At 43.0% G+C, this 124414-nt stretch overlaps 1 protein-coding gene across 1 annotated transcript; it reads right to left on the bottom strand.

Annotated features, from left to right (window-relative positions):
* Positions 1–5483: 5483 nt before the first annotated feature.
* Positions 5484–79398, bottom strand: SPAST (spastin). Its single transcript, XM_073628027.1, has 17 exons — positions 78893–79398; positions 62718–62801; positions 57633–57716; positions 44363–44458; positions 39570–39742; positions 39314–39447; positions 39068–39161; positions 29306–29380; positions 29150–29221; positions 27675–27750; positions 23451–23542; positions 21784–21863; positions 18151–18193; positions 15917–15996; positions 15701–15771; positions 13966–14006; positions 5484–7347 (listed from the first exon to the last, which is right to left on the bottom strand). The coding sequence occupies exons 1-17, from the start codon at positions 79278–79280 to the stop codon at positions 7225–7227; spliced, it is 1806 nt and encodes a 601-aa protein (XP_073484128.1). The 5' UTR covers positions 79281–79398; the 3' UTR covers positions 5484–7224.
* Positions 79399–124414: the final 45016 nt, after the last annotated feature.

The following is a 124414-nucleotide window of genomic DNA, read 5'->3' as shown; positions in this document are numbered from 1 at the left end:
TTTTGTCTACCAATATATATAACTATTTTGTATGCATACATGTCTGGTAAAAAAAACTCTTAGTCTGTATTCATATTGATTGATCCTGTATCTTAAAAATATTATTGTTTGGGGAAGGCAACTGGGGGTCGCTGCTGGGCGGGCGGGGGGTTTGGGGAGGTTGATATTCCTGGTTGGGTTGTTTGTCTCCGCCCTTCTATCCCCCACTCCGCCCTGTAAAAAGGGCGGGGGGGTACCGGAGGCTGTTGGCGGAGCTCCAACCTTGGAGATGAGGTGCGCAGTATGGGATCAAGTGTATCCCCTACGCGTGGGCTGTTGTATGGCCGGGGGAGGGAGGGGGTGGGGGTGGGTATCTCCTGCAGGGTTGGCTATAGATGAGCAGCTAATAGGGGAATGGGGACATTGGTTAGTGAGTTAAATGACAGATCTTAAATTCTTGACGTACAATATGAAGGGATTGAACTCGCCTGTGAAAAGACCCAAAATACTCAAGGAACTTCAACACTATAAAGCAGATATTGTATTTTTACAGGAGACCCATCTGGCCATTGAATCTGGAGTAAAGCTGTTCTCCCCAGGCTTGCCTCTGTGGTTCTATGGAGACACTCCTATTAAGAGATCCAAGGGAGTGGCAATAGGGTTTTCAAAGGCTTCTAAATTTTCGCTAGTGGACAGGGTAACGGATCCAGATGGCCGATTTATTCTCCTGAAGGGTAACCTGGGGAATAAAATGTTTACTTTAGCGAATGTTTACTGCCCCAATAAAAACCCGACGGTGTTCCTAAACCAGGTGCTTGCCAGACTAATGGAGTTTAGGGAGGGGGAGGTGGTGCTGGCAGGGGGACTTTAATTTTTGTCTTGACCCTGTTTTAGATAGTACGTCCCGGGCACAGGGGACAGGGAAGGCCCAACTCAGCACGATAGGGCGTCGGTTGCATAGCTGTCATCTGATGGATGTCTGGAGGGTGCAGCATGCAAAGGTTAAGGATTATACCTTCTTCTCCTCTGTGCACGGGACGTATTCAAGATTAGATTATATACTTACAGATCACAGTTTACTGGACTGGGTGGAGCAGACTCAAATAGAAATTATCTCGCTATCTGATCATTCACCAGTCACGATGAGGTTGAGGACTCCAGAGCTGCAAAGGCAACCTTTCTCGTGGAAGCTGAATGAAAATCTATTTAAATAACAAAAGGTATTAGAAAAGGTCCAGGAAGAAGTGGATTTCTTTTTTAAATCCAATGATACAGGAGAAGTCTCCCCTCCCATCCTATGGGAAGCACACAAAGCGTATATTAGAGGGGTCCTCATCTCCATTGGGGCGGGGGAGAAAAAAAAAGAGAAAAGAAGAAAGGGAAAGGTTGATCGAGGAAATCTTCATACTGGAACTGAACCATAAAAAACTGGAGGGCCAGAGTGAGGAAGTCTTCCGCCAGTTAGTCGCCAAAAGGGAGGAGCTAAGGGACCTTATGGAGCTAGACTCCAAAAGGGCCCTAAATAAGATAACAAGGGATAATTATCGCTGGGCGAATATGTCGTGCAAGCACCTGGCAAGGATAGTGAGAAAGAAAAGGGACCGGAATTTTATCGAGAAAATACAGAATAAAAAAGGGGAGATAATAGCCACCAGCAGAGGGATAGCGGAGGAGTTCAAAAAATTCTATGAAGCCCTATACTCCATTGGACAAAAAAGGACCAGGAGACCAAACTGCTATGGGGAGGGTAGAGGAATTCCTGAGGGGGGCGGGGGTGGCGGAGCTATCAGAGGAAGACAGAAGTAGCCTCGATAGGCCTATAGAAGAGGAAGGGGAAATCTTGTCAGCTTTGAAAAATTCCCCAAAAGGGAAAGATCCCAGGTCCCGATGGGTTCACTACCCTGTACCTAGAAAAAATGAAACATATTCTCGTACCTAGGCTTTGTCACTTCTGGAATGAGTTGGGGTCTAACTGTACAATGGAGAGAGAAGCTTTAGCTGCCTCTATTACATTGATATTAAAAGAAGGTAAAAATAATAGGCTTTTTCGAGTTATAGACCTATCTCATTGTTAAATGCAGACGTCAAACTTTATGCCAAAGTTCTGGCTAGCAGACTGAAGGAGAGAATGTTTACTCTGGTACATGCAGACCAGGCAGGTTTTGTGATGGGGAGACAGAGTAGGGACAATGGGGTGCGAGCAGTTCTACTGCTGAAGTTCAGTAAACTTGGGGGGCCCCCAGTTCTATTCCTGTCAGTGGACGCGGAAAAAGCATTTGACAGGGTAGACTGGGGGTTCATGATTAAAACCCTGGAAGTAATGGGGGTTGGCCCCAGATTTATATCTTGGGTCAAGATACTTTACAATAATCCTTCGGCATCCGTGAGGGTGAACGGGGTTTTCTCCAGACCCTTTCGGATGGAAAACGGCACTAGGCAGGGGTGCCCTTTGTCCCCCCTCCTATTTGTCGTCCCTAGAGCCTTTATTGGCCACCATTCGTAACAACTTAGACTGTAGTGGGGTGAAGATAGGAGCAGAGGAACATAAGCTTGCGGCCTTCGCGGACGATGTTATGTTCTTTATTTCGAACCCCAGGAATACCATACCGAACGTGTTACAGATTTTAAAAAGATATGGGGAGATCTCAAACTTTAAAATTAATCTGAAAAAGTCCGAGATCCTAAATATTAATGTGAGTAAACAAGAGGTGACGAGTCTGTCAGAGGTGTTTCCCTTTCCCTGGAGAAAGGAAATAAAGTATTTGGGGATTAAACTATCCAACTCAATCAAAAAATTGTATGCAAATAACTACATTCCGCTGCTGGACAAGATTAGGCAGGAAGTTAGAAGTCTATCATCGAGGCCCCTTTCATGGTTTGTCCGCGTGAATGCGGTTAAAATGATGCTAACACCTAAAATATTGTATAAATTTCAGATGCTGCCAATTCCACTTCCCCAATCTTATTTAAGAGCTTTACCAGAATTGATAGCAAGATTTATCTGGGGTGGCAAAAGCCGCGAATTTCCTACGCAGTTTTGAGCAGGGGGAAAAAAAAAAAAAAGGTGGACTAGCTTTGCCAGACTTTAATAAGTACTATTTAGCAGTAATATTATCACGAGTTATGGAGTGGTCAAAAAAGGGTTCGGAGAAGAGATGGGTCAACATAGAACACTATCTGAACAACACTGATTTAGGTCACATTATTTGGAACCCCCCAAAATACAGAGCACTGGGCACTAACACGGCGGTATTGTCGCACAACACTCAAATATTGGGATCAGATTCACACACAGAGTAAATGGACACATAACTCACCTTTGATTTATATGACAGATAATAAATTTTTTGAGCCTGGGATGAGGGAGGTGGGGGGGAATTGGATAAAAGAGGATTATATTAAACTAAAAAATTTCATTAGTCGGGGAAATACGCACATACGCCGATATAGACTATATAGAATATAGACCACTCGAGCAGCTCTGTGTGAGGGAGCAATCGGGTGGCTCTATTGCTCAAATCTACAGGATTCTGGGGGCGAGGGGGGAGCTGGGGTAGCCTCCATACATCAAGAGCTGGGAAAGGGAGTTAGGGTCACAATGTAGTAAACTCACATTAGAGAAGATTGAGGATGGTACATTATTCGGCACTAGATATTAGAAGGACTGAAATAAATTTTAAATGTCTTGCAAGATGGTATGCCACCCCAGACAAATTAGGTAAGTTTGACCGTACTAAATCAGAGACATGCTGGAGAGGGTGTGCTTGCTTGGGAACAATGGCCCACATTTGGTGGGAGTGTCCCATTATTAAAACATTTTGGAAAAAAATCATAACATTGATTAAGGTAATTACAGACAAAGTAATTCGGGAAGATCCATGGGTATGTTTATTTTACGGTACAGAGGAGGAGGTGAAGCGATAGCAATCTTCTATTGTCCCTATATTGTTGGATTCTGCCAAGAAGCAGATCGCAATCAAGTGTTTAGATACGTCAAGCCCAAACACCCGAGATTGGCTTATTGTATAAATGAAATCTACACAATGGAGTGTATGGACAGTAGGGGATTGGTACCTGATGATGGGGATGAACAGGTGGATAAATGGGCAGTTTGGCAAAAATTTAAAATACTTGGAGATACCTAGAGGAGATTTTAAGTGTAGTTTGAAGAATTGGGAATCCGGGAGTGCCCGGTAGGAGTGACTGCGAAGGCTAATCTCTCTGTAGTCACATGCAGGAGGGGGGGGGGGCGGCGGGTTGGGCGGATAGGGGGGGTGGGATCCAGGAAGGATTGTATTATTATGATGTAATTTTGTAAAAGTGGATGTATATTTGTAGGGTTGGGGTTTTGTATTGATAAAATATTAAATAATGAAAAAAAAAATATTATTGTTTAAAAATTACTCATTTATAAATACCGCGCAGGAAAATTATCCTCATATGCACGACAGATGCAATTTGAGTGCCATTTCACAGTCATCCCCAGGCCTATTTTAACAGGCTATCCAGTGCCTCACTTCTCTGATGAAGGGTCATGATAATATAGTGGAAGTGCTTTAACTACCCAGATTACGATTTCAGTCCCCTCTTTGTGCCAGCTTTTTAGACAACCTTGTAGACTACTGCAGTGACCACCTTAGAGAATCCATTACCGCTTGCATCTTTTTGCTGGCTACCTAGCCAGAGTGATTTTAAGCAACTGCTGGTGTGACTTGGCTTTCCACTGGTTGGGTTTTGTTGGGGATATATTAAAGTTACTTGATTTAGATCAGAAGTAAATTTTAATTATTTTTGTAGTATAAGTGTTTTACATGCACTATCCAGTACACTCAACTTAGCAATTGCCCGAGAGGATCCAACAGAGAAAGCTGTTCAATGTTCCACAGGACCAGATTGTTAATGGTTTGCCTCAATTCCCCTTTTGTAGCCAACATCTCACACTCCCTACCCAAAAGGGTTTCAGATGGCTTCTCCCTCTGGAACTCTGTTGGGGCGACTGGGGCTCTCTGGCGGGGAGACACCACCGATCCTCTTATGGCATTGGCAGATTTAGGTTCTTTTAATTGATGTACGGCTACATGTTTTTTCAATCACCTCATATGAAATCTAAAACACAAATATCTCCCCCAGTATACCCCTGAAGAAAGATTGACCTGAAATGTGTCGGGTTGGAGTGGAGACAATGATTTCATGTGTATAACTCTAAGATGCATATAATTTGAGCCATGCAAGTTTTTTTAGAATATGCATTTATATCCACAGAACAGAATTTTAATATATACACATATGTTTTTACAACAAACTGAATTTGTGGTCAAGTTGCCTTTAAAGTCCCACCCACATATGGGTGTATATGTTTGTTCTATCCAGTACACTCGGTTTTCTGTTCCAGTTTCATACATGTAAATTTAACAAACTTTGTTAACACCCCTTTCAATCCACAGTTTCTTTACAAAGCTAAAAACACATCAACACAAAAAATCCAAAAATTTAAACAAGCTGGGTTTCTGTATAAAACACAACTTTAATTTCATTTTAGAACAATGTTCAGTGTATCAATTTCAAGAAGCAAAGAAACATAACAGGCTCTTCCACACTGCTCTATTCATCTCCAAACCCTTGAGATAATGCTACTATATTTCACACTTTAATGTAAACCATAAAGAAAATTATATCCTTCCAAAGGAAAATAAAAAGTAATTGTATTTACTCTAGTCGGGATTTAAAGATGAAAGATATCTTAAAAACAGGTTACCAAAAATTTTTTTTTTTGATCTACAAAAGGGCAACATCAGGAAATCTGAGCCAACAGACCTCTAAGACCAGAACATCAAGGTCATGTCCAAGTAATTTTTTCTATACATTTGTTTTTCATTGCATCACGTTTTCCTGTTCAGTCTTATAAAACTTATAACAGAGAAAGCAGTCAACTTCATGGCCAACAGAAATCCCCATTTATAGCACTTAAATAAGCTTTTACATGAGTTTGAACTCCTGGGTGTCCTTATAGGAATCAAATGCATAGAAAAATTTTTTTTTTTACACTTTTATAATGCAAAAGTTGTTTCTATTCCAGTTGGGATCCAGACCACCTGTTTATTTTAAAAAAGAAAAAAGTACAAAATCATTTTTGCCTTGTAATATAAGGGGAAAGGCACTATGTAACCATACTATATTCCTGAACCATGAAAAAAAGGATATTAAACACAGAAGGGAAAGGGTGTAGACAAGCGTTTTGTTTCCTCAGTTCTTGTATTGCCACCTGGAAGCGTGTTCTGCATTTCCATAATCCCATATCTCCCAAGTAAGGGCAAATATTTATCCTTCAATATGATGTAACACAACAAAGCAGCAGAATATCAAGTATGATTTCTAAAACTTTTTTTGAACCATTTATATTTCAAAAATGGCAGAACAATTTCAACAATCTTACATAGTCATGGTTTTGAAAAGTTATTTTTGAAAAAATTCAATTAGCAAAATTGTCAAAATATTGGAAAATAAACCATGCATTTTTCAAGATGCTAGAATTAAACTGGAGACATAATCTGACAAACCGCATCCCGCTAGACATTCACATGTGAGGAGAGCTACAGGTGAAGAACATAGAACAAAACAAGTTAGCTGCTTCACAATGTATTCATGTGCTTTTGTTCACTTTCCTTTTCTGTGCCACCAAAAGGGTTTCTTTGGCACATTAAGTAAAATGACCACCACTCTGGCAAAGCAAATATTTTCTTTAGCTTTCTTATTGCAGAATGAATACACACATTTACAAACAGTCACAGTTGGTAAATACCAAGGAAGTATTAGGTTATTAAAAAGATGGGCAGGCACAAAAAACAAAAACAAAACCTGGAACGTGTACTCAAGGCACAGATCTTCCTACACCCAGTATTCCTTTTGAGCTCACGAGCTTATGAACACAGCATAAAATGAAAGTTGCCACTACCCCATCTAGTAAAGTCAGTGCTGATCTGGTAAGGACAATCTTTCAGCATATTTGGATGACAGAGAGCCCCATATAAGTAAAACCGAAACATCCTGTTAATACGCCATTTAAAAGAATTATCGTTTTCACCTCCCTATTGGGTTTCTAAAGATTTAGTGCACACAGGTGAGTGTCATTTTTTAGATTTCTTTAGAGTTCCAGTTTTTTTTAAATGAAATCTCTCCAAAGGCTTCCAGGATCACATTTGCCATTTAGCAACTGGTTTGAGGACCCTTTGACAAGAGTTTTGTCTTTCAAACCGTGGTATCACCAAATTCTGTATTCCATCGAATGTATGATTCCAGGGTATTAGAACTAACACTGCACTTTATTTTCTTCAATGAGCTCAGGAAGTCCGAATATTTGATATTACGCATCTGAAATATAATAAAAAAAGAAAAAATACATTGATTCCCTTTCACAATATATTTACAGAACAATAACTTGGGGACATATGTCCAGTCAGCTAATTTTCATTTGCGATTTGGGCGAATCTCAAAACTGGGAACAATCAGGGAGCAGAACATTTCTTGTGTCCGTACGCAAAAATGGGAATTCTGACTTACCTGTTAAGTTCCTTATTTTGACACAAGACTAGTTATCATAGACTGTGTTATATGCTGCTACCTTCAGGAGATTGGGCACTGCCAAAAGGAGATTGGATACTACAACCCCTGAAGCGTACCCAAAGGACCCCACTCACTCTCTGAAGCTGCAATTTTTTAATTTGTTTTCTAGCAAGCAATAGGAGTTGATCGGGTAGCAGAAGGAAGGGACTTGTGTCCTGTACTGTATAACAAAGTAAGCAGTTTTAAATAGAAACCAAAGGCAAGAAAAACAAAAACAATTATAAATACTTTTTTCTATAAGCGATTTGAAATAGGAAAGCAGGGGGACTGGCAGAATCACCAGGGATTTCACAGAAAAGGAAGCAGTGCAAAGAGAACAGAGTACTTTTAATACAAGTATATGCTACAACAGGCACATATCAGGAATATTGGATGCTTTCATTGATGCTAAAAGGGGGCAATACACGGTATTAAGAGCTAAGGGTATGCAGACTTTTGAACAGGGGTCATTTAATTTGTTTACTTGTTGCCATGTTTTGTAATGACCTACAGTTGAATATGAATCCCATTAAAAGTAAATGTGTTTGGCCTGCTCACTTGTTTTCTTTACAAATGGTACTGCATATGACAAATTCTCCAAGGGTATGCAAACTTTTGAGTTACTATATACAGTAATAAATTTATCTGGGAATTTTAGTGCAGTTTTTGGTTTTCCTCGTTTTTCCTTTTTGGCTTAATGTAAGGCATCTTCCTTCTGTTTTGGTGCAGGACAAAGCCAGGCGAGAACATTTTCCCCATTGAGGGTAAAGGACTAGGCCACCTTGGATGAAAAGGATGATTTGGGTCTCAGAACTACCTTGTCTAAAACATGGAATGGCACATTACAAGAGTGCTGCTAACCCTGAAACACAACAGATGTGACTGTAATCAAGAAGGCAACATTAGCAGTGAGGTCCTCCAAAAGATGTTGAATTGATGGATTTATCAAAACAAGAGGCTTCTAGAAAAAGATGGATTAGGTAGAAAGCTTTTCCTTTAGAATACACAGGGCCAGACACTGGTCAACGCCAGATGGTAGAAATGCTAAAATACGAGTGTTACAGTATTCCCTGGGGTTAAGCAGTTTGCCCTCGCACCATGCAAAGAACGCCTTCCATGTGCAAGGTAAATCTTGTTGGAGCTGGATTCAGAGGCAGAATAAGCAAATCAGATACCCCCATCTTTTACAGCTTGGGTTTCAACAGTCATACCATTAAAGAATGAGACGCAACTGTCTTAGAGACAATTGCTCATTTTGGACACTTCTCTGGTTTTAGAGTCAATTGGAGCAATTGGTCAATATTTCCTTTTGACCCCCAATATAGCAGAGCTGCCTCCATCAATTACTCTACAGGTGGTTGCTAAATTTAGATACTTGGGGGAGGAGGTGCAGCAACCTGTAGAATCCTATGCGATTAATAATATCTCCCAGCTGATACAAAGACTTAAGCATACTCTAGTTGCCTGGACCAAATTGCCCCTGAATCTACTGGGGAGAATTAAAATATTCAAGATGATATACCTTCCTTGATTTTTATATCTATTCTGGCAGGCCCCAGTTTATCTCCCTAAGAAACTTTTCTTGGATGTCGATGCTCTTCTCTCCTCCTTTTTGTGGAGTTCAGGCCCCGATAGAATTTCTTTGTATACACTGAAACTGCCTACTCAAGGGGGAGGGTTAGGCTCGATTCACACAGGGGCAACACGACTTTAACGCGACTTTGCACGGCGACTTCAACGCGGCTTCAACGCGACTTCAAGGACAGGCGACTTTGGCTGTGGCCAATCACAGGACAATCAGCTCTCTGGGAGGGAGGGGTTTTCCCTGCAAAGTTGCTTGACTTTGAGAGAGAGATCCGACTTGGAGGCGACTTCCATTGATTTCTATGGTACAGGTCGCCTACCAAGTCGGATCCAAGTAGTACAGGGAGTACGCTCTGAAGTCGGAGCGACTTCAGTAGTGTCTATTAAGACGCTCCCATTCACTTAAATGTGAATCTCTTTCTGGGGCGACTTGGGGCGACTTGAGGGCGTACAAGTCAGATCCCAAGTCGTCCCAGTGTGAACCGACCCTTAGCGTTTCCTGATCTACAAAGTTACTATTTGGCAGCCCAACTAATGCATATACATGCGTGGTTTTTCCTGGATTTACCAAATGCCGCGGTTCCAACCCAAGCTGCATTAATGGGATCTTATGAGGCTCTAATTAATTTATTATATACGAATGGCCCATACCCAACTGAGGGGGCAGCAATCCTGACATTCTCATACAAAATATTTCATATCTGCAACAAAAGCCTGAATGGAACAGCTCTAAGTAAATCCCCTACTGCCCCTCTGTGGTATAACCCGAGTTTGGGAGAACTGTATAAACTATCTTCAGTCCAACGCGGCACGAATGTTGACCTTAAATATGCTCATCAGTTATTCTCCGAAAGAGTTTAAATCTTTTTCCATTTATTGGGCTGAATTGGGGTTCCCGTCCAAGTATTTGTTCCCTTATATGCAACTTAGACATGAGGTGGCAGCGCAGTTTGGCTTAAGGGCAGTTCATCAATGTCCCTCAGGATTGGAGAAGGAGCTAATAAACGGAGATCATACAAAACTAATCTCTAGATACTATTCTCTCCTTTTGTCTGATTCTTCCCCATGGATAGATAAAATCAGGTTGGATAAAATGGAGTTCTGACATATAGAATCTGGAGGATGAGGTCTGGGAAGAGGTGGTGGGGTTCCAATTTACTGGGGTTATCGCTGCAGGCGATTAAAATAATCCAGTTAAAATATTTACATAGGATCTATTACACGCCTCATAGACTATTTTTGATGGGGAAAACTCGAACTCCTGACTGTCAGAGATGTTATGCTGCCATCGGAGATTTTTCACATGGTCTGTGATAGCCCAAAGGTGTGTAACTTTTGGAGTGGATTATGTACATTTATTGAGGGGAAGCTGGCTCTTCAACATCTGTACCCCTGCCTGCTGTTTACTGGGTAATCTAGATGAGGAGGAGCTTAGAACATCCCAAAAGTCTACTCCGACTCCTTTTTTTTAACGCTAAAAAAAAAAAATCGATTGTATTGTAGTGGAAGAACCCAGACCCTCCTTCGTTTGGGGGCCTGGATTGAGTTGGTCAATAAAGCCCTGCCAATGTACAAATTGACTTACTTTGCAAGTAGTTGCCCTAAGAAATTTGATAAGCTGTGGTCAGGTTGGGTGAATACCGTATCCGATGATATTGAAGTCTGAGTGGCATTATTTTTACATGAACCTTGGGACCGATTAAGGCACTCTATTAAGTGGTCATTTTAATGAGCTTTGTTTATTCTTTGTATATACTCCACTCCTTGTGGAGGTCCCCTCATTTGTGCAAACTGATTATTTATGTATCTATCTGAGTAAGAAAGTCAAGTCACCATCACCATCACCATTAATGATTGATTTCTGGTCTTATTCAATCTATGTGCACTACTGAGGATCCCTGAGTGAATTTTATGAGTGTACCAATGTATTGTATCATTCTATATGTACATTAAATACAACATGTTGTGCGCAGTTTTCCTTTTTTTTGTTTCCTTTTCAAAACATTAACACTGACAGATTACATTACATTTTAAAGGCTTCTTGCAGTATAGGACAACCAGGACAGCGAATCACTCCTCCAAAGTTATGCTAAAATAAAGGTGCCAACACTATACTTGTATTGTCAGCTAATTAACTTAACCCTTTCCCGCTGCTTGTACACATTTATGCTGCATCACTAAAGTGGGTCTTCTTACATGAAGCTGCATATATGTGTACCAGTGTATGGCCTAATCTGAGTTACAAATGTACAGAACTAAGTGCACTCCTGTGACCTGTTATTTCATAAGTCCTGTTATTTCATACAATAGATTCATTCTTTTGATTATGGTTACTGTTTATGATATGTTTGCACTTCACACTTGATGTTGCAGTCTTCTTTGATGTACCACATGTACATTCATGCAATATTATAAAATTGAAGTTTATGCTTCAAATTTTTTTGGAAAAAATACACTTTCTTGAATTTTAATGCACAAAAATACAATACCCGTTGTTTGGTGAAATAGGAGAAGATGTTATGCTGAGTAAATACCTAACCTGTCATGTTTTAACCACATGCCGACCAGCCGCCACAGTTGTACTTGCTGCAGAATGGCACGGCTGGGCGAAATGACGTTATGTAACGTTGCTTTGCCCTGTGGCCACTAGGGGCCCTTCACTGCCCCTAGTGTTAACCCCTTCACTGCCAGTGACATTTTTATTCGCACTGATCGCTGTATTAATGCCAATGGTCCCAAAAATGTGTCAAAATTGTCTGTGCCCGCCATAATGTTGCAGTCATGATAAAAATCGCTGATCGCCGCCATTAAAAGTAAAAAAAAAAAAAAATTAATAAAACAAAAAAACAAAACTGTCTCCTATTTTGTAGACGCTATAACTTTTGCGCAAACAAATCAATATACGCATATTGCGTTTTTATTTACCAAAAATATGTAGAAGAATACGTATCGGCCTAAACTGAGGAAAAAAAATGTTTATATATTTTTGGGAATATTTATCAAAGCAAAAAATAATGCATTTTTTTCAAAATTGTCACTCTTTTTTGTTTATAGCGCAAAATATAAAAACCTCAGAGGTGATCAAATACCACCAAAAGAAAGCTCTATTTGTGGGGAAAAAAGGACATAGATTTTGTTTGGGAGCCACGTTGCATGACAGCACAATTGTCAGTTAAAGCGACGCAGTGCTGAATCGCAAAAAGTGCTCTGGTTTTTGGCCAGCCAAATGGTCCAGGGCTGAAGCGGTTAAAATGGAGTATGGTCGTGGAGTGCCGACAAACTCCAGTTACCATTTTAGGGTTACACAAGAGGTCTTGCGCTAGAGTTATTGCTCTTACAGTGACGTTTGCTGTGAACTCACACGTGTAGTGTGATCGCTGTTTACACACACGTGCAGGACTTGTGTGCTTGCATTTGCGCCTGAGCATTGAGATGCTTTGAAAATATTTTTTTCAATAACTATTTAATTTAACCACTTGACGCACAAGTCAAGTACATGTATGTTATTGTATTTAAGTGGTTATATCGGGGCCATGGCTGCAGCTGTCAGCCATAACCCCAGTATTAAAAAAATTCAGTTGGAGATTCCCTTTCTGCTAAGAGCGTTTCAAGCAGCTGATTAGCCGCTCGATTGCTTTTAGAGACAGCGGGAGGGGTCCGCGTCCGCCTGCCATTTCTTTCCTGTTTCCAGGGCTTACCTGTCTCACTGGGGAGCCCAGGATCTGGTCTGGCGCTTGCGGCCTATTGCCATGGAGGTGATTGAGGACTGGAAAGTCCCCGATCATTTTTATGGTCTAGGAGACTAGAAGCGACATGCATTTCATCACTTCTGGTTATGGAGAATGTAAACAAGGCTATTTTTTTTTCAGCGAACGTATACATAGGTCGCAACCGGTGTTTGTCCCACACGTGAGGTATCGTCACGAACGTTATAGCGAGAGCAATAATTTTAGACCTCTTTTGTAACTCTAAACTGGTAACCAAAAAATGTTTAAAGCGTTGCCTATGGAGATTTTTAAGTATCAAAGTTTGTTGCCATTCCACGAGCATGCATAAATTTTAAAGAGTGACATGTTCTGTATCTATTTAATTGGTGTAACATCTTTTATATTTTTCCAAAAAATTGGGTTCTATATATTGTGACATAAAAATTTGCGACCGCCACCATTGTATTCCCTAGGGCCTCTGCTACAAAAAAAATTAATAAAAATTATAATATTATTATATATACTTTATTATTATTTATTATGTTTGGGGGTTCTAAGCAGTTTTCTAGCAAAAAAGTACTGATTTTTAAATGGAAAACAAAAAGTGTCAGAATAGGCCTGGTCTTCAAGGGATTACATTTATTTTTTCTTTACACTAATTTTAAATTCTTTTTTGGATCAACTCTAACGTTATCACAAGGGGTGAACAACATCCCTTGTGAAAGCATGGGTGAGGACAGGTCCTCCTTATGGAGAGATCTGGGGTGCATTAGACCCCACATATCTCCTCTGGCCTCCAAAGCATCTGATCAAACTGAGATTTAACATTTAACCCGTGTTAAAATGGTGTGTTCCATCCCTCGAATGACAAAAGAACTTGCTCCATTGAAAAACAGACTTACTGGCTCGATCACCAGATGAATATAGAAGAAAGAAAGCCTAAAAAAGAAAATGAATGCAGCCATCACATCTAAAAGTAGGTAAGCTGCAAATAATAAATAATCCTTCCTCATTGTCATACTTTTTCGCTTGGGTTTTGCCCTTAACCAACACACAAAAATAAACATTTTACTAGTTACTCAGCAACAGCACTCACCTCACTGGCTGACATATTTTTCACTTGCTCTGGTTTCAGTTCTGTAACAGAATACAAGAAAAAACATTTACAGGCAGTCTGACTATAGGTCATCACACTCCATACCCAATATAGTTTTCGGCAAACACAGTGATAGCTGTATGAGCGGTGAAGCTGTCTGACCATTATAACAAAAGCGATTCAGCTACTGCAAATGTGTGAGTGGATTACATTGTTTGCCCAGTCTTGTAGCATTTACAACACTGCGCAATGATGGTTTTCTTTTATCTTTATGTGAATCATCACCTTTCAAATGTAATTCATCATGCAACTGTGATCTGTGAGAATTGAAATACAAGCAAGTTCATCAAAGGCAAGTGATTGGACATTTAGACCTCAGCTAGATTAACACAGACAGACACTATTTATTGTTTTTGGGGTTTTTTTCATCTACATATATCTAGGGATGTGTGTTCCCTTATATGTTTTTTGATGCATCTATTTGCATTTATTCACTTTATTGATTGATACATTTATTTGCACCTATTCACTTTACTGATTGTGATATCAGGGTATATGTTTTTTGATGCGTTTTTTTGCATTTATTCACTTTATTGATTGATTATTTATTTGCGCTTATTCACTTTACTGATTATATCAGGGTGTTTTTATGGTTCAGGATTTTATATATACACACACACCACTCCAACAGATGGGGATAGTTTGATAAGCGCACCAACATATTTTATACTGACATATATTTTTCACTTGCTCTGGTCTCAGTTCTGTAACAGAATACAAGAAAAAACATTTACAGGCAGTCTGACTATAGGTCATCACACTCCATACCCAAGAAATTGCGCCTCCATTAATGCAAGCTATTAAAGTGGAGTTCCACCCAAAAGTGGAACTTCCACTGATCTGCTTCCTCCCCCCCTCTGGTGCCACATTTGGCACCTTTCAGCGGGAAGGGGGATTTTGACAGGTGCCCTTCCCCACTTCTGGGAGACGGCATCGTCCCTCGGAAGTTAGGCCCCCCTTCTTCTCCTGCTACTGGGCCAGTTAGAAAGCGCAGCTCGGCACCGGCAGTGAAAGGCTTCACTGCCGGTTTCCCCTATGACGAATGAAAGCAGCACCTGACAGCCGATCTGAAAATCGGCTAAGGTGCCGACATAGAAGGCTCCCTGGACAGGTAAGTCTCTATATATTAAAAGTCAGCAGCTACAGTATTTGAAGCTGCTGTCTTTTAATTTTAACCATAATAAAGATAAAGTCCGTCATACCATTTATTTTTTCATCAACTATTGCAGTGGTCAACAACCCTGTCCTCAGGGCCCGCTAACAGGCCAGGTTTTATATATTACCTTGGGGAGATGCAGACTAGAATACTGCAATCACTGCGCAGCAAATGATATCACCTGTGATGTATTTCAGTTATCTTGTAAACCTGGCCTGTTAGTGGGTCCTGAGGATAGGAGGTGATGACCACTGAACTATTGTATATTTTGTGTCAATTTGCTGCTAAAAGAAATTCTAAATCCCCATCTCTTGTAACACCAACAAGCCCTTAGAAAAACTAAATGGGACTCATCTCCATGCCACACAATTCTATAACAACGTATGTATATCAACATTTCCAGAATATTCATATACCAATCTTACTATTAATAAAAAAGCAGCATAACAGCCAAAAACGAAACACATATGTACAATATCATGTTAGCCTTGTAAGAGCCAGAACTGCTTAGGTACATACCTCTTATAGGCCCAAGTGCAGCATCTTTAGCCAGTGCAGTTATATCACTGCCAGAGTATCCTTCAGTCTGCCTAATAACAGAATTACACAAATAAAATAAAAATAAAACACACACAAATTTATTTAATTTATTTTTTGTCTTTGCACTTTATGCAGTACATTGGCATTTAATCAAAGAGCTATTTGTACAGACATAATACATGTCATTGCACCTACCTAGCCAGCTGTGCCAATTCTTTTTGTGTCAGTGGGTTCCCTTGCTTGCTTAAAAGGTTTTTTAAAAGCAGAAACCTTGTCTGTTTAAGAAAGACATTTCAGATAAAATTAAAACATTCATATTTTTGACACATTACTTTGTAAACAAAAACATATGTCCCGGAAAGTGGATACCGGACATGCCATATCAAACACAATGCATAGGTAATCTCTTCCTTTGGGCTTGTATACACAATATTTAGGCCTCATGCACACTGGACGTTTTTACAGCAGCTATTTTTGGCAGTAGATGTTTTTTTCTACAGTCATTAAACTCTCCATCATGTTATCCTATGTGTCCATGCACACATAGGCTGTTATCAGCAGTTTTGGGCAGTAACGTTTTTGAGCAGTAAAAAAAAAAAAACAACAAAAAAAACAAAACAAAACTAGTGGGTTCTGAGAGACGTTTTTTCAGCTGTAAAAACACTCTAACGCTGATAAACGTTAAAAAACGACGCTCACCAGCGTTTAACGTTTTTGATCCATTGAAAGAAAAAAAATTTTTTTTTTCAAAAAAAACCGCTAAAAACTGTTAACGTGGAAAAACGCTAAAAAACGCTAAAAACTGCTATTGCAAAAACGTTGAAAAAAAGCTGAAAAAAAAAGTTAAAAAACTCACTGCAAAGCTACTGGCGTTTTTATAACTTTATTTTAACGTCCAGTGTGCATGAGGCCTTAAAATGCAGCTCTCTCTCTCTGCATTTCTAATGTCAATGCTCCTGGTACACACAAATTTTTACAAGGCAAGTAGCTCAGTACAGAGGGGCACTCAAGCAAACACACTTCACGTGTGCAGGTACAGTGTGAAACTGCAGCCCAAAAATCTAATCAGTTCTCTGCACAAACTACCTATCCTGATGGAGCAATAAAGGGGATTTATCCCCCCCCCCCCTTTGTGAAGCACAGCCGAGCACCCACAGTTACAATACCGGCGCCGCCGAGAGGAGGGTGGAGAGGGGCGAGGCTTCGTCCATGGGAGAGGCGAGTGTCTGTTTAGTAAAAGTCAGCAGCTACACTTTTTGTAGCTGCTGACTTTTAAATGGGTGGAACTCCGCTTTAAAGAGGAGCTCCAGGCTCCCGCCAAAAAATTAAGTCAGCAGCTACAAATACAGTAGCTACTGACTTTTAATATAAGGACACTTATCAGGTCCAGGGATCCAGCAATGTACTCACCCGAGCCGATTCTTTAATTGGCTTCAGGTGCAGGCGCCAACATCTCAAGTAAGAGAAACAGGCAGTGAAGCCTTGTGGCCTCAAAGCCGGTTTCCTACTGCGCATGTGCGAGCCGTGCTGCACCTTGTGATTGTTCCTGTAGCCTTCTGGGACCTGTGATGTGTCCCAAAAGACTGCGGGGAAAAAGGGAGGGGGGGGGGGCTGAACTTCCGGCTAAGACTGCGCAGCGCATCTGACCGGAAGTGGGAGTGGGTACCCGTCAAAACCAGGTTATCCGCTCCCCCTCCCCTCAAAAAAGTGCCAAATGTGGCAGTGGAAGGGGGAGTTGGATGCAAACAAGCAAAACTTCACCTTTTGGGCGAAGTTCCACTTTAACACAACATTGCAGGCAGTGGAGCTGGAAGCATTTTGATACAATGGTGCCACTTTCAAAGCATACATTGTGTACTACTGTATATTACTGTTCTCTATCATGTAGCAACTAAAACTTTTTAAAAACCTTTTCAGATGTTCAGTTTACCTGGATCTAAAATCAGTATTGTATAGGAATGCCCAAAGAAGCCAAAATAATTTCTGTGCAAGATGATGTTACACAATACAACTTGAAGTAAAAATTATAAGGCAAACTTCTTGAATGGCCTTTGATACAATTCAAATATGAATAATTACTTTTACTGTTATAAGCAGTGCTTTTTTCCTGTTCGGGAAACATTTCTCAAAACAAAAATTACCGATTGTATTACTGCCCCATGCCTGCTGACATCATAGGAGAATAAATTTTTATCTTTACACATAGACCCTCAAGTGTTAAAGGGTGTAGGGTGCATTGAAGATGTTTAACAGATATGTAGATCTACCAGATGTATGTGTAAATGCATTCAGCCATTAGGACTTTTTTTTCTTTTTTACACTGAACTTCAGCTACTTCCTAATTTTATGATGTCAACCTCTTCATTTTATTATCGCTTTTAAAAAAATAAAAATAAAATTGGCATTTTTAACTTTTCACAAAAACATACCTCGTCATTTGGCAATGAGACATAAACCCTTTTTGTGAATCGTCTGTGGAAAAAAAGTGTAGCATTAGGAAAAGGAAAACAGACAGTAAGACATCAGGGTGAGCTTTTTCAAGTCTTGCAATCAAATGGTAACATTGTTTCAGCAGACAGAGTTTAAAAACATCTCTACTGGTCAAGATTTGGACCATTAACATCTGAGACTTCTGCTTCCTGCTCTTTTCTTTATGATCCAAATCATAGCAATGCTTTAAATTACAAAAATACTACTTGAGGTATTTCGTATCTCTTTTTCCTAGAAAAGAGCATTTCTAGGATACCTTCCACTGTTCAAATAGATACTGTATGCTGAGAGCACAGGAGTGAAAACATTCAACAGAAATAATTTTAGAAAAACAAACAACTGAATTGTCACAAACACAATGCGTTAGGCCCCTTTCACACAATCGGACCGTTCAGGTCCGCGTGTCAGTTTTGACGGCGGACCTGAAAGGGCGCTCCATGTTAGCCTATGGAGCGACGGATGTCAGCGGAGACATGTCCGCTGACATCCGACCCGGTCCGATCCGCATAAAGTAGATGGTTGGCCTACGTCCAGATCTGTCGCTGGCGGATCGGATCGGGTAAGATCTGATAAAAGCGGACATGCTGTCCGTTTTCATCCAATCCCTCCATAGGCAGTAGCGGCGCCTGACAAGCCCCTCTCCGCTCAGAGAGCAGAGAGGGACCTGTCATCCGCCGCCTCAGCGGAGATCAACGGAGAGATCTCCCGCTGAGCCGGCGGACCGAGGCGGACTCCGTGGAAGCGGAGTCCGCCTCGTGTGAATGAGGCCTTATATGGGAAAGTGACTTTTTTCACAATTCCTTCAAACACAGCAAGCATTTATCCAAGCAACCTACCGATAAGCTAGGAAACACATGCTCTTTTCTGCATTTACAATGGAGGGTAATTGAGAGACCACCAAACAGTTGGCCTAAAAAGACCTGAAATCCTTTGTATAAAACAACTTTGCTAAATGTTTGTTTAGGTTTCTCTATATGGTCAAATTAAAGCGTTTGTTGCCCAAACATTTCATATTCCTGATGAGTCTGTTGTACCATGTACTTTTATTAACCATTTCACCTTCAGAAGGTTTACCCCCCTTCCTGACCAGGCCATTTTTTTGTGATACAGCACTGCGGTGCTTTAACTGACAATTGCGTGGTTGTGCGACGCTGTACCCAAATAAAATTTATGTTCTCCCCCCCCCCCACAAAATTGAACTTTCTTTTGGAGACATTTGATCACCTCTGCGTTTTTTATTTTTTGCGCTAGAAACAAAGAACAGCAAACAATACTGAAAAAAAAAAAAAAAAAAAACAGTATATTTTTTACTTTCTGCTCTAAAACGCATCCAATAAATAAAATTGTAAAAATCCAATTTCTGCGTCAATTTAGGCAAATATGTATCCCAATAAGCGTATATTGACCGGTTTGCGCAAAAGTTTTCGCGTCTACAAACTATGGGATATTTTTATAGATTTTTTTTTACTAGTAATGGCGGCAATCAGCAACTTATAGCGGGACTGCGATATTGCTGCGGACAAATCTGAGACCTGACACTTTTGACACTTTTTTGTGGACCAGTGACATTATTACAGTGATCAGTGCTAAAAATATGCACCATCTCTGTACTAATTGCAATGGCAGCGAAGAGGTCAACATCAGGGTGATCAAAGGGTTAAATGTGTGCCTAGGGAGTGTTTACTAACTGTGGGGGAGGTGCTTTTACTACTTGAAGACATGGATCGGTGTTCCCGCTTCACAGGAACACAGGATTCCTGTCTTCTGTACTCACAGAATGACAGTCTGCCTTGTTTACATAGGCAGACTGTCATGCTGTCACACTACGGAATGATCGGCAGGTCCTGGTGGACATTGGGTCCACGGGACCCACTGATCAGCTCCCGCTGTGATGAATCCCATAGACATGCTTCTGCACAGATCGGCTGCCCTGTAGCAGTAAATCTGCTATGGCGAGGTGGTAAAGAGGTTAAAAGTCCCCTGTTATCTTTGCACTGCTTCCTTTGTGTGAAATACCTGGTGATCCTGCGGGTCCCCCTGCTTTCCTATTTCAAACTGACCACACCAGGCATGACAGCACATCCATCTCAGTGTGGTTAGGTTTCTGACTGTGCTGTGCTGTCCTCAAAGGGTCAGACTTCTGCTGAAACGCCACCCTGCACAGCCATTCACTGGGAAGATCAATGTACTACTGTTTCTCCACCCCCACCTCATTAAGCCCCCTATGAAGCTGAAAACAGAGATTATGTGATTGATTTAAAAAAAAAAAAAAAAAAAAAAAAGGATGTTCTATAGATCTATACTAGGGTTGTCCCGATACCACTTTTTTAAGACCGAGTATAAGTACCGATACTTTTTTTCCCCAAGAACTCACCGATACCGTTTACCAATACTTTTTTTTAATGTCACGTCACAGTGTTTTTTTTACAATTTTTTTTTGTGTTTTTACAATGCTTTCTTTTTTTTTCAGGGAGGGAGGGGGTGGACGGTGTCTGTGTGTTTTTTATTTTAATTTTTATTATTATTTTTTACAATAATTTTTTTTTATTATTTATTGCAATACTTTTTTTTTTTTTTTTTTTAATTTGCCCTGTTGGGGGGCTTTGTGAAATATCAGGGGTCTTAAGAGACCCCTGAAATCTCCCCCTTAAGACAGAGCAAGAGACCAAGGATAGAGATTCCCCAGTTCCTTTCTCTGCAGCCTCAGCTGCACTGAAAATGAATGGAGAGAAAAGACAGCGGCTCCTCTCCATTCATAAACTGAGACATCGTAATCACAGGAGATTACAATGTTTCAGTTATGTGAATGGACAGAGTCAATGATCACTGACTCTGTCCATACAGCAAAGGAAGGAGGACGACATGGAGAGGGACAGCAGAACGGAGGGGGACACGGAGGAAAACTGGAGTGGGACAGCAGCAGAACGGAGGGGGACACGGAGGAAAACTGGAGTGGGACAGCAGCAGAACGGAGGGGGACACGGAGGAAAACTGGAGTGGGACAGCAGCAGAACAGAGGGGGACACGGAGGAAAACTGGAGTGGGACAGCAGCAGAACGGAGGGGGACAGCAGCAGAACGGAGGGGGACAGCAGCAGAACGGAGGGGGACAGCAGCAGAAAGGAGGGGGACAGCAGCAGAAAGGAGGGGGACAGCAGCAGAAAGGAGGGGGACAGCAGCAGAAAGGAGGGGGACAGCAGCAGAAAGGAGGGGGACACGGAGGAAGAAAGGAGGGGGACAGCAGCAGAACAGCAGGGGACGCGGAGGAAGAAAGGAGGGGGACAGCAGAATGGAGGGGGACACGGAGGAAGAAAGGAGGGGGACAGCAGCAGAACGGCGGGGGACATGGAGGAAGAAAGGAGTGGGACAGCAGAACGGAGGGGGCATGGAGGGGGACTGGAGGAGGATGCGGTGACAGTCAGCGGTGATCGTGTACTAGTATCGGTATCGGGACAACCCTAATGTATACACAAACATTTTACCTTTCATTTCCATTTTAAACTGAGTGGGTTGTTTTAACAGGTAAGGGTTCACATATACTTTAAGGTAAAACATTTAATGTTCACTTGGTACCTGAGAACTGCTTCATCCAGCTCTTGAGGTCTATTAGTAGCCCCCATGACAAGGACTCGATCATCCCCTCCAGACTGTACCTAAAGTTTTAAATGAATAAAAATGGATACAAGTGAAGAGCTGTATACTGATTTGTCCAGGCAGCAGTAGCCCCTTTAGGCTTAGATTCCTGTACAAGACTGCTACAATCAGTGCTGCAGTATAAGGCTCCATACACACTGGAGAACAAAAAAAAAAAAAAAATGGCAGTTCACTTGGCAGAAAAAAAAAAAAAGCTAATTTATGTACATAGTTTAGGCAAGTTTAGTGTTTTTTCTGCCAAAAAGCTCCAATCAGAAATGCAAACCAGAATTTTTTTTTCTTCTGCCTCTAAATGCAGACCTCAAAAAACTCTTTGCTCTTTCTTCTAGCAATCTGTGTTTGTGTGTACACCACCCGTGGTGCATGCACAGAGCACTGCTCCCCGCAAAATGACCAATGAAATAGGACTCTGATGCATAAAATGGCTGAGCGAATGGCAACAGTTGTAATGGAGTGGCGAGAGAGCAGTCTGAGCTGGAGCAAGACAGACAGAGAGGCAAATCTGCCATAATGTACAAATACACTGATGAGCCATTTTATGACCACTGACAGGTTTAAGTGAATAACATGGATTATCTCGCTAAAACGGCATCTGAAAAAGTCTGTGGGATATATTGGGCTGTAAGTGAACATGTCTCTGAAGTTGATGTGTTGAAAGCAGAAGAAAATGGGCATGCATATGATGTTGCTTATTGGGCTGCATAGCCACAGACCGGTTAGGGTGCCCATGCTGATCCGGGTCCACAGCCAAAAGCACCTACAATAGATATGTAAGCATCAGAACTGGACCACGGAGTAAGAAAAAAGCTGGCCTGGTCTGATGAATCAGGTTTTGTTTTACATCATGTGGATGGCCAGGTGCATGTGCATTGCTTACCTGGAAAACAGATGGCACCAGAATGCAATAAGGGAAAAAGGCAACCTGGCAGAAGCAGTGTGATGCTTTGGGTAATGTTTTGCTGGAAACCTTGGGTTCTGCCATTCATGTGGATGTTACTTGACATGTATCACCTATCTAAACATCGTTGCTGACCAAGTGCACCCCTTTATGGAAACAGCATTCCCTGATGGCAGTGGCCTCTTTCTGCAGGATATTGTGCCACTCTGCAAAAATGGTTCAAGAATGGTTTGAGGAACAAGAGTCTGAGGTGTTGACTTGGCCTCCAGATCTCATTCTAATCAAGCATCTGTGGAAATCTGCTGGGAAAACAAGTCCGATACATGGAGGGCCAACCTTAAAACCTACAGGACTTAAAGAAGCCGCTACTGAAAGCTTAGTGCCAGATACCACAGCATACCTTCAGTGGTCTAGTGGTGTCCATGCCTTAATGGGTCAGGGCTGTTTTTTCCTAAAAAAAAATGGGGACCTACACAATATTAGGTGGGTAGTCAAACGTATGGCTGATCAGTGCATGCTATGCATACTCGTACATTATAGAAAGTAATGCTGCCTTTCCCTGCACTATAGTTGTACTATAACGTGTCCCTGCTATTTATACCATTATCCTTTTTTTAAGAGCATAAATAGGCTTTGAAAGTTACTAAATCGATCTTGTACCATTTAGGTATAAGGAAAGAATACTTACCCCATCAAACTCAATCAAAAATTCAGTTTTTAATCGTCTGCTAGCATCATGTTCTCCTTCTCTTCTTTCGCATAAAAGGCTATCAACCTCATCTGCATGGGGAAACAGAATTCAAGAAATAGAATTAGAAGAACAGGACTTACTATATGCTAAAGTTTGAGTATTTTGCAAAAGTGATTTTCTTTTTCAACTGAAAGCACATCCTCCAGTACACTACCAAGAGGAGGCCAAAGTAACATCTTTCAGTAAAGTTTCACTCCCCCACCAGTGCCTATAGATATTCCCAGGAAATTATGCTCCAGAATTTTAGGGAGTACTGGCAGCATAGTAAGAGAAACATTACTAACAATTATACTATTAAAAATGTATACTGATTTTTCCTATCAAATGGTATCCTCAGTATCCTCCAAAGTACATCAACAAACATTCTTTGTGTTTTGACAAAGGAGGAAGAATCCTCGTAAACGCGTTACCACCCCCTTTCCAGCACCACCCACCACCCCTCATGAGGCAGGCATCTCAGTGCAGAATGGCAAACACCGGTGGGATCTTTTGACAGCTGTCAAACTCAGGCTGTGTGAGCTGGTGGGGGGAGACCTACATCATGCCGATTCACACAGACAGTGCTGCTTCACACAATGCCGATACATGCTGACTTTGAGATGGGGCTCAGGTACATCGCTGAATCGAGATGGGGCTCAGGTAAGTATTTGTGGGGGGGGTCTGGGGGGCTGCTGCACATAGAATGCACGAAGGTAAAAAAACTTGTGCCTTTGCAACCAGTTTAAGCCTAGTACACACGGGTCGAATGTCAACCGTCTGACATTAGGCCCATGTGGCTCATGACCAAAAAAAAGGGTCCGCCGACTGGCTCCCATTCACCGCTCTCAGCCAAAGGCTGAAGTGGAGTGTCCTGGCGGGGGGGTGTCCCCTGTCAGAACACAATAGTACAGCGATCTCCCCTGCCATACTAACATCAGATTGTTAGTACAACAGCTCCAACCTGAGCTGTCAGTTTTTTTGCATTTAACCCAGCAGTAGTGTGTACGAGGCTTTAGAATGAATTTCTGGAATGAAGGCATGAACCTTAATTACATGGCTAGAGGGCGCTGAAAGAAAATCATAAGAGCAGAACTCTGATCCTTAATGGTGCTAAAGACAAGCTGCTCCATGCCCTCGAATTCGAAGCCAAAATTCGAAATCCAGAGAAGGAATGCGGGTGCAAACCCACAGCCTCACACCAGAAAACGTAGGCCTTCGAGGTATGATGAAAAATCCTCCTAGAGGTGGATTTACATGTTTTCAAGCTAGAGATGGTGAAGCAGAGTGGAAGATCGATTATTGAGACAGGAGCTCTTCCCACAGTGGTAAGTGCTGGAAGGGGGATGCCTACAAGCAACCTTACCCCGTCTGAGGCCAATACGGACCAGAATTACTGGGATCCCTTCAGCCTCTATCCAGAATAGTAGGGCGAGGGAGCAACTTGAGAGAAGCAAAGGGGTAAATGAGCTGGTAATGGATTTCACGGCGTCATCAGCGCATCCATTGCATCCGCCAGAGGGTCCCTCGTTCTTCCCACAAATACCTTCCAGCTGAGACAGAAGGCCAGCAGATCCACATCTGGTGTGCCCACCACAGACAGGTCTGACAGTCCGGATTCAGAGTCCAATATCTGTCCAGAGTCTGACAACTGAGGTAGTCTGCCTGCCAGTTGTCCATGCCCTGCATGTAAATGGCAGAGAGCCAAGCTCCTCATCCTGCCATGGTGATTGACAAAGGGTACATTGTGGCATAGACCGAATGGATCCTGACCAGGCGCCATTGAAGCAGCTCTGTCCAATGAGCTAGGTAAAGCCTGATTGTCTGGACTCCTCCAGAATCCTGTGGCTTTGAGCCGATCTGTGACCCAGAACTACCCTCTCCCAGCCAGACAGGCTAGTGTCCATTGTGGCCACTATCCAATGGAGAGGAAGGGAAGAGTTCATGGCCCAAAACACTGGCGACTGAGGCCACCTAGCCACTTGGGGGGGGGTGGGTCCTAGCCATTCTTCCTACACGAATATGGTTGTCCAAGGATGCAGGGGACTTGTCATATTTGGATAGAATGTCCCTTCACAGAACCCTGATATGGGACTGTGCATACGTGACTGCCTCGAACATGGATGCCACGAGGCCCAGGACCGGCATGCAGGAACGCAGAGAGAACTACTTGCAGAGCAGCAACAAACTTCATACAGAAGACTTGACCGTGACTTACCAACCAGCCTGCGATCAGATTAACCTGTCTAACAGAAGCACATGTATTCTGATGATAGATGAAGGCAGATGGACTGGAGGGAGCCCAACCTTCCTTAATAGGTACAGGGGCAGATTGAACACCCAGCATGTAGCACAATGGCTGCAAAGGTGTCAATTCTGCCTGACCTAAGGGTGGGCTCCCTCCAGTCCATCTGCCTTCATCGATCTCATCAGAATACATGTGCTTCCAGTGTGGAGCCTCTTATAATTTAGAGGTAGGGTCTACAGATCACAGGGTGCCTTGCCGGGGCCTGTAGCTTATGCATGCATTTGCAAATTTGTACAACTAAACCCCTGTTTTTAAACACATACTGTTAGACAGGTTAATCTGGTTGGTTGCAGGCTGGTTGGTAAGTAGAGCTTGGAATTTTTCCAAGGATTTTTCCTTGGCTTTTGTTTGATGGGCTAGGAGTGCCTGGTGTCCCCCGCAGAAGCTTTGGAGGGCTTAGATCCTCTGAGGAACAAAAAAAGCCACCTATATGCAGAGACGGTAAGTTCCTCCTTGCATCATGGCTCCTTCCCGTTAATGGGTTGCGGGAGGGGCACTATACCCCTCCCCAGAAGGGTCTTGATAATGTCATCCAGAATGGCACCGAAGAGTCAGCCACAGCTTTCTCTGACATCTGGGCCCCAGGACAACAATCAGGTCATAGCACTACCGCCGAGACGGAGAGGTTGAGAAGCAAAGGGGCCACATCCAAAGATTCATCACACAGGTACTCCAGACCCTGGACCATTGATTGTCCCATTCAGCGAGCATCTGAGACACCAGGGACCTGGCGCAAGCACAACACTAAGCCAGCAATCATAAAACATTGTACAGGTGACAGGTTCTTCCTTCTGGTCTACAGGATCTTTGAAGGCAGAAGACTCCTTCATCAGTCTAGTGGTTGCCTTGTTCAACCTAGAGATGGGAGATCCACTTCAGGAGGAGAAAGACACTTCCTCAGAAGGGCCTCCTCAAACGTGTAATGCAACACAAAGTTTTTGAAACTACAAAAGGACACTTCTGGACTTTTAAAACGGACTTATCAAAATAGTTTGGGTAAAGATAAACCCTGGTGGTGTGAGCTGGCTTATAAATACCAAAGGGGTCAGCCACGTCTTCAGAAGCCCCTGAAGTAACCTCAATTGCTAACGTTTCCCGTACAGAGGTAATTAGTGCGGCCTCCAGCAGTTTTACTAGTCTGGGGGGGGGGGGGGGATCATGTCCTCTGAACACGCAGAAAAAAAAAAAACTGGGCCTGCCACGGCTGCACCGAACTCTAGCCCGAAAGCCATCTGAGAGACAAATGAGTCTAGGACCACCAAAGTCCATCCAAGGGAATAGAGGACCCTGCCACCTCACTGAGGGGAGTCTAAGGAAGGAACGTGTTCCTGAGACTCCATAGGAAAAGCCCACCCCAGACTAGTCGCTGCTGGCTGCAGATAAGCTCTTTGACTTTTTATTTTTGTGGGTTTCCATTACCCTTTTAATCCTAATTAAAACATTGATGCTGCATTTAGCTGGTGCCCCCTTGTGTTCCTTTTTGTAATTTCAGAGATTCGTTCTGTCTCAGGTGGAGCTGCCTGTTGAAGTGCAACACCCTTCCCATGGGATTTTTATGAACTCCCTTCTGAACATTTTATTAACTACCTAGGCTACACAAGTGTATCTTCATATTTATCTAGGGGGTAGTGGTTAACTTATGTGGATGGTGCATTAGAATTTATTTGTGTCACAGTTTAATTTGTTGTTTGAGAAGGGAATAAAGCATATCTGAAATCAGCAAAGAGCACATACATCAAGAGCTAACATTAATCAATATTTACTTTACTCTTTGGCTTTGCTAAAAAAAAAAAAAAATTCACTTTGTGGTGTTAAAACCCATATACCAAAATCATTACAAAGCAGTTGATGTTAAATTAAAAACTTGAATTACTTACCAATAAAAATAATAGATGGCTGGAGTTCCCTTGCCACCGAAAAAAGCGCCCGCACTAATTTTTCCCCCTCTCCTACCTGGAAAAAAAAATTATATAGATTTATAAAAATACAAAAAAAAAAAACACAAAGGCCAAAAGAAAACCACACTTAAAAGCAGGTTGCATCCTTGGCAAATGCAGTATTTACATGCATTTTTTATATATGTACAGGGTTTTTAAAACCTGTATTTGTATTAATTGTAATAAAAAAAAGTAGGTCATACAGGCTATTAGATTTTTCTTTTCAAATTATTAAATGAATATTACACATACTACACACATTTGATTACAATATGTAAAAAGCACAAAGTTTTTTTCTTGGTGTTGACCTTAAGGGAAACGAAGGAATTGTACAAAAAGCTTAACAGGGTGATCAACTCACCTCACCCTTTCCTGAGACTGAAAAGCCATGGCCAACAGCTCATTGCCATAAAAAATTAATAGCTTACCAATCACACCAAATCCTCTGGACCATTATCTTCGGGCTACAGCTATCTTACCTAACCTTGTGTTTGTGTAAATGGAGAAGTGGCTATGGTTAACATTAGTGAATTACACCAAATCATCAGTGTAGGTCAGAAGGTTCGAGTCTCTTTGGATGTCATCCAGCAAATGCAGTGAGGTTCTGAACTCTTCAATACCCCTTCCACGACTAGGTTAGACCCCATTTTGTACCCTCTACATCTCCCTGTCACCTTATCCCCTTTCCCCATTTTCACAATTTGTAACTAAAATCTATGTATATCCATTTGTCTATTCAAATGTATTCATTCAAATACACCCAACCCTTATTTTAAGAACTAACAGTCATTCATTAGAATCAAGACACCCAAACAAAGCACATTTTACAGCAGGCAAGACAGTACGCACATTTGCATTTCTAATTTTCAGATAGCAGTTTGCCTACACTGATTTTATCTTTAATGTGAAAAAAGCAGTGAATATTTAAAAGTAGAAATAAAGGTATGTTTTCATTTTGAATAGAGTAAAGTAGGGTTATAACACCTGTCAGTTTTATTTTTGCCATTTGTGTCCCGGTGAGATTTCACTTCCTGTCCCATAGCCAAAACTGGAAGCGAGAGGAAATCCCTCCATAGTGAAAGAATCCCTGGCTGTCATCAGGGTCGACAGAACTAGCCTCCCCAAAGGAAGATTTCCCCTCTATTTCTGTTCTTGGGACAACCCAAAATGTTTTCACATTTACTTTTGGTTATAATGGTAAACATCACAAATAGAGTAATTAACTCTCCTTATCAGACAACAATAAAAACCCGAGAGGTGTTCTAATCCTTCTTCCATCTATCTACTACTAAAAAAAAAAAAAGTTTTGCCTTTTGTTATACTTTTATTTATTTCATTTCTTATAATGTGAATGTCAAAAAAGCATGGGTTTTCGTATTTTACCAATGTTCAATAACAAAAAAACAGATACTTGCATATTTTGAAGTGAGACTTGCTGCACTTATATTAAAAAATGTTGCATTTGATTCAGCGGCTACTGCTTTTGCCTGAAATAAAAATATAGAGAAACATTAAAGGAAATGTAAAGTTAATCCAGGAGAAAAAAACTCACAGTAGAAAGAATTTCTCACCAGCATAGTCTTTCCATTTCCAGGAGGGCCAAATAGCAATAACCCTCGAGCGGGAGTTCTGAGGCCAGTGAAAAGCTAGAAGCAAAATAGGACACAAACATTTTTTTCAAAAAGAAAGTTACTTTTAATTAAAACATTACCTAACAGTAATAAACAATTGTTTAACATTGAAACCCTTCTTTGCACAAGAACATAACCATTTATGAAAAAATTTAAAGTGTCCATTCACATGTTTAAATTAGTAATTTTCTCACATTATAAATGGTCTTCTCACACTGTTAAAAACAATTCCTCATTTAACAAAAAAAGTTATACAAAACAAACATGACAGGAGAGAAATAGGGACTGCCAAAGCTAACCCAATTGTGAAACGGTTAGTTGACGGTTATGCTGGCATTGTACTAATAATTTCACTTACCTAGAAAAAGTAGGACAACCATGACAGACACATATTGGAGGAGGGTAAAAAGAATCCCAACATGTTTTAAATATATTAATAGTAAAAAAATCAAAGTCAAAGCATATTGGCCTCTTAAAAGATGATCAAGTAGTATACAAGTTGGGGGCGTGGCCTGAAGCTGCATGCGGTGAGACGTGTCTGAGTTGAGCTCTGCCGGCGGTATCCTTTCTGATTGATCCTGATCCCGTTTACTTGAGCTACCCGCCTGGTAATCTGCCTCCGAAGTCCTGGTATACTGTGCAGACATGTCCCCACCACGCAGAAAGGCTGACACTGCAGCTAAACTAGAATAATTCCTTCACCAGGACGGACAGTCTCAGGCCAAAGATGGCGGCTCTCCGTCCTCCTCGCCTGCCTTCCATGCTGCTGACAAGACCAAGTAGTATGCAAGCTGAAGGGGATGATAAGGGACTATATACAAGATTTTAGTACTGAGAACGGTATCATTAGCAGTAATCGGCATGGATTACTAAAGAATTGTTCTTGCCAAACCAATCTATGAACCTTCTATGAAGAGGTGAGCTGCCATCTAGATAAAGGAAGGCTCGTAGACGTGGTGCATCTGGATTTTGCAAAAGCATTTGACACAATTCCCCATAAACGTTTACTGTAAAAATTAAGGTACATTGGCATGGACCATAGGGTGAGTACCTGGCTACAAGGGTGAGTTCAGAGGGTGGCGATAAATGGGGAGTACTCTGAATTGTCAGGGGTGGGAAGTGGGGTCCCCCAGGGTTCTGTGCTGGGACCAATCCTGTTTAATTTGTTCATAAACGACCTGGAGGGTGGGGTAAACCAGTTCAATCTCTGTATTTGCGGACAACACTAAGCTAAGCAGGGCAATAACTTCTCTCGTAGGATGTGGAAACCTTGCAAGAAGATCTGAACAAATTAATGGGGTGGGCAACTACATGGCAAATGAGGTTTAATGTAGAAAATTTTAAAATAATGCATTTGGGTGGCAAAAATATGAATGCAATCTATTCTCCAGGGCAAGGGTCTTCAAACTATGGCCCTCCAGTTGTTCAAGAACTACAATTCCCATCATGCCTAGCCATGTCTGTGAATGTCAGAGTTTTACAATGCCTCATGGGGTGTGTAGTTCCACAACAGCTGGAGGGCCGTAGTTTGAGGATCCCTGCTCTAGGGGGGTGAACCTCTGGGGCAATTTAGGATGGAAAAGGACCTGCGGGTCCTTGTAGATGATTGACCATTTTGACTGCGATGTACGGAGTCCTATGTGTACCACTGTACATAGCAGGCAAAATGGTGAATTACTGTGTAATAGTATTCACTCAATGTATCCAAACAGTATAACCATAGATGATATACTCATTGAAGTATATAGATTTAGCACTAGAGTGTCCTCAGGCCACAACAAAATGGCCGCGGACACTCTCTATTAATTGACAGCTATACCGTCCAATCATATTGCCCCCGAGGAAGATACGGAAACCCCTTGTATCGACACGCGTTGGGGAGGGGTACAGGACAGTACGTTTGGCAGAGGATCTGCCAGGAACGATCAGCACATCCCGTTATTGGCCAAATTTTTCCCACCGATTTACATTTGATATAGAGTGGCGCACTGACACGCCTGGCTATTGCGAGTACCCTGTGTGAGATTTTTTTACTGTGTTTCATTAAATTGTTTAAACATACTATACCATGAAGTTCTCCTTTCTCTATTGATATACCAAGGCATAGTGATGACCAATTCAGGATTCTGGACATACTGCTGAACCCAGAAGTGGTTCTAATGCGTGTATTGATCAAGCTTAACAGCAAGGTCACACGTTTTAAAGTGAGCGTTCAATACCTAGGGGGGAGCACCTGAGTGAGAACACAGCATCTTGCTATTGGATCACCTACACAGGATTTACTGAATCGCATGGACCTTGGAGCACTTATAGATTGACATCATTTGAATTTTGCACAGTACACAGAAGCACTTTCATCTCTTTTTCTTTCTATTTTATTTTGAGTTTTTTGGATCAATTGACATTCACGATCCTGTGGTCTTTTATGTTTTAAAACATATAGATATTTTTTCACATGAATGCACACTGTCACTTTACTTAAATGGTTTTATTTATCACATGATATGTATATGTTTGTATATACCTTTATGTATTGCACTAATATCACTTTATAGTGGATATTTATTATTCCACAACATTTTATGCTTGTATTTTTTATAGCGCAGCGTACATATTTGATTATTCTTGCATGCTTTATGAGACACGTTTAATGCTTGCAGCTGATTAAAAGAGTAATTATTGGTCATAAATTTGTATGTTAGTGGAGGCTCACAGGACGCTGTATAGTTAGTGGAGCCTCACAGGACGCTGTATATTTTAAAATAATACTTGGGGGCTAAAAATATGAATGCAAGTTACACACTAGGGGGAGAATTGAGGATGTAAAAAGATTGGGGGGGGGGGGGGGTCTTAGTTGATGACAGACTCAGCAGTAGCATGCAATGCCAAGCTGCAGCAAGCAAGGCCAGCCAGATATTAGCTGGCATCAAAAAGGATATTTACTCAAGAGACAAGACTAGAATTCAACCACTTTAAAACTCTGGTGCAGCAGTCCTCAGGAGGGATGTGCTGGAACTGGAGAACGTCCAGAAAAGGGCAACAAAACTAATAAGTGGGCTGGAGGATCTCCATTATGAGGAATGATTACAAAAGATTAGGCATAAGAGGGGATATGATAGCGATATACAAATATCTTAATGGCGATTTCAGTGTCGGGAGGAAACTATTCAGTCTCTGGTCATTCAAGAAGACACATGGCCACTCAATGAAGTTGGACAAGAAGTGGTGGTTTCAGCAGGAAATGTTGCCAATTTAAAAAAAATTATTAGATGGGCATCTTATTGAATACAATATACAGGGATAGGGGAGGTGGAGAGACATAAATACACATACACACACACACACACGTTGGACTGGATGGACTACGGTCTTTATTCAACCTTACCAGCTAGGGAACTATGTAACTAGAAAAGGCAAAACAAACAAAAAAAAAAAAAATAGATTTTGGGGTATCTCAGCCAATGGGCAGGGGTTTTCTTGAATCCCTTGGCTTGCTGGGAGAGCCTATATATTCGGGTGATGTCAGGTGATCTTGGTTCTGTGCCATCTGGACGGCTGTCTGGGTGGATGTGTTTCATGTTGCCCGGGCTGCTAGGCCGGAGATGGGGCCTATCCCGGGCACATCTGGCTGCTAGGCTGTCTGAGGGCCTATCCAGAAGCAAGAGAGCAGTGCAGGGTTGGGACTGCGGCTTGCAGTCAAACCAGAGGTGACGGTTCTGCCGGCCGGAGAACCTGTCGTGGCCGGAGGTAGAGGGGAAGCTGTCGCCAGTAAGGGTCTATCCGCCTTATTAGTAACTGAGTAACTGAAGCAAGTACCAGAGCAGCATTCTCACCAGACGAGGACGGTGAAGAATCGTGAAACTTCAGTGGGAATCAAGCCAGAGACCCAGCCAGCGGAGGTGATGATTGCAGAGCAGCCTTGTGTGTCAAGCTAGGGACCAAGCAGGCCAGCGTGGGTGAAGCTTAAAAAGGTATCTAGAGTGCCAAGCTAGGGACCCAGCAGATAAGCAGGGGTGACGCTTGAGGAAGATACCACTGCGAAGAATGAAGGAGCTTAAGGGATTCAGTGACAGTGGGTCTAGTGAGAGACCGGGAGCTCAGTGTATTGAAGAACTGCAAGGAGCGATTGTAGTAAGAGTGAAGGAACTGTTAAAGACGGTTGCCATAGGAGACAGAATTCCTACACATGCCGTCTTGCTGGATGCCTTTCCCTGCATGGCTGCCCTTCTACTGAAGTCTCGGAGTCTGCCAATTAATCTTGCAACATATATATATATATATATATATATATATATATATATATATATATATATATATATATATATATATATATATATATATATATATATATATATATATATATATATATATATATATATATATATATATACATATATACACACACACACACACATATACACACACACACACACACACACACACAACTCTGAATCTTTTCTGTTTGCCTAGAAACTAATGACCACATGCTTGAGCTTATACTACTCTGATTCTCATGCCATATCAGAGCATATGTTTCAATAAAATTGTATATGAATCGACGAGACTGAAGATGACAAAGTCCCCTGCAATAATAGAGTGTCCAAAATTCCTCTCCAGCCCAACAGGTTGACATCCATTATGGTGATCTTCCAGAACATGGGAAAAAAGGCACTGCCCAATTGTAGAGCCTGGCCCTCTATCCAGGGACCCAACTGGATTTTTATTAGCAATAAGGGTCTGCACACCACTATTATCATTCAGCAACCAAAATAGGTTATTTTTAAGGTGCTTTAACCTCTCCACAGTTAATTAATCTGTACAACAAATTTTAAATATATAGAGTAAGCACTCCACAAAAAATGCTTTAGCAATAAAAGTTGTTTTAGACATATAGATACAATTGGTACAAATGTTCAAGTATGTCATATCACATCAACCATAATACAGTATAGGTATTCACACCAACAAAAAAACATGCATGTATATATTAAAAGTGAGCAATACTTAGAACATATAGCAGCTGATGTTCATAAATACATACAGGAGTTCAGTACCCAGAATAGAGTAATGCAAAAGATAGCAGAGCCAGACCCTGGTAAAGAGAGAAGACGAGGTAAAAAAAAAATTTGGGAATGTAAGAACCTCCTACCTAATTTACCAGTCCAGCACATGTTCCTTATACATAATGGCTGCTACTAACAGCCACTTCTCCGGCCAGCCATATATGACATCACTTCTGGTTCCTCCCTGATCCCCAGATTTGCCAACCACAGCATGGCTGGACCATTTGCCAACAAGCTTCTGACAGTGCAAGACTGCATGTAATATGGTACAAATAATGCTTAGCAAGAACTCTGATGGGGAAGTTTAGGGTCAAAACTAAGCCCCTGCTGCCTAGATGTAATACAATACGGAAGGGGGGAAAAAAAAAAAAAAGAAGAGAGAAGAGGCCTGTAACAGAGCAACAGGATGGGCAATGAAATCTGCATCAGGGTGGATTTGCAGGGGAACAACTCCACATGAGAATTCAAACAGCAGTTGTATATTACTAGGAGAGACTAACATTTTTCACATTTCGATTTTAGATCCAAACTGTGTTTACACAGGCATTTCATGGTTTGCTTTGCCTAATGAAGTCAACATCCTTGGCATCATACTAATTCTGCCATGTACTGCCACCTACATTCCTAAGACATTGAGAAGGAAACCAGCCTGCCCAAGTACTGCTTACAAGAATTTTAATGTGATACATCATAAAAATGTTTAAAGAAAAAAAAAAAAAAGCTTAAAAAGCGCCAAATTAACAGAGAGCAGTAATTTGGAAAAATGCTGGGTGTATCTTTTTGTGTATTGTACTTCAGTAGTTATCAAGTATTGGAACTATTGATCATTAATTTGGAACCACTGATCAATAATAGGATAGGAGCTGCCTACAGATAAAATTTCAAAAAGACAACAATACAATATCTGATCAATAACATTTGCCTATCATATAGCTACTAAATCACTAGAATACAGCAACAGTACTAAGTCGTATTATTGTGTAAACCATTCCTCTCAATGTCCCAAGCCTAGTATATATCCATAGATTGTAAAACAGAAAGCTCCCCTATGCACCCAACTTGAAAATTACAAAGTATTAGCAAGCATAAGTTACCACAGATACACTCAGTGCCCTTATATATGTATATGTATCTTGAGAAACTAGGAATATTAGTGACACCAATGGAAAAAGTACAAATGCCACAAGTTTCCTAAGAAAAAATAAATAAAAATAAAAGAAATAAGAAAAAAAAGTTCCTGGAACACAGCATACGAAAGAAAACATTTACTTTTGTACAGTGCTGCTTTAGTTCATTTAGGCACAGTTAGTATGCTACAGCTACTCGTAAAGGCGAGTCTCCAGAGAGGAAGTCAGGTAAGAACTGCCTCAGCTTTGGACCGATATATCCATAAGGAATCCTCAGACATACTGGCTTGATGTAAATAAAGGAGTCCTGGTGTGAACTGTAATACAAACAGCAGTCATTGCCAACAGCAGGCCTAATGCAGAGGCAACACCAGTATAAACTGGGAACCTGTGCTCCTTATTTAACTGGAGAGCCCGCCAGGGTTACCCATATACGACCTGAATTCACGGGTAGCTGTAGAGGACTGTAGAAATTCCAAAAATTCTGGGCTGTTGCAGAGAAAACACCAGTAAGAATTTTAATGCATCTGGCATGAATCTACCACTAACTATTGACAGCAAAAAGATCTTTCAGAAAAAATCCCCAAATGAACAGAAAAAAAAAAAAAGGATAACTGAAGAAACACATTCACTCTCCTTAGGACAGCAAAAAACCGAAGTATAAAGGTTGTGGGTGGGGTTATCCTGTGCTAACCGACAGCTCTTTTGTTGCCAGTGTTCACTTCTCCTGTAGGCAGGCAGTATAACCCAACAGAATTCCTGTGTCCCTCAATGGATGATAAAGAAAAGTCAGTGGATCTTATATGAGAGTAAGCATAACAGCCAAATAACTAGCATGATCAGTAGGAAAGCTTAGTAGTAGTAACCATGCATCTCTTAAGATCGGTTTATTTTGCATACACATCCAAAATTGATGATCCTCACTGAGTTCTGCTACTTTGAGGAATTCACATCCCCTGGCAGATCTTGCATGGGAAAAGTCTATGACCTAGGTCAGTGATGACGAACCTTGGCTCCCCAGATGTTTTTGAACTACATTTCCCATGATGCTCATGCACTCTGCAGTGTAGTTGAGCATCATGGGAAACGCAGTTTCAAAACATCTGGACTGCCAAGGTTTGCCATCACTGACCTAGGTTCAAAGATGAGTAACAAGTGCCCAAAGTGCTGCAGTGGTATAGGGAAACCTATAGTGAGATAAAATCAAAATGATCATTGCTGACCTCTTCTTATAAATTTGCGAGAATACGTATACAAATTCTGACTAAAAAAGGAGACCCTGTCACCAGACCATTCAGTAAAAAACAAAAAACACACTTCCCATGAAATGATATGTTCATTTTAATTTTTTTCTGCATATTTACCAGTAAAAGCCTTCCTTGCATAGACATCCAAAAGTCCCAAGACTGCTGCTGGGCATGGTCTTCTGGGATGTGATCTCAATAACCCCAGAGCTGACACTCAAGTGACACTATAGCAGGGTTGCTCAACCAGGGTTCCATGGAACCCTAAGGTTCCTCCAGGGGTTGCTTGGGGTTCCTTATACAATAAACAATTTCTGCCTCTCAAATAAGTTCCCACTCACACCATTCATATATTCAGTTATCTGTAAGGGGGCAATTGTTTCCAACAAACACAAGTGTAAGCATTCTCCTCAGTGACCATCACACCAATGTATCATGAGTTGTAGATATAGAAATTTTTAGCAGGGGTTTCCTGAGAGAAGAAAGTTATTTCAAGGGTTCCTATGTGCTCTGTAGTATTCCCCTTACTTTCCTCAGCAGCTAAACACAAGGTTAGGTAGGGAGAGGGGTGGAGAAACTGGGTACACATGGACCAAAAAGTCGGTTCGGCAGGAACTGGCTGACTTTCAGCCCTTGTGTACAGCCGTCTGTTCTACAGAGGTTGCTCTTCTGCTGTCTAACCGGCATGCTGAAAAAACAGCATCCAATCAGCCATTGGCCAATCAGTGTGTTCCGGTGGGGGGACAGTCTCCTTCAGAACACAAGCACACAGGTGGGGAGTATGCTGCACTAACATCGCTTCTGTTAGTATGGTGATCCCATTTAAAAAAAAAAAAAAACTTAGGGTGTACCCAGCTCAACACTAATGCCGCGTACACACAATCGCACATTCTGACAACAAAATCCATGTGGTTTTTTTTTTTTCGACAGATGTTGGCTCAAACTTGTCTTGCATACACACGGTCACACAAATCTTGTCGGAAATTCCGAACGTCAAGAACGTGTTGACATACAACACGTACGACGAGCCGAGAAAAATTAAGTTCAATAGCCAGTGCGGCTCTTCTGCTCGATTCCGAGCATGCGTGGAACTTTGTGCATCGGAATTGTGTACAACTTTGTGTGATCGGAATTTACGACAACAGATTTTGTTGTCAGAAAATTTGAGATTCAGATCTCAAATTTTGTTTGTCGGAAATTCCGACGGAAAATGTCCAATGGAGCTTACACACGATCGGAATTTCCGACAACAAGCTCCCATCGAACATTTTAGCAAAGAGGGAGGGGGTTTGTCATAGGGAAATTATTCTTTCTGGAGTAGTCAAATCTTCTAGCAAGTTCAAAGGCACATTGCAAGTGAATAAATAAAAAATGTGTGAAAAGGAAAAAACACTTAAGTAAGCACTAAAAGTGAAACTGCAGGCAAAAAAATAAGTTTCACTCTTGTTACAATCCTCATTCCCACAGTCCTCTACTAGTACACAGCAGGTACCGGTTGATCCTGCTAGCTCCCTGTTCAGCATAGAACTTCTGGTGTTTGGCCAACAGCACTATGTACTGGCACTGAAATGCAGAACACATTCATGTTGTTGGCACCCAAAAGCTTCCCCATCTCATTGATATTACATATTAAGGGGGTATACTGGATGCTTTCTTAGCTGCACTTGCACAGGATTTTTAGAGAAAGCTTTAACTGTGCCTATTTTAAAACAGCTTGTCCCCTACTCCCTGCCTTGCTTTCCTCATCAAAAACTTATGTTGACTGCTTCACTCTTGCCCTTACATCAGCCCCTATCAAAGTCTCTGCCCACCGCAGGAAGAGGCATTGTAGGAAGGTCTGTGGCCAAGTAACTGCAGCTAAAGCTTAAAAAACAAGAAAAAATAAATAAAGTCTATTTCCTGGAGTATAGTACAGGACACCAGCTTCTTAGCCTTCTAACTGGGTTATATGCAGTCTACCATCAGGTGATTATACACTGACCAAAAATCTGCTGAGATATCCCCCATATAATCCTTCCAACCCCTAGCAAGCCTCAGTTTTGTAGCAAGCAATAGGGAGGACATAAGAACAGAGGAAGGGGTCCTGTGTCCTCTACTGTACTCAGGGAGACGGATTTTGAAAGTGACATAAATCAAATCAACGGAAGTAAATGGGAGTGCCTCAATTTCAGCCAGGTAGGATTTCATGAAAATACATGTTTAACGTTAGAACAGGTTCACAAATACAACCAATTCAGATATGTAGCATCGTTATTATAGAGAACATACCTCTGGGCGAATAGAAGGGAGTATCACTATTTCTTGCAATGCTTGTTTTGCTAATTCTTGTCCAGCTACATCAGTAAACTTAACCGATGGGCCACTATTAAAAGAAAAAAAAAAAAAAAACAAAAAAAAAAAAACACACCAAAAATGTTAGGATGCTGCGGATTTTAGGATTTTTTTTTTAATATATATTTTAAAACCACCACACCACACTGCAGACATGTAAAGCATGCAAGGCAACACATATACCTGTCTATAATTTCATTCAAAATAAGATTTGCAAGGCTGCTATCTACATTTTTTAAATTCTTCATATCTTTTTTCCTGAGTCCAGTAGTAGGTGTTGTTGGCTTATTTGGTCTAGTACTTTTTACACCTGCTCCCTTAAAAAAGAAAAAAAAAAAACAAAAAAAACATTAAAAGTAACGAATACAACAAGTATGCACACATTCAGCAGAAAAAAAAAATGAAGTGCATATCAAAATTGGAAAATGTAAGAGCATACCCTGCTAGCTGTATGAGAGACTGGCCTATGCGAGGAGGAGGAACTGGAACTGTTGGGTATCCTAGGTGAATGGGAAACTACTGGAGATACAGCTTTGGGTGTGGCTTTTGCACGAGGAAGATAATTACTTGCAATGGAGACTGCATCTTTCTTTTTTGGAACTGCACCCTTTTCTAAAATGAAAAAAAAACAAACAAAAAAAACAAAAAAACGTAAGCAACAATGTTATATAGTGGAAATACGCAACAGTACACAACAAAATACATCAAATTCATAACCCATGTCTTATATCTCTGTGCATTTGTGGTTCTGTTCATTTGTGTATTTTTCAGTTTTATGATTTACATGTTTCATCACTTCTGTAAGACTGAATCGATATTTCTTGCTGTAATGTTATGTTAGCTTAGATGTTTCGCATTTGTGCATGGCTCATTACTCCCTATAAAGCAAATGTAGGTTTTTAAATTCGACTGCAGCAACTAAATGCTAAAATAAGATCAAGCACGTAATGCTGTACCACCGCATTTAAGAATGTATTATTGCTAATTTGACAAAAGCATTAGCACCAAAATGTCTAGGTTTCACGTACGCAAAAGAACAATGGGGTCAACAGTCACATTTGTTGGCATCCCTAACTACTGCCAGCGGACCATACTGGGAAACGTGAATTACCCTTTGCTAGGAATTTCCAGGTGATACGTGCCTGTGCAATAACATGGAAAGGTTCCCCCTGCCATGACTTAGCAGGACCCGTGTATCAAAATCCATAGGCGAATCCAACTGCTTGTAAAATACAATGGCTCACCTGGAGCGTCATTGTACAGAATAGTTGCAATAATTCTTCCAAGCCAATAATCGAATCAGAAGTAGCTACAACTCACAAACTTGCATAACATTATCTGCCATTACAACCAGAAATCCAAGTAACTGATCAAATCATTTTATGTTTTTTCCAGACTGCAAAAAAAGTCCAAAAAGGTACATACTTCGGAGGGTTAAAAAAAAAAAAATACAAAGAAAAGAAATAAAAAAAATAGCAATTTTCCCAATTTGTATACCGATTACCTCATTAGCTACAACCAATGTTACAAGTAGAAGGCTAACTGGTCTTGCAAATAGAAGTCATAAGGCTATCAGTTTAAACAAGATATGACTAAAATCGCATAACTAAACCATCTTTAAAGTGAAACAACACTTTCAGTGCAGAAATATACTAGCTATAAAATACATTTTGAAAAGTGATGGAATACAAATACATGTCATATGCAAACAATGTTACTCTGCTTTAATAAACTGTCTACCCCTTACAGTACTTTCCCAGAATGGCTTGGGATGTCACATTGGTTTTTTTTTTTTTGATCTACTGAAAGCCACAGGAATTCAGAAAGTCAGGGTATTCAAAAATTCAACTGAGGAGTGGGCGAAAGCCACAGACAGGCCCAAGATGGGATTGGGAATGGTCCACCTGTAGAACCAACACCCAAACCCGAACCAGAAGAGGGGAAGTCTCCCCATTAAGAGAGGGGAAACTGCCAACAACTAAGGGAAGGGCATAGTGGATCAAGCGGATGCTCAAGAAGAGGATATGAGAGATCAGTGCCAAGGGGAATAACTCCACCTGAAAAAAACAAAACTGAGCCTGAACCAGCGAGAGGCTGTAAAACCAAAAACAATTAAAATTAAAAAAAAAAAAAAAAAAAAAACAACACAGGTGAAACTATTGAAATGCCTGATAAAGAACACACAGAACAATATGATATGTGGTATAAAAAAAAACCCTGGGAAAAAAGACCCTAGAAGAACAGATGTACAAAAGGGAACTCTGAACAAAAAAAATTGGCCCAGAAAAGAAGAGCAGCCAGTTTACATGTCAAGTATGTGTCACCAAAGTATAAACCATCCTCTAAAACTTGCAAAGAAAAATAGGTACAGAATTTATATATAATTCACAACCCCAAAATTAAATATTATAACTGTGTTCCATCAAGCCAGGCATTCCCAGCCTTGTACGTCTTTGAGGCTGGTGACTTCAATGGTTGTTAAGGACATTAGCAGTGCCTGCAACGCTAAGTCAATAACAACCGGTGATGTCACCGGCCTTATTCACTTAGCATGGCTGTAAATCCCAGGGCATATAAGTCAATTGGGCCAGTGACTGCAATGGTAGTTTCTCTTAACCACTGAAGTCACTGGTGTCTTTAAAAGTGGATCTTCACCCAAAAGGGGAAGTTCTGCTTTAAGGCCTTCTCCCCTGCTCCTGTTTATGAAATGGCACTTTTGGGGGGGGGGTCGGCGGGTACCTAATTTTAACAGGTACCCACTGCCACTTTTGCTCCGATCGCCTAGGCAATTCTTAGGAAGTTCAGTGCCCCCTCCCCGCAGTCTTCTGGGACACGTGCGAAGTGGGCACCCACAGTTAAGATGCCACCACCGGGGACAGAAGACTGGAGGTGAAAACGGCTGGGGTGAGCACAGCGCTGGATCGTGGGACAGGCGAGTGGCTGTTTATTAAAAGTTTGCAAATACAGTTTTTGTAGCTGCTAACTTAAAAGAGAAGCTCCAGCCTCCTGTGTAAAAATTAGGTAAAGTAGCAGGATCCCAGTGATGTCACTGACCATATATGGTCAATGATATCACCAGAAGACCTCTGCCCTCTTGCTACAGCTTTCATCCGCCAGACTTTACATTTGACAGGTGACAAGCGAAGGAAAGGGATGAGAAGATGGAGAGAATTATAAATAGAGAACAAACTGTTTTGGAGAGATTTAGACATACATATAAGTGCAAGTAAAACCAAAATGTCTCCTACAAGGTGGTTTTCTCCTTAGCTTACAACTTCTACCAAAAGACAAAAATTACATTACACAGAGCCAATAAAAAGATTATTAACCTTTAGATTGACAATGACAGACAATTACTCTCAAATTTTCATGAATACAATAGGTTGCATGTCCGTACATTTTACTGTACAGTCGATTACTTCCACCATGGCCTCATAGGGCTTATTTTGTAGACCAAGTTATTTTAATAAAAAGTGGATACAAACTTACTGTAAATAAGGGTTCAGAATGTTACGGAGAAGCCAAAATGCTTAATGTTAGATTAAGGATATTCTAAAGTAAACATACCAAATCTAAAATGGTTTTAAAATCTGTGTCCACTCAAAAAACAAAAAACAGGCTTTCATGTTATCCAACTGTTGGTCATAGTTTAATGAAGATAGTACGTGGATCAAGCTATTAGAAGAAGAAATATGTTCAAGTTTATTTACAGATATCGGATGAGCATTTTTAGATCCAGTTATATAACCCAACGTTCTAATGTCTAATGACATTAGACATAATAGGCCACCCAACGTGTTGTATTCTGATTATTTCACAAGTGTCTACTTTAGAGTGGCCATTCCTGTTGTAGGGAATGCCCAGATAAATAGGACAAAAAACAAACACAAGAAATTGTACATTTTTATCCTTTACATGCAGGTGAAGCTGTCCATAAAATGTGACATTTACAGGGGCTGGGAAATGCTGATGGATGCTTAGAACAGTCAATCTTTTCATCATATGGTTACATTTACTCAATACTGAAAAAAATTATGCCGCGATAACTGCTTAAAGTTGAACTTTAGTCAGACAAATGAGTCCTGCTAGATCATTTTGTGCTGGCGCCTTTTGCAGACATAGCATTATAAAACATTAAAAATAATAAGTGCCTATACTGTTTAAAATCCAGCAATACACTGTCAATCGACGCATGCTCAGTTGCTCTCTATTCTTTGCCACTGTGCCAAAAATTAGAGTCACTAGAGGCCAATCTGCTGACAGCCTAAAGATCTACTCCTGCTCGGGGGCTCTGGGCTTCAGCAACATGGTGGCCTCAGGCAAGAAAAAACAGGAACAATTCACACTCTTATTTTGGTAGAAGAATTATTAAAGCGGAGTTCCAGCCTTTTTTGTGTTTATTAAAAGTCAGGAGCTACAAAGTGTAGCTCCTGACTTTTAATAAACACACCTGTCCCATGATCCAGGGATGTGGCCACCCGAAGCCTCGTGTTCTCTGCCCTGCCTTTGCAATCACAGCTTGCAGCCCACCCCCAGCCAGGTGTGCACTGCGCATGTGTGAATCGCGCTGCGCGCCCTGAATGGCCGGGCAATCTTCTGGGACCTGTGACGTGTCCCAGAAGATTGCAGGGAGGGAGGGGGAGAGGAGAACTTCCACTCGGGCCCGAGTGGGAGCTGGGTACCTGTCAAAACTCTCACCCCTCCCCCAAAAAAAAAAAAAAAAAAAAAGGAAGGCATGCCAGATGTGGCATGTCAGGGGGTCAGAGTCCTTAAAGCAGAACTCCGCCTTAATGTGGAATGAATGTTCCTTGCTAAAGAACATTTCTTTTTTTTAACAAGTTCTGCTTTACAAATTAGTTGGGAGTCCAGCTTTTATTTGTGGCTTTTTTAAAGTTCATCTAAAAATAAACACTCTCCACATTTTGACAACACTGCAGAGATTTCACTGTAGAACAAAGAGCATTATTAGGCTGTTGCAGGAAGTAGAAAGTCAACAGATCTACTGGCAGGATCAAGTGGTAATTGAAATATGTTACCTGTGGGCTCAGAGAAAAACAAAAAAGTGAAGTTTAAGGCTACTGACAGACTGCAGCATTTGACAGTTTTGCTTTTCACCATAGTTCTACTCTAAATCCATATGAAAATTGATACCATGCTCGGATTTAAAAACAAGGAAGTGGTTGTTTAAAAAGAAGTGCAAGCAAAATAATACATCAGTGAATCTAAACCCACCTGGCTTCAGAAGTCCATTGCGTAAAGGCAGGTTAGTATTTTCACTACATACTTCCATTTGCTTGTTCTGACCTTGTATATCTGCTTGCAGCTTTGCTACGCAAACAGAGGAAATGGAGGAAATAAAATGAACAAAAATAAAATGATGGGAAAAAAAAAAAAAAAAAAAAAAGACAGACAATAAACTGCTGCAACACAGATTTCATCTTGAGAGAACACATGTTAAATGAAAAGGAATAACTCCAGTTTTGTAAAAATAAAATACAAAAAATAAAAAATCTGCAAATTACCACACAAGCTACCTAATAATTTATTATTAATCATCCCTTTCTATAAAAAATACTTAGTTTGTAGATAGGAGATCCTGCAATTATCATGACTTTGCTCTTGTGACTATCTCACTTCTTTTCCCATAAGTCTGCAGAGTTTGAGGTCATATTACAGCAGTTCCTGCAATGGCCATTAGGGTACAGTAGATCTAACAGCATGTTTAGGGAATTTAAAGGAGAAGTCCAGGAGATACAATTAAAAAAGGACAGCAGGAGGTCCAGATCATCACTTTAACCCAAGATTACTCTCCTACCTCTGGTGTGAGGATACACAAAATGTGTTACACAACAGGAGCTTACTTCTGTACATCCAGACTAATATTGTGTATGTATGTGCATGTTGGGAACTTTAAAGGATAAGTTTACCTTTCTGAACATGTTACACCCATATTTAGGGTGTAACATGTTCAGCATCTGAATTTTCTTCCCCCGATACCCCCCTCCCTATGAAAGCGAGTTGGGGGATCTTCTCCCCACACTCGCTGTCACAATTCAAAAACCACATGGCCAAGTCATTCATTCACAGAGTTCACTGAATCAATGAACTACAACTACCGTCAGTCTTTGCGGCTGACAGCTTGTAGCATTGAGCTTCCTGTCATTCTGTGACTGCCTGACCGTATCGGAGGTATGGGCAGACCGCTACAAAAATAGTCTGCAGGACTGTGGCATTATACCCGCCATCTGTTGATATTGGGTGCAATGCTTTACAGGCTCAAAAACAAAAAAAATGTGCACATTTAGTTATTTATTTTAAAGGTGAACATATCCTTCCAGCTTGCCATACATGGATCTAATTTGGCCAGTTCAGCAGGGACCAACTGAATTATAAACCATGTATGGGCACTGTGGTTGTACAGAAGTCAATCTATCAAAGGACTTCTGTACAACTGCCCTGTCAGATTTTCCCTGCTCGATCAGTGCTGCAGGCTATGCTGATCAGTGTATTCCGATGGTGAGAAGTCTCTTTGCTGTCAGAACACAATAGCTTAGTGGAAGGATTCCTCCACCCCCCTCGAATGCGTGGATGAGGGAATAGGGTCATAAGCGCTGCGCAAACCGTTGGCGAGAAAAAGAAAAAAAAAGGAGGTAGAGAAGGAGCTCAGTTTTTTCATTCAACCCATGGTTGTACAAAAAAAGCTGACTAATGTATTGGCTGCCTAAAGCCTCACACACACGATCCAATTGTTGGCAGGGGATTGTGTGATGACAGACTGTTGGCCTAAAATCCGACCGTTTGTACGCTCCTTCAGACAATTGTTGTCCAACTTTCCGTCAACAAAATGTTGGATGGCAGGCTAGTAAATTTTCGGTGGACAACAGTCTGTTGTCAGATTTTTGTATCGTCACGACACAAGTCCATCACACCAAAAGTTGAAAGTACAAACACGCATGCTCGGAATCAATGCTCACCAAACACAGCATTAGCAGAAGGTGCCCAAAGGGTGGCGCTCAAGAGCTGAAATTCCACGTAGTACATCACTACGTTCCGGTTTGTTGGCCGACATTTGTGTGCCGTTAGTATGCAAGACAAGATCCAGGCACACACCCTTTTGACAAAAGTCTAACGCTGTGATGGCCAACAATCTGATCGTGTGTACCAGGCTTTAGGCTGGCTCCATAGTAATAAGTGTGAAGCCCCACTAATCCTCGTGTTACTAAATTCTGCACTGGAATTCTGAAGTTTACAACCAGGATGCACTCAGAGCTGAGCACTTCCAAAATTCTATATAGTGGAGAGCCATGAACAATTTCACTCGTTTCCCACTGTCTTCCATTATGAATCGCTCTGACGCAATCTACAGGCTCACCTGGCTCCTTGAGTCCAAAAATCAAGCTTTTTTGCCAAGTGGCCAACAAAAAAAGCCTGGTGTAGCACCTGGCAAAAACACGCTCAGTAAAATACTAAAGTGTTATGTGGTAATCACCTCCATGCAGTGCTCCAGAAATTGTACCAGGAGCACAGCAGTACTATTAGCCCAAATAATTCTAGTCCATGGGCCCACTACCTCCTATGCCCTTTTTGTAACTGAAATTAGCAGCTGAAATGGAATCCAATGGAGCTGCAATTTACAGCGACTAATTCTATTTATAAAATCGCAGAGGCAGGAAGTAGAGCAAGCAAAGCCAGAGGTATTGAGCCAGCTTTATAGCTCCAGCGTCTCTCAAAAAAAGGACACCACAGAAGTGCATGCAGTTATGACATTACACTTACTTTTAAGCCTAACTTTAGTTTTTATATATCTATATCTCTATATCTCTATATCTCAGCACAAGGGATGGTACTTATTTTACATGTGAAGAAATCCAGTGTAAAACTATGACCACCCGTGCATTCATAAAGGTGTATTATAGCTTCCAGTAATGAAAAGCAATCAATGAATGGATGGATGAGGCAAACCTTTCATTCACCCCGTCCATCCTCCTATGAATAGAGGAGGGGGCAGGAAGGTTGGGGCATAACTGACATCACAGAACCAGTCCAGGCTAAACAGGGATCCTGACTTTAATGTCGGGATCCGCCCAGATGCCTGACCAGCAGCTGCTGAGAGCCTGAGCCAGCCGCTCTCTCCGCCTGCACAGCTCAGCGCTACAGTGAGTGAGCGAGGGGCAGAGCAGAGAGCCAGTGACTGTCACTGCTCTCTGCTCACAGAAGACCGTGATCCGAACGATCAGCGGCCTTTGATCGCTCATTACTTGGTGTACAGATTGGATTGATGCTGCATCCACATAAGTGAGTATGTATGTTTGTTCTTTGTTTTAATACCTGTACTTCTCTTTTAAAGGTGTCCTTTCAATATTATATTTCCTGGAGCTTCCTTTAAGGGACTATTAAAAAAAAAACATGGCATTAATCATATGATTTAAGTAGGAAGACAGACAAACTTAGCATGCAGTACTAGTGTTTAAAAACCGCATTGGGAAAAGTGGAAGTCACTAGAATCTGCAATAAGGTTACCAAAGTCCTTTTAATGTATTTGAGAGGTTTTTGCTTTTTCATGCAACAAAACTGGAGTTTCACTTATAAATCAGCAGTAATCTATACTTTTCCTTTTCAGAGACGGACAAGAATAAAACGTGTTTATTCGTTCTATTTTTCTTCCATATCAAAACTAAAATATGCAGATAAGGAAAACTGCCCACTGTAGTTTATAGCCAGCTTTATATTATATTTGACAGCTATGCACTAGTAGATAGTCAAATGAAAGTTTGTGCGAATATTCGTACAAACAATCATACTGAAATTCTTTGTACGTACGAGGACTGGACATTTGAAAGTACTTCGACATTTTATATGCTTTGAAAATTCACATACACAGATAGAATTTTGTTAGAGAACATTTTTCCATTTTGCGCCTTCAAAATTTTCTCATCTCTGTAGTCAAAAAACAAACATTGATTTGACCCCACTAATGGATTAGAAAAGTCGAACAAATGCTCTTGAAATAAAAAAAAAAAAAAAAAAAATTCTACTACTGTATAGCCAACGTTGGAGTTAACAACCATTGTTTTTACAGGGTTTAAAAATTATGAAGGGCATGATATCTTGTGAATTACAATAAAGGGTCAAAGGCAAAAACATAATCAAATCACGTGTTTATTTAGTGTCTAAGTGCACTAGGTGGCTTATTCTAGTTCTTTCCCAGAATTGCACATACACAATGATGAACATCTTGGGGGGGGGGGGGGGACTAAAAGGGGTCTTAAGACTATGTCTGCTGAATGAGAACATGCAATCATCAGATATCCACCTTTTCCATCCAATATCTGTTTATTGCCATTTACAAACCAATCAGCTGTAGAAGTCATTATTTCTCTAAAATAGTAGGCAGACTGCCCTACGCCAAGTACAAACAGCATAAAGGGAGACCATAATTTATTTTCAGTGTGCTTCGTGTTTTTCCTGTTATTTTATTAATTGTAAAGGATTTATAGATTATCTACTTAGGCTAGTCATCTGCACGCTTCAATTTCTCTCATTCAGCCCCATTGACTGATCAAAAGAAAATCAATAGATTCCCCCACATTTACTAAATAGCACTACATTTAAATAGCCAAAGCAACAGCAGCGGTCTGAATATGGATTGATTGCATCTGATTAGATGCAGTCACTTTTTATTAGGGATTGAGCGATTATCGGTGGCCGATATTCACCTTTTTTTTGGAAGTATCGGGCACAAACGTACCCGACATTGCTTCAAGGGGTTTTACCGGGCAGGCATTACCCCAGTACCATTCTTTAAAGCAGACGGTCAGCTTTATTGTTTTAGCAACCGATGCAGCTCAGCAGACGCTTGCCTGTTATTACAAACAGCGGGAAGGGACGTCCCCCCCCCCCCCCGCCGCTTTCCCGTCCCACTGGGAGGCCCGAGCAACCAGCCGGCACATCCGCCGGCTGCCAAATACCCGAACAAAGCAGATGCTTCGTTCAAGTCTCAGCTCTAGTAAGCCGGAAGTGATGTCATGACATCACTTCCGGGATTACTGGCATCCTAAAAAAAAGGTGAGGAGTGTAAACATTTTCTTTTAATTTAAATGTACAGAATATCAGCACACAATATTGGCTATCGGCTTCAGAGGTGGGGCTGAAATATCGGTATCGTATCGGCACCGGAAAAAAATATCGGTCGGTTTCTTAAACAGTTTTCCATCTAGCTCCTGTGGATGAAGAGAAGGTGGTTTGCCAATAAATATTGGACTATGTATTAAATACACTAAATGGTGGAAAAGTGCACAAGAGAATTCTGTGAGGTCACAGCAGACTATTTTTTTTGTTTGATTTTCAGTATATAATTTATTTAGTGCAAGTGTTTGAGCGCTGCCCAAATTTATATTTATATATTTTTTGTATGTGGGTGATACCCAGATTGGTGTCAGCTGCTTTTCACCTTAGTAAAGGCAGCCTACATTTATTATTAATATTTTTTCAATTCAAATTTGTAGAGTTGGGTGGTGCCAACAAGGCCACCCACGGCTCAAATTTCAGTAAATTCTTGCTGAATAGGCCAAAATTCATGACCTGCGAGTAGCACTGCTGTCTTAGAGAGGCTGAGAGGAAGAGTTTTAGAAGGCAAAGTCAGTACAGAAATCAATGATTGCGGGCAGCAAAGCACGATGGGACAATTAAACAAGTGAACAGAAGAGAAGTTGCAAAGCATGCAGGGAGGAGTCCAGGAAGTTGCATAAAGAAATGGCCAGCAGACAGGCAGAACTACAGCATGAAAAAGGAGATTTTGCAAATAAAGCTTTTACTGGAAAGAACTATTGTTTATATTATTACAATGATGATGTTATTTATGAAAGTGTATGCTGTGACCATAGATTTAATTTAAGAAGAGACTGCAGGACCTTTCATTTCTTAACACAGCAGATTTAAAAAAAAAAAAAAAAAAAAAAAAAAGTATGCATGCTTTTTCCAGGCCTGTGAATCACGAAGGTTGTAAAGCCAAAATCAGGATTTCCATAACACTGTAGTGATGGGGGTGAAGAAAGAACCCATAGCACATGGTGCGGGAACACAGGCATCCAAAACACCCAGAAGTATGTCAAAGGATTTTGCCAGCGGCTTTGCTCTGCGTACAAGTAGTCTTTTTTGCAAGGTTAATTTTTTAAATAGGCAATTAGCTTATTTTTTTTAAAGCAAAAATACTGCCAGACATTATGAAAAATCTCCAAAGACAACTGCTGAAATTTTAGCGAAGCAAAAAAAAAAAAAAAAAAAAAAAACACAAACACCATAACAAAACACACATGGACAATGTAGGCACTGCACTTGGATGCTGGACGAATGTATAATAATATTTACATACATAATACAACAAGTACATTTTATAAAAGAGAAACTGATGGTGTTGCCCGAATACTTTCGCTGAGAAAAGAAAAATTAAAATAAAAGAAATCTTAGTGAAATAAATAAAGGTGTACTGACAAAATATTAGACTGAATAGCTTGCGAAATATGGTATACAACAATATAATAGTAAGTACCACTTTCCCAATCTTAAAAAAAAAAAAAAATTCCGACATATGGTAGCTCGAGAACAGCATTGTTCAGCAACAGCAAAGTACCCAAAACACCAAGAAGTTCCCTCAAACAGCAAACAAAGCAGTATTTCTACTCTGTGGGTGACCTGTATAGCAAAAGGTGGTTCATGCTATGGGACAGCCAGACTGATTTAACAATACCAACAACAACAAAAATAAAATTAAAAAATAGGTCCATCTACTTCAGTTTGTAGATGCTATAACTTTTGCGCAAGTCAATCAATATACGCTTATTGGGATTTTTTTTTACCAAATATAATGTAGCATAATACATATTGACCTACATTTATGAAGAATTCTTTTTTTAATTAAATACATTTTTTGTGGAGAAATGTTTTATAGCAAAAAGTAAAAAATGTATTTATTTTTTTTAAATGGACAGCCTTTTTTTGTTTATAGCGCAAAAAATTAATTAAAAAAAAAAAAACAAAAAACCCAGAGGTAATCAAATACCACCATAAGAAAGCTCCATTTGTGGGGGAAAAAAAATGACCTAAATTTCATTTGGGTACAGTGTTGCATGATCGCATAATTGTCAGTTAATATAATGCAGTGCTATATTGCATTGCTATAAATGGCCTGGTCATGAAGGGGAGGGATTAGGGCACATTTCCTTATTGATTTCTCTTCTACTATTAGGAAGAGATTCACCCTATTACTCCTGTTTATCGTTCTCTCAGAGTGGAAGTGAAAGGAAAGTCCAGATATTGGGTTGTCACTTGAACAAGAGCAGAGGGGAAATCCTACAACAGGACAGCAGTTATGGTGACACCTGTCACTTCCCATTTTGGCTATGGGATGGAAAGTGAAGGAAAATCTCCCCAATGGGAGGACAGGGATTATAACCACCCTTACGCCATAAAAAAAAAAAGTTTTTTTTTTTTTTAAAGTGAATATTTCCCCAAAAAAAATGATATCAGCAGTCTTAGAGGTTCTTTCACCAGTGGCAAATAAGTTAATCTCTGAAGTATTAGCAGCATGCTTTATGGTATAAGGTGCTACTAAGGCTACGTGCAGCAAAATAATGGAAATCTGTCATTGGAAAAATATGTATGAAAACATCACACTGCCTAATTTAGTGCACGTCCTTTAAAGGTAACAAATGCAAGAAACCAGTCACAGAGTGACTGAAAGAGTAGATGCCAATTCATCTCAAAATTTTTCTGCCTGTGTTGTACACATGAGCAATAGCAATTTATACCAAATAGAGTATCTCCATTAGTTCCCAGTTGCTTTACTGATGTCCTTGTGGTCAGTTTAGCTAGTGATTAACTGTGTTTTAGGCTGCAGAGCGGTTTCAAACATGTAGTTCAATTCACAAAGCTTTACACAAGCTTAAAAGGCAAAGTTAAATTTAGAATATTTATGGTGCAACAGGTTCTAGAAACCCCCCTCTTCCCCTAAAGAGGCCGCCTGATGATGAAACGCGTAGAAGCGGGGACTTCTGGTTACGTCATATTCAACTGTTGGAACGCACGCTGGCTCTAGGGAGCACAGAGCAACGGGAGCCATCTTTTTGGTGTATCGGCAGACAATTCCCGATGCCAAGACAGAGCCCCTTTTTTGTACACGTACAGAGTTACGCTACATTGTTCCTTCTGGGTTTCTCTCCTTCTCTGAGTTTCTCACTGAGATGTGGATCCCTTGCACTTGGCTGGCGACATAACAGTAATCTAAAACCTGACTGACCCACCGAGGCAGGGTTGCCCCCTATCCCCACTCATATTTGCTCTTACCCTCGAGCCATTGTTGAATACGATTCGTTTGAATCCTAACATTAGGGGACTTAGTGTGGGGACTACAGAGCACAAACTGTCAGCTTATGCTGATGATGTCCCATTTTATGTGGCAGATCCACTGATCTCCCTTCCTAATATTATGGCTGAGCTACAGAGGTTCCACTCACTTTCAAAATTTCAAAACTAATTATAGCAAGTCGGAGATTCTCCCCCTTGCCATTCCCCCTGAAATGCGTACTCGGTTACAAGCCTTCATTTCCTTCACTTGGTGTTGCTCTCCCTAAAATATCTAGAAATTCATCTTCTGGCCCAATTCTCTCAACTATACACTAGTAATTATGTCCCCTTGCTTTCAACGATTTGATCAGACTTGCTAAAATGGGACCGTACCACTTTCTTATGGATGGGCCGAGTCAGTATCTTAATAATGAATGTGTTGCCACGGAATTATTTTCTACCTACAGATAGTGCCTATATCATTGCCCAGGTCCTTCTTCTCAGCCCTCAACAGACCATTTCTAAAATTTATCTGGCAAGGGCGGAGCCCCCGGGTGGCCCTTTGCACTCTGCAATGCCCTAAGAGATTTGGGTGATTGAGGGTTTCATCCCTCCGTAGATATTATGAAGCAACAGCGGATATTGAACTGGCACCATAATGTACACACTAAATTATGGGTCCCCTTAGAGAAATTTCTGGCTGGACGCAACCTATCTCACTCCCCTTGGCTCTCCAGAGAACATTGGGGTCTTTCAGATTCTGTGTGCCCTGTCACCAACCATGCTCTGAAAATATGGGACACTCTCAATGCAAAGGGGCTCCTCCTGTCTCCCCTCTTGAACCTTTAAGGAGGCTTCCCCTGGTTCATTCCTGGGGAACAGCTCTTCTACTTTCGTACATGGGCAAGGGATGGAGAGGTGCGTTGTGGTAGATTCATACAAGAACAGGGTCTGGTATCCCTGGACTGGCTCTGTGACCAATTTGGTAGCTTCCCGCTGGATGATTGGCGCTACAGGCAGTTGCGTCATTTTGTCCTCAGGGTATCAGACCCCCCATCCTCCCTCACTTCATTTGAGAAGCTATGCATGTCAGCTGCCCACATTCCACACTCAATCTTAGTCTTGTATGAGATGCTGCAATCGGCAGAGTCCAGGGGTAAGCTAGTCTGCATACGGGAGTGGGAGAGAGACTTGCAGCATACGTTCACAGAGACTCAGTTGGACCACCTGTATCGCCTTACCAATGCAAGTTCTGTAAACACAAAGATGCAGGCAAATTGCTTCAAACTATTGACCCGTTGGTACAGAGTACCTGCTAACCTGGCCAGGATTTTTCCAACAGTCTCTGATGCCTGCTGGAGGGGCTGTGGGCTGGAGGGCACTTACCTACATATTTGGTGGGAGTGCCAAAAGCTCTGGCCGTATTGGCAGGATATCAGGGCTCAGATCAAAGTGATCTTGGATATTGAGATGCCCGACTCTCCCTTGGAGTTCCTGCTCCATGTGCCGTCTATTCCTCTCAGCCATTACTGCAAGTCGGTCCTACCTTATCTCCTGAATGCAGCCAGGCCCTTGATTCCTGTTCACTGGAAAACAGCTCATGGTCCTGGGCAAGCTGATTGGATCCACTTGATAAATAACATAATGGCTGCAGAAGAGTGGATGGCAACATGTAGGGACCGATATGAAAAATTCTATGGGATTTGGGCCACCTGGAAACATTACACTGCCAATATATCACAGTCCCCACAGCCATCGGTCTCAAGGCCCCATACACCCTTATAGTCAAGGAACTGATCTAGCTTAGTTTTGTTAAAGTTCGAGGCAGACCTGCCTGGTTCCGTGGAATATTTTTTAAATTATAATTTATCTTCCTAGTGATAGTGCTGGCTGTTGTTTTTGTTTTGTTCTGTTTTTTAATTTGTTTTATTTTGTTTCTCTACCACTTTTATGCTTGATCCCCTTCTCAAACTCCCCCCCCACACCCCTTTATCTACCCCTGCCCATCCTGGCCCTCAAACATGTTTTACAACTGGGATCATAGCTATTGACTGGTTCAACGAGGGTATAAGATTGCATTTCAACATGTATGATTTTCGATGGATATACCAATACGCTTTGATTGCCAAATTCAAGTCTGTAACTTTTGCATTCGTGCCAGTTTGGGCTCTCTGTTCTTTGTAAGCTCAATGTTTGTGAAAATCAAAATAAAGACTACATAACAAAAAAAAAAAAAAAAATGATGAAGCACACCCCAACTTTAAAGGTGATGTTTTTCTCCATAGAAAATACACTTTTGTACACTGGTACAGTACTTATTAGTATTCCAGTGTATTCCAATCTCCCAGTCAGATAATGTGACCCCAGTGCTGAGGGAGACAGGCAGAGGAGGATCAAACAAGGATGCTGTGGAGGCAACAGACATCCTCCTTATCAACTGATGACATCATTGGTTGTTAGGATGCCAGTGTCTAGAAAGTCGAAATAGTGCATAATGAAAACCCGTGGCTTTATGTAATAAAAGACAGAATTTTATACATTTTTTAGGCATTTTGGCAAGGAACCCCTGAAGAAGCCTCCATGCACCCTGGTTGCGTAACCTGGAATCTGAAATATTAGGCCTTTGTTGGCTATATCTTGTATATATGTGTATACTTGTTTTTAGTGGCATGTTTCTACGTGCTCCATCTTTTATATTTCTGTGCTTATAAATAAAATTTAAATTTTATTCAATCAATGTGGTTCAATTTGCCTCTAAAGTCCGGCTCTTGGGTTTCTCCCTCCTATTTTCAACAATTATTTACGTATGTGGCAATAGGAGTGTTTTCAGAAATTATATGAATGTGCTTCATAGCGCAAAGAAAGGGAGTATAAAAGTAGGACTACTCCTTACCAGTGCACAGAGGGCTTTAGATTATAGAGCAGTTTAGGTTTAGAGTAGAAGACAGTCAGTATTTCATTTTCATATTGTAGAAACATCACAAAGCAACTGGTTTTAGACTATATATTTTTTTCAGTGATCATGAAAACTTAAACAGACTATTAATGCTAATTTAAAATCTTCCAAGACAGATTCCCTGTGTGTGTGGTATTAGAATAAGCAATGCATTTACAAAATTTGCAAAGGCCATGCACACTGTTCAGCAAATCCAGCCAGCCTGGCATTTTCTAAAATTTGATTTACGTAAAAATCCAGTTCTCTGATATTTGAGCTGGTTTAAGGCCACAAAATATTTGAAGCAAAACAGGATTTTTTCATCATCATACATTTGATAGTAAACAGCATGTTCTTTAAGGCATACTATAAGTTGAAACATTTCAAGTTGTGGGTTGGAAGCAGGTTTATTAATATGTTTAACCTCCATATCTATAGTCCCATTCTACTCCAGATAGCCACTTTGACTGCTAATGTTGTTTTCAAAAGCATATCTCCTCCCATCACCCTATACCTAGACCAGAGTAGGCAGCTAGCAAATTGCATTTTTACATATGAGCAAATTTTTTATTTATACTTATGACTTCTCAGCACCCCCATCCACTACATTGCAAGTTTTTTTAATTATAGTTTTGTGAAATTGCTTTTACTAAAACATATTGCTTTTTGGTAAAATGCATTATCAAAACTTGTCAGCAGAGGGGAGAATAGATTTATATAAGACTGCAGGACAACACTTAAGCATAGTACACACGGGCGAATGTCAGGCAGAATCGGCCGGTTCAATAGAAACTGGCAGTCATTCAGCCCATGTGTACTGTAGCCAGACAGACAGAAGCCAGTCCTTCAGCCAGACTCTGTCCATGGGGCATGACTGAAAAAGGTCTGCCGATCAGCTCCCGATCAGCGCTCTCAGCCAATGGCAGGGAGCACTGACTGGAGTGTTCTGGCAGGGGGGCCCATCCCCGTGTCAGAACACAACAGCACAGCAGGGGAGATCGCTATACTAACATCGCATGGTTAGTACAGTGGCTCCTCCTGCTGGGCTAAACTGGGAGAAAAAAAAAAGCTACTAGTGTGTACTAGGCTTTACAAATTAATATAGAGTAAAAGGAATCTAAAGGCAAAGACTCCGATTAGCTAAAGCTGGCCATACGTGGCTTGAAATTCAGAAGGTGAAAGACAGGCTGAATTTTGATCCATGTATAGCCACTGTGGTTGAACCAATCAACTTCTGTTCAACCACCCTGTTGGAAAATCTCCACATTATCAGTGCTGCAAGCTATAGCCTGCAGCACCGATCTGTGCATTCTGATGGGAGGGAAGACTCCCCACTGTCAGAATACAAAGACACAACAGAGAGGGATTTCTGCATCCAAGTCGAATGTGTGGATGGGGGAATTGGGTCAATTTTTTTCATTCAAGCCGCTTAACGAAAAAAAACACATCTATGACCAGCTTGATGAGCATGTGTGGTACCCCTTTAGGCAAATGTAGTGGACCAAATCAATCAATGGAAGAGATGTGTATATTCTGTTTTATATTCGTATTTATAGGACAAGAATAGGAAATTAAATATAAACATAAATCAGACTTACTATAGTAATGAAAAAGAAAAAAAAAAAAAAAAAAAACTCAGTTGTATAAAGTAGTAACTACTTCTACAATTTCAAAGTAATTTCAGACGAAACCTAGTGAACATGTAATGGTTTTCATGGCAATATACAAGTAAGAGGAAATGACTCATGGGGCAGACACAAAGACAGAGCAGGTCCTATGATCTTTGAACAAAAAAAGGGAAACTGGAATGAAAGAAAACAGAGGTTTGCCATTGCAGTCCTTTAATGAAAATGCTAGTTGTCTGACAGGTATGCAGATCCTCTGCCTTCAACCCTTTCTGAATCACTGAACTCAAACAGGTATTCAGACAAGGTGCTCCAATTTTAACTTTTTTTTTCAAAGGATCAGCATTACAGTTGGGCAACTATGATCTTCAGAAGGGGGGTCACCAACATCAACCAAATATTTCTCTCAGGAATAGTTTCCTAGTGCATTTGTTGCCTGGTTGAGGATAGCTTTAACTTTCATACTAAAGCCATCTGGTCTTTAGAGACAGAAAATGGTAAAGTTACACACAAAAGCTGTGATTAGGGGTTCAGGAGTTTCTTTGACAAAAGCTTAAAATGAAACAAAATCTAAACAGTGAGAACAAAAGCAAAATCATACCCAATAACTGTAACCGATCCCTTGCCATTAGAAGATTTGTTGTCATTTTAGTTTGTAGACGTCGTGCTCTGTCATATTGTTCACCTGTATGCAGAAAAAGAACATACATCACATTATCAGGTTACGAGCAGTTACTACAGGGTTGAGTTCACACTTCAGGTAAAATAGAACTCTTGATAGGCTTTATAACCGTATAGCTATACGGTTACTGTACTGGCATTTTTTATTCCTCCCACTTTTAACTTTACAATACTGCAGGAAGATCCGATTTTCATGTCACAATATGCATTTCGACCATCTTTTGCTTGGGTGATTTTTTTTTTTTTTTAACAGAAAAGTTTTATTAGTGAACAAATATACAAAATTATTCATAGAACATTGAGGTATGTGATACATTGAAATAACAACTGGAGATACATTTGCTTGGGTGATTTTAATATGATTCTGCATAGCCACTATGCCCACTGTTTCCCAGACTGTAAAAAGAAAATTTACTATGGTGGACGCTTGCTGATTTAAGTAGCAAGATACTCCATTCCTGTTTTTCAGGCAATTAGAACACCAATGTCTAGAACTGATTTGATTGTCAGTGCATGCTAACTTCCTAATATCAAGGACATGGACTATCTCCCACATCTCCTGTCAGATCAGTCCCCCTGCTGGATGACCCTTTAAGGCCCCTTTCACACAGATGGATAGAATTGTGTATTTTGCTGCGTTTTCTACCTATGGCCCCATTCACACACTGCATTTAGCTGCGTTTTCATTACATGCAGTTTGGTGCAGATAGAAAAAAATAGAATTGACTGCACCCAGGAGCGATTTAGTGCTGCTATCCGCACATAACCGCAGGTAATCACTCCCCAATCGAACCCTCTACATAGTTAAAGGTTAAACCTCTTTTCTTCTAATTTTAATGAGTGGCCACGAGTCTTGTTAAAGTCCCTTCTGCTAAAAAGTTTTATCCCTATTGTGGGGTCACCTGTATGGTATTTGTTTATTGAAATCATATCCCCTCTCAAGCATCTCTTCTCCAGAGAGAATAAGTTCAGTGCTTGCAACCTTTCCTCATAACCAATATCCTCCAGACCCTTTATTAGCTTTGTTGCCCTTCTTTGTACTCGCTCCATTTCCAGTACATCCTTCCTGAGAACTGGACAGCATACTCTAGGTGCGGTCGAACCAGAGTCTTGTAGAGCGGGAGAATTATTGTTTTATCTCTGGAATTAATCCCCTTTTCAATGCATGCCAATATTCTGTTTGCTTTGTTAGCAGCAGCTTGGCATTGCATGCCATTGCTGATCCTATCATCTACTAGAACCCCCAGGTCCTTTTCCATCCTAGATTCCCCCAGAGGTTCTCCCACCCAGTGTATAGACTGCATTCATATTTTTACCACCCAAATGCATTATTTTACATTCTTCTACATTGAACCTCATTTGCCACCCCATTAATTTGTTTAGATCTTTTTGAAAGGTTTCCACATCCTGCTGAGAAGTTATTGCCCTGCTTAGCTTAGTATTGTCCGCAAATACAGAGATTGAACTGTTTACCCCATCCTCCAGGTCGTTTATGAACAAATTAAACAGGATTGGTCCTGTTTAATATGTCCAAGCACAGAACCCTGGGGGACCCCACTACCCACCTCTGACCATTCCGAGTACCATTTATCACTGCCCTCTGAACTCGCCCTTGTAGCCAGTTTTCAATCCATGTACTCACCCTATGGTCCATGCCAACGGACCTTATTTTGTACAGTAAACATTTATGGGGAACTGTGTCAAATGCTTTTGCAAAATCCAGATACACCATATCTATGGGCCTTCCTTTATCTAGATGGCAACTCACCTCCTCATAGAAGGTTAAAAGATTGGTTTGGCAAGAACGATTCTTCATGAATCCATGCCGATTACTGCTAATGATACCTTTCTCATTACTAAAATCTTGTATATATAGTCCCTTATCATCCCCTCCAAGAGTTTACATACTATTGATAATAGGCTAACTGGTCTGTAATTCCCAATAATAACAATAATAAGGGATGAATTTTGGACCCTTTTTAAATATTGGTGCTACATTGGCTTTATTCCAATCAGGTGGTACCATTCCAGTCAGTAGACTGCCAGTAAAAATTAGGAACAATGGTCTGGCAATTACTTGACGGAGTTCCCCAAGTACCCTCGGGTGCAAGCCATCTGGTCCCAGTGATTTATTAAATGTTAAGTTTCCCAATTTTAATTCTAACCTCTGTTAACCATGGAGGTGCTTCCTGTGATGTGTCATGAGGATAAATACTGCAGTTTTGGTTACTGAAGCCCCCCGATTCCCTTGTGAAGACTGAGAAGAATAAATTCAATACCTTCGCCATCTCCCCATCCTTTGTAACCAGATGTCCTTTCTCATTCTTTATGGGGCCAATATGGTCTGTCTTCCCTTTTTTACTGTTTACATACTTAAAGAATTTCTTGGGATTTTTTTTTTTTGCTCTCCTCCGCTATGTGTCTTTCATGTTCTATCTTAGCCGTCCTTATTGCACCTTTACATTTCTTGTTGCATTCTTTATAAAGTCTGAATGCTGATGATGATCCCTCAACCTTGTATTTTTTGAAGGCCTTCTCCTTTGCTTTTATATGCATTTCTACACTGGATTTAAGCCATCCAGAACTTTTGTTCACTCTTTTAAATTTATTACCCAATGGGATGCATTGGCTAATGCCTTTATTTAATATGCTCTTAAAAGCAAACCCATCTCTCCTGTGTTTTCTTTATCTCAATTTTTGCCTTCTAGCAAGGTTTGTAAACCGCAGTTGAAGAAACAAAAGAAATCCCCTGCAAGGCAATGTCTATCTATGTCATTCAGAAAGGGCAGTGCAATTCGCGAGCCGCAAGGCTTCACTGCCGGTTTCCCTTACCCAAGATGGCGGCACCAGCAGCCAAAAGCCAATTCAAGAATCGGCTTGGGTGAGAACACCGTGGTATTCCTGGACAGGCAAGTGCCCTAATAGTAGAAGTTAGCAGCTACAGTATTTGTGGCTGCTGAATTTTCTTTTTTTTTAGGGGGGGGGGGGGGTGGAGCTCCACTTTAGCCTTGCATTACCTTGTGAAGGCCTTTGTGCACAGAGTTGCTCACTTAGCTCCTCTTAGATGCTTTCCAGTGATGTTGTGGGATCGTATAGTACTTTTGGCTCTTCAAAAGTTTACCTTTGAACCTATATGGATTATTCCCTTAGCTCAGCTCACTTGCAAAGTGTTTTTTCTTGTTGCCATCACTTCCGCAGTGCATCAGAGTTGGTGGCATTGTCTTGTAAGGAACATTTCCTGGCGTTGTTCACGGTTTGTCCTATGACGAAAGGCTTCCTTTCTACCAAAGATGGTCCCCTTTCATATTAACCAGGATGCCATCTTTCGGTCTGGCTCCTAAGCACCCTAGACATATCCCTGTTCACTGACTAGATGTGGTTGTGTTGTATGAGGACATCTATGGCTATGGCAGTCCTTAGACTTTCGGATTCTTTTTATTCTTCCTGAAGGCTCTCACAGGAGACATCCTGCTTCTCGTTCCCCTATCACTAGGTGGATTCATCAGGTCATTGTTCAAGCAACCATTCCTCTACATGATAAGGTCCCTCCCTTTTCTGTTAAGGCCCATTCCACTAGGTCAGTGGGAGTTTCTTGGGCCTTTTCAGAATTGAACTGTTTCACAGATTTGTTAGGCTGCCACATGGTCTGTTTCACGTTTGTTAGGTTTTACTACTTGGATGTTCAAGCCTCCGCTGATGCTGCCTTTGCTCGTAAGATGCCACAAAAACAGCTGTTTATTTAGAGTCTCATGGAAAAGAGCCAGGATGAAAGTGGTCAGAGAGGCTACTAAGAGGCCTATAGCAACTCTGAAGCAGTTGCAGGAATTTATGACAAAGAGTGGTCATTGTGTCCATGTGACAACCAGATCACAAATTCTCCACTCCATTCTCCACTCCAATGTGGCTTGTATGGGAGGGTTGCAAGAAAAAAGCCACTCAAGGGGTCACATGCAGTCACGACTGAGCTTTGCCAAAACGACCCTTAAAGATTCTGAGACCACATGTAAAAAGGTGTTATGGTCAGATGAGACTAAAATTAAATTTGGCCTCAACTCAAAAACAATATGTCTAGCAAAAATCCAATACAGCTCACCATCCAAATGACACCATTCCTACAGTAAAGCATGGAGGGGGTAATATCCTTTTATGTGGGGTGTTTCTCTGCAGCAGGGACTAGAGCACTTGTCAGGATAGAAGGAAAAATGGATGGGGCAAAATACCATCAAATTCTTTAAGGAAAATCTGCTGCCCTCTGCCAGAAAGTGGTCAATGGGAAGAAGAAGGTTTACCTTCCAACATGACAATGACCAAAAGCACACAGTAAAAATGACCACAGTGGTTGAAGGATAAAAAGGTGAATGTTCTCGCATGCCCTAGTCAGAGCCCAGACTTAATACTCATTGAAAATCTGTGGAATGACTTGAAGATTGCAGTCCACAAACGGTTACCATCAAATTTAACTGAGCTTGAGCAGTTCTGCAAAGAAGAGTGGGCATAGCCCAACAGGCTAAAGGCTGTAATTGAAACAAAAAGTGGTTCAGCAAAATACTAACAAGGGGGATAATTTTTACAACTTCTGTTTTTTCATTTTTTCTGGCATGTTGGTGTTATATCTTTGACGTTATAAGTTGTACTAGATAAAACAAAAAATGGTGTCAGTATTCATTTCAGGCTGCCAAGCAACAACATATTGATTATTTTAAAGGGGGTGATTCTTTTCTATACCCACTTTATGTGCATTATAAGAACAAGCAGTAATGCACAATCACTGTAAAGCGTGAAGTCTGAATATACAGTACATTGCATCTTTGAGTTCCTAAAACATGCATTGATAAGGACATTTACACCGATCTGATCTCTTCCATGCATGTACCTAAGACATATTGAAAGGTCTTTACATTTCCTTCAACATGACCAAGAGTAATGACTCCTACAGGAAATCATAACTAAAGAAAATTAAAAGTTCAACAATTAACTATATGGACAACAACATGCATATAATTACCTTGACCTGTTACTGGTACTGCAATTCCCTTCTCCAGCTCCTGAATTCCTTTCTTGTACCATTCTACAGCTTGATCCTTTTGATCTTAAAACAAAAAATATTAACATTACTAACCACTTAGTGACTGAGGGTAAAACAAACGTTAATGCCTGTACACAATTTTGCAATTTTGACCCATGTTAGTAGAACTACTATACTAATAGCAACTACTTTGTGTATCCTGATGGATTATACTTTTTTTTTTCAGGACAAAGTGGGCTTTCCTTTAGTGGTAAATGGTAACGGATATCTCCAGATTTTTTTCAAAGATAAAAACTGCCCCAAAATTAAAAAAAAAAAAAAAAGTCTTTAAATCTAGCTGTATATTACCATTTGTCTGCTCCTGGCAATCACAGTGATACCGCATATGTGTACAGTATGTTTGTTGTTTGTACTTGTAGTAGGGCCCAGAAACAAAAGGTTTTCATTTTGTTTTTTTGTTTTATTCTAAAACCCTCTGGACACCAACAGTAACTGACACTAATTTTTAAAAATTTTTTTTTTTTTCAATCCTACCCAAAATATACCTACCCTGACCTTTCACGGCAACACTGACCTAGATCAAACCTTGATCCAGCCATTTTTTCTTTATTTTGTATTTTTTTTAATTATTATTTTTATAAATGTTACATTTTTTAATTTACACACTTGAGTTTATTTATATCTTCATCTCTTGCAAGGAGAGAAAGATACAATGCATCTTTCTCTCCATTCAGAAGAGAAAGTAAAACACGGGGTGGGCTGCACAATGACTAATCACTGTTATAGCCTCAGATTGGTCAGGTGACCCGTAACCAGGAGTCTTGGGTCCCAATCATAAGTATGAGACCCGGGGCTCCCGGTGAGAGCCCAGTCTATGTGCTGGGAGCGCGCTTCCAGAACATAGACAGATACGCAGCTATGCGGCCTCACGGATAAAAGCCTACTTCAGTAAGGGCTGCATGTCTGTGTACAGTAGGCAGGAAGGGGTAAATTACTACACAGATTGACTCCTATTATTCCTATTCCCAGATACAGAATTGCTGGATTTGTTTTCCCTTTAGGATTGTCTTTACTTTCATTTGGCGATTATGCCAGTAACACTCTTCCTATCCAGGGTGTCCATATGCAGAAGTAGTGTGGTCGCCTTTGGTTGCTGGCTCCTGGATTTGACCTACAGAACACTTCTCCCTCTTAGGAGATGCGTTGATTTACTTCGTTTAGGGTTGTCTGACTCCTGGTACCCCCTGGTGACTGATGTAGGCCACAGTCGTGAAATTGTCCGATTTCACCCTGATCAGGTTCCTCTGCAGAAGGGGGTCCAGTGATGCAGATCCATTTTCATCACTCTGAGCTCCAGGATGTTGATAAAGAGCTAGGTATCTTTGAGTGACCATGTTCCCAGAACTATGAGAAAGTGGAACACTCCTCCCCAACCTAACCAGCCATTATCATTATCTTCTATCGCTGTGGGAGAAATTACAAACTTTAACTTTGTGATGATAAAGTAAATACAATTCTAAGCTACAATATTACTCCAGATCAGTGTTTTTCAGCCTCGTCAGTCAAGGAACCCTAAAGAATTGTTCACAATCTTGGGGCACACCAGTCCGAGGACTCAATCCCACCAGAGGTGCATCCGAGCGCACTATTTTTTTTTCTTTGTCTTTATAATGTGCTGTGTATGTGAAACATACAAATAAAAAAAAAAAAAAAAAAAAGGTGTTGGCATGCTATTTGCTGCACCAAAGCGATTGACACTGCAGTACTATGTGAATGCGATTGCATGTGCAAATTAGATAGATGCGTGGGAATGCCATTAAGTATTAATGGCACCTGTGTGTGTCTGCAAAAGGCAGCGCATTCTTGTGCAGTGTGGAAAAATGTGAGCCTTTGCCCTGCACCTGGTGTGAACAAGCCCTAAAATGTAGTTTGAGAGGCAGAGTTCAGTGGTCCGTGAAATACAAACTGCTAAATACCCTTTCTCTTCAGCAGTATATAGCAGTTTTATGACTTCTATCAGTGTCTGGTTAAAACTTGTAGGAGGAATTTTAATACTACTCTGGGTGTCCTATGAGGCTGCAGGACCCCTGACCCTCTAACTGGACAGTGCTGATTGCATGTGATCAGCACAGGGTCAATCTCCCAAGAACAAGTGCAGATTGTCCCAAATGCTCTGTTCGATCAGGAGATGGATTGGGGCCAGTGGAAGAAGGGGAGGATCAGAGAAGACAGGATCAAACAGCCTTTTTATACAATGCAGAGGATTAACCTCTTAGGTTCCACAGTGAGTATAACAAGCATGCCTTACAGCATATACAGACTAGTTTTACTGTTGTGGGTTTAGTAACACTTTAACACAGCCCCCATCTCTTCCCGGCTCTCTCCTCCTCTATGCAGTTATCTGTACTGTTGCTGCCAAAAACAGAAAGATGTGCTGGCTCCCTGACCTTTCTTTCACAACCGAAAACATCGGTTGGTAGTACACGGAAGGCTCGGTTCACACTACCGCGACTTGGGATCCGACTTGTAAGCCCTCAAGTCGCCCCAGAAAGAGATTCACATTACAGTGCATGGGAGCGTCTTAATAGACACTACTGAAGTCGCTCCGACTTCAGAGCGTACTCCCTGTACTACTTGGATCCGACTTTGATCCGACTTCAGCCTATTGACTATCATTGAAGTCGGATCGCCGTCTCGCATGATCCGACTTCGGCATGCGACTTGTGCTCAAATGATCTTGAGGGGAACTCCGCGCCAAATTTTAAATAAAAATCCGGCATGGGTTCCCCCTCCAGGGGCATACCAGGCCCTTGGGTCTGGTATGGACCTTGAGGAGAACCCCCTACGCCGAAAAAACGGCGTGGGGGGGTCCCCCCCAATCCATACCAGACCCTTATCCGAGCACGCAGCCCGGCCGGACAGGAATGGGGGTGGGGACGAGCGAGCGCCCCCCCCCTCCTGAACCGTACCAGGCCGCATGCCCTCAACATGGGGGGGTTGGTGCCTTGGGGGAGGGGGGCGCGCTGCGGCCCCCCCACCCCAAAGCACCTTGTCCCCATGTTGATGAGGACAAGGGCCTCTTCCCGACAACCCTGGCCGTTGGTTGTCGGGGTCTGCGGGCGGGGGGCTTATCGGAATCTGGGAGCCCCCTTTAATAAGGGGGCCCCCAGATCCCGGCCCCCCACCCTATGTGAATAGGTATGGGGTACATGGTACCCCTACCCATTCACCTAGGGAAAAAAGCGTCAATAAAAAACCCAGTACACAGGTATTTAAAATAATTTATTAGGCAGCTCCGGGATCTTCTTCCGACTCCGGGGGTCTCTCCGGCGTCTTCTCCCGGTGTCCGCATCTTCTGCCGGCTCCACCGCTATCTTCAGGCGCTCTTTTGCCAGCGGTGGTCCGGACCTCTGGATCATCTTCTTCCCTCTTCTCTTCCAGAGATGTTGACACGACGCTCTCCCCAGCCAGAATGGTTTCTGTGCGCTCTGCAAGGGACTTATATAGGCCGTGACCCCGCCCCCTTATGCCGTCACAGTCCCTGGGCATGCTGGGTCTGTGACGTTTTAGGAGGCGTGGTCACCGGGTGATGACCACGCCCCCTTATGACGGCACAGCCCCAGCATGCCCTGGGACAGTGACCTCATAAGGGGGCGGGGTCACCGCCTATATAAGTCCGTTGCGGAGCGTTCAGAGACCATTCCAGCTGGAGAGAGCGTCGTGTCAACATCTTTGGAAGAAAAGAAGAAGGCAGAAGTCCGGACCACCGCTAGCAATTGAGCTGCAGAAGATAGCGGAGGAGCCGGCAGAAGATGCGGACACCGGGAGGAGACGGCGGAGAGACCCCCGAAGTCGGAAGAGGACCCCCGAAGTCGGAAGAAGATCCCGGAGCTGCCTAATAAATTATTTTAAAAAACCTGTGTACTGTTTGTTTTATTGACGCTTTTTTCCCCTAGGTGAATGGGTAGGGGTACCATGTACCCCATACTCATTCACATAGGGTGGGGGGCCGGGATCTGGGGGCCCCCTTATTAAAGGGGGCTCCCAGATTCCGATAAGCCCCCCGCCCGCAGACCCCGACAACCAACGGCCAGGGTTGTCGGGAAGAGGCCCTTGTCCTCATCAACATGGGGACAAGGTGCTTTGGGGTGGGGGGGCCGCAGCGCGCCCCCCTCCCCCAAGGCACCAACCCCCCCCATGTTGAGGGCATGCGGCCTGGTACGGTTCAGGAGGGGGGGGGGGCGCTCGCTCGTCCCCACCCCCATTCCTGTCCGGCCGGGCTGCGTGCTCGGATAAGGGTCTGGTATGGATTGGGGGGACCCCCCACGCCGTCCTTTCGGCGTAGGGGGGTTCCCCTCAAGATCCATACCGGACCCAAGGGCCTGGTATGCCCCTGGGGGGGGAATCCATGCCGGATTTTTATTTAAAATTTGGCGCGGAGTTCCCCCTAAAGATTCATACCAAACACAGTGGCGGGGATCCAAGTCGGATCCCCGTTCATTGAAAGTCGGATCCACAAGTCGTGTTGAAGTCGGGTTGAAGTCACGTTGTAAAGTCGCGTTGAAGTCGTGTTGCCCCTGTGTGAATCGAGCCGAAGGGCGGTCAGCACAGCTTTCCATTTTGCCGGTAACAGTACAGAGAACCGCGTAGAGCAGGAGGGATCCAGTGGTAGGTGCGGGCTGTGCTCTCCCCTCCTTTCTGTGTGTACAGGACTTAGAGAAAGCACTCAAATTAGACTGTACAGGCAAATTTTTGTATTTTTGCCACGGCACCCCTCAAGGCTCCCTGCGTACCCCTGGGTGCCACAGCCCACCAGTTGGCAGACCCTGCTCCAGAGTATTTAGTAACTTACAACAAATATTTGTAAAATAAAAAGTTAGACATGTTACTTATCAGAATAAACATAAGCATTGCTATGTGCCCAATAATTTACCTCTATTCCCTTCCAATCAATACTCCAAAAAATACAATTCAATACTGATAATAACATGTGAGAAAACCATTAAATGAAAAATAGCAAGGTGAAAATACAAACACATACTACTACATTCATAAATTCATGTGCCACAACCAGTACTGGGATTGTGCAAAAAATCATTTCTAAATGTGTATACTTGGTGTGAATGAAATTACATTAAATTGCAACAAATTTAAAAAAATAAAAAAAATGGAGAAATAAATAAATAATAAATAAAATAAAGTCCACTATAATGTATTGTCAGTTTTTATGACCATCCACTGTGCTGTGTGAAAAAAGGAATCCTACGGACTTGAATCGTGCTCTTCTCCAAATAAAATCAAGTGCTTCACCATGTGCAACAATCTAAATGTACACACCAGAGCCCCAAGATTACTAGGACCAATCACGTCTTTTATCAATAGAAGATGTAATATTCGTAGTCTCTTCAACAATGATCAAACATCTCCAATGGTGGCGTTCTCCCATCAGGCAATCGGCCCCATTTATCAGGAAATGGACAGATAACAAGGTGATCGTGCAACACAGTTTAATGAAAAAACCTTAAAAACAAGCGACATAAAATCTGCTTACACCAAAATGTGCCCCGACCGGCGCCAGCTCAATCAGCCTTCACAATGCCACTGGCAATCAGAAACTTGCTCCAGAGAAACGTTCACCCCGCCGTTACCTTGTGGTACCCGGCGTGCGATCCACCAAAAAACTGGATGTGATGTAAATGGTCATCCACTAGTTTTAACAGCTGCCTATATTTACCAAGTTAGTCAACTTTGTTCAAATAATAGAAATTCTATTATTTCCTGATAATCCCTCTATATGCGAAATGCATAGAGGTCGGGTTGCTGCCTGTTGCCATGGATAACTATTTACATCACATCCGGTTTTCAGTGGAACGCACGCCGTGAATCAGTGAATCAGCACAAGCTATATGCCTGGATGGGACTGATAAGCAAACATCACGCCAGAAGAGCAAATGGCCATCTACAGGCCTACTCTACAAAAATGACACAGCTGTGCTTCTACATATCTGTCACACTGCACACTGCAATGTGCACCTGTCTAATCAGCACATAGTGGGAAATTTCCCAATAATATTTTGGCATACTTTCATACTTTTTTTAATTAGCTACTTGTTTTTTTTGTTTTGTTTATTTCTTTTTAATTACAACCCCTGCAATGTAGACCCCTTTCATACTGAGGCGCTTTTCAGGGGCTTTTGCGCTAAAAATAGCACCTGAAAACGGCTTCCCATTCATTTCAATGGATGCTTTCCCACTGGGGCGGTGCAAAAAGTCCTGCAAGCAGCATCTTTGGGGTATGTTTGGAGCGCTTTAAAAAGCGCCTCAAAAACGCCAGTCCATTGAAATGAATGGGAAGCGCTTCAAAAGTGCCCACAAAATGGCTTTTTCTTTTATTTATTTATTTATTTTTTTAAAGGTCACGTTGTAACTTTTTGCACTAGGTATAGGTATATGTAGAGCTGCACGATTCTGGCCAAAATAAGAATCACAATTTTTTCTGCTTAGCATAAAAAGATCACGATTCTCGCAATGTAAAATCTTTCACATTATACAAAAAAAGGGCTAACTTTACTGGTTAGTTGTTTTTTTTTTTTTAATTCATTAAAGTAATTTTTTCCAAAAAATTGCATTTGAAAGACGGCTGCGCAAATACAGTGACATAAAATATTGCAACAACCACCATTTTATTCTCTAGGGTGTCTAATAAAAAAATATATATATATATATATATATATATATATATATATATATATATATATATATATATATATATATATATATATATATATATATATATATATATATATATATATATATATATATATATATATATATATATATATATATATATATATATATATATATATATAATATTTGGGGGTTATAAGTAATTTTCTAGCAAAAAAAAAAAAAAATATTTTAAACTTGAAATCAACAAATGTCAGAAAAAGGTTTAGTGTTTAAACTTTTCCCCTGAGTGCCGGTTCACACAGGGGCGACTTGTCAGGCGACCTAGTCGCCTGACAAGTCGCCTCCCGTTCTGTGCTACGGAACCGTTCTAATAGGAGCGACGCAAGTCGCTCCGACTTAGAAAAAGGTTCCTGTACTACTTTGGGGGCGACTTGCATAGACTTCTATGCAGAAGTCGTTTTGCAAGTCGCCTCGGAAGTAGTTTGCAGGTCGCCTCGCTGAGGCGACCTGCAAGTCGTGCCGCCCCTGTGTGAACCGGGGCTTACACACAAAGTCTGTTCCATTGACAAATTGTTACAATGTTTTATACTTAAGTTCAACTGATAAAGAATATTCTGATTCTTGGCAGACTGCCCAGTTTTTTCCTCCCTCCCTTTAGACAGCTGTGGCTTCAGAAGAGCAGAAAGAATTCTTTGCATAGAAAGAATCGTGAAACACTTTAGTCAAGATCGCGATAACAATTCTTGATGATTAATCGTGCAGCTCTAGGTATATGCAAAAAAAAAAAAACTAACAAAAAATGGGTTCATTTATGTTCACTGAACGATTTATCAGTCACTATAAGATGGCACTATCGGCAGGAGGGAGGAACCAGGAGTGCCAGCTTGGGACCCAAGAAGAGGAGGATGTGGGCTGCTCTGTGCAAAACCACTGCACAGAGCAGGTAAGTATAACATGTTTGTTATTTTTAAAGAAAAAAAAAGGCTTTAATATTCCTTTTGATAGTTTGTCTCAACCCTCCAACTGCTACTTTGTCAGGACAGTTTGGTCTGTTAGAGTGCTCCCTGGCTTGCAAAGGTCCGTCTGTGATGATGGAGGGTTGTAGGACTTGACCACATACAACGGAGGATTCTACCGTAAAGCGGTAGTAAAGTTATATTTACAAAAACCGCTGACAGACCATAGACGTCTCTTCTGTCATAAACATCCCCTCGTCTGTAGGCTGTAATGTGATTGAGCCATGCATGTGCAGCTCAGACCACATTTATGACTCTATGTGACGTGGCGATGTGACTCCCATAAGCATGCGCGGGAGTGACTTCACCGAGGCCCAGCCATTCAAGCAGCCGTAGATCAGGAACCCAGTAGAAAAAACAGGCGAAAATGGAAGCACCAGAGACAAGGGGGAGCCTTGAAGGCGCAGAACTGGAGGGCTCCATTTGCAGGTAAGTCTGTCATAATGTGCTAGTATGCAGTGCACACTTGTATATTAGGACTTATACCTGCAAAGGGGCCCCATTAGTTCCTACCATGCATCATTCACATGCAATCCCATTGCTGACTGATTGGCTCATTTGTCAAAAGCGTTGAGCTGCCATTGAGAATGAATGGCACTCTTATTGTCAATGGCACCCCAACGCACTGTACAGTTAAAGAGACAACATGTGACAATGCACATAACATGCGTTGTGCTGCACTGTGTTACTAAAAAAGGGGTTGTATGCATTTTCTGTTGTATGCATTTTCATTTGGGGTGTGGCCCATTTATAACAATCAAGCTTCCTTAAAGTGGTATTTAACTCTTCTTTTAAACGTCAATTCACAGTAATAGGGCGTACACACGGTCGGACTTTGTTCGGACATTCCGACAACAAAATCCTAGGATTTTTTCCAACGGATGTTGGCTCAAACTTGTTTTGTCTACACACGGTCGCACAAAGTTGTCGGAAAATCCGATCGTTCTAAACGCGGTGACGTAAAACACGTACGTCGGGACTATAAACGGGGCAGTGGCCAATAGCTTTCATCTCTTTATTTATTCTGAGCATGCGTGGCACTTTGTCCGTCTGATTTGTGTACACACGATCAGAATTTCCAACAACGGATTTTGTTGTCAGAAAATTTTATCTCCTGCTCTCCAACTTTGTGGGTCGGAAAATCCGATGGAAAATGTCCGATGGAGCCCACACACAGTCGGAATTTCCGACAACACACTCCGATCGGACATTTTCCATCGGCAAATCCGACCGTGTGTACGGGGCATAAAGCTTAGAAGAAGGTAGGTAGGTAGGTACCTTGAAAAGCACCTAAATCTGAGCCATTTAGTAAATATTGTCAATGGCTCAGACCAATGACATCAGTGGCACATGCGCAGTACAAGAATAAGGAAAGGGATGGTCGGCACTCAGGATGACATCCAAAAAGACAAATACGTCAGTCCAACTGTTAATTTGGAAGCTCTGTGTACACCTGACCAGGCATGGCATGGTCAGCCCAATTGTTCATCTGGAGGCCCTATGTGCACCTGGTCAACAGGCAGAAGGCCTGCTGGTGAAAGCCCCGCACATATTTCCACCTGATCAGGCATGGCACGGTCAGCCCAATTGTTCATTTGGAGGCCCTGTCTACACCTGGTCAGGCATGGCACGGTCAGCAGGGCTGCTGGTGAAAGCCCTGCACCTGTCTATACCTGGTCAGTAAGGACGAGCTCAGGCGTGTTCGCAACCCACACGTGCAGAGCCTGCCAGGAAGTCGGCACTGCACAGCGCTAATCACAAGTAGTGACATTTTCCCGATCCGCAACTGTAGAGATCAAGAAATGTCTCACTGCCTGTGATTAGCGCTGTGCAGTGCCGACTTACTGGCAGGCTCTGCACATGCGGGTTGCGAACACGCCTGAGCTCATCCTTACTGGTCAGGCATGGCACGATCAGCCCAATTGTTCATCTGAGGGCCCTATGTACACCTGGTCAGGCATGACATAGCCCAATTGTTCATTTGGAGACTATGTGCACCTGTTCAGGCATAGTACAGTGTAATGGAAATGTGTACGTTCTGTATATAATTGTATTGCATTTTGTATGTATTGCACACTGCCCTCACAGCACTAATAATGTTTTCAGTAAATGTTTACATTCTTTCGAGTCCTGATTAGAATTAGCCTGCCTATGTAACGCCCTTTGTTACCATAAACGTACAATTGTAATATTAATGTGATACCTACGTAATCATGTGCATAAAAACCTTCAATTGCATCATAATAAAGCAGAACAGTTATTTGGAAAGATGCCGAGCGTATCTTTTGTGTCTGTTCCCTACTGCAGTAGTTATTATTAATTTGGAACCACTAATCAATATGAGGATAGGAGTTGCCTATCATCAATTTAACCAAGTCAGCATGGCGAGCCAGCCAGGAGGGGATTCCAGGTGACCCTGAGTATCCGAAACGAGGAGCTTGAGACGATCCGGGAATTTCTGATAATCAGCCGGCTGAGGTAAGCCTTTTGCTTACATTTGAGTTATCAGACTTCCTTGATCGGTAAGGCATTTTCGGGACAAAGGGTACCTATTTTACTCCCCTTAATCGAACTGTATTGATTGGTGGTTATATGTTATGTTGTCACTGTCTATTGTCCATCGGAGTGTTATAGATAAGAAAGGGTAGAATAGTGCTGTTCACAGGTATATGTAGTAAATCTGCTAGATAAAGTAGTTTAGAGGCAAGAGGGTATAGGCACATGTAGAGAAGACTGGCCAGTCATTATGGGCATTGAATTAAGTAAGGGAATGAAGGGTAAGAGACCCTCAAAAATGCCCAGTGCAAGAGGAGTGCTATATATGAACCGAAGGAGCGGTTCCGCCTATACTGAGCCCCTAGATTAATGGTTAAAGTGGACATGGATCCACAATGGGTAACTGGGTTACCAAGGTCCACAGGGACTAAGAATCATGCAGAGTAAATAGCTAAAGAAACAGCCATCTATGTGAGCAGGATGGATCAAGGTTGACATTAACACTAGACAGAAAGGGACATTTTCATGTTAAGTTGTGGGATGAATTTGGGGTCAGGCACTACAACTAGTAAAAGCCAGAAACAGAGAAATGAGAGGTAAAACAGAATACTTTATATGTTGTCAGAGAGGGAAGATGGGATGAGTACTCTGGCTCCCCGTCTGATCATAGAAGCTAGAAATAAAAGATATCTGAACAAAATAAGGAAAGCAGAATTTAGGCAGGGAAATATTAAAGAGTTAAAAGAAAGTGAGAGAATGATATGCGTGTGTTGTGTACAAATGGGAAAAAGTAAGCGATTTTAGAGAGATATTGGTGTATGTGTGTGCGAATGCTGGGACCTTTAGTTCTATTGCTTGTGTGTTTCATGTACGCAGATGTGACCCCCTCCTTTGCGCTCTCATGAAAGAATGTGGCTAAGATGAGAGGTCAGTGATAAGCTGGAAGGACACCATGCCAATTCCAGTTTTTTAGACAAAACATTTATAACAAAATGTGCCGGGTTAACGAATCTAATGGTAAACAATGTGATCACAATTTTTTTGAATCTGTTTTCCAAACATGGTAAAATGAAGGTTACATTTAACCGTGTATTATACAAATTGAAAATCTTTTGAGAGTGGAAACAGTGCATTAAAAAAAGGGAAATTAAGTAATGAGTATTCTTTTCTAATATGAGTTTAACAATTTTATTAATAATATAGATATATTGAAACTGGTTTAGACAACCTTTGGTTGGAAATGAAATCCAGGTTATTGGGGAAATTTGTAAAAATTGGATTAGTTTAGATTAAGATAACAATTTTTGTAAATTTACGTTTATACAATAAGCCCTTATTGAGAGAAAAAAACGATTAAGATGAGGTTGTTATTTGGAATACAGCTGCCATAATATTAAACAAAGCCAAGATGGATGGAATACATAAGAAGTTTTTCTACAAAAATGAAATTTCAAGGTTCTTGATAATAACTTGATGTGCGGTCAATGATGTGAGAGTTATAATAAATAAAATTTAAATATAACAGACCCATCACATCAAGTCCACACACCCTGTTAGGATAGATGCCACCTGCAGCCAGTTGTTTTATAGTTTTTGATGCTTTCTGGTCCATCATACAGATTGTTGATCCTTTTGTTTTTATTTATTTTTATTTTTGAAATCCAAAGCAGAATGTGTGGATTGTGAAATGATGTGTCCCTTTTTCTTGTAAGTAGAGTGGTATAAGCAGAAGAATATTTTGGATTTATGGACATCTCTCGATGACCGCAGGGTATTGTTATCATTTATTATAATATTGCCAGGAAAAAGTTGTCTTTTGAAACATGAAACTGGAGTTCTTACACAAACAGCATGATAGAAAACAAGCCATTGTAATATATTTATGGAAGCTGGACCCAGTAATGAAGGGTTCATCCCGATATATCAGAGCTGTAGCTTTATGCAAAGGTGCTATTAGACAAACTTAGATATTGTTTTGGTCAAACATTTCATTTTTAATGGTCCGACATTCTGTGCTGCAAATATACAGCTAACTAAATGTTTGTCTAATGAAAGGTTTAAAATATGAGCTTGTTTATGTACAAATCTAACAATGAAAAATGCATACATTTTAATCCAGCCACCTTATTGCCTCTATTGGAGGAGGCTGGAGACAAAGGAAGACACATGTGTTAAATTGATGGTGTAGGAATCAGCTGCTGTGAGCCCCGTGCAGGACACACTCCCTGAAGACCCAGATATTACATTTTTTGTAGATTTGAGTATGCAGTTTATCACCCAGAAGGATACTCTGTATTTCAAAGTCATTGGATCCTTTTTCCCCAGCTCAAGAAGCAGAGCTCCATGTTTTAGCAAAGCCTGTGAGCTATAAAAGAGTGTATATTTATATAGATAGTCGAGATATCGAGAGCTTTTGGTTCCATTTGAAGGGCCAGAACTTTGTTTTAACTTCAGCAGGTAAACCAATAAAGCATGCCAAGTTAATTTGATCAGCTGTTTTCAGCCTTCCAGGTTCTTGCTGAGGTAGCCATATTAACTTTAAAGGGGTTGTAAAGGTAATTTTTTTTTTTTTAAAAATAACAAACATGTTATACTTACCTTCATTGTGCAGCTCGTTCTGCACAGAGTGGCCCCGAACCTGGTCTTCTGGGGTCCCTCGGCGGCTGTTTCAGCTCCTCCCCGCAAGCATTTACCACCTTAATGCGAGCTCCCTCGCATGGTGGTGAGTGCTTGCGGGCGCGCTCCCGTGATACAGCCGGCGGCTATAGCCGCTCGCTGTATCACTCGGCCCCGCCCCCCGGCGCGCCGCGTCATCGGATGTGATTGACAGCAGCGCGAGCCAATGGCTGCGCTGCTTTCAATCCATCCACTGCAGCCAATCAGCGACCAGGCTGAGCTGCAATGAAGATGACGAGGACGAGCAGCGAAGATTCGAGGCGTCAGGTAAGTAAAACGGGGGGCCTGGGGGCGGCGGTACTGTCAAAAGTTTTTTCACCTTAATGCATAGAATGCATTAAGGTGAAAAAATTTTTACCTTTACAACCCCTTTAAAACTCACACATGGAAGCAGACCAGGCGACTAAGGATGCTGAATTACAGCCCCGGACACTTGATGGGTCTGTGCAACTCACAGATTCCACTCTAGTTCTGGCCCAGTATAGCTGGGATTAATAATTCAACTTTAAGGACCCCAGAACGAGAAGAACAAGTGGTCCACAGGGGGCAACTTCTTATGAAACAAGACTTTGGAAAAAGGTGATCATTTATGTCTGCCAACCACTCTTTTCCCTCCAGCTTTACACATGGACCGTGTCATCAGTCACAAGCAGTTATGGCTGCCTTAGTAAATGAGCATGGGATAGAGCCAGGGTTCTCCACAGTTGTTTTTATAACATACCACTTCTTGTTTTACCTGTTACCAAAGGTGTTACCAAAAGCTGAACATCCCTTCCAGAGATTACAAAAAGATATATCCAGATGCCCAAGTCAGGATCTTACAAGTATGCATTTTGTCTGTATGGACATGTTTTCTGGATGTCCAGTGGCAAATGCTACTGCAAAGGCCACAGTAAAAAGTGTTATCAGAAGTAGTTTGTAAGTACAGAGTGCAGAAAGTACAGAGAGTAACAGAGGAAATCATTTTTATAGGAGAGTCCTTACTAGAAGTTTTGAGGTTTTATTTTTACACCCCTTACTGTCTACAATGTAGAGGACAAAGTAGAGTAAGAAACTAGAAAACTTTTGCCTGAATGTTTTCTTATATTTTATGAAGCCCCTAAAGGGGATGTTGGACTCTCTCCCTATGGGATTTGTTTGGGAGTGTGTTACTCACTTGCTTATATTTTGTCTCAGCAGCTGAAGTCCTCCATTTGGATCTCACAGAGAACGTTGCTGATCTTTTAAGGTTTTTTGACAAACTAATTTATGTGTTTTCTCCCCAATTCCAGATCCTAAAAGTTTGGAAGGATCTAAAACTAAAGCCAGGTGACTTGTGGATTGTTAAAACACATTTATATATAAGGAAATGTTTGGAGACTCAATACAGCATCTATTTCATGTACAGTTTTTGCAAAACTTGAAGGAAAAGTCACCTGGATCCACACCAGACACTGCAAAAATGACTAAATTAAAGAAATCTCTGTGTTTGATTTGTTTCCCTCTTGTGATCACAGTCTAGGGGACTTTTTGATTCAATTACTTTAATTGTAAGGGATATACATATTTGAAAAGTAGTTTAGCCATGTTGAAGTCATATTTTGTATTTTGTATGTCTTCCATTCTATGTAGAACTGTCTGTGTTTACATATGCTGATAAGTCAGCATGCCAACAATTCAGCTAGAAGGCCATTCTGGCCACAGGAGTGTACAGCCAGTACTCTGTAAATATGTCTTATCAATCATTTGTTTTTCACAATGAAAAGTCATTTGGTAATGAAAAAAGTTGCTCAGCTATTATTTTCTCCACAATGGAGTTTTTTTGCCTCTTTGGCCAGGACTACCTCCACCTAAGTGTGTGGAGGTTCCAGGTTAAAGGTGATAGCAGGTATGGTTAGTGATCAAAAGAGGGGAGACTGTAATGGAAATTTGTAAGTTCTGTATATAATTGTATTGTATTTTGTATGTATTGCACTCTGCCCTCACTGTGCACACAGCACTAATAATGTTTTCAGTAAATGTTTACATTCTTTGAGTCCTGATTAGAATTAGCCTGCCTATGTAACGCCCTTTGTTACCATAAACGTACAATTGTAATATTAATGTGATACCTACGTAATCATGTGCATAAAAACCTTCAATTGCGTCATAATAAAGCAGAACAGTTATTTGGAAAGATGCCGAGTGTATCTTTTGTGTCTGTTCCCTACTGCAGTAGTTATTATTAATTTGGAACCACTAATCAATATGAGGATAGGAGTTGCCTATCATCAATTTAACCAAGTCAACAGTCAGCCCAATTGGTCATTTGGAAGCCCTGTACACCTGATCAGGCATGGCAGGGTCAGCTCAATTGTTCATCTGGAGGCCCTATGTGCACCTGGTCAGGCATGGCACGGTCAGCAGGCAGAATGCCTACTGGTCAAAGCTCCACACCTGTCTCCACCTGATCAGGCACGGCAGGGTCAGCCCAATTGTTCATTTGGAGGCCCGTACACCTGATCAGGCATGGCGTGGTCAGCCCATTGACCATTTGAAGGCCCTGCCTACACCTGATCAGGCACAGCGTGGTCAGCCCAACTGTCCATTTGGAGGCCCTGCCTACACCTGATCAGGCACCGTGTGGTCAGCCCAACTGTTCATTTGAAGGCCCTGTACACCTGATCAGGCATGGCGTGGTCAGCCCATTGACCATTTGAAGGCCCTGCCTACACCTGATCAGGCACAGCGTGGTCAGCCCAAATGTTAATTTGAAGGCCTCGTACACCTGATCAGGCATGGCGTGGTCAGCCCATTGACCATTTGAAGGCCCTGCCTACACCCATCAGGCACAGCGTGGTCAGCCCAAATGTTAATTTGAAGGCCTCGTACACCTGATCAGGCATGGCGTGGTCAGCCCAATTGTCCATTTGGGGGCCCTGCCTACACCTGATCAGGCACGGCGTGGTCAGCCCAATTGTTCATTTGAAGGCCCCGTACACCTGATCAGGCACAGCGTGGTCAGCCCAATTGTTCATTTGAAGGCCCCGTACACCAGATCAGGCACAGCGTGGTCAGCCCAATTGTTCATTTGAAGGCCCCGTACACCAGATCAGGCACGGCGTGGTCAGCCCAATTGTTCATTTGAAGGCCCCGTACACCAGATCAGGCACGGCGTGGTCAGCCCAATTGTTCATTTGAAGGCCCCATACACCTGATCAGGCATAGCACGGTCAGCCCAATTGTTTTTGTACACACACATGACGTGGGGCTCATCCATTGTCTCAGTAATGTACACACAGACAGCGGACTGCTCACCTTTCTCCTGCTCGTCGATGCGCAGCGCCATAGAGATGTAGTGGAAGGCCTGCTGGTGGAAGGCCCGCACCACCTCAGGCTCATTGCCCGGCTTGTCCTGAGCAGAGGCCGTCCTGACAGAGGGGGCGCCCTGATCACCGAGGGACAAGGCGTTCTTCTTGTCCGCCATGACTCTGCGGGAGAGCCGCTCGCAGCACCAAGCGAACAGCAAGCCGAGCTGGAAGGCGATGAATCGAAGCAGAGAGAAGACGGCGAGAAGGGGGTACGAGAACACGTATACGTTCCGCTTATGCAGCGAAGTCTCCGAGCACGCTGGAGGACCGGGACCGGAATCTGCCGTTGGGGTCGCCGGCTTCTTCTTTTTCCCTTTTCCGCCCGGAGAATTCATTCACAGAACCCACAGCCGCCGCCATAACACCGGGCACGGTGCCCGACTACCCCGCCCACTGCATCTGACAGCGCTCAGGCCCCGCCTACTCCGCCACAGCTTGACAGATACTCCCGCCCACACCGCGAGACTTCCAGTGTTTTCACGTCACGTGGAATGGTCCTCAAGTCAGAATTGGACACGCCCTCTGTGCGCGCAATGTTATTGTCTGCAGCCAAACCCGTACCAGGCCCGGAGGATGCACAATGGTCGCAGAGCAGTCATTCCTCCGCCCATTAAAGGAAAAGTACAGCTAAAGCTTTTCTAGTCCCACTTCTAGGGTGCACTTAGTTCTGCACTCCTGTGACCTGTATTAAGCCAACAGTGGGCTAAAGTCTGTTGTCAGCTCATGTCACTCAGCAGGTCCACACTCTGGAGAGATCCCGACTTTAATGTCGGGATTAGGGTTGCCACCTTAGCCTTTTAATCCCGAACACATAATTACACAGGTTCTGTGGCTGATTAAGGTGGTAAATCAACTCACCTGGTGCCTTATCTGCTTTAAATTAGCCTTAGAACCTGTGTAATTCATATGTGTTCAGGTTTAAAGGGATGAGGTGGAAACCCTAGTCGGGATCCAATCAGATGCCTTGACTGGTAGTTGGCTCAGCCTATCAGAGCGCCGCCCCCTCCACAGATCGGCACACCAGCTGGAAGGACAAAGCACAGAGCCAGCGACTGACAGTCACTTCTCTCTGCTTACTGAAGACCGAGAACTGAGCGATCAGCAGTCTTTGATTGTGCACTTCTCTGTCTTAGAGGCAGCGGGGGACCAATGCTGCATCCACCCAGGTGTGTGTATGTAGGTTTGTTGTTTTTTTAAACTAGGCTTGGCTGTACTTCACCTCTGACGTGACAGAGCTGGTCCACGCTCGGTAAGGACGGCAATAATATGGTTGGGATCCGCCCACATGCCTGGACTGGCACCCATCTCAGCCTCTTAGCGAGCCACTGAGAGCTTGAGCCGGCCGCTCCTGCCCCCTCCACAGCCCAGCGCACCAGTGAGCGGGGGGGGGGCAGAGCAGAGAGCCAGTGACTGACAGACACCAGCTCTCTGCTCAGAGAGCTCAGAGGATGGAGAGGTCAGCGTGTTTGATCGCTCGGTTCTCAGCCTTAGAGTCTGAGGGGGACAGATGCTGCATCCACCTAGGTAAGTAACATTTTTTTAAAAATTCCCATTTTTGTAACTAGTAAAAGGGCAGAAATGGAACCACCGGATAATAAAATATGGCCGCTGCATGATTTTGGAGCTACTATGTAGGTGCAGGAAGCGATGACGTGAGGACGTCATCACTCCGCACACTGTACTACCCCCTGATCACAGAAAACGCCTCCATAGGAGTCACGTGAAGCACTGACAGTAATTAAATGGGTACCACACCGCACGAAGCATGTTAGGGGGGAGATCGGGCAAAGGAATTATGGGTTATTAGTTCTAGGGGTGAGGGAGGATTCTATAGGTATGTTTGACAATAATGGGAGCTATTTGCTTGGAGTATAGAAGGGGGGGAGAGACAGGGGAACATAGATGGGGGTAGAGGGAACTGAGAGGAATTCTCAGGTGGACCTCTAAGGGAGTTTTCAGGTAGCTAGGGTTCTCCATGCATAAGGGCCTTGTCCTCTTCTGAGAACAGAAATTCCAACCAGTAAAACCATTATTATTATACTGGATTTATAAAGCGCCAACAGTTTGCGCAGAGCTTTACAACATGAGGGGGGACAGTACAGTTACAATACAATTCAGTACAGAAGAAAGCAGAAGCCCTGCTCGTTAGAGCTTATCATGTTTTTTTGTACAGTTCATGTTTGTTGTGAGAAGAAAGAATGGGATCCACCATAGACCTGATCTCTTCTACTTTGCATATCCACATAAAAACAGTGTGGGGTGGCAGGTCTCTCTATTTCAGTTGTATTTAGAATTTTGCCATAATCAAAAGATGTCTGAATATAGACTTTTGGTAAGTCTTAATTGAGATGGAGAAGTGTAAAAGAAACCATGCTGGGTCATTCTGAAAAATGTAGTCTGTGGATTTTTGTGAGATGACTCTATTCTCAGGTCAAAAGGGTTGCAATTTGGGAGAGTACTAAAACATGTAGAATGGAGCCTACGTCCAGATTGCAGTGCCAACAGAGGTCTGTTACCTCGGGAAAAAACAATTCTGGAGGGGGGACAGGGTCCTGTACCACCTGGATAGGATCTTGTAGTTCATCTCCTGGATTTGCATATTATTTATGCAGGATTCTAAGGAAAAATAAATAATGCTTTGGAGTTGCGGGCTGCAAGTGTCAAGTTGGGACTTGTCTCATTGTTTGAAATAGACTGGGACACAGTCTATGGGTCTAGTCTTTGGGTGTGTGAGTAGACTATAAACCATGGGAAGGGAGTGTCAGCATGGGTCTGATGCCGTAGATTGCCTTAAAACACCATCAAGGGTTGAGTGGAGTCTCCAAGAGGATGTAAAGTGAGAAGAAAGTGTCTGAGTGTTGAGCCCTTCGTGAGACCTGGTCTCTATTTTAACCACTTGCTGTCAGGGCAGTTTTGTTAATTTTTCACACAGGTTAAAAATCAGCATCTTTTTGAGAGAAAATTACTTGCAAAATTACTTGGAACCCACAAAATATATATCTTTTCTGAAAGCAGAGACCTTGTAGGATAAAATGGTGGGTGTTGAAATTTTTTACGTCTCATGATATTAATACAGGCCTTTATCAAACACAAATTTTTAGGAAAAAATCAAATTAATTTTAGGCCACACGAACACAAAGAATACCCAACGTTTTTGGCAAAATTTGAAAGATCATGTTGCATCAAATAAATGGAAATCAAACATGTTAAGGCTCAAAACTGAGCAGAGACCTGTCAAAAGAAGCATTTTCTTACACAGTACATCCCTGAAGTATTGGGTGAACGTTATTATATTGTTCGGCATTACCTACACTAAGAGGATTTTTCTAACCTGTTCCCATCCCGCGTATAGTCAAATGACAGCCGCGAGGTGTCTCTCTTATCCTGGGCGGCCGTCATATGAGGTCCTCGGCTTCCTGGCCACTAGGAGGCGCGCGCCCGTCACGTCACTCGGGAGCCGCTGCGCGTGCCTTGCGGCCGCGATGTCCACCAGACACCCGCGATTGCCGGTCACAGAGCAGGGACGTGGATCTGTGTGTGTAAACACACAAATCCACATCCTGTCAGGGGAGAGGAGACCGATCGTGTGTTCCCAGTACAGAGGAACACCGATCGGTCTCCTCCCCCAGTCAGTCCCCTCCCCCCACAGTTAGAATCACTCCCTAGTTAACACATTTAACCCCTTGATCGCCCCCTAGTGTTAACCCCTTCCCTGCCAGTGACATTTATACAGTAAATTGCCGGCAATAGGCCACGACTTGTCCAGACATCCCAAGTCTCCCGCATTTGGCTGCGGGCTCCCAGACACCAGCGAGCGCTGGGCAATCTCCCGGCTGGGCCTGTCATTCAGTCACAGACAAAAGACAAAGCAGCCAAGCGGTCAAATGGAGTACAGCCACTCGGGCTGCTCTGTGTTCTGTCTGTGGCTGAGTGACAGGCGGATACAGGGCTTTTTTCAGACGGAATGGCGTTACGCCACCTCCAACGCTGATCCCTCGCTTCTCTGGTCACTGCTGTCACTAATAAACAGAAAAGCCCAGCTTCTCTATTTCCAAGTGACAGCACTCCTCTCCCGGCGGCGCAAAACCCTCTCTGCTCTGGTAAGCCAGTGTGGTTGCCGTTCTCAGAGAGAACACCTACTCCTGTCTCCTATGAGCAAACATCCCCTTTTTAATCTCCTATTTCAGCCAGCCCTACCCAGCAATCTACTGCCACTAGTCATGCTCTGCAATGTGAATGTTCCCTCTCTGCCCACAAACAGTGCACACACCCCTCTGGCTTCCTATTGGCTGTCGGTCCCGGGACAATTTTCTGCCTCCAGTTCGTGCGGCATGCTGCTTAGAGCTGTGTTCCTATGCTGTTCCAGGGACGGGTGTGCTGCTCTACCCCACCTGTAATGGACATGTCCGGAAATCAGTACTCCAGGTAAACCAAGTGCACTGTGTGGTATATGACACTCAACATGCACAGAACAGTCACACAGAGCACACTGCACTCACACAGTGTACACTGCATGCATACACTGAACATCACCCCCCCCCCCACACACACACACACACTTGGCACCAATGTCTCCTCTCTCCACACTGATCCCCAATGTCCCCTCTCTCCACACTGATCCCCAATGCCCCCTCTCTCCACACTGATCCCCAATGCCCCCTCTCTCCACACTGATCCCCAATGCCCCCTCTCTCCACACTGATCCCCAATGCCCCCTCTCTTCACACTGATCCCCAATGCCCCCTCTCTTCACACTGATCCTCAATGTCCCCTCTCTCTACACTGATCCCCAATGTCCCCTCTCTCCACACTGATCCCCAATGTCCCCTCTCTCCACACTGATCCCCAATGTCCCCTCTCTCCACACTGATCCCCAATGTCCCCTCTCTCCACACTGATCCCCAATGTCCCCTCTCTCCACACTGATCCCCAATGTTCCCTCTCTCCACACTGATCCCCAATGTTCCCTCTCTCCACACTGATCCCTAATGTCCCCTGCTGAACCCTGCACTCTGTACGTAGCGCACTCCTAAACCCTGAACTCTGTACTCAGCACTCGCCTGAGCTCTATTTCTTGGGCACTGGTATAGCTGCATTTAATTGGGGGGGGGGGGGGGTCAGCGCCGGCGCGAAGCGTCACCCCCCTGAATGGAGTTTGCCACCTCCCTAAAATGAGTTTTGCAGGTTGGGATGTCTGCTTGTCATGCAATTTGACCTGTCTAATCGCATTACAAATTGCTCCAACGTGAACGAGGGCTTAGAGTGCATTCTGTATCTGTCCCCCGCCAGCTTTAAAGGATAAGTTTCACTTTGGGAATATGTTACATGATCCACCTGTTTTTAGGGTGGAACATGTAATATATTCCCAATGCTGCAGCCGCTATCTCTGTCCCTGTGACAGCAGTACAGAGAGAAGTTCCCCATACTAGCTGTCACTTTTTGAAAACTGTGGCCATGTGGGGCTCTGCCCACACGGTAACGTCATTCATACACAGAGCTCTGTGTATGAATGAACTACAAGTCCCGACATATTTTACGGTTGTCAGCTTGTAGTTTTTAATGAACTACTATGGCGATGTTGAGCGCTGTGGTAGTTCATTGAGTCTTCCTGTCAGTGTGAAATTGCCTGGCCATACGATGTACGGGGCAGACAGCACACACTGGCAGTCTGCAGGAGACCTGCATGGCATCAGCAATCGGTTTTTCAGGCTCCTTTCCTTAAAAAAAAACAAAATAAAAAAAACGTAAATGCACATTTTTTTTTTACCTGCAAAAAAAAATTGCATTTATTTATTTTTTTTAAAAGTGAACTTACATTCACTTCCATTAGACCGCCCCATAGAGGACAGCAGGCTGTGTCTGTGTCCACTCTCTGCATAGCGGAGTGGACACTGCCATCCGCCTGCACAGCAGGGATCAGCGGAGAGATCCCCCGCTGAGCAGGAGGATCCACTTGACAGTCAGCCCCGTCTGAAAGAGGCCTTAAGACCAAGAACTGAGCGATTACATGACCCTTGTTCTCACTGGAGCTCCAGGCTGTAGAGAGGGTGGGAATGGCTGGCTCAGACTCTCAGCAGCGTGCTGAGTGCTCAGCGGCATCTGGGTGGATACCAACATTATTGACGGGATACATACAGAGACTGGAGCTGCTCAGTGATGTCAGCTGACAAATGTTGGTGGTTCTTGGTCACAGTAGTGCAAAAATAACTGTTCTACTATACCCAGAAGAGAAGCATGGCCAAAAAGCAGACATTTCCTATGAAGAAAGATTGTGCTATCCCCCAATCCATGGGTCTCAGTCTAGTGCTTTGCAGGTGAGAATAATAAGCAGTGCTTACTATGCTATAAAAGATGTGTTTGTTTTCATCATGTTACACTCAGACATTTGTGATGCAACACAGGGAAATGGCAAGCACTGTTTGACCCAGAAGAAGAAGTTGCCTGTCACTTTAGTGAATAGGGACAAATTAGGTGAATTATTGCATGGCCATAGGGGAATAGATTAGCCATGTCACTACAAACTGCAGTCACAACCTGTGAGCCCATCATTACAAGCTAAGGCAAACAACACAAGGTTTTTAACTACACTAAGGTTACTTTCACACTGAGGTGCTTTACAGGCGCTACAGCGATAAAAATAGCGCCTGCATAGTGCCTGTAAAGAGCCTCACCTGTCTCTCCAGTGTAAAAAGCCGAGGGCTTTTGAAGAGCTTTTCAGGCGCTTTTGAAGAGCTTTCCATTCATTTCAATGGAGAGTGGTGTTTTTTCACTGCCCTGCCAGCGCACTGCCCCAGTGTAAAAGCATTCATTGATTTTAATGGAAATAGGTTTTCGCGAGCTTTTCAGGCACTTTTTTTTAGCGTGAAAGCGCCTGAAAAGTGCTTCAGGGTGAAAGGGGTCTAATACCTAGTTAGAGCAATAAAAACCATTTGAAAGTGCAAAGTGGTTTCAATACCCTGACCGGACGTCATATGACGTGATCAGGATATTAAGCCGCTGTGCGCCCCTGGGGGCACACATCGGGGCGATCATTGTTGCGGTGTGTTAGTCTGACACTCCGCAACTCCGATCTAGGTAAAGAGTCTCTGATGGAGACTCTTTACCACGTGATCAGCCGTGTCCAATCACGGCTGATCACGATGTAAATAGGAAGAGCCGGTGGTCGGCTTTTCCTCACTCGCATCTGACAGACGCGAGTAGAGGAGAGCCGATCGGCTGCTCTCCTGATGGGGGGTTTGTGCTGATTGTTTATCAGCAAAGCCCCCCCTCGGATACCACCCAGGACCACCGTCATGCCGCTCAGGACCACCAGGATGGCCATCCACACTGGACCACCAGGTATGCCCCCCTAGACCCCCAGGGAAATACTAATTTGTGCCCAGGCAGCTGCCAATCAATGCCCAGGCAGCTGCCAATCAGTGCCCACTCCAATGCCTACCACTGCCAGTGCCGCGTATCAGTGCCACGTATCAATGCCCAGCAGTGCCGCCTATCAGTGCCACCCATAAGAACCCATCTTTGCAGCCTTTCAGTGCCCATCAGTGTCGCCTATCAGTGCCACCCATGAGTGCCCATCAGTGCCGCATATCAGTGCCCGCTCATTGGTGCCGCCTTATCAGTGCCCATCAGTGAAAGAGAAAACTTCCTTATTTACAAAATTTTAGAAACAAAAGCAAAACTTTTATTTTTTCAAACTTTTCTGTCTTTTTTTATTTGTTTAGCAAAAAATAAAAACTGCAGAGGTGATCAAATACCACCAAAAGAAAGCTCTATTTGTGGGAACAAAATGATAAAAATTTAGTTTGGGTACAGTGTTGTATGACCGCGCAATAGTCATTCAAACTGCGACAGCACTGAAAGCTGAAAATTGGTCTGGGCATGAAGGTGTATAAGTACCCTGTATTAAAGTGGTTAAGATACTAATAAAGGAGAGCCATAAAAAAAAAAAAAAAAAAAGAGATAAAAAAAGGGGAATCCTTGCAAATAGTTTATTTGCTCATTTAGCTCTACTTGGCAATGTGCATGGTAATCTGATTTTGACTACCAAAGATAATGCAAACACTTCTGTCCAGCAAGTTAAAGCCTAGTACACACCGCTGGGTTGAACGAAAAAAAACTGAAAGCTCTGGTCAGAGCCGATGTACTAACAATCCGATGTTAGTACAGCTATCTCCCCTGCTGTTCTATTGTGTTCTGACAGAGGGGCGGCACCCCCGCCAGAACACTCCAGTCAGCACTCTCAGCCATTGGCTGAGAGCACTGATCGGGAGCCAGTCGGCTGCTGGTTTTCCAGCATGCTTGTCTGACAGAAGCCGGCTGAATGGCTGGCTTCTGTTGGACCGGCTGCTATACATACAGGCCGAATGTCGACTGGTTTTTATTGAACCGGCTGACATTTGGCCCATGTGTACTAGACTTTGGTGCAGCCAAAGTCAAATAAAAAAATCTGTACAAGGGACAACTTACAGTCAGTAGGATATGTCCTTTGTGCTGATTATTACATTATTGAAAATCTAAAACCAGATATCTTAAAGTTAGACAAGGAGAAGTGTGAGTATAGTGAATAAGCAAACATCTATACTCACCTCCCTGCTGCAGCATTGGTGTGATATACTGCAGCTGTCATTGCCAGCTCTAAAATGTAAAAAGGAGACTCTTGCGCTCGGTTGATGGAATATTACAGACTGCTGCAACTATTATGTCCTGAATACTAGACCCAAATAAATATTGTGTAAAAAAAAAGTGTGCTGTCCCTTTAAAGAGGAAGTAAACCCTGAAGAAATTACACTTTGCTACAATGTAAAGTAGTGAGTTTACAGCTTGTATAAAAGTGTAAATTTGCTGTCCCCTCAAAATAACTCAACACACATCCATTAATGTCTAAACCACTGGCAACAAAAGTGAATACACCCCTAAGTGAAAATTTTCAAATTGGGCCTAATTAGCAATTTCCCTCCCTGGTATCATCTGACTCATTAGTGTTACAAGGTCTTAGGTGTGAATGGGGAGCAGGTGTGTTAAATTTGGTGTTATCACTCTCTCTCATACTGGTCACTGGAGTTTCAACATGGCACCTCATGGCAAATAACTCTCTGAGGATCTGATAAAAAAAGAATTTTTGGTCTACATAAAGATGGCCTAGGCTATAAGAAGATTGCCAAGACCCTGAAACTGAGCAGCATGGTGGTTAAGACCATACAGCTGTTTAACAGGACAGGTTCCACTCAAAACAGGCCAACTCAGGTTGACCAAAGAAGTTGAGTGCATGTGCTCAGCGTCATATAAAGAGGTTGTCTTTGGGAAATAGACGTATGTTTGCTGCCAGCTTTACTGCAGAGGTTTAAGCGGTGGGGGGGTCAGCCTGTCAGTGCTCAGACCATACGCCGCATTCTGCATCAAATTGGTCTGCATGGCTGTCGTCCCAGAAGAAAGCCTCTTCTAAAGATAATGCAAAAGAAAGCCTGCAAACAGTTTGCTGAAGACAAGCAGACTAAGGACATGGATTACTGGATGTCCTGTGGTCTGATGAGACCAAGATAAACGTATTTGGTTCAGATGGTGTTAAGCGTGTGTGGCGGCAACCAGGTGAGGAGTACAAAGACAAGTGTATCTTGCCTACAGTCAAGCATGGTGGTGGGAGTGTCATGGTCTGGGGCTGTATGAGTGCTGCCAGCACTGGGGAGCTACAGTTCATTGAGGGAACCATGAATGCCAACATGTACTGGGACATACTGAAGCAGAGCATGATCCCCTCCCTTCGGAGACTGGGCCGCAGGGCAGTATTCCAGCATGATAACGACCCCAAACACACCTCCAAGACAACCACTGCCTTGCTAAAGAAGCTGAGGGTAAAGATGATGGACTGGCCAAGCATGTCTCCAGACCCCAACCCTATTGAGCATCAATGGGGCATCCTCAAATGGAACGTGGAGGAGCGAAAGATCTCTAACATCCAACAGCTCCGTGATGTCGTCATGAAAGCTCACAAATTCAGCTTTCTTTTGGTGGTATTTGATTATCACTGGGATATAATTTTTTGCGATATAAATGAAAAAAAAACCCTGAAAACAATATTTTCCAAAACGTCTTTCAGGACAGCACCCGAGAGATCATGGCTCCTCCTCCCACAGGAAACACCTCATCAATTAAGTCTTTAAATTGGAGCCCTCCACGTTGCCTCGTCAGTTTTTTGTGTTTCCTCCAGCTGAAGGAACACCTCTGGTGGGAGCCATGATCTCTCAGGTTTATCCTGGGAGACACAGGTTCTCACCTGTTAGGTCTTTTTATGGCTAGGAGAGTGAGCCTCCCACTTGCCTCTCAGATGGATGGTCCCGTGGGCTCCCTCTCCCTCTTCCGTGCTCGGGGAGAGCCTGTACGTCTGGGGGTGCTGCCTCCAAATTTTTTGGCCAGACAGGCGGCCGCCTCTGTTCCCTGCGGGCTGCATTGGAGGAATGAGCGGTGGCGGCCGCCATGTTTCTGGTGGCAGAAGAGCGCTTCAGCCACGTCCTGTAATGGGAGGAGGCAGCACTTCCGGGTCGGCGCGCGCGTCATTTCCGGTCGCAAAGTGCAGTGGGAGAGGGCAGGCTCACCTGGTGCCTTATTTCCGGTTCCAGGTCAGCGCAGCGGCGTTTTCGAATCTGGAACCGGTCGTTTCACCACGCACCGCAGACAGCTATGGATAGCGATGCAGCGGATAAGGGGGCAAGCCAAGGCGCCAGCAAGGCTAAGGTAAGGGACTGTGTCCTCTATTACCCGCGGCCCTTTTCTCCTGTGGGGGGGTTACTCACCCTTTCCCCCCCTCATGGGAATGTATGTTGCAGTGGCTAGATTTAGTATATCTGCCCTACAACAGGGGATTAGGTGGTGGTGGCTTGCTGGGCACATGGAAAGTGAGATGTTATCTTCCTTAGTGCACCTGGGTGTCTTATTTGCGCTGTATTGCAGCCTTTTAAGCGTGGTTCCATGTCTCTTTTCTGTTTGTCCAGGCCAAAGGTTCTGCCCAACCAGTCAAGAAAAGGTGCCCTGTCTGCAAAGAGAAATTAAGCGATGCTTGGACCAAAACGCTTTGTGCAGAGTGCATTACAAATTTGGTCAGAGAGGAGACTCCATCCGTATGTGGCGACTTGGTTTCAACAATAAAGGATGAGCTCCGGGCCACCTTTCAAGCTTTTAGGTCTAACCTAAGAGAGGAACCAGGTCCCTCTAGGGATTCTTTGGTTCCGCAGCCATCTTCAGAACCCCAGGGCGGCTCTCAAATAATTTTTGGGGGTCCGATATCCCAGGACGCTTCCCAAGGGTCCGTTTCCCTCGCTCCAGATGATACAGATTCTGAGGAGGTGGAAAATGAATCAGATGCTGCTTCTAAATACAAATTGTCACTAGAAGAGGTGGGAGGACTCCTGAAGGTAATCCATGCCACTTTGGGGATAGAAGAGGAAAAGAAGGAACTCTCCCTGCATGACCGCATGTATGCTGGTTTAGGAGATTCAAAAGGCCGTTCTTTTCCAGTCCATTCAGTTATCACTGATATGATTAAAAAAGAGTGGCTGGAACCTGAGAAAAAGCCTTTCTTTTCCCGGGCTCACAAGAAAAGATTTCCATTTGAGGAAAATCCAGATTCTATATGGAATAAGGTTCCAAAATTGGACTCTGCCTTTTCTCAGGTCTCTAAGTCTACGGACCTCGCCTTTGAGGATATGGGCACTCTGAAGGAGCCTATGGACAAAAGGATGGACTTGCTTCTTAAAAGAACCTGGCAATCAGTGATGCACAGACTGAAACCAGCAATGGCAACAACCTGTGTTGCAAGGAACTTAGATCACTGGGTTAACCAGTTGAAAGCCCATGTCATAGCAGATTCCTCAAAACAGGAGATTCTAGACTCTTTTTCAACCCTGTCTGCAGCAATATCATATATTGCGGATGCGTCTGCGGAATCTATCCGCATGTCAGCAAGGTCAGCAGCTTTAACTAATTCTGCCAGAAGGGCCTTATGGCTGAAGACGTGGCCAGGGGATGCTGCATCTAAAAATAGACTGTGTGGTATTCCGTTTGCAGGTGATCTGCTATTCGGTTCAGAGCTAGAGTCCATTCTTGACCGTACAGCAGATAAGAAAAAGTCGTTTCCGGTTAAGAAAAAGCAGGTGCAAACCCGTAAGCGTTTCTTTCGGCCCCAAAAAGGTCAGCAGGAAGGAAAAACGCAGGGCAAGAGGAAATCATGGTCTTCTCAGAAGCCCAAAGGTAGGGGTGGAGTCCTCTTCAATCCTCCTGCGGCCTCCGCAAAACCACAATGACTCCTTCAAGGTCGGGGGAAGACTCCAGGAGTTTCTTCCTCAGTGGAGAGCCATTTCTTCAAATCAGTTCGTTGTAAATATGCTCTCCCAGGGGTATGTGATAGAATTCACGGAAGAACCTCCAAAAAGATTCCTGGTGACAAACGTCCCAAGGGATGCAGTCAAGGCTTTCGCCATGAAGTCCCTAATTCAGGAACTGAAAAATCAGAAAGTCATTGTTCCGGTCCCGGCAGGGGAGTTCTTCCAGGGGTTCTACTCACATGTTTTTCTGGTTCAGAAACCTTCAGGAAAGTTCCGTCTTATCCTGAATCTCAAAATGCTGAACAAATCAGTAGAGTACAGAAGGTTTCGGATGGATTCAATATTTTCAGTAAGAAACCTCCTGTATCAAGGGTGCTATATGGCATCAATAGATTTACAAGATGCCTACCTCCACATTCCTATTGCCGCCAGGTCACAGAAATATCTGAGGTTAGCACTGAAAGAAGGGAAGAAGGTGGTACATCTACAATTCAGAGCACTCCCGTTTGGTCTGTCATCATCCCCAAGGGTCTTCACGAAAATAATGGCCGAAGCTCTGGCACCTCTGCGTCTAGAGGGGATCTCAGTTATTCCTTATCTGGACGACCTGCTGTTTTTCGCCCAGACCAGAGAAGGTCTTCAAGAAAACTTGCTCAGAGCCCGTGTTCACCTTGAATCCATAGGGTGGATTTTAAACCTTCAAAAATCAAATCTGATTCCCTCACAGGAAGTGTTATTCCTGGGTTTCCGTATCAACTCTTTGGAACAAAAAATTTTTCTTCCAGAGGAAAAACAGAAAAGTTGGTACAAGTGGTGTCACTGCTACAGTCCAATCAATTTCTGTCCATCAGGAAGGTCATGTCAGCATTGAGAACCCTGACCTCTTCCATACCGGCCATCCAGTGGGCAAAGCTCCACTTCAGACCTCTGCAAAGTTTCCTGTTAAAAACCTGGAATCACCAGCAGGATTCACTAGATTCATTAGTGAAGATCCCTACTTCAGTAAAAAGAAGTCTTTGGTGGTGGAAGAACCAGACAAGGTATTCAGAGGGTCTGTTATGGTCCTTCCCAACTCAGGTGAGGTTGACAACCGATGCCAGTTCCTGGGGTTGGGGGGCTCATATGAGTGGCCAGTGGGCCCAGGGCTCGTGGGCCACAAAAGATGCACTGAGGTCCTCAAATTGGAGGGAACTAAAAGCTATAGAGATGGCCTTACTGACCTTTGTGAAAGAAGTCCAGGGGCAGCATACTCAGATCCTGTCAGACAACGCCACGGCGGTGGCTTACATAAACAGACAGGGGGGAACCAGAAGCAAAGTTCTGCAAAGCCTGGCAAAAGGCATTCTGAGTTGGGCAGAGCTCCATATTCTATCCTTATCCGCGGTCCATTTAAAAGGGACCCTAAACAGAGTAGCTGACTTCCTAAGCAGGAACTAGATATTGGTAGCGGAGTGGCAATTGAATCCAGAAGTCTTCCATTTAATAGTGCAGAAATAGGGGCGCCCAAGAGTGGATCTCTTTGCCACCCAGGAAAACTCGCAAATGTCTCGCTTCTTCTCCCTGAACAGGAACGAGGCATCACTGGGAGTGGATGCTCTAGCGCACGATTGGAAATTTCACCTCTGTTACGCATTCCCCCGGTTTCAGCTTATCCCTCGGGTCATAGCAAAAATCAGGAAGGAGGATACAACCGTGATCCTCATCACTCCCTTCTGGCCAAAAAGGCCTTGGTTTTCATCCCTTCTTCAGATGCAACTAAAACCATACTGGCACCTTCCGTTAAGAAAAGACCTTCTATTACAAAAAGGAAGTAGCAAAACTAAAGCTCACGGCCTGGCTACTGAGGAACAGCTCTTGAAGAGAAAAGGTTTCTCGGATAGGTTGGTAGCTACCCTCCTATCCAGTAGAAAGAAGGTTACAAGAGCAATATATTCCAAAGTTTGGAAAATCTTCAACTCCTGGTGCACAGCATCTGACAGATCACCAAAAAAAACTTCTTCTGTTCTTGAGTTCCTGCAAGAAGGGGCGGACAAGGGCCTAGCGGTCAGCACCCTCAAGGTTCAAGTTGCTGCGCTGGGGGTATTCCTGGAAAAATCCATTTCATCAGAACCCCTAGTAATAAGATTCTTCAAAGCTCTTACCCGGTCTAGACCAGTGGTAATCAAAAGCTGTCCAGCATGGGACTTATCGGTTGTTCTACAGGCCCTGACCAAGGAACCTTTTGAACCCATGAATTTAGCCTCCCTGAAATTAATTACTTTGAAAACAGTTTTTTTAGTGGCTGTTACAACAGCTCGAAGAGTCAGTGAGCTGCAAGCCTTATCAATCAGGGAGCCTTTCTTTTCTATTTTTTCGGACTGAATTGTTCTGAAGACGGATCCTAATTTTTTGCCGAAAGTCGCTTCGATCCAGAATCGAACTCAGGAAATAATACTTCCTACCTTTTTGTTCTAATCCGTCGTGTAAGAAGGAAGAAGAATTCCATACCCTGGATGCTAAAAGAGCAGTCTTGAGTTACTTGGAAAACACTAAAGACTTTAGATGTTCAGATGCTCTATTTGTTTTATTTTCCGGTAATAAAAAAGGAAGACAAGCTTCTAGAGGAACCATTGCCAGATGGTTGAGAATGGCTATCTCAGAAGCCTATTCCTTTACAGGTCAAGAGAGTCCAATGAATGTCCGGGCTCATTCTACAAGAGCTTCGGCGGTGAGTTGGGCAGAAAAAGCTGGCGCCACCCCCGAACAAATCTGTAAGGCAGCTACTTGGACAAGTCTGACAACCTTTGCCCGTCATTATAGGTTAGACCTCATGACGGCTGGGGACCAGGCTTTTGGAAGGAAAGTCTTACAGGCTGTTGTCCCACCCTAAATGGAGTAAGTCTCGATTATCCTCTCGGGTGCTGTCCTGAAAGACGTTTTGGAAAATTGCAAGTTAGACTTACCGGTAACTTGTTTTCCAATAGGCTTTCAGGACAGCAGTAACCCGCCCTTTTTTTATGTTAATGCTGTAATACTATGATATAACTGTCGCTTATGTGTTGCAGCTGGGGCTGGAGTTCTCTACAAATAACTGACGAGGCAACGTGGAGGGCTCCAATTTAAAGACTTAATTGATGAGGTGTTTCCTGTGGGAGGAGGAGCCATGATCTCTCAGGTGCTGTCCTGAAAGCCTATTGGAAAACAAGTTACCGGTAAGTCTAACTTGCAATTTTCTAATTTCTGTCATAAAACATATCCAATAAAATGATAAATTTAGGCTAAAATTTATTCTGCTACATGTCTTTAATAGACAATGCCAATAAATGTATATTAATGGGTTACGTGGAAGTTAGATTCTACAAAATATCATTATATATATATATATATATATATATATATATATATATATATATATATATATATATATATATAATTTGAAGATTGATCAATTCTGATGTACTGGTGGCCTATCTCATTTATTGAGGCCCTAAAATGCTAGGACAGTACAAATTCCCCCAAATAACCCCTTTTTGGAAAGTAGACAGTCTGAGGCATTTAGTAATAACTTTTTTGAAGTTGTAATTTTTTGTCACAATTATTTTGAAAATAAAGATATTGAGAAAAAAATTTTTTTTTTTTTTTACATACTGTCACCAGTGCAGTACAGCGTCATCATATGACTGATGTGGCAGTGATCAGTGTTAAAAGAAAAAAATAAAATAATTTTTTATTCAATTTTATAATTTTTTCTTTTTTTTTTTTTTTTTTTTCTCAAAGAGGTTTATTAGAAAACAAAACAAAGAAAAACCTTACAGCTCACAAATGAACATCTTAGTCTGTCATACATTCCAATTACAGAGAGCATATTAGCACGGTGAACTCAACGACAATTATTTATTATTTATTTATTTATTTCAGGTACTTATATAGCGCTGTCAATTTACCAGCGACCCTTCTTACTGCTAGAAATGATTCGTCAGCCTAAACTGATTCCCCTCCCTCGAGATGTCCAAATCTAGGAATACAATCCGTTCGGTGCTAAGGTTCCAAGACAGGACTATGTTCCTGGTGTTCCTATCGAGTTTCTGCATAAACAGATCTAACTTGCTCCTGTCTCCCGTCCAAATCATAATGATGTCGTCGATGTATCTCTGATAACAGACAAGTTCTGGGGGCGTGTTTTTGTAAATCGCATCTTCCTCCCAGTGTGCCATACCGGCCGTCCTGGCGTCAATGACGTCACGGCGGCCGTCCTAACACATACCTATAAGGGGCGTTCTGCTTACGGAGTGACGGCCTGAGAGGGAGGCTTTGAATACTGGGGGTGGGGCTCTGGTTTAGAGTGAGTTCCAGCTTCAGCTGATAATAAAGAACAGAGGGTCACATGACCGGCCGTCCCGGCGTCAATGACGTCACGACGGCCTTTGAAATTCAATCCTCTTGCTAATAGGTGTTTCCTGCTTTTTAATGTCACATGACCGGGCATCATGACACATGAGCCTGGGTCACCATAGTGATTCAGTAGGTTTGGTAGGAAGCAATCCCTTTGACCCCATGATAGCCGGAGCTGATTGGACGGTTCCCTAGGGGGGTATTTTACCTTACAGGAAATAGATTATTTGGGCTCTATATATATAGATGTGATGTCTTTTATCTCCATTAACCGCTGACGAAGTCCAGAGGAGGACAATACGCGTGCGGGAGCTTTTGGACATCACTGCAGCCACCATCTAACCCAAGTTATCCTTTGATGACATTTTACTTGTATCCCAGCACTAGGGCATAGTGCTGTGCTTGTGAGTACCTCAATTTTTAATAAATTACATTTGTTTTAGCCACGCAGTGTGCACTATGTATTTTCATTTTTATTACATGTGATATGACCTGCAATTTTGAGTGCCATCTCCATTACCGTGGGACCATCTTCCCAGACAAGTCTTCATCCCCCTCCACCAAGTGTGGTAAATGCTGTTTTGACCCACCTGTTAGTTCAGGGGTCCATTTGCTGAGGTGAGCGGTTTGGCTGGCCGGTGGTGGTATCACGGATGTGTAGCACTGCATGGAATATCTTGAGCACCTATATCATCACAGTGGAGAACCTTTTTTTCCTTATCTACAACTGATTCTACTTTAAAGGGACTGTTTCTTTGGACTTTTGAGTTTAGCGCTGCACTGCTTTATTTATCATATGTTCTCTGAGGTTTTATATGTTTACCTTCAGTGCACAGCAGCTTATATTTCGTGCTAGTTGTATTTTTGCGCTGACTGTATTACTTTAACATAGCAGATCTATATCGCCTGCAGTGCTTCCTGCCACTGTTCCTCCTCTAATGTTCCCACATCCCTCTCCCACTTGCTCGAAGCTCCTAGGGGTAACCCTTCTAGGTATATATAAAATATCATGGAGTAGCATCTGAAGATAAAGCCTTTAAACTGGGACACCTCAGCCATATAGTGGAATATCGGAGTCGGAGAGAGAACCCACGGAGCCCCACTAGTCTGCACCGCAACCACATGTTGAAGCTGCGGATAGTAGAAAAACTTTGATTGTGGGAAGCAAAATTGCTCCCTTAACGCAGGAAAAGGAATCAGTCTTCCTGCGGAAAAAATATGTCGCAGGTGCATGACCCCGTGTCTCCTCCACCGAGCCCCGCACTCCAATGACTGCATCTCCTCATAGTATTCATTGTCCCATATTGGGCTGTAGTTGGTAAAGCCCTCGACTGCCTGTAGCTGTCTAAGCTTGTTCCACACTTTTTGTATGAGGACGTATGTCGGGAATCATTTGTTAGATTTAGCATATGCCAAGGCCTCCATACCCATGGGTACGTTGGCAGTTCCAGTAGCATAGCACATAAGGGCTCTAATGGGGTAGGAGTCCCCTGTTCCTGGGTCCTCTGGCATGGTCCGGGCAATATGCTGCAACTGAGCCGTTAAGTAATAAATCCAGGGGTTAGGGAGTGCAAGACCTTCCGCATCCTTGGACTTCTGTAATTGTTCTAGTTTTATCCGTGGGGGCTTGTCTTGCCATATGAAGGCCCTGAAAATGGAGTTAATAATTCGGACATTTTAAGAGGAATCACCATAGGTGTGTTAAGTAAAACATAGAGGAGCTCGGGCATAAAAATAATTTTTATTAGATTAATCCTCTCTATTAGAGACATCTTAAGGCGGGACCAAATTTTTACTCTATCACGGATCCTATTTAATAGCGGGGACAGATAGAGGGAGATAAAGTATCGTGGCTCTGAAGTGATCTGAACCCCTAAGTATTTGAAGCAGGTAATTATCAGCACCCTGTGAATCATTTGAACCATGCTATCTGGAGTTACGTCCAGCAGCAGGAGTGAAGATTTGGTCCAGTTGATTACAAGTCCTGAATATATCACAAGACATTCAATCACTGCCATGGCTTCCTTCAGGGAGTCAGCTGTGTCTCCCAGTAGTAGCATGGTGTCGTCCACATATAGCATTAGTTTCTCTTGAATCTCTCCATATTAGAAACTCAGATACCCTGGTTGGCTCTAATCAAGGCCGCCATGAGCTCAATGGCGATGGCGAAGAGGAGAGGGGACAGTGGGCAGCCTTGACGGGTTCCCCTATGTAGGGGGAATGGCAAGGAGATGTGCCCCACCTCTCGGATGACTGCCTGTGGTGAACAGTACAGCGTTGGACCCAGGACAGAAACAATTCGCCAAAGCCGGATTTGCCCATGACTGCCCGTAGGTACTGCCACTCTATGCTGTTGAAGGCCTTATGGGCATCCAACGATAATAATGCTCTATCGCCTTCGTTATCTGATTGTGTCTATATATTTAGGAAAAGTCTGCAGTGGTTTATGGCCATGGATTTTTGGGGCATAAAGCCTGACTAGTCCTAGTGAGTGATTGAGGAGATAACCCTATTAAGCCTTAGGGCCAAAACTTTGGCAAGGATTTTAATATCACTCTGCAAGAGGGATATTGGTCTGTACGAACCCAGATCTAATGGGTCTTAACCCGGTTTTAGGATAAGGACAATGTTGGCTCTATGTTCCTAGCCGAGTTAAGTACCCTAAGTAAACGCTGCAGGATAAGTCCTCTGTATTGTTTAACCACTTCAGCCCCGGAAGGATTTACCCCCTTCCTGACCGGAGCACTTTTTACAATTTGGCACTGCGTCGCTTTAACTGCTAATTGCGCTGTCATGCAATGCTGTACCCAAACGAAATTTGCGTCCTTTTCTTCCCACAAATAGAGCTTTCTTTTGATGGTATTTGATCACCTCTGCCGTTTTTATTTTTTGTGCTATAAACGGAAAAAGACTGAAAATTTTGAAAAAAAATTATATTTTCTACTTTTTGTTATAAAAAAAATCCAATAAACTCAATTTTAGTCATACATTTAGGCCAAAATGTATTCGGCCACATGTCTTTGGTAAAAAAAAAATGTCAATAAGTGTATATTTATTGGTTTGCGCAAAAGTTATAGCGTCTACAAGCTAGGGTACATTTTCTGGAATTTACACAGCTTTTAGTTTATGACTGCCTATGTCATTTCTTGAGGTGCTAAAATGGCAGGGCAGTACAAAACCCTCTCAAATGACCCCATTTTGGAAAGTAGACACCCCAAGGAAATTGCTGAGAGGCATGTTGAGCTCATTGAATATTAATATTTTTGTCCCAAGTGATTGAATAATGACAAAAAAAAAAAAAATTTACAAAAAGTTGTCACTAAATGATATATTGCTCACACAGGCCATGGGCATATGTGTGGGACTTTTTGGGAGCCTAGCCGCATACGGGGCCCCGAAAACCAATCACCGTCTTCAGGATTTCTAAGGGCGTAAATTTTTCATTTCACTCCTCACTACCTATCACAGTTTTGAAGGCCATAAAATGCCCAGATGGCACAACCCCCCCCCCCCCCCAAATGACCCCATTTTGGAAATTAGACACCCCAAGCTATTTGCTGAGAGGCATGTTGAGTCCATGGAATATTTTATATTTTGACACAAGTTGCGGGAAAGTGACAACATTTTTTTTTTTTTGCACAAAGTTGTCACTAAATTATATATTGCTCACACAGGCCATGGGCATATGTGGAATTGCACCCCAAAATACATTTAGCTGCTTCTCCTGAGTATGGGGACACCACATGTGTGGGACTTTTTGGGAGCCTAGCCGCGTACGGGGCCCCGAAAACCAGTCTCTGCCTTCAGGATTTCTAAGGGTGTAAATTTTTGATTTCACTCTTCACTGCCTATCACAGTTTCGAAGGCCATGGAATGCCCAGGTGGCACAACCCCCCCCCCCCCCCCAAATGACCCAATTTTGGAAAGTAGACACCCCAAGCTATTTTCTGAGAGGCATGGTGAGTATTTTTCAGCTCTCATTTGTTTTTGAAAATGAAGAAAGACAAGAAAAAACATTTTTTTTTTTCTTTTTTCAATTTTCAAAACTTTGTGACAAAAAGTGAGGTTTGCAAAATACTCACTATACCTCTCAGCAAATAGCTTGGGGTGTCTACTTTCCAAAATAGGGTCATTTTGGGGGGGGGGGTTGTGCCACCTGGGCATTCCATTGCCTCCGAAACTGTGATAGGCAGTGAAGAGTGAAATCAAAAATATACGCCCTTAGAAAGCCTGAAGGCGGTGCTTGGTTTTCGAGGTCCCGTACGCGGCTAGGCTCCCAAAAAAGTCTCACACATGTGGTATCCCCATACTCAGGAGAAGCAACAGAATGTATTTTGGGGTGTAATTTCACATATTCCCATGGCATGTTTGAGCAATATATCATTTAGTGACAACTTTGTGCAAAAAAAAAAAAATTGTCTCTTTCCCGCAACTTGTGTCAAAATATAAAATATTCCATGGACTCAACATGCCTCTCAGCAAATAGCTTGGGGTGTCTACTTTCCAAAATGGGGTCATTTGGGGGGGGGGGGGTTGTGCCATCTGGGCATTTTATGGCCTTCAAAACTGTGATAGGTAGTGAGGAGTGAAATGAAAAATTTACGCCCTTAGAAAGCCTGAAGGCGGTGCTTGGTTTTCGAGGTCCCGTACGCGGCTAGGCTCCCAAAAAGTCTCACACATGTGGTATCCCCGTACTCAGGAGAAGCAACAGAATGTATTTTGGGGTGTAATTTCACATATTCCCATGGCATGTTTGAGCAATATATCATTTAGTGACAACTTTGTGCAAAAAAAAAAAAAAAAAATTGTCTCTTTCCCGCAACTTGTGTCACAATATAAAATATTCCATGGACTCGACATGCCTCTCAGCAAATAGCTTGGGGTGTCTACTTTCCAAAATGGGGTCATTTGGGGGGGTTTTGAACTGTCCTGGCATTTTATGCACAACATTTAGAAGCTTATGTCACACATCACCCACTCTTCTAACCACTTGAAGACAAAGCCCTTTCTGACACTTTTTGTTTACATGAAAAAATTATTTTTTTGTTGCAAGAAAATTACTTTGAACCCCCAAACATTATATATTTTTTTTAAAGCAGATGCCCTACAGATTAAAATGGTGGGTGTTTCATTTTTTTTTTTCACACAGTATTTGCGCAGCGATTTTTCAAACGCATTTTTTGGGGAAAAAACACACTTTTTAAAATTTTAATGCACTAAAACACACTATATTGCCCAAATGTTTTATGAAATAAAAAAGATGATCTTAGGCCGAGTACATGGATACCAAACATGACATGCTTTAAAATTGCGCACAAACGAGCAGTGGCAACAAAATAAATAAATTGTTAAAAGCCTTTAAAAGCCTTTACAGGTTACCACTTTAGATTTACAGAGGTCTACTGCTAAAATTACTGCCCTCGATCTGACCTTCATGGTGATACCTCACATGCATGGTGCAATTGCTGTTTACATTTGACGCCAAACCAACGCTTGCGTTCGCCTTAGCGCAAGAGCAGGGGGGGACAGGGGTGCTTTTTTTTTTTTTTTTTTTTTCTTTATTATTTTTTTTGCTTTTTTATCTTATGTTTAAACTGTTCCTTTCATTTTTTTTTTTTTTTTTTTTTTAATCATTTTTATTGTTATCTCAGGGAATGTAAATATCCCCTATGATAGCAATAGGTAGTGACAGGCACTCTTTTTTGAAAAAAATTGGGGTCTATTAGACCTTAGATCTCTCCTCTGCCCTCAAAGCATCTGACCACACCAAGATCGGTGTGATAAAATGCTTTCCCAATTTCCCAATGGCGCTGTTTACATCTGGCGAAGTCATGAAATGCTCGTAGCTTCCGGTTTCTTAGGCCATAGAGATGTTTGGAGCCACTCTGGTCTCTGATCAGCTCTATGGTCAGCTGGCTGAATCACCGGCTGCATTCTCAGGTTCCCTGTTGAGACAGGAGAGCCAGAGAAAAACACGGAAGATGGTGTGGGGGGGGGCATTCCCTCCCACTGCTTGTAAAAGCAGTCTAGAGGCTAATTAGCCACTAGGATTGCTTTTACATGAAAGCTGACCGCTGGCTGAAAAGAATGATACCAAGATGATACCTAAACCTGCAGGCATCATTCTGGTATAACCACTCAAAGTCGTGAATGGCATACCTGAAGATATAAAAATGGTTAACAATAAAACACAGTAAACGGTAAAGTATAAAAAATTGCATACCTGAAAAGCAAACATGATAAAACATAATAACAATAAAACATTGCAGAATAGAATACAGTAAAAAAGAGCAGAACAATAGAGAGAGAGAGAACTATAAAACAACAACTATTTTTTTTTTTTTTTTTTTACACTTTTTTTTGTAACTAACTTTTATAACTGTAACCGGTTCCAGGTTCGGACACAACATCTTTTTTGGGGGGGTTAGTTGGGTAGTAGTCAAACCATAAAGGAGGACATAAAGAAAATGCCTCTCATGCAGCCGACTGCATTTGGTTGGGGATGTGAATGGGGGAAATACGGGTGCTGCAGAAGTGGTGGGTTCCCAATTAGGATTGGCGAATGCAGCAGGAAGGGCACTATGGGCACGACGGGCCTGTGTTTGTCTTCTTAGTGGCAGCGGGACACTACTTGTGCTTGCCACCTCACCAGCCTGAACTGCACTTATGGGACTCGCCACGTCACCAAGTGTTACTGCAGTGCTGGTTTGACTACGACCGGGGTGTACTAGGCACTGGTGCTTGCCAGTTCACCAAAACGCTACCAAAAAAACTGTTAGCGATCGCAGGGATCAGGCCTGACTCTGCGAACGCTGCAGTTATGTGTTTAGTGTTTTGTAAGTGACAGTGATCGATCGATACTGCACTTGGGTGGGCTGGGCTGGGCAGAGGGGCAAAACGCAGGTGCTAGCAGGTATCTGGGCTGATCCCGCTAACACTGCTTTTTTGGGAACCCTAAACTGCTGGGGACGCTAGTATATATCTGATCAGATATTGATCCGTTCAGATACTATACCACTAAGGGAGGTGTACAGTGCGTGCGTGGGTGTTAGCGGTACTGGCGCTAACCTGACGCTGCCTGGGGCTAGTGTTTGCCAGTTCACCAAAACGCTACCAAAAAAACTGTTAGCGATCGCAGGGATCAGGCCTGACTCTGCGAACACTGCAGTTATGCATTTAGTGTTTTGTAAGTGACAGTGATCAATCGATACTGCACTTGGGTGGGCTGGGCCGGGCGGAGGGGCAAAACGCAGGTGCTACCAGGTATCTGGGCTGATCCCGCTAACACTGCGTTTTTGGGAACCCTAAACTGCTGGGGACGCTAGTACAGATCTGATCAGATCAGATATTGATCCGATCAGATACTATACCACTAAGGGAGGCGTATGCTGCGTGCGTGGGTGTTAGCGGTACTGGCGCTAATCTGACGCTGCCTGGGGCGATGCATGTCACCGCCGGGCGATCAGGAGGCTAAACCTTTATTAGGTAATAAACGGCGGGTGCCCTGACACTATAAAAAACAAACGAACTAACCAGCGTCACCCGTAACAGTTATACCGTGATCAGTGGTGAAAGGGTTAACTAGGGGGCAATCAAGGGGTTAAAACATTTATTAGGTAGTATATGGGGGTCCCTGACGCTATAAAACACTGACGGCGAACCTAAATATTTACCTCCCTAACTAGCGTAACCAGTGACACTAATACAGCGATCAGAAAAACGATTGCTTAGCGACACTGGCAACAGGTGGTGATCAAGGGGTTAAAACTTTATTTGCGGGGGTTAGGGGGGTATCCTAGACCTAAAGGGGGCTAACCCTAACTGCCCTACCACACTAACTGTCACAAACTGACACCATGCAGTAATCAGAAAAAAAAAAACTGCTTGGTGTCAGTGTGACAGGGGGGGGGGGGGGGTGATCGGGGGGGGTCTGGGGTGTTTTGGGTGCCTGGCATGTTCTACTGTATGTGTGTGTTGTGCACTCACATTCCAGTCTTCTCTCCTCGGTGCCGGAACAGAAAATGCCGAGCCGAGGAGAGATGACATCATTTCCTCTGCCTCTGTGTACAATACAGAGGCAGGGAAATTATCCCATTGGCCAGGAGCGATCGCAAAGGGGGGGCCACGAATGGATGGCCTCCCCCTCACCACCGATCGCCGAGGAGGATTTGCCGACCGCCACAGGCACCGGGGGGGGGGGTCCGATCGGACCCCCCACTCGTGGGCAGGCAAGGACGTACCTGTAAGTCCTTTTGCCTGCCCCCCGTGCCATTCTGCCGACGTACATCGTCGTGCGGCGGTCGGCAACTGGTTAAATATTTCCATTGGGAGGCCGTCATCCCCAGGGGCCTTCGAGTTAGGGAAGAGGCTAAGCGCCTCCTGTAGGTCCTCTAATTTTATAGGGGAGTCCAGTAGCTCCCTTTGAGTGGCCGAGGGACTAGGTAGCTTAACTCCCCGCAGGTAATCCTGTAGGTAGGGTGACCACATTTCCAAACTGCCATTCAGGGACACCCCCCCTTCCCAAAAAAATATGATTTCAAAACCCTCGCCGACGATGGAATCTGTCACTCATTTCCCTCCTGCGTGGCTATCTCTATCATAGAATGCTAGGAGGAAGTGATGACACTTTAGAACAGTAGTCCTCAACCTTTTTTGCATGGGGGACCGGTTTCGTGGAAGGGGGGAGGAATGTAGTCTCTGGGTTGACAGGTATATGGTGTCAGGATGATCAAATCACATTGTTTCTATTACTACATTGTAATATATAATGAAATAGTTCAATTCACCATAATGCAGAATCAGTGGGAACCCTAAACTTGTCACTTGCCACCACCGTTGCCTGCCCCCAGATGCAGCTTGTCACCTGCCACCATCGTCTGCTGCCAGATGCAATGTGTCACTTGCCATCCGATGCAGTTTGTCGCCTGCCACCAGATGCAGTGTGCCACTTGCCACCTATACCTATAGCCTGCCACCAGATGCAGTGTGCCACTTGCCACCTATACCTATAGCCTGCCACCAGATGCAGTGTGCCACTTGCCACATATAGCCTGCCACCAGATGCAGTGTGCCACTTGCCACCTATAGCCTACCACCAGATGCAGTGTGCCACTTGCCACCCATACCCTTTCACCAGATGCTGTGTGCCACTTGCCACCCACAGCCTGCCACCAGATGCAGCGTCACTTGCCAGCCAATAGTGAGGGTGTATAGTGAACGGTGCAGGATTCTGTAGAGGGGTACAGGGTACTATGGGTTGGGGGCAGGGTGTATAGTGAGGGCTGCAGGGTTCTGTAGAGGGGTGCAGGGTACTATGGGTTGGGGGCAGGTTCTGTGGAGGGGTGCAGGGTACTATGGATTAGGGGCAGGGTGTATAGTGAGGGCTGCAGGGTTCTGTAGAGGGGTCCAGGGTACTATGGGTTGGGACAGGGTTCTGTGGAGGGGTGCAGGGTACTATGGGTTGGGGGCAGGGTTCTGTAGAGGGGTGCAGGGTACTATGGGTTGGGGGCAGGGTTCTGTAGAGGGGTGCAGGATACTATGGGTTGGGGCAGGGTTCTGTAGAGGGGTGCAGGGTTCTGTGGAGGGGTGCAGGGTACTATGGGTTGGGGGCCAGGTTTTGTAGAAGGGTGCAGGGTACTATGGGTTGGGGCAAGGTTCTGTAGAGGGGTGCAGGGTACTATGTGTTGGGGGCAGGGTTCTCTAGAGGGGTGCAGGGTACTATAGTTTGGGGGCAGGGTGTATAGTGAGGGATGCAGGGTTCTGTAGAGGGGGGTAGGGTACTATGGGTTGGGACAGGGTTCTGTGGAGGGGTGTAGGGTACCATGGGTTGGGGCAGGGTTCTGTGGAGGGGTGCAGGGTACTACGGGTTGGGGGCAGGGTTTTGTAGAGGGGTGCAGGGTACTATGGGTTGGGGGCAGGTTTCTATGGGTTGGGGGCAGGTTTCTGTGGTGGGGTGCTGGGTACTATGGGTTGGGGGCAGGGTTCTGTGGACTGGTGCAGGGTATTATGGGTTGAGGGCAGGGTTCTGTAGAGTAGAGGGGTGAGGGGTGCAGGGTAGATGGGAGGTACAGGAAGAAGAGAGGGCTCCCACACAGGGTTCAATGGAAGAGTAGCGGGCAAAGGACAGTGTCAGAGTGGGCCCTGGACATTGACAGCCTGGAACGGTCGGAGGGACCTGGATCAGAGCTGGGGGAGACAATCAGGGAGGGAGCAGCTGAGGGTGAGCGAGCACCGAGAAGGAGGGGCCCGAGGGCTGGGAAGCACAGGGGGGACTCGGGGACACAGACACAGGCAGCACCCCGCCCCCATTTCAGTCACGAGAGACGAGCAGTGCCAGAGCACCAATCACCGGGATCCGCTGTACACTGCATGTCTGACAGGTGGCCAGCACCGCTATCCCCGACCTACACCTCCATCCACCTTACTACTACCCGACTGCCAGCCCAGCTCCTCCAACCAATCACTCTCTACTACCTTGAGAGCAAAGACGACCCTGCCTATCAGCAGAGCAGAGCAGGGGGCGGGAGGAGCTATTATGAAAAGTATCCACCAATCCCGCTGTCTGTGCAGATCTCCAGCTCCTCCCACCCCCTTGCTCTGTGCTGATAGGATGAAATCGTTGGTGGGGCAGGAGAGCCGGAAGAGGAGACATGGTCACAGAATCGTGAGCGGCTGCATCGGCCATGTCATTCCGGGACACTGTATTGTCCTGGAATGAAGGGACCCGGGACAGACCTCCAAGATGCGGGACTTTCCTGGGCAATCCGGGCGCTTGGTCACCCTGGTGCGCATGTGCCTCAGGTGACCCGCTCCCACTGTGATTGGGCACAGGGGGAGCCAATCAGAGGGTTCTGGCGTAAGGAACTGATGATCGTTCAGGAGAAAGGCAGAAGGGTGGTCTGCTTATGTAAAGGCAGATCGCCATTTTGTGAGAGGGGAATGTGCTGATCCTGTGTTTTTACTAAGCAGGAACACGGATCTCTGTCTTCCCCCAGTCAGTAATCACTCCCAGGGAACACATTTAACTCTTTGATCACCCCTGATGTTAACCCCTTCCCAACCAGTGTCAATAGTACAGTGACAGTGCATATTTTTAGCAATAATCGCTGTATTGGTGTCACTGGTTCCCAAAAAGTGTCACTCAGTGTCCAATTTGTCCTCTGTAATATCATAGTCCTGCTATAAGTCTCTGATCGCCGTCATTACTAGTAAAAAATTAAAATAAAATAAATAAAAATATCCCATAGTTTGTAGACACTATAACTTTTGTGCAAACCATTCAATATACACTTATTGGGATTTTTTACCAATAATATGTAGCAGAATACATATTGAAATACATTGATGAAGGAATTAGATTTTTTACATTTTTTCATTGGATATTTATTATAGCAGAAAGTAAAAAAATGTTTTTTTTTTCAAAATTGTCTCTTTTTTTTTTACAACACAAAAAATAAAAACCGCAGAGGTGATCAAATACCACCAAGAGAAAGTTCTATTTGTGGGAAAAAAATGACATCAATGTTATTTGTGTACAGCGTCGCAGGGCCGTGCAATTGTCAGTTAAAGTAGCACGGTGCCGTATCGCAAAAAATGGCCTGGTCAGGAAGGGGGGTAAATCTTCTGGAGGTGAAGAGGTTAAATCCTAATGGTGGCGATAATCACTTTGATAAATGATCAATTTATCTTCTGATTGATCTGTTTCAATAGGAATAATCAATATATAGATGACAACACATTCAATCAATCTGTCACATTTGGGGAAGTGGATTTCAATGGAAAGGATACAATCATAATGGATAATAAATGTATTTCTGTTTCCATGGTGTAATCCCATTACACAGCGAGACCCTTAATCTCCCTAGCAACAGTGAGACCCCCCCATAACCCAGAAATTGTGGGGAGCCCCCTCTAAGAAAATGTGCCCCCCCCCCCCCATTTTCCTTCTGTCTTCTGCAGCTTTGGGAAGGTTTGTGGGGACTCATCTTAGGAAGGTCCAGTATTTATTGATCAGAGCCATAGACATTCCCTGTCTGCTCACATTCACAGCACATTTTACAGCTATTTATACTCAGGAGTAAAAGGGAGGAAGTACTTTCCTCCGACATTTCCAACCAAAGAAAACATGCACACTTTACACGTGTCTGCCCGCTTCTAAAAAAATGTTTTTGTATGGTGGTCACTGATAAAAAATGGAAATATAGCAGAACACGGCATGCCGCGGTGACTTTCCACCATATCAGTCTCCGGTCACATCTGCACGTTCCGGTAATGCGCACAGAAATGCATGTTTCCACGCAATCCCGGAACATGCAAAAAAATGTGCGTCACGCTTGTAGTGCCATTTATTGTAAATGTCCCCCCAAATGTGAGACCCCAATACAACAAATGTGGCAAAATGTGTGGGAAATAAAACAAAGTGGAACGCGTCATGAGCTCTTTTGTCAAGCTTGTGGGGCATAGGGCACTGCACTAACATCAATGGGGGGCGCTATGCTTGTTGGGTGTTTGCCATCCAGGTGTATGTCAGAGGTGTGACAGGGGCCTTCATCATTTTACAAACTATGGAATGCTGGGAGAGTAGAAATCAGCAAAAATCTCCAACGATGAAAGGATTCAAATGACTATCTGAGCGCTCACCCCCCCCCTTCCCCCTTCCCCCTTCCCCCTTCCCCCTTCCCCCAGCCCCATGTGTAATGTTCTGCACCCTCTTTTATACTGAGTCCCCACCATCCCCCGCATATCATGTGTTTTTACATCATGTAGTGCCATCTTAAGGCCAAGGTGGAAACTGCAGGTAACTCTATTAACCATTAGAGATCCGCGCTATAGCCGAATGACAGCTACAGCGTGGACCTGCGCGCTCTGTGATCAGCGAGTCTATGAGACTCACCTGATCACAGATCGGAGTAAGGGGTCAATCCCGACCCCTTACCACATGATCAGCTGTCAGCCAACGACAGCTGATCATGTGACATCAACATAGGCGGTAATCGGCTATTTTTTCTCCTTGCGCTGACAGCCAGAGGAGGAAAAAAAAAACTGATCACCGGCGGTCATGAGAGGGCCATCAGACCCGATCATAGCGAGCACCACCAGATCCTCAGTGCCCACCTGTGCCCTTTGCCAGTGCCACCTAGCAATAGGCAGCAGTGCCGCCTACCAGTGCCCACCAGCGCCACCCATCAGTGCCCACAGTGCCACCCCTCAGTGCCCACAGTGCCACCTATCAGTGCCCACAATCAGTGCCTCAACAACAGTGCTGCACATCAGTGCCACCTATCGGTGCCCATCAGTGTCACCTACCAGCGCCCATCAGTGGCCATCAGTGCCGCCTTATCTGTGCCCATCAGTGCTGCCTTAACTGTGCCTGTCAGTGCCGCCTTAAATGTGCCTATCCGTGCCCATCAGTGCAGCCTATCAGTGCCCACCAGTGCCGCCTCATCAGCGCATATCAATAAAGAAGAAAAATTACCTGTTTGCAAAATTTTATAACAAACTATGAAACATGATTTTTTTTTCAAAATTTTCCATCTTTTTTTGTTTGTTTAGCAAAAAATAAAAATCCCAGCTGTGATTAAATACCACCAAAAGAAAGCTCTATTTGTGGGGAAAAAAATGATAAAAATCTCATATGGGTACAGTGTTGTATGACCGCACAATTGTCATTCAAAGTGCGACAGCGCTGAAAGCTAAAAATTGGTCTGGGCAGGAGGGGGGTTTAAGTGCCCAGTAAGCAAGTGGTTAAAAATATATAAATTGAAAAAAATAAAAATGAAACATGTAGGTCCCCTTCCTTTCCTAATCTAAATTACTAACCCAGAACAAGTATGCACATAAGCAATAAATATATTTTCAATCATTCTAACTCACCGCTTTAATAAAAGATGTTTTATAATTTTGACCATGTCCTTATTGTAGAAAGTTCCCATCACTTCCTGTCCATATAAGATCAATGTTGGGGGGATTCTGTAAAAAAATGGCACTTTTTGCATAATAATCAGGCTCAAATTATTCCAGAATGTGTTTTATTAGGAATTCTAAACCACAGAGATGAAACCAAGGGAACGATGGACAACATGGATTCATTGCACCAATAAAGTGATAAGGTTTACAAAAACAACCTACGTTCTGCCCCTTGATACAGCAAAGGGGGACACACTATTTCAAAAATAATTTTTTTTTTATCAAGGTTGATCTCTAGAGCAGGGGTCTCCAAACTACGGCCCACCCGGCCTGCAACACTTTTAAGAATTAAGGTTAGCAATGGCTGCCTCCCCCCAACCTGCACCCTGACTCTGTAAGGAGGGATTCTGCTGGGGGCCCTAATGTAAAGGTGGGACTCCAATCAGGGCCTTAATGTAAGGGGGGAACCGTGATGTAAGGGGGGGGATTCTGATGTAAGTGGGACTATAATGGGGACCTTGATGTAAGGAGGGGACCCCTATGTAAGGGGGGACTCTAAGACAGGGGTGGATTTTAATGGCCACTTTGATATAAGGGGTGACTCTAATAGGGACATTGATGTAAAGGGGGCAGGAACTGTATTGACAACTTTAAAGTAAGGGAGGGACTCTGCTGTGGATTCTGATGTAATGGGGACGCTTATACATAGTGGTACCTTGGATTACGAGCATAATTTGTTCCAGAAGAATGCTTGTAATCCAAAGCACTTGTATATCAAAACGAGTTTCAACATAGTCAATGGAAACTCACATAATTCGTTCCACAATGACTTCTATTGTATGCAGTAGAAATCTTGCTCTGCCCTACCCAGCCAACTTCTGGGTTCAATACCGAACCTGGTTCAGGACAAAGGTAAGCTCATCCCTGCTCAGTACAATAGTGATACGTGTCATTCTAAAAATGATTTATATTTTATTTCTGCGCACAAAATGGCCTAAACCACTTGACGCCCAGGCCAATTCTGACACCTCTCACATTTACAGTATGCAAAAATGTACCCCTGATAACGTCAGTTGTGACGAAAACGGCCGTAGGGTCACAACGTAAGCACGCATCGTGCATGCGCGATTTCATTTTAAAACGGCAGTGGAGTAATTTTTGTTATCCCTGCTAGGATTTTATACTGTTTGTATTATTCATGTTAAAATAAAATAAACCAGCCCTAGTTTATCTACACTATTGGAGTCTATTTTTCTTTTTGGCATCTATGGTTTACCCCGGCTGGAATCCATCGGAAGCAAACATTGATTGCCATATAAGAAGTATCCCTGGGACCGCATCCTTTGTATTGCTCTTTGGTGTTGCTGATTAGCCATTCAGGAAGGAGGTTGGAGGAACTTCTACAGAGCTCCCTGTGGTACATACATTTCTACTGAGCCTGTTTTGACCCCCCTGAATAAGGGTGGTCGCAGGCTGTTCGGTAAGCCTCCATTACTTTATCACGAGGTGGTGGGCAGCACCAGCAGTGGAACATTGATCCAGAATTTACATTTGAACACCAATGTTTATGGACTTTATTTTCATCTTCACTTTATTATATTAATTGTTGTTCACATTAATATATTTCATCATGATATTGCAATATCTTTATGAGCACATAATTGATTGATTAATTTATATACCAGCCGTCATTACTTTAACCTCTTCAGATCCGGGCTATTGCCAAATGACGGCAACAGCGCAGATCTACAGTCGTCCCCTTTCCTCGTTCCCAGCGCGCTCTCATGAGCGCGCCTCGGGGAAAATCTCTGTTGGCCGTGTCCCTTGGACACAGCCAATCACAGATCGATGTAAACGGCCAATCACAGCGGCCGTTTACAGCGCGATCGCTGCCTCCAATGAGAGATGATCTGAAATGTAAACAATTGAGATCATCTCTTATTGCCGGCTCTCTTTCCTCACACAGAGACAGCGAGCTTCTGTGAGTACATTTTTGACAGTATAAAAGCGAAGTGTGCCCAAAAGTGCCCAACAGTGCGCACTTGTGCCATCAGTGCATCATCTGTGCCATCAGTGCCCGTCTGTGCAATCAGTGCGCATCTGTGCCAACTCATCAGTGCCCATCTGTGCCACCTCATCAGTGCCCATCTGCACCAATCAGTGCCCATCTGTGCCGCCTCATCAGTGCACATCTGTGCCGCCTCATCAGTGCACATCTGTGCTGCCTCATCAGTGCCCATCTGTGCGATCAGTGCCCATCTGTGTCGCCTCATCAGTGCACATCTGTGCTCATCAGTGCAGGCTTAACACACACCTGTGCAATCTCATAACCACCAGCAGCCATGTCCAAAAAAAGCTTTTCTGCCGAGGAGGCATACCAAATTCTTTCCACGGCTGACGAGAGCAACGGGGAGCTCTCTTTTTCGGATTCCCTTTTCAATTCGGATTCTGACTTAAAGTACGAGCCAGTCCTCAGTAGTGGAACACTAACAGACTCAGAGGAGGAAGAAACTCGGCCTGCCAAAGGAAGGCGTTCTAGTGAGGAGGCAGTGGCATCCACCAGCACCGCAGTGGCATCCACCAGCACCGCAGTGGCATCCACTAGCACCGCAGTGCCATCCACCAGCACTGCAGTACCTCGGCAAGAAAGGCCAAGTACAAGTGAGGTGTCACCTCAGCCCCAAAGGGTTAGGTCCCATGCCAGCCTTCCCTTACCCTTCAGAACCCCTTCTGGCTTCCTCCTAATTCAGGAGAAGCTAGCGTTCCCCCTTTCACTGCCCAGGCCAGGAGTCCAGGTGGATACAGAGAATTTTACCCCAATTCATTTTTTTAATTTAATTTTTACGGAGGACATGTTGGCGTCAATTGTTACCCAGTGCAACCTGTATGCACAGCAATTTATTTTGCAAAATCCCACATCATATTATGCCCGTCCCTACGAGTGGAGAGACCTGACAGTGGAGGAGTTCAAAATTTTTTTGGGCCTCACATTTAATATGGGGCTCACCAAAAAAAACGAATTCCGTTCCTATTGGTCAACCCACCCCCTCCACCACATGCCGCTCTTCTCCGCGGTAATGCCCAGAACCAGGTATCTGATGATAATGAGGTTCCTACATTTCAGCGACAATACCCAGTGCCCTCCCCGAAATGATTCAAACTATGACAGCCTTTACAAAATTCGGCCAATATTAAATTATTTTTCTTAAGTATTCCCCCAGCTGTTCACCCCAGACCAACATATATGTGTGGATGAGTCCCTTGTTAAATTTAGCGGCAGGCTTAAAATTAAGCAATTTATCCCCAGCAAAAGGATCCACTATGGGGTGAAGGTGTACAAACTATGTGACCGAGCCACAGGGTACACATATTCCTTCATAGTGTACGAAGGGAAGGACACCCAGCTGCAGCCCCCTAATTGCCCGGACTACTTGGGATCCAGCGGGAAAGTTGTTTGGGACCTCATATACCCCCTACTGGAGAAAGGCTACCACCTGTATGTAGACAACTTCTACACTTCTCTGCCCCTGTTCCACAACCTTCACCGGAAGAAGACGCCAGCATGTGGCACCGTAAAAAAGAATCGGAAGGGCTTTCCTCAAAGTCTTGTTAATAAGAAGTTGAGAAAAGGAGAAACGGCAAGTCTGCGTAACAAAGAGATTCTGGCAGTGAAGTGGAGGGACAGAAGGGATGTGTACATGTTGTCTTCCATCCACAATAACACCTATGTGGAAATCCTTAGAAGGAATGGCCCCATCCAGAAACCAACATCCATGAATACAATTTGTTTATGGGGGGAGTCGACTTCAATGATCAAATGTTGGAACCATACCTTGCCACAAGACGGACATACCATTGGTACAAAAAAGTAGCAATTTATTTTTTTCAATTGGCCATATTCAATTCCTATATCATTTACCGCAACTCCACCCAGAACCCCCAACCCTTCCTTGGCTACCAGGAGGAAATTTACACTGCCCTTATACGGCCCACCAGAAAACATCCGATCAGATGTTGTTAGTCGACTCTCCGAACGCCACTTTCCAGATAAACTCCCTCCCAAACCAACAGGCCAAAGACGTCAAAAAAGAAGTAAGGTGTGTACCAGAGTAGGAGTCAGAAGAGACACATCTTATTATTGTGCACAATGTCCTTCCCAACCAGGCCTCTGCATAGGTGAATGTTTCCGCCGTTACCATACTTCACTAAATTATTAGTGAAGTATGGTAAACGTAATCCTCAGTTCCTGCCTTCACACTACTTATGCCACTGCCTGCTCTGTAACTGACCCTGGCTTGTTATTCGACCACGCTTTTGCCTGCCGATTTTGTACATACCGCTGCCTGATCTGGAACTGACCCTGGACTGTTATTCGACCACGCTTCTGCCTGACAATTTTGTACATACTGCTGCCTGATCTGGAACTGACCCTGGCCTGTTATTCGACCATGCTTCTGCCTAACGATTCTGTACATACCTCTGCCTGATCTGGAACTGACCCTGGACTGTTATTCGACCATGCTTCTGCCTAATGATTCTGTACATACCTCTGCCTGATCTGGAACTGACCTTGGACTGTTTGACCATGCCTCTTGCCTGCCTCTTGGACTGATCTTGTACCCTGCAACTGGACTAGTGGGATTCAACACAGGGGTCTCACATATGTGAGGGGCTCCAGAATAGTTTTTCTGGATGAAGAAAACAATTTTCTTTGTTTTCTCATTCCTAGATTGGGGTCTGGAGACTCGGAGGCTTCAAAGAGATTTGGGTGGGAGAAGCCTCTACCCCTGTCCCCATTCTGTCCTGAACGAGGCCCTACTTCTGCCTGCTGCCTGTAGGACTTACTGCCGTCATGCCTCTGTTTGTCGCACTGACCACAGCACATGGACCATGTTCCTGCCTACTACCAAGACCAATATTTTGGCACTGCTAAAAATCTCTGCCTGCACTGACCCTGCACTGCACTGACCTATGGACAGTATCCCTGCCTGCTGCCTGTACTGACTATGGACAGTATTCCTGCCTGCTGCCTGAAAAATTGTGTTCGCTGTTGCTGACCAAGTCCCTGCCTGCTGCCTGGACCAGTGCTATCCTCCTGTGGACAACTGTACTACTAAAACCACAGGTAATCTTTTGTTTCTCTTTGCTCAGCATAATGTATTTTGGGGTGTAATTCTTGGTATGTGCATGCTATGTGTCCCTGGAACACCTGATGGTGTTCCTTGCATGTTGGATCTCTGTATGTGGCCAGGCTGTGTAAAGGTCCTACACATGTGGTATTGCCATACTCAGAAGGAGTGGCAGAATGTATTTTGGGCTGTCATTTTTGCTATGTAAATGCTACGTGTTGGAAATATCTTATCTTATAAACGGACAACTTTGTGTAAAAAAAAAAAATGCGTTTTAATTTTTTTCCACATTTTCCAAAAACTTCTGGAAAAAAATGAACCAATCAAAAGACTCATTATGCCTCATAGATTATACGTTGGGGTGTTAGCTTTCCAAAATGGGGTCATTTTGTGGGCGTTTCCATTGTCCTGGTGCTCCAGGGCCTTCAAAAGTGTAATAGGTGGGTGAGAAATGAGATGTGTAATTTATGGTCATAGAATGCCTGATGGTGCTACTTCAATATTAGGCCTCTGTATGTGGTCAGGCTGTGTAAAAGACTCACACATGTGGTATCGGTATACTCAGGAGGAGTAGCAGAATGTATTTTGGGGTGTTATTTTTGCTATGTAAATGCTATGTGTTGGAAATATCTTATAAACACACAACTTTGTGTAAAAAAAAAATGCGTTTTCATTTTTTTCCACATTTTCCAAAAACTTCTGGAAAAAAATGAACCGTTCAAAAGACTCATTATGCCTCATAGATTATACGTTGGGGTGTTAGCTTTCCAAAATGGGGTCATTTTGTTGGCGTTTCCATTGTCCTGGTGCTCTAGGGCCTTCAAAAGTGTAATAGGTAGTCAACAAGTTAGATGGGTAATTTATGCTCCTTGAACACCTGATGATGCTCCCTGCATGTTGGGCCTTTGTATGTGGCCAGTTAGTGAAAAAGTCCCACACATGTGGTATTGTAATACTCAGGAGGAGTAGCCAAATGTATTTTGGGGTGTCATTTGTGGTATGCACATTCCATGTTAGAGAAATAAGCTATTACAATGACAATTTTCTGAAAAAAATATAAAAAATAAAAAAAAAACCTTAATTTGCAAAGAATTGTGGGAAAAAAAATGACAACTTCAAATAACTCACCATGCCTCTTACTAAATACCCTGGAATGTCTACTTTCCAAAAAGGGGTCATTTGGGGGGCATTTGTACTTTCCTGGCTTGTTAGGGTCTCAAGAAATGAGATGGGCCTCAGTACATCAGGTGTGATCAGATGTGATCATTTTTTTATGATTTGCACCATAGCTTGTAGACTCTATAAATTTCACACAGACCACATAATATCCACTAATTTGGGTTATTTTTACCAAAGATATGTAGCAGTATAAATTGTGGCCAACATTTATGAAGAAAAATTGCTAATTTGCTAAATTTTATCACAGAAACGAAGAAAAAAGCATTTTTTTTCAAAATTTTCGGTCTTTTTTCATTTATAGCGCAAAAATTAAAAAACCCAGAGGTGATCAAATACCACCAAATGAAAGCTCTATTTGTATGAAAAAAAGGACAAAAAAATAATTTGGGTACAGTGTTGCATGACTGAGTGATTGTCATTCAAAGTGTGAGAGCACTGAAAGCTGAAAATTGGTCTGGGCAGGAGGGGGGTTTAAGTGCCCAGTAAACAAGTGTTTAAGGGTTGATATTCACTGCAGTTGGTAATTTATTTGTTTATTTAACACATTTCACACTTGTGATACTTGTCCAGCGCTGCACTGTTTTTTCTATATCTACTTTTGTGCCCTCATATCGGGGTTATAGTGTTCAGCAGCAGGACTTCTCTCACGAATTTTAGTTATTAATAATAAGTTTTAATATTTTATTGTTTACGCACCGAGCGCAATTCTTTCTTTTTATAAAAATGTACACTTCTTTGATAGAAAATTACTTAGAACCCCAAATATTATTTCTTTTTCAGAGGCCCTAGAGAATAAAATGGTGGGCGGTGCAACTTTTTTATGTCATGCGATATTTGCGCAGCGGTTTTTCAAATGCGTTACATATGAAATGGAAACATATTGTAGAGTAGAGGTAGTGAGACAGTCAGCAGTAAATGGCTTCAAACATGCTTGGGAAGAACATAGATCTCTAGTCAGACAACAAGGTTAACCGCTTGCTGACCGCCCGCCGTTTGATGGCGGCAGAATGGCTCCCTGCAGGAATTGCCGTAGCTGTACAATGGCTGCTTTAAGGGGTATAGGGGGCGCACGTGCCCGACGCGGTACTAAGGAGCCAATGCGCGTGCCCGGCAGTCGCGATGTCCCCTGGGCACCCGCGATCACTCCTTAAGAGCCAGAACAAGGATCTGTGTGTGTCAACACACAAATCCATGTTCTGGCAGGGAAGAGGAGACGGATTGTGTGTTCCTAGTGTATAGGAACACTGATCGGTCTCCTCCCCCAGGCAGTCTCATCACCCCCACAGTTACAACATGCCTAGGGAACACACATTTAACCCCTTGATCGCCCCCTAGTGTTAACCCCTTCCCTGCCAGTGACATTTATACAGTAATCAGTGGCTATTTTTAGCTCTAATCGCTGTATAAATGTCAGTGGTCCCAAAATAGTGTCAAAAGTGTCCGACCTGTCCGCCACATTGTCTCAGTCCCAAAAAAATCATTGATCGCCGCCATTACTAGTAAAAAAAAAAAAAAATGCCATAAATCTATCCCCTATTTTGTAGATGCTATAACTTTTGCGCAAACCAATCAATATAAGCTTATTGCGATTTTTTTTTTTACCAAAAATATGTAGCAGAATACATATCGGTCTAAACTGAGGAAGAAATTTGTTTTTTGTTTTTTTTAAATTGGGGGATATTTATCATAGCAAAAAGTAAAAAATATTGTGTTTTTTTCAAAATTGTCGCTCTTTTTTTGTTTATAGTGCAAAAAATAAAAACCGCAGAGGTGATCAAATACCACCAAAAGAAAGCTCTATTTGTGGGAAAAAAAGGATGTCAATTTTGTTTGGGTACAACATCGCACAACCGCGCAGGACAGTTAAAGCAACGCAGTGCCGTATCGCAAAAAATGGCCTGGTCAGGAAGGGGGGTAAACCTTCCGGGCTGAATTGGTAATGAAAACTCCCCCCCAAAAAACCTTAAAACACAAAAAATGGGCAGACTCGATGGAGTACTCAACCTTTTTCTGCCGTTACTTTTCTAGGTTTCTAATATGAAGTGCGGGGGGGGGGGGGGGGTAAAAACAGGTGACCACCTCAGAAGGGCGGATCAATCGCCGTGATTGTTCCCAAAGTGTAGGAAGTGCCTGGCTATGACGAGGCCATAAAGATGGAATGATTTTCCTAAAAATATAACCAACCATAAACATAGTAATGACGAGGTCACCATCGAGCATATATAGGTATATACCACTACCCACTACATAGAGATAATCTCATTTACATCAAGGGACTACAGGTCCCAGCAGGGAAGAAGGTATGAACAAAGGGAAATAAACAGAGAGCCATTGGTTACAGCAGGCTGATAGAAGTGGTTGGCAGTTTGGAAGTCACTCCCTCCCACAAAGGTAACAGAAGGAGTAGAAACAATGAAGGGCACATACATAGTCAGATACCAGAGAGCAACTAATGGTCACATATGTACCCAACCGAGTAAAGGTCCGACATCCCCCCCTGACACCAACCACAGCAGAGGGGAGTCCGTCACACAATAAATACTCCCCTTCCCCCCCGGCATGTGACATCACCAGGTCTGTTCCCCTTCAATGGATCCTGTACATGCACACTGTCAGAGACACAGCCGGATCGCAATTGGGGGAGAAGGCATGATCCGGGGCAACCAGCCCCTGTCCCCCCCCGGGGGGGGGGTCACACGCCCGTCAAGGGAACCAGGTCAGCATACCACATCCAGCCAATCGAGGAAAAGTGATAGTGGCCAGATAAATTCCTGGGTAAACAAAACAAAACTAGTCAAGCAAACACAATAAATAGCATTATGGATAAAGTAGAATACATCATCAGGAACCGTTACCGTTTAGTGACCGCCCACCGTATAAGTGTTTAGGGGTGGGGGAGCTAGAACAGGTGAGGTGCGTGTGCATATACTGCGGCAGGGCGGCCGCTCTGCGCCAGCTCACGTACCTACTACATGATCTGACAGTTCCAGGTCTGGCGTGCGCACTAGGGTGACCACATTTCCAAACTGCCATTCAGGGACACCCCCCTTCCCAAAAAAATATGATTTCAAAACCCTTGCTGACAATGGAATCTGTCACTCATTTCCCTCCTGCGTGGCTATCTCTATCATAGAACACTAGGAGGAAGTGATGTCACTTTACAATAGCGGTCCCCAACCTTTTTTGCATGGGGGACCGGTTTTGTGGAAGGGGGGGAGGAATGTAGTCTCTGGGTTGACAGGGAATTCGGCGGCGGGTGATTTGTCTGGTGAATGGCTGTCGTTAGCACTTAAATCATCCTGACACCATATCAAGCATGGTAAAATCACATTGTTTCTATTACTACATTGTAATATATAATGAAATAGTTCAACTCACCATAATGCAGAATCAGTGGGAACCCTAAGCTTGTCACTTGCCACCAGATACAGCATGCCACCGTCGCCTGCCCCCAGATGCAGCTTGTCACTTGGCTGGTGGAGCACAATTTCTTTATCTTTGTAGTTGAGCAGCCTGGCTATCATGGTGAGTGGCAGATGACCCGGTGGAAGGGGCCTGGTTGGTACTTTGTGTGCTCGTTCAACTGAGTACAGCGGGGTGAACACCTCCTTTCCAAATACCTCGAGGAGCCATTTTTGGTCAAACTCTGTGGGGTCTCTACCATCTGTCTTCTCTGGGAGCCCCACAATTCGAATGTTATTACCTCTCAGACGATTTTCAATATCGTCGGATTTAAGTTTGTTCGCCCTAGCGATTCTAGCTGTGATCTATGTATAGATTGATTGGTTTTGAATGAGGGGGGCAGCTCGCTCTTGTGATGCTGGAGGATGGGACTGATCGCTTACAATGGAAGGGTTTTTTTTTTAACTTTCTTTTTTATTTAAACTCTGTCATAAGATAGACAAAAAAAGCCCAACAAAAACAATCACAAAAATAGTGACATGACATACGGTAACATTATACAACATTCTAGAAAGAAGGATTAAGGCAGCATATGTATTGAGAAAATAATACAATAGACTGAGCATGATCTAAATAAAATAAATAAGCCATATAAAATATACATCAATCATAAAACAGTGGTACAACAATGAAGACCATTTTATTTGAGAAGAGAAAAACCAAATGAACTATCGAGCTATGATGGCTATAATGTGGTGGAAAGTGGACAGAAAAAAATTGACAACTTATAGAAAAGCGAAAATAGCTGCCCTAAGTGTGTCACAAAAAAAAAAAATAGGTCAAGAAGGAGAAGAAGAAAGGATAATGGTAACATACACCCTCCTGGGCACCCCTAATAAGCCCCACACCAACCAAAACACCCTAACTAGGCATTTTATGGCTGCGATTCCAAAAGGTTCCAAATACGCCAAATCCTATTGAATCGAGAAAGCCTATTATTTAAACGGGCAGTCAGATACTCCATATTGTAACAATGGGAGTTTTTTTGGCCAGCCTTTGGGAATACTGCCCATGGTCTACAGATATGGCAGCTACACATTTTTTTAACCTACAAGGTTATTTTAACCTACCAGGGCCCTACATGGTAAGTTTTATTTAAAATGTGAACTTAGCCTTAAAATCTGTATTTACACACTATTCATTAAAATAAACTTTCAAATCTTTGTTTTTTGACTTGTAATTGTTGTGTGTCTTATTCTTCATGCACATGAGCATAGAAAAATACTCATATCTACACAGATTCTTTCTGCTAGGATCTGCCAGAAAATTCAGGCAGAAAAAAATGCTAATTTTGGCACATGATAACACCCGTTTATGCATGTTTACAAGTATATTGCGTTGGCGTAAACCTATTCTACCGGCCAAAATATTAAATTATTCTAGTCACTGAAATGAGTTTACGCGCATACACGTGTGTTAACCACTTAGTTACTGGCCACTTATACCCCCTTCCTGCCCAGGCCAATTTTCAGCTTTCAGTGCTGTCACTCTTTGAATGACAATTGTGGGGTCATGCTACACTATACCCATATGACATTTTTATATTTTTTTTCACACAAATAGAGCTTTCTTTTGGTGGTATTTAATCACCACTGGGATTTTTTTTTTTGTTAAACAAAAAAAGACCGAAAATTAAAAAAAAAAACGCTTTCATAGATTGTTATAGAACAGGTAATTTTTCTCCTTCATTGATGAGCACTGATAGGCTGCACTTATAGGTGGCACTGGTGGACACTGGTAGCTGGCACTGGTGGGCACTTAGCAGCAGTGGGTCTGGAGTGTGTGCGGGACCAATGTCCTATTTACTCCAGACGGCAATTTGCTTTTTTATTTCTCCTCATGCTGTTAGCGTGATGGGAAAAAAAAGCAGATTACAGGCTCTGTTTACATCACGTGATCAGATGTCATTGGCTGACAGGTGATCACATGGTAAGGGGCCGGGATCGGGCCCATACTCCAATCCGTGATCAGCCGAGTCTCATTGACTCGCTGATCACAGAGCAAGCTGTGCACGCCCCTCAGGGGGCAGCTCATGCACAGGAGGACGTACATGGACACCCTCCTGGCAATGTAGGCCAGTGCTGTAGCCGTCTTTCGGCTATAGCGCGGGCGGCAGAAGCTTTCCCTACCTCTGAACACTCTCCCTGACAGGTAGGGAACCTGTCCCTACACTAACCACTCGGAAACAGCGCGCCAAACCCAGGAGCCAGTGTCTTAAATATACACTGCCATGACGCAAGATGGCTGTGAATGTCACAAGGGAAACCAGCGTTCAATTGGACATAAGATCATAGAGGAACCAAGTTCCTTACAACTTCCTTCCCCTTCTGCATTGCCGCTTTGAAAGAGTGCCACCTACAGTGGGGAGTACAGACTGCACCTGCCAACACATCGGCTGAACTGGAGCTGTGCTCAGAGATATGAGAAAAAGAGAAAAGTCTTTAAAAGCTGTATTTTTTCTGGCTGTGTGCATGAGGCCTTAGTTCTTAGGCTCTGTATAGAAACAGGCTATTAATGTATTGTATCATTCAAGTATAGCCATCTTGCCCACATCAGTCACACCAACTATTTAGAAAAGTGACACCCACTAATTTTCTCAGGAAACACCTTCAAATTGGCCTTGAACATGGTATAAGTCTGGTATTTTTTAAAAGCATACACCTCTGGCATAAATGAACATCAAATTCTCTATTGTCAAATAGTTCAAAAGCATTGTATGCTTTTGAACTATTTATCAAGCAGTTAACAATATCCTGGATAAGAGAGTTTGATTATTAGTTGTGGTTTATTAGAATTACTAATAAAGATGAAATGAAAAGATGTACTCTTTTGCTTTATCTTAAATCTTTTCATTTGGAAAGTAAATTATGTTTTGAAGTGGCACTGGGGATGCCGAAATTCACTGTTGTAGTCTGTGCTACATACTGTCAGCACTGTCCTGTTCCATGTTCTGCTGGAAAGACTTGCTGCCTGCACAGCGAACACAGGGTGTCGCTCACGCCTGTACCTCTGACATTCAGCAAACATCTTGTATGTTTTTCAATGGATACAAGTTGTTCTCAGCAAAGCATAAAGGCTAAGTTAATTAAATATTTATTGTATTTACTATTATAAATTATTAATAATATTTAATAAATAATACAATTATTTATTATTATTAAGTGCATTTATTTTATTTTTTTTTACAACAGAGCTTGCTCAGCATTGCATCATTAGATCGCGGGTGCAGGGTCAGGCTCTTGCAGACACTCAGTACAGCTGTCTGTCCGTACCTTCTTGTAAGGGGGGTAGACTGGTGGTCCCATACCTCCCAACTTTTTGACATGGGAACAAGGGACACCTATTAGCAAAAAAAAATTAGTTAAACCCAGAAGTGCTTTTTTTACTACTGCTATTCCTTTATATTGGCTTTCAACACTTACAAATGCAGCAATTTAGAATTTGGATGAAAGGTTTAGCCCTGGGAAACACTTTTTGAAAAATAAAAATTGCATTTTATATAGAACTATATAGATTAGACCAAAATGAGGGACAAATGAGGAGGAGAGAAGGACAGAGGGACTTTGTTCCAAATCAGGGGCAGTCCCTCAAAATTAGGGACAGTTGAGAGCTATGTGGTCCGTGACGTCCTTTATGTTTCCCTCTCTCATTGCGCGCAAATCAAGGTTCATATGAGAGGTTCCCCCTTGGGGCTGGGTTCAAACATTAAGGCGGTATCCTAACTCCATGATGAGTCATGTGTGTGCAATACCCAAGATATGTTCTTGCTTAAACTTCCTCGTGTTGTGTTCTACACACTTCCTTGATGTACTGTATATGTTGCATTCAGAGGGGTGGGCTGAGCCACTGTGGACTCCACCAGTCAGCGTATCTCTGTTACCTCACTCCCAGTAACACAATGGGGTCCCACCGAGCACATAGTGCGGACCTCATGGTTACTCTCACTTAACTCTTCTCCTTCCCTACCAAGTGACCAGGCATAGATCTCAACATTAGTCCACTCCTGTTGACCGATGGAGACGGACAGCTAGGGAGGGAGTCAAAGCACCAACCCCTTCGCTACCGGAGAGCCTGTCATCTATCAGGTTCCACACCAACCACTGGTTGTTCTTTCACCTCGTAGTTACTCATGAACCTCTACTGTAGTGTTGTTGCAAACATCCCACATTATGGTTATAGATCCAAGTTCTTTAGTAGTGTGGCTAGACCTCACATGCACCCCTTTGGAATAACTTCAGACCAGACTCAGAACAGATGAAACAGTATTTACTGTAAATTTGGCAACATGCATAACATTCCGTACCTAACTGTGGCTGCCTTAGGTTACCTGCACAGGTGAAGTCTCTTAGAGGAAAGTCCAAACCTGGTAGTGCTCTAACAGAGAAGTCCATGTTGCAGGCTTCTTCCGATGATTCCGTGTTCCAGGCGGACCATAGGTCCCAGCAAGTGTTTGGCGTAGATTCCTCATGCAATTCCCAAATGTTCCCTTAAACCCCTCCAAGCCCTTGGGATCCAGTGCTCTTCCCTATTATAGAACACGGGAGGGAGGCTGAACCCCAGCAGAAGCCCACAAACTTATTGGGGCAGCAAAAACATTAACCCCTTTCCCCTGACCTGGGCACCTGGATGCTAAATACACATACAGAAGGCTACCTGCCTACATCCTGTACGGGCAGACAGTTACTGAACAGAAGGAAGAATCAATGAACTACAAGAGCCACTCACCAACACCCTCGCAATTCATTGAGAACTACAAGCCATCAACCGTGGTGGAGGAAGGGACTTGTAGTTCATTCACTCACATAACTCTGTGAACTTTAACCTTAAGGGCTTGTTCACACTTGTGTAGATACCAATGTTTTTTCTGCACTAGAAAAACCCTGGTCTCCACACAGAAATTAATTGTTTTCACATTGGAATGCAGGCAGCAGGTGCAGAAGATTGCTGTGCAGAAATCTACAGCATGTCTTCATTTTTCTGTCTGCCATTTTGTGACATTTCAATCAACTTAAGAACAAATAAAAGAAAAAAAAGTAGGGCTGGGAAAATTAAAGATTAATTCCTCGATTAATCGTTAATTTTTTTTGATCGATCAAAATTCTTTTGATC

This window comes from Aquarana catesbeiana, linkage group LG04 (assembly GCF_042186555.1).
Source record: "Aquarana catesbeiana isolate 2022-GZ linkage group LG04, ASM4218655v1, whole genome shotgun sequence".
NCBI lineage: Eukaryota > Metazoa > Chordata > Amphibia > Anura > Ranidae > Aquarana > Aquarana catesbeiana.
Note: the sequence above shows the minus strand (reverse complement) of the source record. Positions and strands in the feature narration are given on the sequence as shown.

What these genes read in the sequence shown, in the direction of transcription:
- SPAST (XM_073628027.1), bottom strand. Translation starts at nt 79,280, where the DNA reads ATGAATTCTCCGGGCGGAAAAGGGAAAAAGAAGAAGCCGGCGACCCCA. An exon ending in CAATGGACTTCTGAAGCCAG is followed by an intron (nt 39,743 to 44,362) that starts GTGGGTTTAGAT and finishes TTTTCATTTTAG; the next exon opens with AAAAGGGTGCAGTTCCAAAA. An exon ending in GAATTGGCACAGCTGGCTAG is followed by an intron (nt 15,772 to 15,916) that starts GTAGGTGCAATG and finishes TTCTGTTATTAG; the next exon opens with GCAGACTGAAGGATACTCTG.